Source organism: Solea senegalensis, linkage group LG7 (assembly GCF_019176455.1).
Source record: "Solea senegalensis isolate Sse05_10M linkage group LG7, IFAPA_SoseM_1, whole genome shotgun sequence".
NCBI lineage: Eukaryota > Metazoa > Chordata > Actinopteri > Pleuronectiformes > Soleidae > Solea > Solea senegalensis.
Window position 1 is genome coordinate 7,578,942 of NC_058027.1, and position 144,179 is coordinate 7,723,120.

The 144,179-nt window shown below is 41.6% G+C and overlaps 4 protein-coding genes across 4 annotated transcripts in view; 2 read left to right on the top strand and 2 right to left on the bottom strand.

Annotated features, from left to right (window-relative positions):
- Window positions 1–9,789: 9,789 nt before the first annotated feature.
- Window positions 9,790–76,558, bottom strand: LOC122772126 (S-adenosylmethionine mitochondrial carrier protein-like). Its single transcript, XM_044029829.1, has 10 exons — window positions 76,400–76,558; window positions 74,820–74,976; window positions 74,014–74,132; window positions 62,378–62,482; window positions 61,413–61,460; window positions 24,284–24,328; window positions 23,893–23,900; window positions 19,954–20,015; window positions 16,077–16,141; window positions 9,790–9,821 (listed from the first exon to the last, which is right to left on the bottom strand). The coding sequence occupies exons 1-10, from the start codon at window positions 76,430–76,432 to the stop codon at window positions 9,810–9,812; spliced, it is 654 nt and encodes a 217-aa protein (XP_043885764.1). The 5' UTR covers window positions 76,433–76,558; the 3' UTR covers window positions 9,790–9,809.
- Window positions 76,559–103,283: 26,725 nt separating this feature from the next.
- On the top strand, window positions 103,284–105,713 carry LOC122772115 (protein EFR3 homolog B-like). The gene has a single exon (XM_044029814.1). It carries the CDS (start codon window positions 103,386–103,388, stop codon window positions 105,711–105,713), a length of 2,328 nt encoding a protein of 775 aa, XP_043885749.1. The 5' UTR covers window positions 103,284–103,385.
- Window positions 105,714–115,094: 9,381 nt separating this feature from the next.
- On the bottom strand, window positions 115,095–123,103 carry LOC122772614 (NLR family CARD domain-containing protein 3-like; the record flags this gene model as incomplete). The annotated part of the gene is made up of 6 exons (XM_044030800.1): window positions 115,095–115,182; window positions 116,191–116,351; window positions 119,617–119,711; window positions 120,549–120,580; window positions 121,260–121,722; window positions 121,828–123,103. Coding segments are annotated over 6 exons (2,115 nt in total), but the record flags the coding sequence as incomplete, so codon positions are not given.
- Window positions 123,104–131,271: 8,168 nt separating this feature from the next.
- The window catches only part of dcc (DCC netrin 1 receptor), a 64,210-nt gene continuing 51,302 nt past the window's right edge, over window positions 131,272–144,179 (top strand). Inside the window, exons 1-3 of the mRNA XM_044030801.1 lie at window positions 131,272–131,308; window positions 131,370–131,524; window positions 132,144–132,264. Coding sequence (XP_043886736.1) covers window positions 131,272–131,308; window positions 131,370–131,524; window positions 132,144–132,264 — 313 coding nt within the window. The remainder of the gene's footprint in view (window positions 131,309–131,369; window positions 131,525–132,143; window positions 132,265–144,179) is intronic.

Consider the following 144,179-nt stretch of genomic DNA (forward strand, 5'->3'; position numbering starts at 1 on the left):
AAAGTGTGTTGGCTTATCTATCAAAGTATCCTCTTGAGTCACAGATGTGCAGATGCGGTGGAAAGAAACCAACGCTTGCGCCGTGTAAACTCTGACAAAGTAGTGTAGCGAAGCTTGAAAATACCTCAACTGTGAAAGTCGTTTCCCTTGAAAAAAATCCCCCTCAGATTCATCTGTCACAAATTAAAGTAATGTCACTTTTTCGGTGTCACTTTCCTTTTCCTGTCAGTAGCGGCCCTACATGCGTTGGGGTAAATTTCATGCCTCTTTCGTTTTAAGTAGATTAACTGATAAAAGTGTGTTAACTGTAGTTAACTGTATTTAACAGCATGGTTCCTCCAGGGTGATATTCATGTCGGCACAGAGGAAAATACTAGGTTGATTACCTTGGCTAAACCCCCTGCACTTAGGCGCAGATTTAGCAAATGGAAAAAATCTGCTGACATTTTGTGTGCGGCGTCTCGCTCTCGCTCTGTGTGTGTGTGTGTGTGTAAAGATGCGTTTCTGTTTGATTCAAGGTCATTTAGCGTCGCTCAGGTTGGGGCGACATTAGCTTGTGATCTCATTCTTCATGGAGAGATGCATCAGCGTAGGGTTGGGACTTGTTTCTGTTCACTTTCCTGGCACAAATGACTCCTCATTCCCAGAAAAGGAACATACTAATTCTCTCTCTTTCCATCTCTCTCTCTCCATCAGTCACACACCGACAACACACACACACACACACACATACAGGCTGCATCTCCTCATTGAATGACAGTGTGAATGTACCTCATCAACCAATGACTCACTCTACTACTCTGCTATTATGATGATTTCTCCCTTCTGTGTATTACATCATGCAACAGAGGGTTCTGCTCAGCTGCATTCACCACAATAAACACTCTCCGAGTGCACTCACTTAGACTGTGCAGGGGTTTGTTACTCAGCCTTGCATGGAAGTCATTATTTAGTTGCTCTTCTAAATAACTTTTTTTTTTATCTAGTTCATTGTCTAAGACCAATTGTTATGCTTTAAAAAGGGAGCTAAGAGAATTATAAAACAACTAAAACACTCACATTTATATGGATGTATGTATGCGTGTGTAAAGCTAAGAACATACTGTTACGCGACAGCGTCCAGAGGTTGTTCCAACTGAGGGAATAATAGCACGACATGAGAGGGATAAGCGTATTTAACAAGCAATTAGTGCGAATTAACACTGAATAATCAGTGTGTTGCAAATACAATCATGAACTGAAAGCATCCATTTGAACTCGTTCTCTCGTTCAGAAACAACAAACTGGATATACGCAAACACGGCTCATGGATAACTAAATTAATTGTCAACAAAAACATTTTTATCATCAATCATCGGCTTAATGTTTTGGGGTGTTTTTTACAATTAGCACAAGTTCTGTGATTTTTAAATGTGAATTATTTTCCGCTTTCTTTGCTCGATGTAACAAAGAAATCAGTAAAACTGGATAAATATAATGGCGCTTTTCCATGATACAGTTCTAGCTCTACTTGTACACATACATATATATGTACATATTCTACTACACATGTAAAGTACTTCTCAGGTGCGATCTTTTTTTACTTCCCATACAGTATTATATATTGTTCCACTGCACTTTTTTCCTCTATATCTTATATTTTGTATCCCTCAATGTGCTACTCTTTGCCCCCTGAATTGCCCCACGGGGATAAATAAAGTTTTCTGAATCTGTACGTCCTGCATGACTCCGTCTGTCACCAGTCTCCTCCGTGAAAATATTGAGATTTTAGGAAGTTCAATGCTAAATTTTGGAGATTAATGCATATTTTCATCTGTCAACGTCACATTTTATTGGCTCGGCTCACTTGGAACCTCGTCAGAGCAGGTACTAAAACAAGCACCAGGCACCAGGTATTAAACCAAGCAGAATCGAGTTGAGCCGAGCCATGCCGAGCCGTGCTATAACTTCATGATGGAAAAGTGCCATAAAAGGCTCATTCTGGCCTAATGAAAAACAACAATTCGTATCAACAGATGGCCGTACACTTAAACTTAAGTTTCATTGTTTTTATCTTCAATTTCTGTCAAATAAACATAATGTTACGTACATTTTTACACACACACACACACACACACTGGACATAAAAGACATAATGTAAAGAAAACTAACTAAACCAGTAAATGCACATGACCTATGTATTTATTCATTCACCTTGTTTAATTTGTTAGTTTCTATTGTTGATATTCTAGTAGAATAGAATAGAAACTTAATTGTCAATGTACTAATATTGTGCAGCTCAGTAATAATCGCAACATACATATTTCAATACAAATGAAAATAAAATAAAACATAACAAGAGCGTCAATGAAGCATTAAATATAATGCTAAACATATAGCACATATGCCCCCGGGTTATTGTACAGTAGAGGTGTGAGCACAGTATTGGTCCAGTGGTTCTGTTATTTAGATTTTTTTTTTTTACAGTGTACAGTAGTTTAAGTGTTGACGAGTGAGGCCTGGAGCGCTTTTAGCTTTTAGCTGTTTTTTATCTCATGTCTTGAAAGGATGTGACTGTCTTGAAAGAGCAAAACAAATTATGGGTGCAAATAAAGTGACTTTGTGTTATTAGTCACACAAAATTTAATGTATTTACCTGAAGGTGAAAGCTGAGCACTGAGCGACGAGGCCGACACTTAAGATGGCTAAAACATTTGCGCCACACAGACAATTGTAACATCCATTAGCCCGTTTCCGGTGAATGTCTCTGGGGTTAAGGGTCAAGGATTAATGCATATCTCACTGTCACATGGATTCCCATATGCCATAGGTGTGGTTCGGCTTTCAGAATATCTATAATTGGATCCACACATGTGACGCCAAAACCCCTTCTTTCAGTAAGGGATAGTATGATAGCGATCAATATCAGTGTTCATCTGACATAATTGCTGAATTTAATGTCAGTAAGAGAATATGAATGTTCCTGGAGGCAGCCCAGTATTCTACATATAGCAGCCGCAAATTGGTCCCTTGTGCTTTAATCACACAGGCAGTTCAAATCATTGACTTTGCAAATCATTACATCTCACAAGGCATTGTGCTGAAGACTGCACTGCTGTGTCGAAGGGACGCTACAAAGGAGGAGACGCTACATGGATGGGAGTGATTGCACTTCTATTGCGGCGTGTGTGTGGTTTTTTTTTTTGGTTTTTTATTATATATTAATCCAAAACAAAAGATTAAATTAAACCCAACAGTGTAAAGACGTCGCAGGCGGAGAATGAACAATAGCGCTCGACTCAGTCTATACAGAAATAACATTGTCTTAATTTCATTTATCAGATGTTTATTTAATACTTATTATGTAGGTCACAACAATAAGTGAGGCCTAATTCAATTGCGCAAAAAGACTTCCTTAGGCCACTTTTTCCTTGTGTGTGCGTGTGTGTGTGAAAGACTATTTTAAGCTCCATTATGGTGTTGGAATTAAACATCTCAGGGTTGCTGGAAGCTTCTCGTGTTAATGGAATCCCACATATAGTGGCTTGGTGTTGGGGAGGAGAGCAGATGAATCTGTATTCCCTGAATGTGTCTGGGCAAAAATCAATAAATGCAAGCGCAGCTCCTCGCCTCTGATGGCTGTCCCTGTCTCTGCATGGTGAACTAATAGAAAAATAATAATTAAATCCAAATCAGCAGATTAATTTGTTTTCCATCAGTCTCAGGAGAGATCCTTTTTTTTCCTTCCTGTTTCTTTAGTGGCTCATTATACTTTCTAATCAAGACAGAAAAAAAAAAAAGTCCCTCTTTTAGAAAGACATGCTGTCTCCCTTCCCCCTACTCTTCCCTGTGGTGTGCTTTCTCGCATTGCAGTCATTGTGCTGGCACTTATTATGTTACAAATGACCGAGGTACGGCAGGCATTCTCAGTGTGCATGCAAAGAGGGCCCACCCTTCCACGCCGCCTATGCCTGCTCCTAATGACGATGCTCAGAGTGCCCCCACGTCGCCACCCCATGCAGCCCCTCGCCCCTGTATTCCCGCCCCCATGTGCTCTCTTTAATGAAGATTCTCCAATGCAATTAAAAATCCTGGCTTCTCGCTGCTACTGTATGACAAACAGAGCCACTGTCATTCCTCATGGCCTGTCATCCTCAGCTACGAGAGGCGGAGGAGGAGATGGAGAAATACACCGGGGGGCCAGTGGCTAGAGAGATAGATAGTGAGGATTGCGTGTGTTTGAAGAAGAGCCCCCCCCCCCTTCTCAACAGGTAATGGAAAGGGGGCAGAGAGAGAGAGAAAAATCAATGGTCAAAGAACATGGAGAGCAAGCGTATAAAATGGCTTTAACTGCACACCACAAAGCTGAATAAGGGCTTCTGTGTCCAGTCCTCCCACCCCCAACAAAAGCTTTTTTTATATACATACATGAACGAACACACATAGACCTCCAGCTGCCCTTTTGCCCTCTGTCATTTTCATTTCATTAGTCTTGTGTGGCATCAATTCTCAATGAAGCGTGTGTTATAATGTCCGAAATTTGCAATACAATTCCAATTTTTCATACCGTACTTGCTGAGAAGGCCTATTAAACATCTGCACAAGTGTAAATATGTATGTGAGGAGTGATTTTGTTATGTTTGTGTGGCCCATGGCATCAATTCTCAACATAAAAGTGTGTAATAATGTCCAAGATATGCATTAGACTTGTCATCAGTTTACTAGAAACCCGTATATGCATATGTTAGTAAGTACACAACTTATGTGTGTGTTCGTGTGTAATAACAGTTTGAGTTGTCATTTTTCATACAGTCATTTAGTAGAAAGTTGTCGAGAAGGCCCATACGACACATCACATCTGCACGAGTGTATGGTTATTGAGAAAGAAAAGGGGTTAAGGGATATAGAAAAATCATGACATTTTCATTTATTGTTGTGGCCCATGCCTTTAATTCTCAATTAAAAGTGTGTATCTAAAATCTGCATCTGAGTTGTATGGGTGAAAAATGATGACATCTTCATTTATATGTCTAATTTTATTAAAAGTTTGTGATAATGTCCAAAATAATGACTATAATCTATCTATCTATCTATCTATCCATCTATCCATCTATCCATCTATCTATCTATGGAAACAACATCAGAAAAAGTTCTTCTTGGCAACAGTGGAAAAGGGGGGAGAGAGAGAAATCAAATACATTTATGGTCATTCATAGATTTTATGAGGCATTAATAGGAATATGGCTGTAGCAACACTCCATCATGCTGCATGCATTGTTTGTGTGTGATTTATGGGGTATCCAGTAACTCACAGTGCACAGGGTTTGTTAATCCTGTGTAACAACTGTTAAAATACAGACAGCCAGCGCTGGTGTGGTGTGACGTGCAGGGACACACACACACACACACATCATCCTCATCCCTGTCCTCATCGGGGTGGGGCCTATAAGAACAGTTGCCCACTCCATCTGCAAGAACTCCCCACCACTGCCCAGCCCCCTTGTTGTTTTCCAGTTGAATGAAATAATCTCCCCCCGTCTGGAAAGCCAGTCTGGGTCAGAGGGCCCTGCGCTCAGCCTGTTGCTTATTGTGCGTTCAGAAGAGGAGGTAAAGCATACAATTAGGCACAGATGGCTGTCTTTGCCAGGCAATGTATTGATCCTATCCAGAGGAGGATCTGTCCCATTTCTGTTTCTGTTTGGCAAAGTGCCTTCCTTCAACACACACACAGAGCCAGAGTAATCTGTCTGATTTGTATTTGTTTGATCACGTATTTCTGAGAGATCATCATCATTCGGTCAGTTAACAGTGATACACATGGGGGGGTTTTACTGGCTCGCTGTCGAGAAACCACTGTAAGTGCCTTCACCAAACAACAGCACGAGATCCCGGAGGGAAATAAATAAATGATTACATACGCTGATCAAATGCAACAATAAAACTAGTTATCTGTTTTATTGTTGTGGTTAATAGTATAGTACCTAATGTATGAATGATAATAATTATAGTACACTACATTCAGAGCTCTGACAGTGCTAATCCCTCATTATTCTTCTACACTTCAGTCCAACATCAGCTGAGCGTGCAGTTCCTCTAAAAAGAACAAACAGTTAGTCAAGTAATCAATCAGTGATTATCTTTGACGATTGTTTATTCAGATACTATCTGTGGATTGTACTATGAACGAAACTTCCTATACACGACACGTGACAAAATAAACCCATAAAACAACAAATTAATTCATCTTTTTTCAGTTTGACTCTCTCTCTCTCTATATATATATGTAAATGTTTATATAAATCCTCACAAGTATACATTCATCATCACAATTATGGCAGAGGATAGTTGCAAATCGTCACTTCGAGAGATGCCAATCGATTTTTCTTGAAATGAAATTAACCAATCATTGCAGTTCCTGTTTAAAAAAACAACAAAAAACAACAAGCTTATAAATCCACCATGTGGAGCACATTTAAACCATTATCTAGACCATAATAACAATCGGTTATCAAAAACATATGGACTTTTTTTTCAAGACGAATGACCATAATTCAATATTTTCAAATGCAGAATCCATACTTTTTATTTTTGTCGTTTACACTAGTACACATATCGCTGCGACTAACAATGCGATAAGGCAAATATCTATAATTCTCTTAAATGTATCCAATGAACAGTGACAGAACAATGGCATAAAAAACACTTCTATTGTTAGGAGTTAAACTATGGAATTTTTAAAACTTTTGATGATCAAAGAAAATTATGACGAGAAATAAAAGATATACATGTATTAGATTGGATTATTGGCATTTTGAATCATCACTATCAGCCGATTAGTTTCTCACAAATATTGGCCGATTATTACTTATTTATGAAAGTTCACACGTTTGTTCAAAGAAACCCCAACAAATGCTGCTGAGTCGCTGAAACTTTACTTTTCTATCCAAAAACATTTCATTTTTGATCAGCCGTTTCTTGTACTTAATACTTAATTAAGACCTTTTCCCCTCTTTTAAATTATATATAAGTGCAGAGTTGTTCAAAAGATGTTTCTATAAGCTTAGCGTTTCCGTGCATCGTTCCTTATCCTGACACAGGACATTGACAGTTATTATCATTACTATTATCTTCCCCCCTTTAAACCTTTGTTCTCATTTTTTTCTTTTGTAATCTTTAATCATCATTATTATTATTATTGCACTTTTTATTCCTTGTTGTTGTTTCTCTTGTTTGGCTTTCATTCACATGAAAGCACTGCATAAACTCTGCCTTTTAAAAGGTGCTTTATAAATAAATATTATTATAATTTATTATTATTTGATCAGGTGTAGTGTATCAAGTGTATATTATGAGTGAGTAAAAACATAGAATATAAGCATTAACCTTATGTCTTGTTGTCACTGTTGTGAGTCATTGTTTTGTTTATGTTGTCTGAATAAATAAAAAGACACAACTAGACCTACTATTAGTCGCTGAACAAAGTGACAGGTTTACATGTCTGCTAGTGTTACAGAGTGATAACGGTCAGTAAACGTGTGCTGCCTCATTGCAGCGGCCGCTGCACAAATAATAAGTTTTCTTTGTGTGGCAGTAGTGAGCTGACGTCAGGTCGGTTCCTTGAAGTGGAGCTGAATAAACCTTGAGAAGAGTCTCCTTCAATCTGCTGTTAGTAACTAACACACACACACACACACACACTCACTCAGTCACTCACTCACACACCGAGACTCAATTACTGCCCAATTCCCTTCTTTATCACTCGTCCTCGACCTCTTTCATAACCAAAAGCGACTATAGAGGGGGGAAAAGAAGAAGACCGAGTCGAAGTGTTAGCAGAACTAAAAAAAAACCACGTTGGAAATAAGTAAGAGTCGAAACTAAACAAAATAAGGTAAGTGTTTTATTTCCCTTCATCACAGAAGAAGCTGCGTAGACGCTGTGGCTTCGTCTCTTTAGTTTCTCCGCTGTTTTCTGTCTCTTTGGCTCGCGTAAACTGCTTTATAGATAGTTGCTTGTTTTCGTGTTACATCGTAATTCATCCATGTCCCGCATTTGAGTCCAAACCGCTGACTTTTTTCTCCTGTTCAACGTTAAAACGAAGTGTTGTTTTTTCTTCCTCTCCTCTCCTGAGTGCTGACCTGATAGTGGGAATCGTCTTTGTGTGTGTCCCTCTCTCTCTCTCTCTTCCTTGCCGTTCACTCAACGACGTGTCGTGGCTGATAACTTGTTTAATTCGAGGAATTAAAACTTTTTTTCGCCGTATTCGCCGTATGGTTTGTGTTTGCTCGTAATAACCGTGTAAATGTGCCGCTTTGGTGCGTATTTCGTTTAAGTGTCTGTAATTTTTAGAATATTTTTGGCATTTTATTTTGCCTTTAGACGGCCTGTTATTACAAAAAAACTCTGCCGCTTATGTCGCTTTGTAAGCAGCTCACTCCCTTACACTAAAGACCATCGAGAACACGAGTGATTTTAGATCACAGAACGACAGCAGCCGTGAGTTCACTGTGAAAATGTAAATAAAGTATTTCATACACCAAAGATGCAAAATAACACATTTTAAGTGACTGACGGAGGCAGCAGTGGATCAACTACCTCTGCCTGGTGTGATGTAAAATCGCTGATTTTCTCTATGGGCTTTGGTGTGGGACAGTGAGCCGTTTACAAAGTTACACAAGCGCCAGTTTCCAGTCAAAAAAGTCGTCCGAGGGTGAGATTAAGTGGCAAACGGATTAAGATGCTTATATTGGAGCTGACGATGATTTTATTATGTGAGCATTTTGTTAAGTGGCTTAAATCTGTTTTTTTTGTCTGCTGACTGCTTCCTCGTCCCCTGCTGCGTCTCAGCACAGAGTGCAGTGACTTTGTGCAAACTGAACTACATCACTTTAACAAGAAGAGAGGAGGAGCACCAGTGTGTGTGTGTGTGTGTGTGTGTGTGTCCACGCACACACACACACACACACACACGTATAGGAAACAGTTAGCGACGTCCGCTGAAAGCTGTGACAGCCAGAGCGGCTGCATGAAGCAGAAGATTCCCGCATGTCTCCTTCATGTGAGAGGACGAAAGACAACACCACACCCCCATTCGTGATGTTTCTGTTGGAGACAGGTGGCTGAGAAATGACTCTCTCTCCCCCTCCCTCCCCCTCCCTCCCTCTGCTCGTCTGACAAGTTTTCTTTTCCTTTACCGCTGTGGAATGGTGGAAGGAAGGAATGGAGGGACAGCGTGTCCAAAACACACACACACACGGACACACACACAGTCCCTGTGTAACTTCTGCTGACATAGAAAAATATATTCATATTTCACTGGCCTGTGTTGCCTGCGCCGTTATCTGAACGTCATACAATCAAGATGAGAGATTTGTGCGTCACACTGAATGTTTTCATCAAAATCATCTGCACTGTTTCATACGATGGCATGAGACACAGAGCCAATAACATTTATGTTTACCCTCACGTTCATAAACACATCTACTCTCTCTAGGCTAAAGCTAAGCTAACTACGTCCACAGTACAAGTGACATCAATACCTGAATCAAATGACATGTCAACCAACTTGCTCTGTCACTTTTAGCTCCGCCCTCTTCCTCAAATCAGTGCCTTGACCTTGACATGAATGAAGTCTGATTTTAGTCGGTCTAAGACAATAATTCGGTTTTCTTAATGTCATGTAAACAAGTTAGACTGATTAAAATCGAGCTAGTCTTAGTCGGACTAACATACCTGGATAATGCGATTCATAGTCCGATTACTCCTGCATGTATACGCTTAGTCGGACTGGAGTCAGGACTTGGCGTTCTGCATGCACCAAAATGTCCTCCTCAGTCTTTGACCTGGAAGTAGAAGGAGACGACGTATAAACTGCAGTACTGTTGTTTTTCTGTGACGTAAAATTCAACAGGAAACACGCTAGATTATAGAGAGATACAGCGCCACCTATGGAGGCGGAGTCAGACGTACACGGCCCAGAAACCAAATTTCTCCTCCGCAAGTACATTCGGACTCTGCAAGTTGTCAGATTTCCTGTCTTAGTCAAACTACGGCCTTAGTTTGATTACACTGTGGACACATACAGCTACTGTCCTCCAGTTAAATATTTTAAAACTAGTAATTTTGTCACAGGATTCACTTTGCGGCATTTGGACCAACAAACACAAAATTGTAGTGATGTCTAGTAAAATCACTGCATTATGTAAAAAAAAAAAAAAAGATTCACTCACAGCAAATGTGACGCTAACCGAAACATCTTTCTGTCGTCTTGTCTTCACTTGACTTGAAGTATTTCAACAAAACCATGTATTGTTTGCAGCTTTAGTGAGTGGTATTTATGTTGTGGCGTTTAGCTTCTAATCATTGTCACTGCGTCGTGTCTTTGCCTTAACTTGAGTTCAAATATTTCAACCTTGTAATCATGACTTTCTCAAAGGTCTAATCCAACTAAATTATTCAGTTTTATTAATGTCTTTGTTATATGGAGCAAAGAAACTGTAAAATATTCATGTGAAAAATCTGAAAAAAACCTGACTAAAGCAAAATCTGCACTTACGTGTGTCTACAGTGACTTTAACTATCATTTTTTGGTGCGTTCAGTTTGATCAGACAGTATTGCAGTGGTAAACCTGACAGTGATGGCAGTGTGAATCCTGCCAGTCTGAAGGTAAAGAGCAGGGTTGTACAGTAGCAGTGTGGGAGGCGTTCAGTGGCGCTGTGGTGTTCCAGGCTTGTTGCCACCACTGCAGTCAGGGCGGTGAGGCCGGTACTCCTGCCACGGGGGGGCTTTACACGTCCAGCTGTGTCCTGGACGCTCGCCCCGGTGTGTGCCTCGTCTGTGCCGCCTGCACAACACTGCTCTTTCATTCTGGCCACGGCAGCAAAGAAAGAACCTTCTCCTCTGCTGCTTTGGGAAGGAAACTAATGTGACAAGCTCCAACACCCACAATTCCTCCCCTCCGTCCAACACAAACCGTCCAAACCCATCAACGCCAGCACTGCTCTCGCTCCTGCCTGGACTTGTCATACTTTGCTGCCGTGGGACCAAACTTTAGGAACTTGACACAAGTTAAAGCTGAAATTGACAGGTTTAGCTGTGATAAAACGGTGGAATGTTGAGTGAGTGGTGTACACACAAACTACTGAGTTTATGTCAACAAATGACCTGAGGTCACCTCTCCATGTCTGAAACTCTTTACTGACATTGACACGTCTCCTCATCTTCTTTTGGCTTCTCCCTTAAGGGGTTTCCACAGCGGATCATCTTCCTCCATCTTTCCCAATCCCTTGTCTGTTTTGCATTCATTTTTCCTTTTTTTTAAGGGTGCGTTCACACCAGCCTCGTTTAGCCCGGTTGTACCAAACGCCGGAACATTTAAACCTCTGATGCTGTTCGTTTGGGGTCAGTGTGGATGTAAATGAAAACCTATGGTGAAAAGCCAGGAACCAAACTGTCCGTTTGAAAAAAGGTGGTCTTGGACACCGCGTAAGGGACGGTTTATCCCTGGTGTGAACTCCAACGTGCCTATCACTGGAAGTGTAGTATTCTTCGGCTGTTCTCACCAACATCCACAAGTGAGGAGAAGGGAGAACATCCAATAGGTGGAGCCGAGAACAACAAATCCATCCTCGCTGTTTGGCAGGTCCAAACTCTTCGTCCACTGCCAATGAAATAGCACATTTAACTGAGCATCATTATCCCAGAGTGCTAAGTGGTGGCCGCCTCGCTGCAGTCTCGCCATCAGGTAGGCAGGATGAGGGCTCAAGATGTTCCTGCCTAAAGCCAAGAAACGCTGGCAGGTCGGCAGTTTTGCGGCGCTTCCAGAATGACAAATCTAGCTGGGCTAAATTTGTGACCTTACAAGTGGAGGAGGAAGGGTTGGGGCCTCCGAGGACGCCGTTTGACGGCATACGTCCTCTGATTCTGTTGCGACTAGCAGTGGTTCTCCTCTTGGTTCTCACAGTTCTTCGCTGTGGAAAATCAAGTGAGAAGTAGAAGCTCTTTTGCCTACGTCTGTGTTTCAAACACGAAGACGGATGAGACTGAGACTGAGGTTAACATACGAGCTGTGAAAGAGTAGCAGTCAGGTGATGAGGTCAGTAGGTAGCTTTTCTCCTCCAGAACACGTATATAAGCTGATGCAGACACGGTGTCAGATGTTTGTTTTCATTGGTAACCAGCAAGAATGCATGATTGGTAACTGATATTACCGGTCACCATCACTTTATCTTTGCGATTTTACGAGCAGGGGAGGAAGAGTTGGGTCCTCCCAGACCCGACACAAGGATGTAGTTTACCGGTATAAGTCCACTGATTCTGTTCCGGCTATCAGTGATTCACATTTTGGTTCTCACAGGTCTTTGCTGTGAGAAGTAGAAGCTCATTTGCTTTTTGCAATCAGGGGAGTCGTCTTCTTGTGGCTATTCAACATATTGTTTTTTTTCTGGTGGGTTTTCAGAGGAAGCCAACGTCTGTGCTTCAAACAAGAAGACTGAGGTTAACGTACGAGCCGTGAAAGAGTTCCAAAATAACTTGGAGGTAGCTTTTCTCCTCCGGAACACTTAAGTAACTCGATGCAGACATGATGTCAGAAGTCTGTTTTCATTGGTCACCAGCTACAATATGCGGTGGACAAACATTAGGCACCTCCTCAAGAAGAAGAAGATTGATTTTAACTGAATGAAATGGAGCTGGGTTTTTTTTCCCCATTGCTAACCTGTGTTGCCCTGAGTGATTCAAAGAAAAAAACGAAAGAAAGAAAGAAAGAAAATTGGCCTTATAAAGTTATAACTGAACCGCACTGAGGCAGCTGCTGGCCAAGTCCTTTGCTGGTGGTAAATTACAGCTGCTGCGTTTCAGAACATGTTTACAGGAAGCTTTTGTAACGAGTGCTTCCACCTACAGCCAGCGGCTTCTTGCAAGGAGATCAAGCCAGAACCACGGACGCGTTAATTCCAGTATCTCATTAGTTAGGATGGAGGAGGAGAAGGAACACTGTGTCTTCTCCAAGGACAGTCTCTCCGTGTGTGTCTGTGTGTGTTGGTGGGGAGGCTGACTGGGGTAACTCTGAACTCACTACCCTTTCACACACACACACACAAACACACATATTCTTGTGCAGCATTCTTAACGAGAACACATCATAAACATAATGCTTTCCCTCGTCCCTTATCCTAACCTTAACCATCACAACTAAATGCCTAACCCTGACCTTTAACCTTTAACTAACCCAAAACCAAGTCTAACTCTGACCCTAGAACCGAGCCTTTAAAGGGGACATATTATACCCTAGTTCCCCATTTAAATAGTTCCCTGGTGTCCTAATGAACATGTTAGTGAAATGCTTTGGTCAAAATACCATAAGGATGAAGCATCATAGCAGTTCAATAACCCTGCTAAACCCGCCCCTTTCAGAACACTTGGTTTTCGTGCATGGTCCCTTTATATGCAAATGAGACACAGGCAAACACACACCCACTTCTTCCAGGGGGTTTCTGATTTGTCCTCTTTACAGCGCTTTACAGCTCTATTCGTCTCCCCCTCCCTCCACTAGTTCTCTGACAATATCAACATGGCAGCGTGCGCAGAAAACAGCGAGAGTGCCGTCACAGGAAGAGACGTCCTACATAAGGATCGAGCCGAACACTGTCCAACTGTAAATCAGTTAAAAACACTTAGCAGCACCGATCTGATCGCCAGCGGCGCGCGGCGAGCTGAATAAACTGCGTGTTGCTGTATCAGACCGGAGACTGGCTGATCGCCAGCGGTGACACAGAGAGTGCAGCACCGCTTCACAGAGAGTGCAGCACCGCTGATCGCCACCGCTGATTGTCAGCGGCGAGCTGCATAAACAGCTGCTGTATGTGATTGTATCAGACTGAGTCTGTGCTCCGGTCATGGAGGACGTACTGAACAAATATGTTTAATTAGGACGTGTCAGAATGGTCAGTTATGAGCTCTGTGTGACCTTTTCTTAACAATGTGTGTGTTTGTACGTCGCTGACTAAATACGGCGACCGCTGGCCACAGTCTGATGTGAAGTGGTGCGAACACACGAACACACGTTTGCTGACTTTATCCGGCACATTAGCTTCATATATAAAATCCTCTGTAAAACACTGTGCTCCACTGTGCAGCCACCAACAGCACACTTGTCCCTCCGCGTTGACATAATACCGCTCTTCCTCCCTCGCCTGCACTCTCGCAGGGACAAGGTGGAGCTAAGGTGGAGCTCTCCAAGTAAACTTACTGGTGGGGCGGTAACATTCGTGGTGAAATGCGCATGCTGCCGTCATAAGTGCAGGGAATTCAACATGGAGTGTTTTATCGCCTATACTTACACTAAGGGGGACCACGAAAACATGACTGAGTATTCTTTTTCCACACTTTGGCGACTGGTAGGGCCCCCAGAGTCCCAAATATAAGTATTGAAATGGTTAAAAAGTTGATTTTGCATAATATGTCCCCTTTAACCTAAAAAGTTGTAAAGACAAGTCGAAAGATAGAGTTGAATCATGAATTTGTCCTCGCAGTCTACTCGAGACAGGTACACACACACACACACACACAAACACACAGAGTGAGGGAAGCCAGACTTACAGTGAGAGTGGGCCAGAAGTGAAAGAGGAGGTGGAGAGAGTGAGGAAGAGGAGGGACAACATGACACACAGTACACAGAGGGTGAATGGGAGTGATTGGTGGATGGAGGTGTTTTCATGGAATAGAGGTTGATTCCATATGAAGACATTGAGAGTTTGAAAAAGCTCTGAAGGTTAAATTATAGATATGACCTGACAGTTCACGTAAACTGTGTGTGTGTGTGTGTGTGTGTGTAAACAGGAAGCTGATTCTTTCCTCTACAGTTGTTTGTTTTTTTTTCAAAAAAAGAAACTAACAATTTCTGTTATGAGACCAACAAACAGTTGACAATGAAATGAAGTGTTTACGGAGCCTTTTCCACTCACAGCTGATCATCGAGATGTGTCTGAAAATAATCAATCAGGGCGCATCGTTTCCAAAAAAAAACACTCTAAATATACAACAACAATTATTTGGTAGATTAAATAATAAATAACCATGTTCTGAAATGTCTTGTTTTTGTACTTATTATTAGTTATATGGAGCAAAGAAACCAGAAAATATTCACATTTAAGTAGCTGAATAATTTGAGAATCTTTTAATTATATAAAAAAAAAAAACTATCAAAATAGTTGACAATTCATTTATTATTCACTCAAATAATAAATGAATTATTGCATGAAACATTGCAGCCCTGTAGTGTGTTGAAGATTGATCAGATTTGATGTTGTCTATGTACAGTGCCTTGAGATAATGTATGTTATGATTTGGCGCTATACAAATTGAATACTAATGCAAAACAGTGTAAACAGGCAAGAATATAGCATATATATGTAGAATGTGAAAATAAACATACTGTATCTAAAAAATACTGAGATCGAAATAAGTAAATAAAACACACAAGGCTTTTATCATATTTTCTGTAAAGAACTGTGAATCGTTTGGTAGTTAAAAAGGTTAAATTAGATAAAGATACACACACACACGCGTTCAGAGGAGATGAGTGAACAGCAGAGTCATCGACGCTCTGCTTCACTTCTCTGTGACAAGTTTCCTCCAGATGGAAATTCCTCTGGAGGCAGCAACAACCGCTCACTCTCGCACTAAACCATGAGCACAAACACGTCGTACCGACACTGTCCATGGTCCACAGCTGATGATAAACGTGCATGTGTGTGTGTGTGTGTGTGTGTGTCTGTGTGCTTGTATTTGTTACCTCTTTAGGACCTTTTCTCTCATAAACACTGACCTTGTCAGGACCAGAAGTTGTTTTTGGAGACTTAAAATCTGGTCTTTATGAGGCAGAAATTATTTTCTGAGGAGCTACGAGCTTACGTTTAGGACTAAGATTTGAATTGTGAGTGTGTGTGTGTGTCACTACTGTCCTGGTGTTACCTCTGTCTATTCAGCTCTCCGCCATCTGTGAGGCATCATCACCTGACAGCACTGTTTAAAAGTCACTGCCAGTGCTTTTGTTGTGTGTGTGTGTGTGTGTGTGTGTGTGTGTGTGTGTGTGTACCTTTGCGAGCATGATCCTGGTCTTTGCCACGTCAAGAGGAGTGGTCACAAATGCAGCTACCGCACCTACACAAGACAAACACACACACATTTAGTGAAGGGCAAAAAACATAACTCCCTCTTTCTCTCTCTCTCTTCCTTTTCTTTCTTTCCGTCTCCTTCTCTCTCTGCTCTAAGAAAAGTTTTATATTAAAAATAAACTCATAAAAAGTGCAATTACTAAACCGCAGTTACAGTCATTTATTAATTCAGCCATAAACAGTCAAAGTGTTGGCCGTCCACTCCACACTGACTTCATAAAAACTACACTTCTCCTCCAAGAACCTTCACCGTTATTAGACCACAAAAACCAGGGAGACACACTTCAATTCCCACTCCCACCCAAAACAACCCACACCTTCCCCTTAGCTACACACACAAGGTACGGGACAATACGAGAATGTGCTGTCATGACCAAAATATTTGCAATTTACAATATTGTAAAATATGATTAAAAATAAAATAAAATAAAATGAATTATTTACATATATTTCACAGAAAGGCGGAGCTTAAAATGTTTCGATAGATTCCTACCAAAAAATTGTTCTGAAAACACATGTAACATGTACACATATTAATATATTATATACAATATATAATAATATACTAATATTCATCAAATTCTCTTTTTTAAATGTTATAAAATGTCAAAATTATTTGACAAAATTACACAAAAGAAAAAAACTTTTAGCAAAAAGCATTACAAAAACTCAAAAAAGAAGATTTCAGAATTATATAATGTTACAAAAAATATGACTTGTTATCAAAAAGAAAGAAAAGTAACATTTTTTAAAGAACTTTCTTACAACCTGTTGTTACCAAAATCAAATTACAAAAGCAAAAATGTTAAAAATACAATCCCTTATTCATTTTTTTTAACAAAATTATGTTACTAAAAACATGACTAAAACATGAAAAAGTTTTTAAAAAAGGTGCTCACATTACAAAAACTATTTTTGAAAATGTAATGTCAAAAAAAGTATTTTTTGACAAATACTGCAATGATACATTTATTATTAAAATTACAAAAACATTTCTTAAAATAATGTTGAAGGGAAAAAAAAGGTCAAAATAAATCACTAGGATTGAATGAAGATTTTCACTCGCCTAAAATTAGGTCAATTTCCCTCGTTAACGATGATAAAAAATAATGGATGCCCGATAAAAATCATTACTCGCCCCGTCGTTAACACAAACATCATGTAGATAAGTTCAGTTGCAAATGAACACACAACTTTACCTTAACCCAATTCTATAACCCTGACCCTAAAAGCAGGTCTTAACCCTGAAAAAGCGCTTTGAAGTTGTGGGGCCCAGACAAAAGCATCAAAACATGTAAGAATGTTTCGACACATTCGGTCAGGTTGGTCCCTTGTGGCGGCGCGCTCAGTCGCAGCAGCTCTGATCTAATCAACCCTCCATCTGACATCAGATTTCATGGTGCAATCAGTTGTATAATGACAATAAAGATCCTTTCCTTTCCTAAAATGTCCCCACAAGGTCAAATGTCCCTTCAAAGATGGTTATTTTACATTTTTTCTGGACCTCACAAACAAACACACACACACGACAGGTTTTATAGAAGCTGTTACACCCTGACTTCCCTCCAGTTTCCCTGAGTTGGAAGCTAAAAGGACGTCGGGATCCAGAGACGTCCTCTCAGAGGAGCAGTGTGTGTCAAAGTGAAAGAAACCGTGTGTGTGTGTGTCTGCCACAAACATAGCAACTATTCTGCGTAAACACGTCTCTATGAGCCACGGAGGAGCGGCATGACGAAGGCGACCCGGGGTATGCGATCAATGTTATATTTTAATGGTTAATGCTCGTTGATTACATATATATATATATACATATTTTATCCTTTTACTACTTTTAGGAATAAAAAAACAAAAAACGACCTCAAACCTCAGCAAATGAGACAGGACCTCCTCTCAGTGTTGGGTAATAATCCTGGAGAGCAATAAAAAGAAGGAATTGTCCCATAAATCTTACACACGGAGCGCTGACTTGTCGGATCTAAATTTGGCAGGAAATGCCATGTGATGTGATGAAGGTTAGACACGAATGAGCCGCTGATGTAATCCCGTCTCGGGGCTCGCCAGCATTTTTTTGGGTTCAAACGGGGTCAGGGCCCCCCCCATCGTAAGTCAGCGCGTCGCACTTAATGGAGAGAAGATATTTGCGGTGATTAAATGCGACTGTGTGAGCATTTACAGCCTCACACAAGTTATGAACGAGTGAAAGAGTGCGACAAGTAAGAGGTGAGGAGAAGTGACGGAGCCTGAGGATCACTATTTGGCAACAGAAGGACGTGAATTTGACTTTCAACTGTCTACAATTGTTTTTCTTTTTGTTACATATTTCCTTCCTAGGGGCTAAACTACTGCATGTTTAAGTTAAGGTTGAGTTTCCTAATTTAACTAAAATGGAACAGGCAACATTTTCAACTTCCTCTTTTACTGTAGGCTATACCTTTACAATAACTATGTACAGTGTCTATTATGTTTAGTTAACACAAGTGTCTCAAATTCTTGTCTTTCCCTTCCTTCTGTTCCTCTAAGTCCACTCCCTCTCTTCCATTTCTCTTAAACCACTTCAGGTTCCAGTACTCAGGAGGACACACAGCTGCAGGGGCCCAAACCCAGGAATCAGTCCGTCCTCTCCTCTCCTCTCCTCTCCTCTCCTCTCCTCTCCTCTCCTCTCTGGCCGACAAACGTGTAAAATCTAATAAAGAGAGCTCATCTCATCGGTGACGCAGAGTCTCAGCACTGAGGGTTTGTGAGTTTGAATGTTCTTTGGTAACGAGGTCCAAAATAAACGGCTGAAATGACTCTATGGCTGTAACCTCCACCTTCTTTCCCTCTGAGGATCTGCTGAAGAAAACAAAACCATCGCTGTGGTTTCATTTCACCAGTTCTTGGCATCCGCTCATGCACCTAATCAAGATTACATGACACGTGAAAAAATCCTGCCAGGATTATCCTGACCTGAATAATTGTTAAGATTGTAAAAAAAGGTTTGATCTTTTTGATTTTTAAAGGTAAATGGACAAAGCTGTTACTGACATTTGACAACATTTTCCTTGTGTTACTAAAAATGTGGCAGAATTTTTGGGAATTTTAAGTAAAAATTTTGAAAAATCGGCACAAAATTGACCAGAAATGTGACAAAAATGTTTGTTACGTTTTCAAAAAAGTGTAAGTTACTAAAAAATCTTGTAAAAGGTTTTGATTAAAAATGTTGCTAAATTTTGACATTTAACGACATATTTCACATAACACTAAAAAATATATTACATTAAAACAACTATTTACGTTTATTAAAAAAAAGTTAGATAAAACATTTGTAAATTAACAGTAGTAGACAGTGAGCTGAAAGAGCAGCAGAAGACAATGATATGACATAGTAACATTCCCATGTTACATAGCATTAAAAAAAACCTGTTACTGACAATTAAAGATGTGACAAAATGTTATAATTTTACAAAAACAAGTGGCTAACATTAAAAAGAACTTAACTTATGTTGATAAATAAAAACAAGAATCTAAATTGGAAAGATGAAGGCACCCCCTTGTGGAACCTTTAAAATAAATCAATAGGACTGTATGTTGGGTCGAGTTAGACAGCGTTATCAGGTAACACACATGAAATAATAGTCTTTTTCTTTCATTAAAAATCATGGAAAATCACCACAATCCACTTGATGAGTGTGTTTTTCATTGCAATACACACTGATATTTTACTGTATATTGTCTATCCCTCCATCCACTCATCCCTCCCTCCCCTCCCTCCCCTGCCTCCCCTCTTTGGTTCCCAAAGCAGCATATAATCCCCTGCACCTGCAAAAGCTCCGCACACTGCAGCCTGCCAAGAGTGGAGTGTGTGACCTTGCCTCCACGAGAGAGAGAGAGAGAGAGAGAGAGAGATTTGTGGATGGAGGAGGATGATGAAAGAGCAAGAAAGAGAGGGGGAGAAAGAAAGTGGGTGGGAGACAACAAAAAAGGAGAGAAAGGGAGAGAAAGAGGAGATTGTAGTTAGTGGAGATAAGAGTCAGAGTAAAACACATGGTGAACTTTAGTCTGGTCTGCATGAGGTCCAGGTCCCACGGCTGGGAACCTGCTGCCTTTTCTCACACATGATGTCATCATGCTAGTTTGTTTTCTTGACGAACGAGATGAGAGGAGAAGAAGGAGAACATGATGCACGAGTCTTCTAAACACAGTTTGATAAACCCTTTATTCAGGTTCTCCCTTTAGCGATCATCTTCCTCCATGTCGTCCTCTCCACTGTGTCACTAAGTGTCCTCGTGTCCTCCTTCAACATCACTCTCCACTGCTCTGCACGTGACCAGACCATCTCAAACCTGAGCTGAGCCCTGGAATCTGCTCATCACTAATCCTGTCCATCCTGGTCCTAATCCCAACAAACATCTCAGCATCTTCAGCTCTGCCACCTTCAGCTACACCTCCAGTGCCTCCAGTGTCTCTTAGACAGGATTTGTCTCCTCACGGTGGCGCTACTGCTCAAATAAATGAGATTAAACTTGGGCAGAGATTACCTGGCTGAAGACGGTGGAGAAAGCTACGCTAAGAGATGCTCCATCCATGATCAACACATAGACTTTATGACCTTTGACCTTTCTCTATGTTGTGAATAAACAACAGAGAAATCCTGCACTTTTATCTTTTCACTTTAATGTTTTTTAAGATCAGATATCGTGATCGTGATATTGTGATGTATCACTATGATTGTCCCGCGATACACTGATTATCACAAAATCGTTGTGTCGCGATATTATAGGTTATCATGGATCATGTATCGCACCCTGTGATTCACACACTTATTGTGGAGTAATGTAAATATTCATTCATGAACACCTATAGATAAATGTAGAATATGCTGACAACCTATAGATAATCTGATGATAATCTGATGATTAGTCCTCACATTATTTTTACGTCACTTATAAAAGATCATTTGGCTTGTTTTTATGAACAAACACGGAAGAAAAAGTGTCGTATTTGTGACTTCTGTATCACTACAGTATATGTGACGTAGAATTAATGATAACTTTGACTCAACAACACATAAGAGAACAGAAACAAAACAACACCTCTGTACCTAATAAAATGGCCATCATGTATACTATTGAAAGTAAAAGTCAGACAGTAGTGATTTTTGTGTATTCAGACGTTCAGATTACAGTGTTTTTCTCGCTCAAGTGCGAGCGGCTACTGAGTGAAACCACCTGATGTTTTTGCTCTGAGGATGAACTCAGGATGAACACAATCTCTCTCTCTCTCCCTCTCTCTTTTCTCTCCGCTCACTCGTTCCTGTAAAGCAGTGAGGTTCACGGCGTGTGTGTGTGTGTGTGCAGGGCTGCTCTTTGTGTAAAATGCATGTGGACAGCTGAGCTGCCTCAGGCCCTGCAAGGTATGATTACCTCTCAGGGAGAGCAATTGAGAAACAGCATGGAGCGATTACTAATATTTTCTTTTGTCCATCCCTGGTGTGTGTGTGTGTGTGTGTGTGTGTCCCTGCACCTTTAATCTGTGGCATCTTGTCTCACTCTCCTACTGTCCCACACTGTGCGTGTGTGTGTGTGTGGATACGAGTAAACACACACACACACACACAGAAAAAGAGAGAAGGACTTCCAGAAGAGTGTGTTTGAGGAGCTCAGGATGCGTCATGTGTATTCCATTAGGGAGCAGATTAAAACGAGAGATTTTGTTTTCCACATCAAAGGACTCTCTCACTGGGGGGATTCCTCTCTCGCTCTCTCTCACCCTCTCTCTCCTCTTCCTCTCTGTTTCATGAATAAATAATAAGGGGCGAAACCTGGGAAAACAAACTTTGTGACCTGTGAACCCCTGATGTCAGGGTCAGGCTTTTGCACCTGGAGGAACTTCCCACAGGAAGGAGGTGGTGAGTCATGTGTTCATGTGTCATTATGCAAAACATGAATGCATTTATTATTTTTTTTGTATTGTTTTTGTGCGTCTGCATGTGATTATTGGTTTAACTGACGTGCTTCTCTGTTCCCCTAAAAACCAGTGAATATGGATATCTAGCGATGTTGTCACATGATTAGATTAGATTAGATTATTAGTGGTCGTAACTGAGCACACGTCAGGGCAAAACTAAATGAATCTTTCCAGCGTGTGCCATTAATCTAATATGTCTCTAATCGCGGGTCACCAGACATTCAAAACAGACACAGATTTTTTTCAGCTTCTTAATGTTTGTGGGTTTTTTTGTGCCACAGAACAAAGAAATCATTCAAACTGAATAATTGTGGTCATAAAATGATCGTTTTGAGGTTTGGAAACGCAGATTAACATTTTTAACATTTTTCTGACCAAAATAATGGACAGATTAATCGATGATGAAGATAACTGTTAGCTGCAATTTACTTACAGGTCACGTAGTTATTAGTTAGTATGGAATTACAGGAGATTTGTGTCAATATTTTCAAACAACACATTTTTTACAGCACTTTATGAATTGAATAGACAAACGAAATATAATCATTCAAAATGACTGTGTTTTATTTGTGTGAAAAAACACTTTTTGGTCCGCAATGATCACAATTTCGCTTTTGCGTTCCCTGTTTTTTTATTTGGGATTCTGTCCATGGGCGGGGCCTTAACAAGCCGTCTACTTCCGTCTACAAGCCGCCCATTGAGCTGTCACTCAAAACTATGGAGTTAGATTTGTGTTTTTAAATATCGATTTAATCATTCAAAATATTGTATTTTATTGTTTTTGAATACACTTGATCTATGTGCTCCCTGATTTGAGCTGTCGCTCCAAAACTCAGCAGCCAATCAGGAGGCAGCTTCCTAAGGCCACGCCCATGGACAGACAAAAAACTTGTGTATTTTGATTTTGTGGTTCATTTTTGTTTGCTCAATTCATAAAGTGTAGTTTGCTTCTTAAAGAAAGTTATAATACTGACACAAACCTAATTCCATAGATTAGCTAATTTCACAGCTCCCACAACCTCCTAATCTGAAGACTTTTTTAGCCAAAAAAACACAAAGTTTTCTTCGGAAGTAAATCAGCTAAATGCTTTAAAACACATTATTTTCAGCAGAAACAAGTGTCGTGAGAGACTTCACTATGACTGACTGGAATGTTACATATTTGAATGAAATCCTAATTAACAAAGACGCGATGGAAACGAGGGTCTGGTGTGAAAATCCTTCCACATCCTGTCATTCTTTTTTTTTTTTTGATTCCAGAAACTCAACCACCAGCTGATTTTCATTCTCAGGATTTATCTCAGGCCTCCAGAGCATCAGCAGCTGGGTGGTTGGACTCTGTCTCTCTCTCTCTCTTTTACCTCTCTCTCCCTCTCTCTCTCCCTCTCTCTCAGCTGTGCCGGTTTGGAGTGAAATGAAAAAGAACGAGTGCAGAGTGCGAGCACTTTGCTTTGCCGCAGACCAGCTGGAGAGATCATGCCACACACATGCACACGTACGTTCTTCTCAACTAAATCACATTGTTGGGACTGAAGAGGAGAGGAGAGGAGAGGAGACAAGGAGAGGAGAAGAAGAGATTCCAGCAGTTCAAGAGAGGGTCTTTGACTGAGGGACAAAGAGACACTTGTCACACACACACACACACACACACTGCTGTGTCCTGTATCGTCTCCGCTCTGCAGTTTTGCTCCCGACATTGATGAAGTGTTTTACTGTCCGTCCGCCTCCTGTGCCCCTGAGACATGATGTCACTCCAACAAAATGTCTTTAAAAAAACGTCTTCAGGGGCCACACAGAGTGTGTGGCAGAGAGGGCGACAGGGAGGGAGAGACAGAGAGGGAGAGACAGAGAGGGAGAGAGACATTAAGAGGGAGGTCACGAGAGATTGTGGAGGATGGAGACAGAGCTGGACGCGGAGGCTGTTTTTTTTTTTGACGGTAGTCGCAACGGTTCGTTAACGCAGGCTGTCACAGCGATGCAGGGGAACGCGGCGGGTGAGCGGGCTGTGAATGTGTCAGAGCGTAAGCACAGTGTTCTAACTTTACTGCCGGGGATAATGAGCATAGATGATGGCACTGTGCACAGGAGAGGAGAGGAGAGGAGAGAGGAGAGGAGAGGAGAGGAGAGGAGAGGAGAGGAGACACACGGATAATAGAGATAGAGGTTAGAGATGAACACATACCTTTAAATATTCCCACAGAGGAAACTGCACCAGTGAGAACGGGATCTGGAAAACAGAGCAGACACAAAGTTGTCATTGTTTAGGTGATTTTCTGGAGGCTAATTTTTCATCGTCAACCTCTGAACTCCACATCACTAAAACAAGTACACAATACATGGGGCGAGTGGTGGGTGGAAATATCCATGTGCTGATAATCTCGAAAAGAAAATATCGATATTTTACTTTACTGGACAAAGAGCTATATCTGGTAACTTCTGCAGAGATCTGAAACTCCAGCGACGCCACAGAATGCTGCATCGTGAAATTCTCTCTCTGTAAAATCTTATGCCGCATTTCCACCGGCTCGACTGGACTCGGTTATTTTGTGTTTCCACTAGCATAGTACCGGTAATTAATGATCATCCGGTCTAAAATGTTCTAAAATAATGTTCCTTTCACTATATTTGTGTTGTTCTTGTATATTCTTATATATACTGTACTCTTTTGGGATTTTTTGGAACCACATGGTAACTTCATGGACGTTGATTTTCTACTGATTAAAATGATAGAATTAAATGAAAATAGGCATAAACAATAAAAAAAAAAGCGTGATGAGAGAAAAATGGGTAAAAGCCTGCCGCCAACTAGTGGTGGGAGGCTTAACTACAACACAGAAGCAGTGTAAGACAAGAAGTCAAAACATTTTCCATATCAATGTGGTGCTTCAAACACTCGATACAATATCATGACGTTAAATACGGCAATATTTCAGTGGACGGATGGATGGATGGATGGATGGATGGATGGATGGATGGATGGACAGTTTCAGGCAGGAAGTTTCCATGAGAGGAAATCAATGGTAGTGCCAAGTCAGACCACACACACACACACACGGGTTTGTGCAGCTATTCCTCTGAGGACACAGCATTGACTCCCATTCACAGTCTAAACAACGTGTTATCCTCGACCGTCACCAGAAACAAACACCTAACCACAACTCAAATCTACCTCAGAAATGAAGTTCTGCCTCATTAGGGACCAGGTTTTTGGTTTCTTTGACGACGACTGGTCCTGACACAGGTCTGTGTCACACAAACACACACAGACAGACACACACATATAGAAAAACACACAAAACAAGCTAAATTCAGACGACACAAAGACACACTGGGGTTGTGCGATAATATACCACACACACAAACGCACTAAAAATAGCCGCAGTATCAGTTTCATTACCGCCATAAAAACGAGCACAAATCTGCCGCCCTGGTCTGCATATATATCTGGGGCTTTAAATAATATTTAATAAAATGTATTTTACAACTTTAAATAAAGAGTTCGTTTGGAAAAATTGTGTGTGGCTAAAATTTAAGGTCACTTATAAAAGGTCCAAATAAATTAAACAGAAAAGATAAAACTGTGATGTTCTCCCTCCTAAGTGAACTGATGTACATTATCAATGAATCTGTCAATTCTTTTGCTCAGAAAACGTTGAAAAATGTTCATTTGTCTTTCCAGAAGCTCAAAATTATGATCTCAAACGTCTTATTTTGTCCACCAAAACAAAATTATTCAGCTTTGATGATTCGTTATATGGAGAAAAGAAACCGGGAAATATTCACAGTTAAAGGGCCAATTCACCCTAAAATATACAGGTCTTTTTTTTTTACTAATTTCCAGAGATAATTGTGTTATTCAATCATCAGACAGTGGATCTGAGATACAGCTTTTTTATGTCGGTACAACAAATGCTCGGACAAGTTTGTTTGTTTGTTTACGTACGGTTGCAAATCGCCAACATGGACACCAAAATTCAAAATGGACGACTTCCTGTTGCGTTGAGGCCATGGTTACGGTCGACTTTATTGTTCGTCTTGGTCGAAAACATCTTCCCACCATGTTTCGGGAAATTTGGCGGAACTCAATTTTGCCTCCATTTGCGCCTTAGGGGGCGCTATAGTAGAGCCCTTGAGCAAGGCACGGGTGTGGGAACTATGCCAATATTGCATTTTCGCCACACCTGACCTCCATGCCGAGTTTCAAGAGTTTTTATGCACGTCAACGCCCTCAAAAGCCTTGGATATAATAATAATTTGAAGGATAACAACAGGTTCCTCACAAATTTGTGCCCTAATGACAAAAAATCACTTCCTGCTAAGACAATAAAAGCTCTACACTGCTCTTTATTGAGTTTCTGTCAAGTGTTAAAAGTAAAAGATCAGAAAAAAAATCAAAAAGAAACTGGTCAAAGTTGGTCGATGATTGAGTTTTGTCTTCATTTGACCAAGTTTGGTAAAAAAAAAAGGGTGAAACTGCCCTTTAAAAAGCAGAAAAATGTGATTATTTAAAAACAAACAACACTCAAACTGATTAAACAAATGATCAAAATAGTTGGCCTTTAATGAAGTATTTGATTTATAATGGATTTCAGGGACGGCCGAGTGAGGACAGGAAGAAAGAGAGCGAACAAAAACAAAAACAAAGAGAAAATAAATAGAGTTGTGTCATCAGTCTTTGATCACAGCAACAACGCCATCATTTGTGCGCGCGTGTGCGTGCGTTTGTGTCCGCCTCCGACAACATGCTCCATCAAACCATGTTATCGCGCCGTTTCAACGCCGCGCTGATCCAACTGTGAGTCACAGCCGCGGCACAGAGACACTTCATGGACTGTTTATGCCACTTAATGAGCTTATTAAGCATTTTCGTCCAGATGAAGTGACCTCATATAAACACCCTGTGGTCTGTAGTGGATTACGTTAAAGGGTATCAGCTGCATCTGCTCTCGCCGAGCTCGACATAAAACCTTTTATTGGGATCATTACGAGGAGAGATTTATCAAAGGCCGTTGAAAGCCAGAAAGCAAAAGATATGGATCTGTTGAAAATGAGCGTGAACTCGAGTCCGCGGAACAAATGAAGTGACACAAAGAAAACAACTGTACTGGCAGTAATGATGACAAAGTATATTCAGAAGTAGGATATTCACTCCAAGACAACCTTCTTTTAAACGCTCACTCGCCACACCAAACCCCATAGAGAAAACCATCCATTTTACAAGCAGGCAAACAGGAGGTGTTAATCTTCCGCTGCCTCTGTCATTAAATTTAAACGTGTTATTTTGGCAGCTTTGCTGTGTAAAATCCTTCGTTTGGATTCAAATTAGTGACACAAACTTTTTAAAGAGGCAGCAGTGAACCAGCAGCTTCTGTGTCCACCACCAGCTTCAAATGCTGATTTTTTTAAGTAGTAAGGTTTTCTGTTTGTTTACGTTTGCCGACAGGAAACATTTTTTTTTCAAGGTGAAAAACAAGAATCTTAAGTTGCGTCATTTTAAATAATGACGTCCTGAAATGAGTGGAAAGGTACAGCCTCCCCCTTGTGGCACTTCAAAATAAATCACTACAACTGTATATTGGCAAAGTAGACCAGTGGTTCCCAAAGACTAGGTCTGGAACCACAGATGGATCACCGGTGCAGTGGTTTTTTTTAGGTTCTAAAAACCATTTTTGCCAAATGTTCCCAAACTTTCAGCTCAGTGTTTAAGTTTTATGTGTTTAAGTTTTGAATGACAATCCTAAACTTAAGTTTTAATTTACCAATCATCTCTTGTAAATAATTTACATTATGCACAAATTTGCCATGGTCATGATTTATATTGCGATTTGGGTGACACTAGTTTTTTTTCGGGTAAAGCTGCTTTTATTTTGAAATGTATTGTTTGAATCATGGGAAAAGTGTGTTTAAACCTACATGTGGAAAACACGGAGCTAACATAGCATTAACTTGAAAGTTCTTCATGTGAAACCCAATCATGATTACCCCAATTATTAAAATTCACAAGTATTTCATTGTGATGCGTAATAAAACGGTATATTGTCCGATCTCTATATTGTACGTAGAGCACAAACTCATTTCAGTGAAGGCACAAAGCACAGAAAAGAAAAGTTCCAGTGGAAACTCTCCACGTCCACCCGGTCCATCCAGCGCAATCCGTCCTCAGAGATGATCTGAAAAAAACAAAACCTGCATCTGACAGACTGAAGGTCTGGAATCACGGTCCCACAGCGGTGAGGGTGTGACACGGCGAGCAGCGAGTTCACCTCCGACTGCAGTGAGACGAGAGCGAGCTTTCAAAAACAACCACGGTGCAGGCGAGCACCTGTATTTTATTACCACCGCCATGAGGTCTGCTTTCTCAGGCCGTGGACGAGAGACGACCACAGTGCGAGAGACAGAGGGGGAGAGAGAGAGAGAGAGGGGGAGGATCAAAAGAGAGGAAGAGAGCATGACAATGAAGGGCTGCTTTCACGGTACAAAAGAACGAGTGTAGAAAGTAAGAAAGAGAGACAGATGATCTCTGCAGTGGATCTGGACACTGAACAGAGATTAAACGTCTGAAAACCACATGTGGGATGATTAAAATTGATAAGACACACACACACACACACACAGACACACACACACACACACACACACACACATTCTTAGTGAAGACGTTCAATGACATACTGCCTTCCCTGGATCCTCACCCTAACCTCAACCATCACAACTAATACTAATACTAAGCCCTAAAACCCTAAGTCTTAAACCTCAAAAAGTAGTGAGGACAAGACAAAATGTCCTCCATTCTTGTGGTTTCGGAGTATTTTTGGGCCTCACAAAGACATATATACACACACACACACAAAACAGTTTTTCTATTTTAGTGAGGACACTTCTTAGACATAATGCATTTCCTAGTCCCTTATCCTAAAATGAACCATCACAACTAAGTAACACCAGGTCTTAACGCTAAAGTTGTGGGGCCCAGACAAAATGTCCCTTAAAGGTCAAAATGTCCTCCCAAAGACAGATTTGTATGTTGTACTGCTTTCTAAGTGAAGACTCTCAATAACATAATGCCTTCCCTGGCTCGTTCAACCATCACAGCTAAATGTGTAATCCTAATCTTAACCTAAAACTAATTCTAACCCGAAAACCCTCATTATTAAAACTCAAAAACACCCTTTAAAGTAGTGAGGACCAGACAAAAAGTCCCCCATTCCTGGGGTTTTCCTTGACTTTCTGGTCCTCACAAAGACATTTACTAAACAAGCACGCACACACACACACACATACATACATACACACACACACACACACACACACACACACACACACACACACACACACACAGGGTTTGTGCTGCTATTATTCTCAGGACACTGCATTGACTACAATTAATTTGGAAAACCTAACCTAAACTTAACAACCACAAATACAAACTGAACCTTACCAGCTCCTCAGACCAGGTTTTCCATCTCCATGAGGACTACTGGTCCTGGTCCAAAACAAATACAAGTACTCACACAAACACAGAAATGGAGGCTCGCTGCACAGGTGAGGACTACAAAGACGAGGAGTGGAAACTTCTCGGTGGTGATGTTGTGGAAGTCAGACTCACTTCAGTCCTCAGGTAAATCTGCAGAACGTTCTGAAAGTCCTGCCATCTGGCTTTACTAGCGTAGCCTTGCAACGGTCTATTCCCTCAGGAATAACTATTTAAACAACAACTACGTAAACGCTTTTTAATTCGTTATCAGAAGTTTCATTTGCTAACGTGACGCGTTACAAAGTCCGGGTTTCCCTTTGAAACGATTGACAGAACGTTAACTGACGGCTTATATTTACGTACATTGTAAGTGACTCAATTATTGCGTATACATGTCAGGATAACTGTTTTAGCTTTTGTTGCATTGGTGCTGCAACTGACGGCTCATTAAATAATGAATCAATATCTCGTCTTGTTCACAAACCAACATTTTTCAATTAAAAGTTGTTTTTTTTTGTTCTATGGAGCAAAGAAACTAAAGAAAATATTCACATTTAAGAGGCCGAAAACCCTGTTTAGTAACGGATTCATTGTTGCAGCCCTGGCACTTTTTTATTTGCACTATATTATTTTGCAACTTCCCAGGGTTTAGGTGAGGTTTAGTTTATTTAACACATGAGATAATACCGGTGCAGTGACTGAGACTGAAGGAGAAGCGAGCATGAGTGGGAGTGAAGAAAGGTGGAGAAGTGACATGTAATCCATCACTCTCTTGTTCTTCACATGATCACACTGTGACCATCTCAATCAAGAGAAAACCTTAGAGTCTATTCATTCTCTGCTGCCTTGATTAACGTCGTTGTACGTGTTTGTCTCTGTGGAATGAAAATTCTCACCACAACAGCAATAACAAAGCCACAGTCACTGCTCTGACTTGTAAGGAAAAGACTTGTTTCTTCAAAACAGCCCAGGGCAGCAACAACACTTTTGTTTGGATTTTGGTTTGGGTTTTTTCCTCTCTGGTTTTTTTTTAGGTTACCATGGAGATAAGCGGTGTTTATGTTTAAAGTGTTTAAAGACCACAAAAATGGGTCCACAAACAAATTTGAATAATTTTATAATACAGTTTTATTTGTTCTTTTTATTCTTATTTGTTCTTTTACTCTTGGGTACAGTTAAGTGTTAGAGTAATTCTAATCTACTTTACTTTTTTTTATTGAATTTACCTTTATTTCTATCTTTATTTAAATGTAGAGTCAAATTTGATCTTGTTTTTAGCGCAACAGGCGGCGCATTACACAAATTTCATTTCACTGACAATGAACCTTGTACAACCTCGTGCGACAAAATATAGGAATATAGAATCTATAAGTTTAAATAAATAATGTGTAAAATGAAGATTTCATTAATTAACCTTGTAAATGAATTGTTCACTAACTCAAAATTAGTTTTCTCTCTGGAGTTAGTTTTCGGGTCAAATGATCGATTTGGTGATATATCGTTGTCCTTCCTCGTGCAATATGATAATCCTTACAACAGGCAAATATAGTTAATAGTTACATTTCCTGCCAGTTTCTCTCGCTGGGCGTCGCTACTTCATGTCTCCACCCACGTTCAATACACAGACTTTATGACCTCTGAAGGTCTGTTGTGTAAGCATCAGAGGACTCCTGTACTCACCCATCCCTTCCCCAATGCGCGTCAGGGGAACTACTTGAATTTAAAACTCTAGAAAAATGCTGTTCTTCTTAATTTTGGCCGTTTTGTCCATTCGGGTTGCCGTAGAAACAAGATGGCAGCCTCCGTAAAGCAAGGCCCTTCCCTAAAGTACAAATAAAAGGGCTAATTCCGAAAAAAAAAGAGAAGATATTTTCAAGAAATGCTACCCTTGTGATTCACACCTCTGGTTTCTAGTATGTTATCGTATTTGTATAAAATGCTATATTATAGTAGATTGTATCTGAGACTTCCTGCCTCACAGACAATATAGTTTCTGGACTGTAGGGGGAACCAGAGAGCAAATCCTACATTGTGTTACTTTAAATGCAGAGGTCAAATTCACTATCACTAATTGGTGTGTGTGCAAATACAACAAATACTAATTAGCCGCTACAATATGCACAAATTTACTTCGGTCACATATTTAAAAAGTAAAAAAACTGGTCTCTGTATTTGTACAAAGACGAGTTTATTTAGTTTCAGCGTATTTACCTAAGAAGGTGTTTTAGGGGTAACTGTACATACCTTTAAGAGCTGCTTTCTATTTTTCAAAACTCAATTTTCCAATCATGGGTTTTGAACCCGTATGATCTCAGAAGAGGAAAATAAGTAAAGATGGCAAACACAAGCCCACCACACACACGACACACATGACTAAAATTAGCTCAAAGACAAAGACACTGTGGATAGGAGATGTTTTTCATTTAAATGCACTCATGTTCCGGTCATGTTCCAGTAACTTCACAACACTGAGTTCCTCATGCCCCACACCCACACACACACACACACACACACACACACACACACACACACACACACTGAGAAACCTGGTTTCACTTACTCTGCACTTTTTAAACGCACCGAGCTACAAGTTACACTCCAACTAGTCTCTCTTGCTTCTCTTGGTCAATTTTAAATCTGTTTTCTACAATTGTGGCAAATTATTTAATTATTATTTATTTAATCTCAGAATAAATAAAGATTACATAATAAAGATGTGTCCTATTTTGTCAATATAGCAAATATATATATATAAAAATTTCTTGGTGTTCTTTGAAAAAAGAGTAAAAATATTCACATTGTTAAGGAGCAAAAACATCTGAAAGGTTTTTATGTGAGTGTCAAAATAGTTGATTTGATTGATAAACAAATGAATCTTAATCAAAATAAATATAAATAATTGAGATACTAGCATTTTCAATGGGGAAAAACTAAAAATGTTTCTAAAATTATAATTGGCAAACAAATAATTGAATGTGTTGGACAACTTTTTTCCCAGGATTCTGAATTGTGGGTAAAGTTTTCAAAATGTTCAATTCCCCCCAAACTGTGATAATTTGGGCCGAAGAGGAAACTATAAAAGCAACAGGACCAAAAATAACAATAAAGAGGTCATCTCTTTGCACAGTGGCTACAGGGGAAGCACAGACTGTCACCTGGTTTTCATAAACTGCATCTTATTTCATTTTGCATCAAATCTCAGTTTGGATGAAATACTTTGGTCGACGTCCAATCTTCCTTCGTCCTCTTCCCTTATTTAATTTTCTCTTTTGCTGATAAAAATCACTCGTTGGCATGAATCCTAACATACAGAACATCGTTCAACTCATTTTATGGATGTTTTTTTGTTTTTAACTAAATGAATAAATAAACGAAGGATCAAATCATCTCAGATGTTTGTGGTTTTGACTTGAGCTCCCGCATTAATAAAGACATTGTCGTTGTTTTTGTGAATTTGATGCTTGAGATAAAGTTTTCTGACAACAAACTTGAGCTGGAGAATTCAGAACAAATCCCCATTCAACTAAAACCCGAGCTGTATCCTGTCCTCGTCAGAAATGGCATTTCATTGACACTTTAAGGCAGAATAACACGGGCTTCAATTTCAAGGACTTTCCGGGACCAATTCCCTCAAAGTCAAGGACAGAATGTGCTGACACAGCTTAAAATGGGAGGACAACTTGTCTTTGTATGTGGACAAGTGATTGTCCTCGGGATCTTGGTTGAAGTGAGAGACCGACATCTTGGCGTTTTTTCTTCCCGTCGTCATTTGCTCTCTCTTTGCTCAACTTTACTCGCTCGTTGTTCTGCACAGAATCTCACATCAATAGTGACAAGAGAGAGACAGTGGACGGTGTCCAAAATCATACCTTCCATTGCACAATCCTGTCTCATATTGAGTACTGCTTTACAATCTGCTCAGTTGCTGGTGTCACTACACTGAAACCCTATAGAGCAACTTTAAAAAAATAATGTTTGACAGAAAACAATACACATTTACGAGTTTTGAAAATGTTTAAAACCTTTAAAAACACTTGTTTTTAATCCCTTAATAATCTGGCCGCTCTTCCCCTAGATCAGGGATCTGCTCCCTGGAAGCCGTTCCAAATATTGTTGTATTTCATTTCAAAATAGTTCTTTTTTCTAAGAGGTTGGATATAAAGAGCAATGAAAAGTCAACCGTTTTCTTTTTGTAGCTCTTAAATCACAAACTTTAAATATAGTAAATGTGTGTAAAAAAAACTTTATACGTGATATTATCTTCATTTGAGGGGTCCCAGATTGATATTATTTGGGTGGAGAAGGGACAAAAAAAATATTCCCTTTTCTTTTCACTCTAAAGGTTTCACACGATCCCTGCAGAGCGGACTGTGAGGTCCAGTTCAGACAAACAACCACAGGTAAAAACGCATTATCTATCAAAGGAAGTATGAGTTTGAATAGTCTCCTAACTACGATTCAAGGAATGTCCCACATTTAAAACACTCTACAAACCTGCCAACAGTGAAGCCTGACCAGCTCTTTATACACTAATGTAGTAGTACTATATACACTACATTACTACATAACACAGTAGTATATACACTACATTACTACATAACGCAGTAGTATATACACTACGTTACTACATAACACTACACTTTTATGTTTTGAGGACTGCGGATGAAAATGCACTTTCAGCTAAATCCGGCTAAATATGTTACACAATGTTGTGCATTTGAAGGTTCATTAACTAACTTACTTAACTAACGAACTAACTTAACTAACTGCACTCACTTCACCACATAAACGAGTAAATAAATAACAGTAGGTGGCGTCGTAACAAACCTGAATATCAACTTCACGTCTGTCCCGCACAAAATTCAAGCACTTTCAATGACTCATGTCTGTTTAGGGTGATTTTTAAAACCTTTCAAGGACACGTGGACCCTGATAACGACATCAACAACAATAAAAATCGACAAAAGTCGCACACATTAGTCCCTGCACTCGTCGTGACCTCTTTCCCTCGACGCTCACTCAATAAAACCTTGCTGAAACTGACGTGAACAAAATCCTCTCCTCTCTTCATCTACCCGTCTCTGACCTCCGACCTCTGGACCACTCCCTCCATCTTAATGCATGTTTTCGTCGCACGCCAAAATAAATCGCATCACGTCGGCGAGCAGGATCACAGCTGTTCACCTCTACGGTTACAGCAAAAGGAACATTTTTTTCTAATTTAAAATTTGGCTCCTCGTCTTGGCCGCGGGGATAAGAGCCGCGTTCCAGGATCTCAGCAGCATCTGCTCAGCCCACAAACATCTGTGTCACGCAGTGTGGACTCGGGGGACGAGACGCCTCGGCTGGGAAACACATGACCCGCTCTCACATGGACCTGCTACGAGGGCTGGGTACAGAACTTTCCTCCGTGTCGTCTCATATTGACACGTGCTGTCATTCAATATCAAGTTTCTCGAACTAAAAGAGATAATCTGATCAGCGCCAGTGAGCCAATAAACAAGCAGCATGATGTTTGACCAAGATACAGGACTGGCCGTCTCAACGTCGTATTTGTTGCCTCTTCTGGCATAAACACTGACCCTTGTCAGGACCAGTAGTCCTCATGGAGACCAAAACCTGATCCTAACGAGGCAGAACCCCACTTTAGGGCTGAGATTTGATTCAAGGGAAAGGGAACTTGGCTTCTAACCGGAAGGTTGCCGGTTCAAGTCCCCACCAGGTCGAAAGGGCTAGGGTACCCCTGAGCAAGGTACCCAACCCCCATTGCTCCCTGGGCGCTTTCTAAGATTCTAGGATGGGTCAAAATGGAGAGAATAATTTCCCTAAGGGGATTAATAAAGTATCTAAAATTGCTTTTACACTACAGTTTTCACCCATTCACACGCTGCAACATGGGGTTAAGTGTCTTTGCTCAAGGACACATTATAGACGAGCAGAGCCAGGAAGTTAAGTAAAAAAAAAGTCAATCTTATATCAGAAAATGACTTCTGATACTTAAGTACAGAAAATGTCATAAACATTAAGACTATTACTTAAGTAAGACGATATAAAAAGTGACTTCAACTTCTACCAAAGTCATTTTCTGGTGAGACTGCGTTTAGGTCAGATTTAAGGTTAGGGGTTATGAGTGTCCTCACTACCAATGCTGTGCAAACGTGTGTGTGTGTGTGTGTGTGTGTGTGTGTCATTGTAACTGATGAAACACGACAGTGCCACTTGCTGTGACTGTCAGGTACAATATTACATGAATATGGAAATGATGTGTGCTGTGTCATTCTGCTGACACTGCTCCAGGTTGTGTGTATGTGTGTATTTATATTTGTACATATATATATGTATATGTGTGTGTGCTTCTTTGCCAAGTGTATCAGCGCTAACTTTATTAGTATTCACAGAGTATTCACAGAGGCTCGGGGCTGTCACAGGTCCTTAGGCGCTCAGCGGAGGGCAGGAAAATACACATGTCAAAATAAATTCACATTGAGCCTGATTGCAGCCAAGCCAGTTGGCTCCAATTTGACAAATGACTTTTAATAGGTCATACTGCAGCCTCTGCATACTGATGAGCTCCAAGAAGAAGAAGACAGAAAAAAGTAAGAAGAGGCAGATATTCAGATGGAGAGAGAGAGAGAGAGAGAGGCAGACGAACGTATGGATGCCAAACCAACAGATGAGAAACATTGTTCATCTTTTCCAAGAGAAAACCCACACATACCTTATCTGTCAGCGTTAAAGCATCTACCTACTGCTACTGTGGAGTGACTCTGGAAACCAGACAGAACCAGATACTTCTCAGCGTGTCTCATATTTAGCATGAGACAGTTTCATTAAGATGACACAATGTTAGCTTGTACGTTACATTAACAACACATCACAGAGAGTCTGATGAAAGAGGCTTTCACGGTCTCTTTTTAAACCGCCATCACAGTAACAGGATATGAACTCTTTCTTACTTGATCAGGTTTGCTCGTATGTATACGTAAGATTTATCTGTGATATCTTAACTTATGTTTGCCACTGTAACTCGCCATGAGACCGTGTTTTCTAACAGCAAAATGAAGTCTGTGTGTCTTTATAAACCGCTCACTCTCCCACACCAAAGCCCTTGGAAAAAAATCTGTGTTTTTTAGCTCATGAGGACAGAGTTTAATCACTTTGTGTCATTTACATACATTCAAAACAAAAGATTTTAAACACCAAAGACACGAAATAAGACACAAGAACTCATTGATGGAGTCCACAACTGGATCGACGACGGTGTGTGCTGTGGTGTAAAATCGCTGATTTTCTCAATGGACTTTGGTGTGGGAGAGCAAGCGCTTTAGAAAGCAATGCAAAAGTAATGTAGGGGTGGGTGAAAATATCGATTTGGTGATACAACGTCGTTCTTCCTCGCGCAATACGATAATCAATACGCCAGGGCAAATATTGATATTTTAATTTACGTAAACAGGTAAACAGTCTCTGCCAGTTTCACTCGCTGGCATCACGACTTCATGTCTCCACACGGTGGCGCTGCTCAAATGAATGAGGTTAAATTTGGGTGAACGTTAACGGCGGAGAAAGCTACGTTAGGAGGTGCTCCATCCCTGTTCAATACATAAACTTTATGACCTTTGACCTTTTTCTATGTTGTGAATAAATAGAGAAATCCTGCACTTTTAACTTTTCACATTGACGTAAGTTGTTTTCTTCAGTTAGACAGATGTCATGACGTATCTCTGGATGATGGTCTCACCATATATTGATTATCCCGATATTATTGGTATCATGTATCGTATTGTGAGGTATCGTAAAAGGTGTGGCGTGTAAGCATTAGAGGACCCTGTGCTCACCCACCCCTTTAACCAATGTGTGTCACGAGAACTACATGAATTTAAAACTCCAGAGGAGATGTTGTTCTTCTTCAGTTTGGATGTTTTGTCAAACAAGATGGCAAACTTGGAAAAGCAAGGCCCTTCCCTAAAGTATACAGAAAGGGCTAATTTCCGATGCTACAAAACCCAAAAAACTTCTATTCTAAAGAAATGCTACACGTCTACAATTCTACACATGCAAACACACTTACGCAGCATATTCAGTGTACGGTATCCCATTAGCTAACTGTAGCAGACAAGATCAGATGCATTCAGACGATAACATAGTTGTAGTTCTTCACAGTACGTTACACTGAAAGTCTTTTTCAGAAAATCATGATCTGATTGTTTATGCCACCGTCACGCTGATGTTAATCCTTATCTGAAGAAACGCAAGCGTCGTACAACGAGAACGCTTCCATTTTTGCTTCCTCAACAAAAATAACCCACATTCACCTCCAAGACAGAAAAAATTAAAGTAAAAATAAAAATATATACATACACACACTGTTTAGTGTCGTCACGGTAACAGGAAGAGTCTCCCGGATTTCACTGCCATATTATGAAATCCCAGACATAAATAACACGACTTTGAAAACCACTGTTCATGCTCTAACTCGGCGTGGTGGTGCAATCGTGAACCCTGCCGCTAACACACACACACACACAGCTGTGTTCCTGCCACCAGATGTGGAGCAAATGTGCAAAAAACAGCAAATGATTCATGAGCCAGAGAAGACGACTGGATCCTCTGTTAGCACTTGATACTGAATGACCAACCCGAATCCATTTGGCAAAAAAACTCCTAAAGCCGCAGATTTGGAAACTCACTGAATGTCCCCTTTTCAAAAGAAAACTATGTGCACTCTCTTAAATATATATATATATATATGTATATATACTGAATTTAAATCTTCTTTTGAATACTTAACTAGTCGAAGGTGTCAAATTATCGTGTTAATTGCCTTAATTTCATTAATTACAGTCATATTTAGCATATTTTTTCTCACGTTTATTCAATCTCACGTCAACGAAGGACACATTTACCTAAATATTGAATTCACTTCTTTCTTGAACAAAATTCAAGCACTTTCAAGGACCCACGGGAACCCTTAATTTGTAATGATTGGTAATGGATTAATGGAATAATCGTTGCAGCCCTCATTTCATTGCAGTCTGATACTTCTTTAGACACAGAAAGACCAACCTGGACGTTGAAAACGAAACAGAGTCCAACTTTGTCCTCTGACAGTCAGACAATATTTATTATTATTATTTTTTAAATGGTAGCAAGAACAGCTGGGAAAAGCCGGTCACTGCAGAGGAAGAGAGAGGAGGAGAGAGGAGAGGAGAGGAGAGGAGAGGAGAGGAGAGGAGAGGAGAGGAGAGGAGGAGAGGAGAAAGAGGTTTTAAAAGAAAGCAGCTGTGTAAACTGACCAGCAGCAGCAGCAGCCTTATTTCAAGTGAAAAATTTGCTGTGTCGTAGAGGCAGATTCACCAAAGTACGAGAAGTTAGTAAAGCTCCATTACTGTGGAGGTATTTATTATTTACTGTGTGTGTGTGTGTGTGTGTGTGTGTGCGTGAGGAACGAAGAGCCTGCTCCATTTTCAGCTGCTTGAACAATAACGGTAAACATCTATTTTTCAAATGTCGATTCAAATCAGTGTCACGTGAGTTCACACAACAGCGATTAAGGCGATCAGAAGTGATTCATTTCATGTCAACACCGACGACATTGTGCAAGTGAAAACCACACGGCGTCAAACTGGTCAGAGTTTGACTGAAAACTCGACAGCGAAGCGTCCACGGAAAGTTTCAGAAACTCGGTTCCATCGAGCAGCTTGACGAGGGTCATAATCGATAGCGTGAAGATCTTTTTAAAAGTAACATTTACGTGCAAATGCTGTTTTGTGAGTGGAAGAAAATGGAAAGAAAAATTGCCTTTCTTTCCACATCTGGAGTCAAATAACACAATATGAGACGAGTGCATAGAGCGGCCTGTCACAGGTGGGTTTCGAGTCCGGGACTCTGGTTTCAAAGCACAACTCCTTTCCCAGCTGAGCTAATGTGACCAGGGGCCATTGTTTTGTCCAAGTCCGTCCCCTGCCATAAATAATAAATTATAAAACCGAAGCTGTGGGGCCACACAACATCTCACTGAGGACCATAGTTTCAGGACACTCCTGTTACGCTGCTGTATACGCACAAAGCGCTCCCTCAGTCAGGTCTGATAGTTTTGCTTGACAGAGTCTGTTTTCACATAAAATAATGTTAAGCCATTTTTGTTCACAAAGACCAAACAAAGGCAGAAAAATAACATAGAAAATACCAAGAATTACGCACTGGAGCTTTAAATTTTACTGTTAAATTATACTTTTTCTGATGTTAAAGTCACTTATTAATGGATTAGGAAATGTACTGACAACTATTTTTTATTAAGTTTTGATTTTTAAATTTCATCGAGAAATTTTGAATTTCTTAAATGTGAATATTTTATAGTTATAGTAAAAAAAATCCTCATTTTAAGGTTTGGGGAACACGGATCAACCTTTTTCTAACGTGGAACTCAAGATTTGAACTCGTGATCCCTGAGTTTATCAGAACGACACAGAAGTTGAGTTTAACACAACCTGGGTTCATTTGTCAAAGTCAGTCACACACACACACACACACACACACACAGAGAGACTTCTCACGCAAACACTGGGACACACCCGTGCATTCCTTCTGCCGTGTGTCACACAAGTATGACGAGGAGCTGACTGCGGTGACACGCTGATAACAAACAGACAGAGATCAGATTTTAATATGTTGAAAGTCGATGGAGGCCATTAATCATGTCAGAGCGACAGGTGGTGCTGGACACGTCTGTACGTTACTGTGCCAACAAAAAAAACCTCAGACTGAGACAATCCAGGAAACCAGACCTGTTTGTCTGCAAAGTGCGGGGACAAACGTGGACAAATATACCAACGCGACACATGTGAGCCACACACACACACACACACACACACAGTTATACACAGATTTTGTCAAAGTATTATATGTCACCACATGGTAAAAAAAGAAAACCCCAGAAAATTCCCCCTTTACACTCTGCAACTTGCACTGATTCATTTATTGCAACATTTCAGTGCTAGAAATTTAGGGCTATAACAACTGTGGTTGGATAACCGTCGCCAGAGTGAGACTCGATATTGGTGGCCGGTCGCCAACACCACCGCTCAGTGGTCGCTAAGGGAAACCGTGGACTTTTAAAGATCACATTGGCGATTAAAATTGCTGCTATAGATTGATCATAAATGCTCTACAGAATGAAGGCACACACATTAACATAAGCCGTTTTCACACCTAATAATCTCCGCTGGACTCGGTTCAGTTGGGGGTTGCAACCTTCAGCCAGTCCCAGTTTGCGTTTCACACTGCACTTAAACCCACAATGCCCTGCGTTGTAGTTTGCGTCCTGCAGAAGTGAACCGAGACCTACGTTTTAGGCGTTTTTTTTGGTTTTTTATTGTTGGATTAAGAAGGAGTTGGTGTGAACGCACCCGTAGAAAAACTTCAAAATCTTGAGGAAAGTCTTCCAAGAAGAGAAGAAGCATGGAAGCTGTTACAGCTGCAAGAGAGGAACCAACTACTGTATATATTTAAATACATCATTACAGTCACTGTTGGTGTAACGGTCAATGGCGTCCCAATAATGTACATATATATATATACACACACATAGACTGTGATATTAACAAAAGGTACGACATACAAAGTTACAAAGTTTACTGTGCTTGGAAACACACAGAGACAGAAACATCAGTTGGCAGAGGTTCACACACCCGAGCGCTGCGTCTCGTTATTAACAGAACTATCATCATGAAAATAATTATCCTCATTAGTCTGTGCTACATAGCTTTTGATGACACAATATAATCTCTGCTTTAATGACATCATGGACAGTTAAAATACGTTTCCATAGCATTGGAAGCTGACGACGTAATGTGCGACTAAAAAAAACAGATCCCCAAGCCATTACGAACTAATGTCACACCGACACACACATTACACCCGACAGTGACACTGCAAAAAATAACAGGTACAGACTGTGTGTGTGTGCGTGTGGCACACACACCTAAGTACACCTCAGGGAGCGAGTGGGCTCAGGGCCTTTTAAATAAATAAACAAACACATAAATAAAGTCAATCGATAGAGGGAGCCTGATCCGGCACTCGGGGCCAGTGTTTGGCCTCTCACTTCATAAGAGAGACCTGGGGGAGGGAGGGAGGGGGGAGGAAACTGAGAGCAGCGGGGAGAAAGAGTGAGGGAGGGAGGGAGAAAAGGTTGGGTTACTTGTCTCTCGGCGGTGGTTGTACAGAGCGTGTTAGTCAAAGCTGACGTCTGCGCTCCGTCTTACAGAAAACAGACTCCGCACACACTCGTGTCTTTACACAAATCACACGTCCATCCAAACAGAAACACATATTCACATTCAAAACATAACCCCCCCCAGCCCCCAGCCCCCAGCCCCAGCTCAGTTCCTCAAACCCTAAATTTGTCACAGATTGTCGGTGGACACGAGCACGTGTGCCTTTAAGGGCCCTTCGCCTCCACAGCTGTGAAACTATGAGGAGCGTCTTTGGGGCCTTAAGCGACGAGCAATCACTTATTTTCTGACGTGTCAAACTCCCCGGTTCTGAGAGCTGAGAGTGTGACTGCACTCGCTGAAGAATTCCACCTGACAGTTTTGAATGGCAGTGCAGCCTGTGTGTATGTGAATACCTGAGATTCCTTATGTTGTGGGGACCTCAATCTGTTTACACAGTAATGACTACATTTTAAGGTGAAGACATGTTCGGCTCAGGTTTGGCATGCGTACGTCTCATTACCGTAACTCCACAACCGTTTGTGATATCTAATAAATTCAAAAACTATGGACTTAGCAAAGAAATTAGCATTGTTGTTCAAAGGTCAATTCAGACTTTATCTCTATGTTGTGAATAAATCGAGAAATCCTGCACTATAAACTTTTCACTTTTTCTGAAAAACTTGAGAAACTTGTTTTAATTCTTTAACAATAAACAATTCTTTAAGATAAATCATCGAAATAGTTGACAATTACTCAATTACTGGAGTAATTGCTTCAGCCCTAGTATGTATACTTTGTTTTCTTCACTCGTATCACAATGTAACGCTCTATGATTCTCACAATATATTGATTGTCACAGAATCGTTGTATCGCAATATTATTGGTATCGTTGACCATGTATCATATCGTGAAGTACCCTGTGGTCCCAGCCCTGGTGTAGACGGATTTAATAAAACTGGCCTTATTTTAAGGGGATTTCAGCTCCGACTCTTCTCGAACGAGCCAATGAAATCCTGGCAGGCCTCAGTTCTCATAATCTGCAGCAGCTCGGCAAATATTCCTGACAAATTAAGACTTGTTCTGGGAGGTGGAGGGAGTGAGGCACAGGAAGCAGGAGGTGAAGAAGAAGGAGAAGGAGGCAGCGGTGGTGGTGCTGCTGCTGCTGGCAAACATTCAACAGAGCAATTCCTTCGACATGAGAGATATGCTTCCCAGACTTTCTGAATAATATTTATGCTGTGCTGGTGATTTTTTTTCCCCTCCCACCTGTGAACAGATTTTTTGAGCAGCTTGTTGCTTCAAAATGGACACGTGATACATCAGAGCAGGACACCTGATGCCTCTGCTGCTCCCCAGCATTTAATAAAGGGGAGCTTAAAGGAATAGTGCAGGCTTTTCACGTGTTGTACTGACACACGGTCACATTGAGAAAATAACTGTGTGTCTCTGTGAGCCAGCTCGCCCACTCTCAGTGAAAACATGGTTTTCTGTGTGTGTCACTGCATTTTTGCAAGGGAGTGTATGTGTGTGTATGTGTGTGTGCGCACAAAAGAGGGTAACATGTGTGTTATATATATATATGTTATATATGTTGTAAGATGTGCTTTAAGTTTTGTGTAAAAAACAGTTTTAATACATTATCAAAATAGTTGACCATTTCTTTTTTATTTAATATTCGATTAATCGAGTAATTATTTCAGGCCCTAGTGTGTATATCACTCGATGTATCGCTATATGATTGACCATCACAGATAGACAATATTATGAGTATCACGGACCATGTATCGTATCATTATGATTTTCTTCCACAAACCAAAATTATTTGGTTTGAATGATTTCTGTTTTTTGGTTCTATGGAGCAAAGAAACCAGAACATATTCACATTTAAGAAGCGGAAAAATCTGAAAAAAAAAACAACACCCAAACAATTACCAAAATAACAATAATAATAATAATAATGAGTTATTCATGTAATTATTTCACCCCTAGGGTGTATATGACGTTTTCATTTCAGAAGTTAGACCGATATCGTCATGTGATTCACATTCAAGAAGCTGAAGAATGAGAAAAAAAATGTTTAATTCTTGAAAAAAAAACATTCAAACCAATTAACAAAACTGTTGACAATTAACGTCATCATTGATTAATAATCGATTGAGTAATTATTTCAGCCCTAGTGTGTACATGTATGTATGTTACGTGTGTTTTTGTGTATATGTGATATTATTATTTCAATCGATCAATCAATCAATAAAATCATGTATGAACGTCTACAATAACTTTTGACGAGAACAATTTGGGGGAAAATATCTAATTGCGTTTTATGAAGTTTATGAGTGGGTGGGGTGGCTCAGTGGTCAAGACCGGTACCCTTGTGTGCGAGACATCATGGTCACAAGTTCAACTCCACCCCTGGCAGGTTGTACTCAATTCCCTTGTAAGTCGCTTTGGATAAAAGCATCTGCTAAATGACATGTAATGTAATGTATTGTATTGTATTGTATTGTAATCAGGACCATGATGGAGCATGACCACATGAAACCATCAAAACATTAAAGGGCCGGTGCGTGGGATTTGGCGGCATCTAGGGGTGCAGTTGCATATGACACGCGACAAGGTGACAAAAACACAACAGTTCCCCAAAAGTTATCACGGTATAATGATGTAATTCTTCCACAAAGACAGTTTGTTATCCGTCGCAGCTGCTGACGGACGACGTCAGTGGCAAAGTGCGTATGAGCCAATAAACGGTGGTGTGGTGTGACACAGGATGCCCACCCCGAGGGTCAAGCAATTAGCTGCTGACAGGAAGTGAGATGTATGGCTGCAGCAGAGGAAGAAGAAGAGGAGATGACGGCGGTGACTGTGCGGACGTCACGAAAGCTGCCGAGCATGATATACAGATTTCTCTGCGTTTTTCCAAATGTGTTTACGATCGCCGGCTTTTAGAAACTTTTAGACTTTACACAGGACTTCCAACTTCCAAGTGTTGTCAACAAACAGCGCGACAGAGACAGTGATTTATTGTGTGCACGTTAAGTGCAGACACTTTAACTGTTCACTTTACACTCAAAGTCAAACTGCAAAAAAAGAACAATAACAAAAGCAACCGGCGAAATGATACACTTTTTATTACTGGTTTCTAATACAGACACGAGTTTAACATCTACTACAATCAACGATTAAATGAAGCGCCAACTATTTTGACAGCTGATAAATTGGTTTTTTGAAATAATTAAAACAAGTTCTCTGACTTTTCGGCGTCTTAAATGTGAACGTTTTTAGTTTTCTTTGAATCACTAAAGGTGAATATTTTTGGTTTGTGGAGTAAACAAGTCTTTGATTTCCAAGTTCTGGAAAGACTTTTCAACATTTTGTCACATTTATGAGCAACTATCCGATGAATCGATACAATGATCGACAGATAACTCGATCGTGATGATTTTCAATTCAATGGTTCAAAGTTTAGATTGTTGGCACGCACCAAAGAAATGAAAAAACCTTATGATTTTGGAGAACGGAAATCATGTAAACGGTCACAATGATTTGAACCAGCGCATCTGTCCAAATAATCTCAATATGATGATATTTCTGAACCATAATCTGCAACTTGATTTTTTTCTATAATTCTACAAAGTCAGAATTCAAGACCATTTTTAAACATTACGGCAGCAGCTTTAGTTTTAAGACGACCAGAATTCATGTTGTTGACAAGAAAACATTTAAATATACAGATATGTTTCATATTTTTTTGTTAAATAAAACAGGCGGAATTAAGTTTTCCTTTAAGGGGAAAAAGTAAATTAGAGAAAAGCAAGACGGAGGTTCCTGTACAAAGCTGCCTTATCCTTAACTTTAACCATAACCAGCTAAAGTCAAACTCTAACCTAAACCAAACCACAATCCAAATCTCTGTCCTAAACGTCCCCAGTTCTTCAAAAGTGAGGTTCAGCCTCATTAGGACCAGGTTTTGGGGGTCTCTACGAGGACTACTGGTCCTGACAAGGTCAGTTATTTATGTCAGAACACACACACACACACACACACAGCTCTGGGAGCAATGCACAATAAAAACAGAACAGCTAGCTAACACACTGACTGAGACACACACACACCTTATCAGCTGGGAATCAGATAAGACGAGCAGCAGAACAGCTGGAAACCACAGAATCTCTACAGTGAGAGTGAAGAAGTGAACACTGGCAGCAACACAACCAGTTTAATAAAACACACACACACACACACACGCACACGCACACGCACACACAGAAGAATCTGCTGCCAAACACAACCATGTACAGACCTGATCACTGTGTGCTGCACTGTCAACGCTGAATAAACACAAGCAACAACGTCTGGAAAAATATTATTATTTTTTACTGTCTTAAGAGCGCAGTTTACACAGTATCTAAAAACATGTGGAAGAAGCCAGAGGTGTGTTGTTGTTGTCGTTGTTACTAAGCAACCAAAAACCTGGGAGCTGCCGAGATCAGAGTCCTGCAAATCTTTGTTTTTCACAATTTATTTGTTTAGTTTTATTCATTACTTTATTTATTTTAGGAAAGGGACAATGCATATTCATTAACATTAAAATGTAAATATGCCTGAGGCTAATTTTCCACCTGTAATCCAAATAGCAGCTTGATGTTATAAGACACAAAAATTTAAATACTTTCAGGGAAACGAAAACATACACACACACACATATATATTTATATACATACACACACATGCATGAGTATATATACACATATACATATACATACATACATATATATTTATATATATATACAGATATATATATATACATACATATATATATATATATATATATATATATATATATATATATATATACATATATATATATATACATACATATATATATATATACTCATGCATATGCATACACATAAAGGGACATCCGTACAAGAAAGAAAGATATTGAGTTGATATTTAGGTAAAACGTTAGGGATGATAATCAGTCACTATCGGCCTGATATTGGTCATAATCACTGGATCCAATATCAGACAGATAAAAATGTAAAATCTGATATATATAAAATATATCACATGCTTCACTATGCATGGACTGTAAAAATGTGAATAAGCAGGATATACAAAAACTGTAATTACTTTAATTTGAATCATATTTTGTGGTATATACTCCACAAATATTAAACTAACCCTCTCATCTCTCACGCAGACCAGCTTCAGCTTCAGGTTGCCATGGACGCAGATGAGTGTTGAATTACGGATGGGTTTGAACCCCTGACCTCTGCTAGAGTGAGTGAGGTAAATGCTCGTGGTGCCGGTGACACTTTATATTTCTTTCTTTTTTCTCCCAGTGAACATTAAACAGTGACATCACAGCGACATGACCCTTGACATCAAGGTGGTTTGTTCCAGATGCGTTCAGGTCGTAAGCACTGAAGAAGAAGATGAGGAAGAAGAAGAGGAGGAGGACTCTGGCTGAGGGAAAGAAAAAGCACTGGGGGGCAGGTGCTTCATCTGGAGAGACTCCTATGACTGTCTAGGGGGAAAAAAGGGCACTTCTGCAACAGGAAACTGAATTACTACAAGAAAAGCAATTGTAAAACACTTTCAGAATCCAACAGAGTGTCTCGAGTCTAAGGAACCGTACACATGAGAGTGAGTTTAGCAGAATCAGCAAAGGTTTTGTATCATATTGTTTTTTTATCCACATGGAACCAGCGTTCCGGGAGCCATATATACAATTTTAGGGGGGAAACAAAATGTCAGCCTTGCATTTTGTTGATACAACCAGTACATAACTTTAGGAAAATGACAATGTCATAACTACATGTTTGTCATCGTCATCTTCTTCTTCTTGTATTTGGAGTTTGAAAAATATATCGATTTGGCGATATATCGTCATCCTTCCCCGTGCTGTAGATAATCGATATGCCAAATAAATCGATAGGGCAAATATGGATATTTTAATTCATGAATGAAGGTGCTATAAAGTAAACAGTCCCTGCCAGTTTCACTCGCCCAAGTGCAGTACAGGCAAATGATCTTGTGAATAGAAAGAGAATGGATATTAATCGCACAATCACTGTATATTGTTGGTATCGTATCATATCGTGATTCCCACCCCTACAGCGTGCGAGCTTTATGCGCCACCTCTTCTCCATTGATGGCGACTTTCAATGTTTGTGTTACAGTGCCACACGCAGGCCTGGCATATAATATTATACGACAGCATGTAGAGCGGTTGTAGGGGATTTTCGTGTGTGTGTACAAAGTCCATCCATCTTCTACCGCTTTATCCTCCACATGAGGGCTGCCCATAGGTGGGGTTCCCATATCTGGACACAGGTCGCAGGTCCATCACAGGACCACATGTAGAGACAAACAACCATCCACTCTCACACTTACAGTCAATTTAGAGAGTCTTGAATGTCTTTGAACTGTGGGAGGGAACTGGAGAACCCGGAGAAAGTCTTCAAAGTCATGTTTCCAAACAAATTCAAGAATAAAAAAAGCTGATGGTACAGGGAGAGTTCTCTCTGTTTTCCGTGTGGATAAGACCTGAAATGATTTATATTCAGAAAATCCAGAGAGAAAAAGACAGGGTAAAGGATGTGCAGTGGTGCAGTAGAAGAAGAGTTGGGTTAACCTCTAATTGCAGGGAGCTTCCCTGCGTCTGGCTAATGCGCAGCAATGATTTATTCTCCTTCCACTGCCTGAACCATCACTCTCTCTACTGTCGTTACACAATAAAGTGAAAATGAAACACTACCGTGGCCGACTCACTGATCATTCTATTATAATAATAACACATTTGTATTTATGTAGCAGTATATTTAGGGGGCCTTTAAAGACGCTTTACAGATAAACGTTCAAGATCAAATGTCCAGCATTGCTTGTGAATTAAAAGCAGTTCTGAAGAAGTGAGTTTTGAATGTGAGGAGGTCACGGATGTGTTTGAAGGAGGGAGCAACTATTTAGAAGGTTCTGTCACCCCAGGTCCAGCACTTGGTCCCATGAGGTCTGGAGAGAAGGTTGGCATCAAATTCTTCGTCTTCTTCTTCTATGGGGGTTTAGAGGCAGCTTGCATCCGTGATACTGCATTACTGTCTTAATCTTCTGGAGAAAACTCCTACTGTACACTTACTATCAAGTGTCTTTTTTGTCTCTTCACTCTTTATCAGGGGTCTGCAACCTGCGGCTCTCAAGCCATGTGTGGCTCTCCAACTTGTGTTTGAATACATGAAAAGCCATTCCAGACACTTCGTAAAATCAAGTCATGTGTATGTGAAAAAGTACACATATGGACTCCCATACATCTTTGGATCCACATACTTATGCCAGGAAGGTACATACATAAAATATGAAATATATAAATAACTAAATATCACAGGACAAGTTCTACATCGTTCTGTGCTTTACTTAGTTTCAAAGTAGTTTTTTTCCTCCGCCTTATAAGAGGTTGGGTTATAAACAGCAATGAAATGTCAACAGTTGTCTTTCTGTAGTTCTTATATTTCATAGATGGAACAAACTAATGTTATTTTATATAAAAAAGTATCCCTATATACCTGTATGAAACAGGAAATAGGTTTTGTGGCTCCAGATTAATTTTATTTGGGTGGAGAGGGAACAAAAATGGCTATTTTTACAGTAAAGGTTGCAGACCCCTGGTTTATATGATTGTCTTGAGGTCTATTTGATTGTCTTGTGGTCTACATGATTGTCTTGTGGTCTATAGGATTAAACACAGAATTGTGATAGTACTGGTATAATCGCGGGCCATGTATCACGTAACGTATCGCATCTGCAAATCTATTAACTCAAGTAGAACAGGTGTCCAATTATAGCAACTAGCAAATGTTGTTGCCAGTGGGAATAATAATAATAATAATAATAATAAGGCGTACAGGAGCATACTGTAGTCTTGACACTTGTTTCCTTCCACATGTCATGCAAACCACCACTGTCTCTTCATTTCACCTCCTCCCTCGCAGACCCACATCCCCCCCACCCCTTCTGGTTGACACATACTCACCCCTCCACCCTCGGTCCCTTGCCAGGACGACGGGGCTGTGCACTATTAGAAACACATGTGAAGCACCAGAGTTTTTCTGCTTGGGTTGAGACAAATATGCATAAAGTTGTGGGAAGCAAACATAGCCCCGAGTCCCGGAGAAACACACACACAATTATAAACATGGGAACTGTGGTCATGCACACGGCACTCTCATTCTCTCTCTCTCTCACACACACACACACACACACGCACACACACATGGCCATAGGTCATCTATCCTCTTGAATATAACCTCAATTGTAACCACTTGTTGCCTAACCCTAAACCAAACAATCACTTTCACAACCAACCCCAAACGCTGCCTTTCCTGTCAGGTCAAATAATTAATATTAATACATTTTAAAACCCAAAATATGAGACTCGAGCTCCAATATTATGTATCTGGGCAAGCTGAATGTTTTATGTTTTGTGTATAAAGATGAAATTAATGTTAGATTGTCCTTCCATAGTGATGAATTTGACGTTTTATTGTACTTTAAATGGGATTTATAAAGATAGCTCTATGTTTTTGTATATATACTGTACGTATTGTGTTCTTTGAATTTCTTGATCCTTTGCCTGCTTTGTGAGCCTCAGCAATCCCTCTTTCTCAAGTCTAAACTGATTTATTTTTGTTTTTGGCACAATGCTTTCTCAAGTGACAGCTCAGACCCTGACTGAGTGTAAATTAGTGTAAATTGGGAGATAACCCTCAGTTTTAACTCAATTTTTACAAAGTTAAGCAAATGATTGCACAACAGTGGTTTGTGCAATGGCTCAATAAAAAGGTCAGTTCCTAAGAGAGTTAATAATTTTGACCCTGGTAGATTTTTAGTTTTTTGTGGACTCATTTCATTTCTGTGTGCAAAGTCAAATAATGGAAGTATCCAAAATACTAGGACGTTAAATATTATTTGCTCTGTTTAATAGCACTTGGGGAAATACCACAAATCAATGACATTTTCAAAAAAAAAAAACTCCTAAATTAACAAAAACAAAGTCACATGAGAGCTAATGTGGAGTCCACTGTGTGTTGGGCTTTGAGATGCATTCAAAGACCCTCAGAAATGCCAAGTCCTCATGAACTCGCATTCAGTGAGTCCACTCATTGACAAATTGACAAGATTTTAAAAGGTTGCTATGTCTGCAAAAATACAGACAGTCCACGATAAAGATGCATGCTGCTGCTGCCACCTTGTGGAAACAGATGTACTACGGCTTAAGGTATGGAAATACACAACATTTTAGTAACAATGTCTTTGTTGACAAAACTGTTTAGTTTTGTGTCTTTTTGATATTGTTACTGCATATTTTCTGGGGAAAAAACATGACGTTGACTGACATTTTTCCATTTCTGATGTTAATTTTCCTCCGGGGCTGTAGGGCAATCGGCCAATTAATCACCAATCAGCTTTTCTCTGCCGCTCTCAGCCTTCACTATTGGTAGACCCCGACTGGGATCAGTCACATACTTGTGACTTAAACAAACACATAGTCATAGGTCATCATTGGAGACTTTACACAGGGTTAAAGCTTGTTTTTCTGGAGATACTCTCCGACCCCGACCACCAACTGAAACAATATCCCTGGCCCCAGACCTAAAATCGGAAATAAGTAAAACTTTCCCCACTGGAATCAAACGTTGTCCCTAGTTGGACAAGCCCGTCCACGAATGACTGTTTTTTGAGTTTGAAATTTGTCCACGGCCTATGATGGAAAAACACACATAGACCCAGGGGGAGAAGCATAAAAACAGCTCGAGCTGTCAAAACAACTGTCTTTTTCCTGAAAAAAAAGGTCTGGCAATAGATATTGGTAATAAGTCTTCGCAGGGATATTCACAGAGAACCCCTGCTTTACGAATTATATCCACAGTGATGGATCTCTGAGAGGACTGAAGACCTCAGTGGGGACAAACGTACTTAACATAAGTTTGTGATCCATGGGTCTCAGTGGCAAAGGCTTCCAATGCATCATCCTCAAAGGGGGAAAACGCAGAAAAGCCTGGCTCTGTCCTCGAGCCAAATACGCTGAAAAGTGAATGTGGGGGTCCGACAGCATGGCAGCTCCCTCCCGAAGCCCGTCTGACTGCAGAAGTCATCAATAAGACCACATGTTGATCCACAGAAGGTTACTGAGTTTTAGTCCTCAGCCAATGAATGAGCAGCCCATCGGGAAACTGGACGCGGTAAAGACATGAATGTGACGATACGGTTGTATCGTCACATTTCAACTAATGTGAACGACAGGTGCGGCCAAGTCACTGTGACCCGGAGACCGTCCTTCATATGTCCAGAGTGAGAAAAGGTGGGAGTACGCCATCAATCGCTGAAGTGACACATGTGGTAAAGTGATAGCGGGTCAATCCAGTGACAGGAGAGGAATTGTTCTCTGTGGCCAACACACTCTGAAACAAGGGTCAGCTCGACCTGCAGAACAACCCAGCCAAGGGACGGCGTTCAAACGCTCATGACATTCCTCTCGCAGGTAGACAGACGGATCGATCGCAAAATGTGAAATGTGTCATAACTCACAATACGAATAGAAACGTCAGACTGACGGTGACCTCTCTTCAGTCAGCCTCCACAGCCAATAAGGACGCTTTGAAACATACTTCAGAGGAAGTCCAGCCCATGAGAATGAAGATGTGACGTAAAACAAAATCCATGGCTTCACGAGGACAAATACTGGAGTTTAATTGCACAATAAAGACCTAGAATTATCTCTTATCTCTTCTGAAGGACTTCAGCACCGTAAAAATAAGCTTAAAATGACAAGAATGCACTGGAAATGGGAAGAAAGTGCATTTATTTTTGAATACATTTTTGACAGTTTGCAAGAGCTTTTTTTTTCCAATCTGCAACCGGTCTCATAGAAGTCATAGAATCAGATGTTTATCAGCCTCTGAAATCAAGAAGATTAAGGGTGCATGAAATTAAGTTTTGAAGAATGTGAGCTACTGGTGTGACCTTATCTGTTTACACTGTGATCAATGAGTAGCTTGAGATGGCTGAAAAAACACTTTTGAAAAAGACCTCTGCAGATTTGACCCTTCCTGACATGAGTTGAGCGCTTGTTGTATTGTGTAGGACATAATTAGAGCTGCCTTTTAATTAACATGCAGTATATACTCCAAAAGGTAAGCTTGAGTCTGATATTTTGGGAAATATTCTTTTGCTTTGTTTGAGAATTGGTAGAGACAATTGATACGATTAAGCATGACGTGTGTGAAGCTTCCACCAGCGGCAGGATCACTTTGGTTTTGGCCACAATGGATGCAAAGCCAGTCTTAAAACGTGTTTGTTTTCATTCCGGCAGCTATTTTTACACGTACCGCTAGAGTGCCGAAGCCACATTCTTCTATCCGAACCCAACAGAGCGTTAAAGAATACTGACTGAACTCGACCTGAACCTGAGATGTTCCAATACCAATTTTTGTCTAATAAATTTAAGCTGACGTGTACACTTTATTTATGTTTCAGGCAAACAACTATTTTATTTACTTTCACTAAAGAGAACTTTAAGTGAACATGTCAAATGACATGATCAAACCTGACACAAGCCCAGCAACCATTTCCAGTTTTTTTGCCTGCACCCGTCCTGTGACACCAGATTCAAGTGGGGTATTTCTTTTTATTTTAATTTAAGTTAATTCATGTAGGGGAAAGTTTTCTCTCTGCATTTAACCCCATCCTTTGGCTGGAGCTGCCCAAGGCTATCCATGTTCTATATGTTCCACATGTGGTTCACAACATAATGGACCGTGAGAATTATCTTTTAATCACAGTTTCAATGTCTATATCCATTGGAATACGGCATAGAGAGTTTAACAGGGACAACAAACAGAAAACAAAGGTACTCTTGGCAGACCACATGTGTGAAAGGCAGCAGAATGACAAATTCAGGTTGGTTTTTTAACTCAGGGCTTCTCTTTTTTTAACCAGTGTCCCTCCAGTCATCACCTCAGCCATTTTACAAGGACAAGCAGTTGGAGCTCAATCACCACGAGGATATTCGAACGGGTGGAAGTGGCAGGGAAGCCAACCTTGAACTTCACTTTCAGCAGCTGGCTCAAACAAATCTCCCTCAAGTGGCAAAATAGAATGTTTTTGACGTTAGCGGTCGCTGCAAAGTGAAGAACCTGGAGGTGAGCGGCTTAGCAGTCCTCAACCAGACGAGGAAGAGCGAACAGGTGCGACCAGCAAACAAAAGAATCTCGTCATGTCGTCCTGGGATGTCTTATCCCTTAATACGCCGTTCTCGCCATGAGTTAAGAAGGAGGTACAAATGAAGTCCAGGCAGACAGTGCTATGTCAAAGAGAGGCACGGACGATTGAAAATAGCGTATGCATCAAACTTTTCCACCTGTGTAACACTTCAACTGTCATCCAGTGCATTTGTCTAACAATCTGAGATAACACGATTAGATAGTAACACACATCAATTAGGCCTGCTAGCTTAGCTATATCCACTGGTCAAAAGTGGCTGAAATTACTACTACTCAACATACTTCTTATAAAATGTCCATGTGTCTCACTGATTAAAAAAATGTTTGGATTCGCAAATAAAACCTTTGGAGCAAACAAAGTTTTGATTTCACACACAAAACTTTTTGATTTGCTCACAAAAGTTGAATTGGAGCAACAAGACTTTTTGATTCACTAACAAAACTTTAGGATTTACAAACAAAACTTTAGGATTTACAAACAAAATTTTGGGTAGAGATGTTCCGATACCATTTTTTCCCTCCCGATACCGATTCTGATACTTGTGCTGTGGGTATCGGTCGATACAGAGTACCGATACAGATACCAGTGTGTTATAAAAAAAAAATATATATCATACTACGCCTGCATGACTGTGATATGATTATCATTGGTGGTGAGGTTTGGCTCAGGTTAAACTCTCTGTACACGATAAACTCTCTGTAAAACATGAACGAATACAGCAAATGGACACCATTCATTTTTACCAGTGATATGTTATTTAGTTTTTCAGCTTGTACGTTTGTTTTGACTCTGGTCCAAACACCGCAGCACTGGCAGAGCTTCATGTTTCCATGATGACTGACCGGGAAAGGATACGCGTGACATAGTTTTAACATGACTCCAGATTGTTAAAATGAGTCTCTGAAGTAACGCAAAACTTTAAAAACTGAGGCAGACATACGCAGGACATAGGTATGCTGGTTAGTTGTAGCGCTGCTCTTTTCGTTTAATAAACGGGCCGCTCCAGTTTGACCGTAGGCGCGCTAACGGAGCTAGCGCAGCTAACAACGCTAACGGAGCTAACTGGTAAATACTGCCAAACCGCCGACATGAAGAGCTAACGTTAGCTCCTTGTCTACAGGTGTCGGGTGATCAGTTCTTCTTCACACCTCTAAAACAGCACAGCGCAACTGTTTCAAGAGCGGCGAAGAAGAACCGTGTCAGAGCTAACGGAGCTCGAATAAATTACGTGGTATCGGATCGGTGCACGGACTCCAGTACTCGCCGATACCGATGCCCACATTTTCAGCAGTATCGGAGGCATTTCCGATACCGGTATCGGAATCGGAACAACTCTACTTTAGGGTCCACAATCATAACTTTAGGACTCACTAACAAAACTTTAGGATTCACTAAAAAAACTTTAGAATTCACTAAAAAAACTAGGATTCACTAATAAAACAAGGATTCACCAACAAAACCCTAGGATTCACTAACAAAACTTTAGGATTCACTAATAAAACTAGGATTCACCAACAAAACCTTAGGATTCACAAACAAAACTTCACAAACAAAACTTTAGGATTCACAAACAAAACTTTAGGATTCACCAACAAAACTTAAGATTCACTAACAAAACTTTAGGATTCACTAATAAAACTTTAGAATTCACAAACAAAACTTTAGGATTCACCAACAAAACTTTAGGATTCACTAACAAAACTTTAGGTCTAAACTTTTAAGTCAGAAAAATCCTCCACACAGATTTGCCGCCTGGCTCCGACAGACTAACGGCAGCTGGTCTGACAGGGCGCAACTCTAAACACAAAACAGGAGGAAACCTCTGCTCCTTCACACGTGTCCCACAAATCCTGCCTGCACATACGTAAAAGGAAAATAAACACCTTTGGCTTCCCTTGCTCCGCTTCTCTTTCTGCTCTTAGTCATACGAGGGCGTATAAACATGAGCTTGCGTGGATCAGCGCACACAGGGGCAGGATATGAGAGATTCCCCTCACCTCTCCCTTTTGAACCTGCATCGCACAGACAGTGAAAAGTGGCTCCTTTCCAGACAAAGGGCCACAGCGGGGTCAACGCTGCTCGACTCTGTGCATGTTGATGCGGTTTCAACCTAAGCATCCCAGCAGAGAAGGAGAGAGAGAGAGAGCCAGAGCAGAACTCCCTCACTGCGCCGTATGAACGGCCATAACTCAGAGCCCACGACACAAACACTGAGCTGTCAGGACACGGTTGTGACTCCACATACCGAACACACAAACAACGCAGCTTCCCATGCTGGGTTTGACTGTTTAAAACTGAATTCAGTGTGAACTCAGGCAGCGCTGAAGGTTAAACAACAACAGAACTCCAGACGTGGAGGCCCTGAGGGGCCAAAGGGCCCGACAAGGCCAGAGAGACTGTGGTCTAAGAAAATTAAACAGCAACCACTGCAAGGACATATTAAAGGTCCGATACCCATAATGAGCATCGACAGACACTGACATTAGACATTTTAGATCTTTTAAACCATAAGGCTGTTAACAAAACATTTGTGGTGTAGCCATATCGAACTATTTTAGAGAAGCAAGCATCATATATCGGATTTTTGAACGGTATCAGACTTAAGATTTTTCTCTTTTCAATATCCAATCCAGGGATTTTGATCAGTATTGGACCAACAATAACGATATCGAGTATTGTATCGTTTTATACCGAGTTAGAGAGATCCCAACTGTGTACAAAATCCCAGTAGAGCTCTGTAAAAATATCTTCCATAACTAAGCAAAACTGGTCGGCCAGCTGAAAAATTGAAGCAGGAAACAGGGATACCCAACTTCGGAGAGTTTTTGATTGTTGAGTTGTTTGTATTTTCAGACGTATGTTTTTGTATTCAGCTTCTACCTTTTAAAGCAGTACTATGCAGGTTTTAGTTGTGTTAGTTTAACGTCATGTTGCAGGGGAGACTGTCTCCACTGCCCCCTGCTGTCTGTTAGCGGAAAAAACACAGACTCAACGTCTTGGGTCTTTACGACACAACACATCCTGGCGTTCCTGCTGTTGCACTTGTAAGAATCGTTGGGACAAACTCTCTGTTCTCCCTGCATTTATGTGGATTTGCACTTTCTTTGTTCAACAATAACTCAAAACAGCCAAATCTGCACATTTCTTTATATATTAAAAGATATTCTGGGGCTTTGCAGTGGAGATGATTGGTAAACATCTTCTGAGATTCTGAGACGGGCAACATCTGCAGAAATCCCGGCGTTGGATCGATGCAATTTCACCTGTTGGAATCGGCTCAGACCTTAAGTCAGAGAGAGTCTTTCCATCAGCTTGATGGAGGAAGCAGAGGTGGGGGATCAAGGAAAGGATTGAAGGCAAGGAGAAGGAGAAGGAGGGAGCAAAGGTTTAAGACGTCTGCACTGCAGGGAAGGGTTGTCCTGCCTCTAAATTCTCTGCTCTCAAATTTCCAGGTTGCAGCTGTTGGTGTTGGAAAAGCTCTGAGACTGACATTGCAAAATAGGCGCCTTCTTTTCTTCCTCATTCGTGTGCTACACCATTTAAAAAGGTAAGAGTGTGTAAAATATCTAATAATGCCAGCTACCTGTGGAGAGGCAGATTATCAGATTATATTATTTCATTAATTAATTAATTAGGGCCAGAGCCATGAATGACAGGGGACGAAACAGCTCCTGGCACGAATTTGTGCAAGGAGCCTATAGTTATCCTTTAGATTATTATTATATCTGTGGATTTGTGGTCATTTTTGAGGGGGTTAACATGCATAAAAACACTTGGCACAGAGGTCAGGTCTGGCAAAAACGCGATGTTGGCATGGTTCCTGGACCTGTGCATTGCTTAAGGGCTCTATAGCGCCCCCTAAGGTGAAAACGGAGGCAAAATTGAGTTCCACTGAATTTCCCGAAACTCGGTGGGTTATAGACGGTGGGTTACAGACCAAGAAAAAGTCAACCATAAGCATGGCCTCAACTCAACAGGACGTTGGTGATTTTGAATTTTGGCATCCATTCATGTAAATCGAAAACTTATACTTTATTAATCCCCTTAGGGAAATTATTTCTCTGCATTTGACCCATCCTAGAATTAGGAGCAGCGTGGCACCCGGGGAGCAATGGGGGTTGGGTACCTTGCTTAGGGGTACCCCAGCCCTTTGGACCTGGTGGGGACTTGAACCGGCGACCCTCCAGTTACAAGTTCCCTTTCCTCTTGGCCACGGGCTGTCATTGAATAAATGTAGATGTAGATGTAAATGTAAATGAGTGACCTCTGTATTAGTTTCAAGTAGTATCATTGTTTTCTCAGAAACTTGTTAAATGCTGCCAAGTAACTAAAACGATCAAAAGTTGAATGTTTGTTATTTAAACCTCGCTAGACCTCACACAGGATTCTAAGATGGCTGCCACTGTACAAGCACGACTATTATTACCATTACTAGCAATTCTGTATCATTTATTTCACGGTAAATCACAGTCGTAGACATAGTTACTGTTCAATTTTTAACTGTGGACGCTGTTGCGATGCTGTTTGAGTGCTCAAAAAACCTCAGAGTATTGTTGTTGAGTGGCTAACGCGGTCAACACGGAAAGGACGTCAATCCCAGTTCCAATTTCCGATGTAAATAATAATTTAACACAATACAGCCCCCAAGTGGAATGCAAAAGTCAACACACGAAGCAGATGGGCTCCAGCAGCAGAAGACCACACCGGTGCCACTTAACCCTAACCCATTTTAATGGATGTCCTGTACCGGTGAGTTTTATATTAGTCAGTCAGACGATATTCCAGGTGCCTGAGTCGAAAGAGTCAAACCCTATCAGCTTCACTTACACAAGTCCTGGTACCACACCGCCACCAGGATAATAAATGACTATCTAATAACCCATCTCAGACTCATTACTCAAACTCAAATTGGAGCAGTTTAGATCAAATTTGTGATGGAAAATAAAAAGGTTCCCATAAAAAAAAAAGCCATCTCTTTCAGTGCCGGCACTGCAGCTCATAACTGTCATGAAGCTGGATGGGTTTTATGGAGGTGAGGGCGGTGGTGACATACTAAAGAGAGTGAGGGGGAGAGTGAAAAGGGAGAGAGGGAGGGAGAGGGGAGTCAAGCGTTCACATCTGAGGCAGTGCTAAGCTAAGCCCACCATCTAGTGGTAACAAGAGGTACTGTGTCGAACAGAGAGCCTGACAAAATGAGGATGAAAGGTTCATATTAACCTCTTAAAACACAGGTCATGTTCTCAAATGCCCAAAATATGCTCAGTATATCACTCTTTCACAGACGTAATTCTCCGACTGTGCAGGTTTATTCAACCGATACAGTACTTGGAATCTTATTCGGCTCATCCCAACACAAAATTGTACATATTCTCTATTTTTACAGCCTGACCATGACACAAAATGTCAGAAAATGTTGATTGATGATTACAAGACCAGGAAATGACAATGTTCTTCACCAAAAATGTTTTTAGGACTTCTTTGTTATGTGGAGCAAAGAAACCAGAAAATATTCACATTTAAGAAGCTGAAAAAAGATCAGAGAACTTGTTTTAATTGTCAAGAATACAAGCAAACCTATTTATTCAAAAATAAATCAGCGATTACTTGTAGTACTATCGGTCAAAAACACTGAAACGGATATCGGAGAAAAAAAGAAATGTCTATAATAAAGTCTATAAACCAAAATACAAGGTTCCCACACCTTAAATGACATAAATGGACATTTTAAGGACTTTCCAGGACCAGTTCCCCTTAAAATTCAAGGACCAAATGTGGTGACACAGCTTCAGATGGGAGGACAAATTAGTTCGAGCCATGATGGCGTCCTTTTGCATCTGGACAAGTGATTGTCTGTTGGGATCCTGATCAAAGTCAATCTTTGTCTTAGGTGAGACGGAGATCTTGGAATTTTCATTTCCCAGGCATCACATTTGCTCTCTCTTGTTTTAACTTTACTCGCTCATTGTTCTGCACGGAATCTTGCACCAGCGGCGGAGAGAGAGACAGTGGACACAACAGCGTCCTAGTAATTATGACTCCATGTTTGTCGTGCATTGGCCTAGTCTACGTACATCAAGCAATGCAGGGCATGAAACAGTAGGTGGCGTCGTAACAAACAAGGGAGACATTTACCCAAAGTTTTTTTTTCCCCTTTCAAGGTTTTGTGATATCGCTATCGTATCAAAATCAGACCAAAGAAAGTGGCGTCAAGCCGTCACCAGAAAAACCACAAGACAAACTCATACTGACAGGCTTGTTCTGCCAAAGGGTGGGAGATACGTGGTGAGCGAAAGGAGGCGGCGAGAGAATGAATTACCTTCCAGACACGCGTCACAGCAGAGCATCCTCTGCTGTTTGTGCGCCGCCAAATCCCTACCGCCGCCGCCAACGCGCCGCGTTTCATCTGCCACTGTTAGTATGCATACAAGCCGCGCGCCAGCCTCCAAATGTATTCATTTATTCACTGGCTCCTCAGAGAAATCACAGTGTCTTGTTGTCCTATTTTTTTCCCTCTCTCTCTCTTGCTCTCCCCTTGACTGTCCAGATGGAATTTGCGTGAATAACATCAGTTTAGTGAGGCAGAAAATAAGTACAGGCTAGCACAGCAGCGGGGACTAGATTACACCTTTTCTCCCAGCTCCCCCAAAAAAAACCAGGATGGAACGACAAGTGTCACCTTCATATACTCCTTTGTTTCTTTCTCATTTTCTTTTGAATCTTTAAGCAGAGGAGAAGGAGGAGTGTGGGGGGGGGAGCTCAAGGTGAGAGATCTATACAGACTTACAGCTACAATGATTTTGTATTACCATGCACTGCAGGTGCGATTCGACTGAATCTGCAGCGTCGTCGTTCTGATTACAAAAAAAAGGTGAGCGGCCGTCGAGTGCGGCGCTCACTCATTCGTCCTCGTTTTGTTGTGCATTTATACCAGAACTAAATGCATTCATTAACTGCGTGTACTTCTAATAAGAGCCAGTAAAAGGAATCTGTAAATCAATATTTATTTTCAACTTCGATAAAAGCCCAAGAGAAATTAAAATGTCTTCAGTCAGAAAGAGAGAGAGAGAGTGTGGAACCCGAACATTCATCCGGTCTATCAAAGTTAATTCTCTATTCCGCCTGCGAGAAGTCAAGTAATTGTATTAAGTCTTGAAAATCGATTTCTGCAGAATCTGCAAGGTGTCTGTCCTTCACGGTTGATTCAAAGGAAATTTAAACCACGGAAAGTGTTCCGTGTTCTGTTTCGGAACACACACACACACACACACACACGCACACAGGTGTGGTGGTTGTGGTTATTAACAAAAGTGAAAATAAAGCGTACAAATGGATCCTACCTCTCTGAGAATTGTGCTCCCAAATCCTCGGTACAAGCCTCGAACACCCTGTTCCAGAGAAAACACGGACAAACACGCGTTAGGTTCATCGTGAAATGGATTTGATTTGAGTTTATAAAGTTTATTCTACGTCTGTTTGGTCTAGAAACGGTGAAAACATTATTTGTTTGCCGCATCATGGCTCTGTCGAGCAAAACTACCAGGCTTGACTGAGGGAGCGTTTGTGTGTATACAGCAGCAGAGCAGGGGCGGAGACACAAACTGTCAATCACTTCAAACTTGTTTTTTGAGCAGCAGAATTCACTTTTAGTGTCCTCTTCTCTGTGTTTTCAGTCAAACTCCAACCAGTTTGCAGTCGTTTCACTTTACTTGCACTTTTGAAAACACTGCTATACCGAGAGCCATGCAGAGCTGATAAGCTAAGCTAAGGCTTAATAATAGGCTTAAGGCTGCAACATTTGAACACTGGTTTGAGTATAATTTACGTTTGATTTGTATTTAAAAGTTTAACACACTTTAAAAAACATACAGTATCTTTAAAAAAGATATGGCAGAGTTGGACATTTTAAGTAATCGCCAGATGTAACTTTCAATATATCATGATACATAAAATGAGAAAGAAAAACATAGTTGGTTGAAACTGAATCTCTTTGCCTCTTATTGCAAGCACTTCCCTGCCCGAGGATCAATAAAGTAGTTCTGATTCTGACTCTGATGACTTTAAACGTGTTCACCCGAACAACGATTAACATTGTTGCTTTTTGATGTGGTCAAATATAGTATCATACAAAGTGTTTCCTTTCAAGCTTAGCCACGAAGATGGGATTTGTGAATTTATTAATTTTTGTATTCAATTTGTTTAATTTAATCTCAATTCAAAAGTGTTGTTATTACGATAAACACTTAAAACACCGCAAACAAACCAAAATTATCCTTGGAGAAAATGGTGATTAATTGTCGGGTACCTCCTCTCTGAGTGTTGCCAGCAGGATGTGGTAGGTGGTGGACGACGGCGAAGCCTGGGTCCTTTGTTTGATCACTTCTGTGGGAACCCGGATAAGACATGCCACCTACAGGATGGAAAAGAGCAAAACAATCCTGACCAATTCCTCACAATATCCAAAAATATACTTTAAAATAGTTTATTTTCTGCTTCATTTTGGTTCTTTTCTAAAACAAACAATTCATTTGCAGATGTATAAATAAATAGACAAAATAAAGCATCGTCACTCACTGTGAAATATTTCCAATTTTTTCTATTCAAAATTATAACAATGTTGGATAAAACTGCACATTGTTCCACCCACAATCTACAGTCCTGTGTTTGCCTTCTAAAGGCTACGACAATGTTTACATTCTGTGTTAAACAACACTCCACCAGATCATCTGCTGCTGTTGCTGTTAATGTGTGACAGGTGGCAATGACATGGTACGACCCGAGGAGAGCAATTACATCAAACTGACAGGCTGCAAGCACTTTTTGCTAGTGTGCAATTAAGCCAATTAACAAAGCCTGCGCAAACAGCAGACATGACAGCCGAGCCGTGGAGGTAAAAAAGGTCGTCAGGCTGACGGTGTACGTGTCCAAATAACATGCACCTCCATCAAACACGACGAGACACTCGCATCCCCGTAAACCACATTCCCCGCTACAAGTTACAGCCCATCCGCCGCATGTCAACAAAAATATGGACTGCCAACAGCTCGTGAAGACAGACATGAATATTTATGAGTCATAACTCTCATCGCCCTAAAGGCAGGCAGGCAGAGCTGCCCACCTGGCGACTTGATTTCCCATTTATCCTGCATCAGAGCGGAAACACCGGGCTAACAGCAAGCAATCTTACAGGGAGGGATTGGTGAGCCACCCCACCTGCTGTGACTCCCCTCAGTCATACAGATGCCAGTCTGCTGGTGCCATCCCATCACCACACCAACGGAAAGCAGCGAGGAGGAAAGGGAGAAAGAATGACGGAGGCAGAGCTATCAGGATGACACGTACAGCACTTCCTTAGAATCATTTTTAGCTTGGCTTATTCTCAATTCAGCCAATTTAGTATTTGGAACCCAAGCAAAAGTTTTAACGGGGACTGGACCTGGAGAATATGATTCTTCAGAAGGGCTACTCCATTCCATCTGCTGCATCGATCTATAAAGGCAAGGAACATCTGTCTGTCTGTTCATGGCATGATTGCACAACGGGTCGCTTCAAACTTGGCGGGTGACTCACTAAGGGCACAAGTGCCAACTTTGGCAGCGTTCAGAGAGCTAATGCAAGACATTTAAGTGGAAATGCAACAGATACAACGCTTGAACAACCGCTTCCTTCCTGCTCCCTCTCACACTGCCCATGATTTTCCCTTCATCTGCCTCTTAATCCCATAACTGTCCAACGGGTCACATGACAAGGTCCAAACTTGGCAGTGCTGCCTTTGACGTTGTTTGGATAAGAAATGCAAGGAATATCCGTCTGTCATTGGCCGTTCAAAATACACGAACCCCACAAACACAAAAAAATTTGTTCTTCGACTGTCCATCCTATCATGGATTGCCACAGTACTAGAATTGTAAACTCATTATCCAAAATGTTCAATACTCGGTGGACTGTAACTCTTCAACTTCTGTGCTCCTGGAGACCATATTTTCGTTGACACTCAAATACATCAGAACATATGGCCTAATAATCACTGTAGATTACTTTTTCAAATGGTCTGCAATTATATAGCACTTTTCTAGTCAGGATAACCGCTCAATAGTGCTTTCCACTTAATTTTGGCCATTCAACCAGTCACACCCATTCACTATGTGTAACTACAGTGCTTTTTTTGATTGACAGATCTTTTATACCCATACACACATTGCAGTAAAGAGCATCTTGAGGTTAAGTGTCTTGCCCAGGGAACAGATCAGCAGGTAGACCTGAAAATCCAGGAACCCTCAAAACCGCTCCACCACGAGGCCACCATCTTCTCTTTTCTATGTGAATGTACAGCTTTGGTGCTCACGAGTGCAAGTTATGAACAGCGTTGGCACAAGACAAGGAATTTCAAACTTCTTAAGAACACAATAATCATTCAACTGTAACTGTATATTTTTGTAGCTGATCAAACAGACTTGGTACAGTCGGCTGAGTCTAGGAATATATGGCCTTATCCACACTGAAACAGAACTTTCCAGACACAGTCTTTATTATTCTTTATCAACAGGCCTGTATGTGGCGCTGTTACGCTGACAGAGAAATGCACCAAAAACATGGAGAGGATGCACGGAGCTTAAACGTTGCGTACAAACTCCAAACACAAGAGGTAGAGGAGGACGACAACAAGAGCGACATAGATCTATGATACAATTGTTATGCCCAAGGTTGCATATTGGTCAGATTTCTTTCACTCTGGAACCTGTTTTCCAAAAATACTATTTTAGAGCTCCCTCTAGAAACACAGAGTCGTGAGGAGCTGAAGGACTGAAGAATTCATGTGACACAGGTTTGAGTCTAACATACATTCATAACAGCGGATAGGTTTTCCTGTGTGTGTCCTAAAAATCCTATTCTATTCATTATTATTTTGTCAATTTAACATCTTCATCTTTACTGCATTCACTGTGTTGCCTTCTGCCAAAGGTCAGAGCGACTCCCTCCTCTTTCGCAAAAGCACCGTGAGCAAATAAAGCTCATTCTCTGAGCACAAAACAAAAGACAGAATGACAGAGTGTCTCTGAAGATTTCTGTGAAATTCTCATTTATATTTCAGGTGAGTGTGACCAACAACTTAACCGCGGTACAACAGTACCACCAAGTGGCAGGACTTTCATCTGCATCACCTCCCTTTGATAACTCGGCTGGCTCCATCCATCTCAGCTATCTCATTTGCTCTCCCTTTGGTCAAGTTACAATTTCTAATACATTGTAACGTCATGTTTTCCCCAAACCAATTCTCCAAAGGAGCAGAATAAGGCGGCTAAACAGAAAGAAAGTGGCTATGACAAGTAATTACTGACGTAATTGGATGGCGGTCACGGCGAGGAGACAGTCTTTCCTCTCTTGTCACAGCAGAGGGGAAAGGCAGAATGAGGCTGAGATTATACCAAATAAATTAGGGACATTGTTTATTTGGGAGTAATTTACACGCAGAATGGGTGGAGGGAGGACGCTGAGTGAATAGAAGATAAGATGTGAAGCCTCTGAGGCCATTTTCAGATCCCGGCAAATGGTGCAAACACTGGAGATGAATGAGGCAAGGGCTAAAGAAAAGCCTTATCCACACGGAAACAGAACTTACTCTATTAGAGGTCGACCGACATGGGTTCGTCTATGGCTGATACAGATGCAGATTTTTAATCAGTTTAATAATAACAAAATGCAAAAATTATACACCTTCACTAATGGTCTCTCTCCAATCTACATTCTATTCCTGGGATGTAGTCAAATTTAACACAGTGTTTTCAATAAAAACATTACGTATAAATGAAATATCATGAAACTTCATGCAACATATCCCTGAAACAAGTCATCCAATAACTAAAAACAAAAATTTGAAAGAAAAAAAATAAGTTTTTGTGATTTAGGAACTTTACAAGAACAAAAACGAGCAATTTATACTAATTGGCTGAATAATATATGATAAATCGATCAGCACCAATTCTTCAAAAATGGCGAATATCGGCCGGACCAATGAATCTAGTCTACATCTATACCCTGTACAATCTTATTCTTTTTTGTCCTGAAAAGGCATTGATTTAAGAAACTTCGAAACCCCCCCAAAACGGCTCTGAAATTAACGGTGTAGTATATATGCCAGGCCTGTACGTGGCGCTGTTATGCTGCTACAGAAATACACCAAAAAGAGAGAAGGCGGCGTGCACCAGGAAGAAGAACACAAAAATGGCAAGAGCAAGAGAGGTGGGACTATGACATCAACTGTGGCCCTTTCTCAATACTCAAGTATGCAAGGATGTGAATTGCGGGTGGCGCCAAGTGCTTAAGCCTCATTACCGCCACCTTTTTTTTTTATTAAAATATACAGTACAATATGTGGAAATAGATATATTACAGCATTAGCATTACATTGTGGAGTAGTGTGTGTATATATGTACATATTATATTTAAATACAGATACAATGACCGTGCGACTTTAATCTAAAATTCAAAGTTAAAATAGATAAAACATTAATAATATACAAACTTTCAAACTGTTAGATCAAAACATTTACATTGAAAACAAAATAACACGTCAACAACAAATCTATCGATCAAACCAAGCATCTTTGTATTTTCTGCTGCTATGTTCTGCCGAAATGCATTCTGGGATACATGGCTTTCCCAAGTACGCTCAAGTCATCACCTGATGCATACTTGGTAAAACGGGCGGACCAAGAAAACTTCCGGGTTTGAGAACCGTCCTCACTGTTCGCTTACTTGAGAATTGGAACAGCACTTGGACTGAGGCTGATGACGTTTTGACAAGTACGAGAGTACGCAAGTACGAACATGTACGCACAAGTATGGATGTTGAGAAACGGTTGTATACACAAAGGAGGCATTTAAACATTTTGAACTCTGGGACCTGTTTCCCTAAACACTGGTTCCATGTGGATAATAAGCCGAAATGATAAAAGACTTTTGCAGCTTCTTCTAAACTTGTTTCTCATGTAAACTCGGGCTCAAAGGCCAAGTCATGGAGATTAAAGAGGTAGCAAGCAATCATGCAAGGAAGAACGGAAGACTTAAGAAAGTGTCCCTCATTAGAAGTCAGTCTCGTTACCTCACGTTTAGAGGAGGGCTGTAGGTGGAAGGCTGTCAGGAAGACAGACATCCGATTCCTCACCTACTTTGCTCGCCCTTCATTCTCAGCGCCTTTCTTCTGGCTCGCATAACTGCTCTCAGACTCATTGGCAGTCTTTTAAATTCCTGATGCCATTCATCTTTATTTACAAGCTGTTGGATTCATCACGCAGCATTAATTATAAGGCTGTCTGCCCGTGATTGGAGCCTATCAGTTTCCTCTCAGACCTGCTGTTCTTAATCCAAACATGTTTTCAATCTCCTGCACTGCCCCCGCCAAACAACAAGGTGGTAAGGACACTGGTGCTCAATCACGAGCAAAGCGCAGTGAGAACTGGGACATTAGCAGAGACTTGTGGCACATTATCGGCAAAGCCAGATAATCAATCTGGAGATTGCGTCATTACATCGCCACTCCTCTATCAAACTATCCCTCTTTCACTGCTCATGGCCATCAGGACAACGTGGTCAATGGGATTACCATTTAGCACCACAAAGAAGGGGAAGACTGCTTTGGACCTTAATTATTTTGACTTAGTCTTCATTGACTCTTCGCCCATTATACACTGAAGAGGAACTGCTGCATTTGCCTACGGCTAACTACTGAAGATGACTATGAGCTGGAGGACTGAGAACCCCCAAAGACATAACAAGCACAGTTTGAATTCTCTAAACCAGTGTTTCTCAATCCTGGTCCTGAGGGACCTCTGCCCTGCTCGTCATCAAGCTCTGCAAAAGCCTGACAACAAACCACTCATTTGAAATCAGGTGTGTTTGAGCAAGGAAACATCTAAAACATACAGGACAGGGGTTCCTGAGGACCAGGATTGGGAGGCAAGAAGTGCAACTGAAAGCTCATATTATGGCTCCCACTGACATTGTTCCAGGTCACTCACTGAGTAACTTTCCTAAACAAGTTTGACTATCCTGTTGCACTCGATTTAAGTGAATAAAAAAAAAAACACAAATTAAATCTATGTGGCAACACAGTAAACCCCAACGTAGACAATGAAAATCGACAAAGAGCAACACCAACATCCCAGGATTTTCGGAGGGCCTTTTTTGACCTCAAGTCCATTCCTGGAAATGCATCACAGTATCAGGACTGAAATATGGGACGACAACAGCGAAAGAAAAGAGGGGAAGAAAAAAAAGGTCATGAAGAAAGGCGGAGGAGATGAGGACACTGCTGTGTGTCTCCAACTTTGAAACAACAGCCAATAAATCACAGAGTGTGGCGCTGCTTAAAGGCGATGCATGGATTATTTCTCGCTGCCAAGTTAAGTGGCTGCCAGTTCACTCCACCTCTCTCCCTCCCCAAACCCCCCCACCACCACCCTCATGCTACCTCCTTTTCTGTCCCCCTATCTTGTCATGTCACACTGTATTTTCCAGTACATCCTCACACCGACATGTGCTGGTGGCGAGGGAGGGGAAGGGGTGCGAGAGAAGCCTGCCGCCTGGCCTTGACAAATGAGCTTTCAGGGCAGACGTCAAGCGAATGGGAATGAAGATAAATCTGATTTAATGGCTGGATAACAGGTTGCTAGAGCCCGACAGACGCCATCAGCTTACACATTCTTTATAGGAGCATCCCGAAACCACAGTCACACAAACACCAGGACAGTTAGAGAGGATTTTTTTCTTATCGTCTTCAACCTCTCCTCTCTTCTGAATATCCTCCTCTCTGTCTCCATGTGTCCACTGTGTGTATACAAGTTAAGCCGGGCTTAACTCGTATATACGAGTTAAAGAAATCACATTAGTCATGACATTCGATGATCACCACCCAAATAGCAAGCGAGAGCCACTTAATAGTCTCGAGTGCAGCTCGAGACGTAATTTTCTGTCCGAACCCAACCATGTCCAAGCGAGTATTGACCGAGCCTGACCCCAAACCCAAAACCTATTCTGGGGTTTTTTTCTGCTTTTGTTTCCTCTAAGCCCAAGAAATACAGTAGGTATTATGCTGATTGATATAATCTGGTTTATCACCTGGTAATTCAATCACCAAAATTGAACATACAGTATGTTCCTCTTTTACGTTAAATGCAATGTCTTGTTTGAGGGACTGGAAACCCAAACAGTATGACCCTGACTAATCATCGTCCTGGCTCAAATGTTATCGGGAAGGTGGGGCATTCCGACAGGAGTTCTCAATCATGGCTATCGGGGTGTTGTGGGTGACGTTCGTAGTCAACAACAAAACATTATTTTTTGGGACTTTGGTGTCACTACTCAGCGCACTCCGTTGTCTATTGGTCAGTGTCCAGGAGCACGTCACAGTAAAGTAGAAAATTCCTCTTGTTACACGTTCATTGTTCTTGGCATTCATGATCGGGTCTGACACTGGAAATGTGTCTATCACAACCAATCCTTTGAAAATCAACCAGAATTTGCATCGTCAGTTCAATATTAGACGGACATCCCTTAGACCGAAGGATATTTATGTGTGTGAGAGTGTATTATTGAATAAATTCTGAGCCTACACTCCTATTACAAGCTTTGAATGAGGTTTCCATCGAGTAAGTTAGTGCCAAGTTAAGCACATCATCCACAGAGCTTCTGTTGTGGCCAAGGTTGCAGGGAACAACAAAACTAAAATGGTCTCATGGGTAAAGGATCATGGGCTGCTGAAGGGGTGGATGGGGAAGTCAAAAAAAAGAAGAAAGAAAAAAGAAAAGTTGCCGCTCCTTCTTCTTCTTTTCAGACCCTGTGTGTCAGAACCTGCCAACACCCAGCTGCTCGCAGCGAGAGTGAGACAAGCAGGAGGAAGAGCCACAGAGAAACACTCTGTAAAAACAAGCGAACCTGTCCCGCACTGGCAGAACAGATCTAATGCAAAGCAACATAATGCTAATGAAAAATCTGTTGCAGTCTACAGTTAATGTTGGTGTCAATGAGATTTGTGCTGAATAATTCAGATTTCTGCTAACATGATTATATTCTGTGCTAAAATATGTTAATTTAGTCAAGTGAACTTAAGTTTATCCACAGGCTCAAACTTTGAAAATCCCTAATGTGGGAGAGTTAAATACCGAGATGAACCGGCACAATACAGTTGGGGTTCAGTACCAACCTAATTATGTTGAGAGATTTAAGTAAAGATGCATGAAGATGCAGTGCTTCTAACTTATATTTCAAACTATTACCTCAATGTTTATTAATAAAAATAGAGCAGTACCAAAAAAGTATTGCTACTATGTTTAAGGTACCAGGGCCTGAACCAGAACTTAATCCAAATGTGAATAGTACATAGTAGAACCCATGTTGTGGGGAGATTGGGGGCTATTTCCACTGCCCCCTACTATATGTTAGTGGAAAACCAGTCCTGCAAGAACAGGGCCACTGACCCAGAGTCCTGAAAATGAGGTCTCCCAAAGTCTCGGATCTCGATAGAAACACTAATCGCTTGCTTTATCAAGCAGAGAAAACTGCTTGAAAACTCGAAGGAAGAAAGAAAGTTAACGAGGGACATGGGACTGGCTATTTTCAAATGTCGAGTATTGAAAAGCAGCAGTGCGTTTTTACAACCTTAAGGATAAAGTGGTAGGCGATGGATGTTTATGGTGGTGTTGGAAATGTATGGACTACGAAACTGTAGGGGGAGCTCCACAGAGATAAAGGTCAAAAAGTTCCACTTTAAGTTATTACTATTGGATTACCTTACATTAATTTCTGCTGGACCGGAGTAACAACTTCCGTTCTCCACGTTTTTAACATGCTGGATGACCCAAGACCCAAAATTGGTCTTTCAAGGTTCAAAGTATTTTATTATCCCCAAGGGGCAAATTTGGTTTACAGCCAGCAGTCTCTTATAAACATTATCATTATTCATTATTATCTTCTTCTCCTTTTGGCTTCTCCCTTTAGGGGTCACCACAGTGGATCATCTGCCTCCATCTCGCCCGTCATCATGTCCCCCTTCACAAGAACCATGAACCTTCTCTGTGGTCTTCCACAGAGAAGGCACCTCCATCTTCAACATCCCTGTCCCTCCTCTGCACGTGACCAAACCATCTCAACCTTGACTCTCTTACTTTATTTCCAAACCGTTGAACCTGAGCTGTCGAATATGTTCATTTCTAATCCTGCCCATCCTGGTCAATCCCCAACGCAAATCTCAGCATTTTCACTTCATTATTCCTTTGATATGTTTTCCATTGCCTGATTTATTTCATATTCGTCACAGCCGTGTTAACTAAGAGCAATATTTTTTCAAATTACAAGTCAGTAGCGATGAGCAGTGGGGGGAAAAGAGAGCTATACGTGGCAGGGGTTGCATCATACTGCAGGCATTTAGATCTCGCATACATCTCAGGGCAGCACTAGCGTAGACCTTTCATGGCTAAGCCTGAAGATTACTTGCTTTGAACGTGACGTATCCGCTTGTATCGCAGCAGTCCTGCTCTGCTCAACTCCTTCTCTGAGGATTTGGGCATTTGATGTGCTCAAATCCAGAACAGCGGGAACCGGGTTAAAGGTAGCAGCGACCCCGGCCTCACCTTTCACTCCCATCTGCACCGCGCCACGGACAAAAAGTTGTAACATACAGTTTGATGCGGCCTCAACTTTGGTCAAAACATTAAAAATCTACTAAAAATGTAGGTTCTGTGCAGTGAGTTACATGACTTTGTTTCAAGTTTGCTAGAAAACAGAAAATTGGTCCCGACAGCCAACGGATGTCCGAATGCTCACAAAAAATGACACACTCAACAACAGCACAAACGTCATGTCTGACATGGGTCACAGGACTGTGTATGGCTCCACAGCACCCCCTACCATAAAAATAACTTACAATGAAGGAGCTTATTACTGATATGAAAGCATGTTGGACTAAAATGTGAGGCTTTACATTTGCTTACTTGGGAATCTACAAATCCGGGTGCCAACTTCAGCATTTGCGGTTGTTTCCACACACGTGCAAAGCACCTGCGGGTATCGTAAGGTTCAGATAATATTCAGTCACTCAGGTTCTGTGAAATATTTCTCGGCCTTGTGGATTTTAAGTGCACGGTGAACTCCCGACATCTTGAAACCGAAACAGGAGCTTGTACCTGCCAACATGGCACTGTGCGCAAATGGGGTCATGTGTAGAGCTATACTCCCTTCTACAGTAGACACACCAAGTGCAGTGCTTATTGAATTTGTGCTGCTCTCAATGTCCTCTCCTCAGCCCTGTGACGAGCCAAGACCGAGATCAACTCCAGCACAGCGAGAGCCGTCCTCCTGGGACTGATCGCATTTCATAAACATGCAAAAACGTGGATAAACGACATCCATCAGAAAGCTATGAATACTGAAAATCAAGTATTGTGCTGGTACAGCGGGGCGGGGGGGGACATCTCTTTTCCATATCCCCAATTCTTCTACCCCTCTTCATGCCAGTGTGACTAATCACGACCCCCCATTTGGCTCAGACTCTAGCTCACTGCGAGTGATTTGGAGAGGATGAGCTGCGGAAATTGTGCCGCTTTCAAGTCAAAATTCCTGAGACGGAATTGGCAGAGTCCGAAGGGCCTGAGCTGGGAAAGTAGATGAGTCAGTGAGCAGTAATGAGATCTTATTTACGCAGCTGGTGGGGGTGAGGAAGGGGGTTAGTGGGACTGTCATGAGGAAGCCCCCTTAACTCACCCAGCTGGACTCGGGAGGCCTACAGCCAAAACTGCACCACCTGCCCTACACACTCCCACTGCCCCCCCACCTCGCATAGCTGCTTGTGGAATCTGAACATTAACAAAACATGGTGCTCATTTGGGAATTATAGAAAATAGAAAGAAACACCAAGGGAACAAAGATCATACAAAGAAGGTTCAGCGTCCACGTGGTTTTAGGTCTTTCTTTGGAAGTAAATCCATAGAGTTGCACCTTCAGCTGGACACTTTTAAACTGCTTTCTGCTCTCCCTAAAACTACTCAACTGCATAGTGTTTGCAGTTCCTTATTACAACCTGTGTTTACTGTTCCGTTCCAGCGGAACTCATTTGAATGCAGCATTAACAGCAGCAAGGATCCTGAAAATGCAATTTATTTACATAATTGATTTTTAGATTCATGTTCATATACAGTATATATAATTGGAGAATAGTCAAGAATGGGTAGGATGAAATAATATTCTGCTTATTCCGGTTTCTTCAACTGACATTTTTTCTTTTCATCGTTTTTGTTTCATGTATTACTTTGACATATTTGAATAAAACCTTCATGAAAAGGCCCACAGGTGTGACATCAATTTGTTTGCAAACATGACATATTTACAAAAGTAATATGCGTAATATGCGATGTTTTATTGTTAATACTAATGTTTTATTCATGTATTTTTCTGTTGTGTTAACGGCAAAACTTTTTCTTGTATGTGACTGTGTAACTCCATGTAAAATTCAATCATCGCAGTTAAAATACAAGATGATATTTGAATGTTGGATATTAAACCTTTGAAGTGGCAGGTTGAAAGTAGGGCTGCAACAAATAATCGAATCATCAACTCATTTTATAATCGATTTGAATGTTTTTACTTTATTAAAACAGGTTTATCTGATTTTTCAGCTTCTTAAATGTGAATATTTTCCTTTTTTTTGCTTAATATAAATAAACAAATAATTACAACTGAATGATTTTGGTTCGTGGACAAAAACAAGACATTGGAGAGCATCATCATGTTCAGGTTTAGTCACCATTTTATGACATTTTACGATTAATCGAGAATATAATCGAAAGATTCATCGATTACGGTAGTTTCAGCCCGAGCTGAGACTGCAGTGCATTATTGTCCGGAGAGGAGACAAAAGGTTTAACTGTAAGGACATCAATAAAGACTTACTATTTCTCCGAGGGAGGCGGCCAGCATGTGAGTGACGGGTGCCACGCGTGGAGCTGATAGTGCTCCGCCCGCGCCGAGCAGGGACTTTGTGCATTCGTAAGTGACAAAGAAAGCAGCAGCTGAAACAAGCAGAGCCACAGCCATTTAAGGCCCATTAGTCAACCAGCACACAGCAATTAATATCCCTCACTACCACTGACAGGGGAGACACTGAGGTGTGTGTGTGAAAGGTAAAAGCTAAGAAAAGATGATAGATAGATACTTTATTCATCTCACAGAGATGAAAATGTGTCACATGTGGAAAAAAAAGTTCACGGTTTTACTGAGCAAACTTCAAACGGATTATAATCAAACTCTGACGAGTCTTTGTCAACTCCTCGCTGATGCTTTGCTCCACAAAAATGGCTGAGGCTCAGTTACACTGAGCCAATAAATAATCAACACATTTTTGATTACATGCTCTGTTGATTATCAAACACCAGAGATTCTACTCTCAAACAGAGTCGCTCCAATCCAATGAGATCCTTACAAATATTTCCGTATTTATTAACTCCTTTGCTTCAGAGCAATCTGCTCGGGAATACTGAGGAAACGGCGAGAATGACAATAACATGCTCGAGTAAATGTGTGAAATACAAACTGTGCGTTTAAGGGATTGATCTCGAAAGATACTCAAGGTTGTGTTATCGACATAGGGAAACCAGTCTTTGTTGTCCAGTGTGAACCTCCGGGAGAACGTCCTTCAGAAACAGTCATCCTTCATCGGAACATAACAATACATCCAGCTGTGACAGCGAGTGTCTTACCGTTGGGGAAGGAGCCGACAGCGGCAGATGGGACCCCGGCATAGATGCCCCTGAAGCCCCCGGCCTTATAGAAGCCTTGCTGACTCTGCAGTCTGGTCTTAATGGTGTCCAGGGGGAAGAGGGTCAGGTCTACACACATGCCTGCACTGCCTCCTGCCTGAGAAGATTAGAATCAGTCAGTACGTTTATATGACACTGGAGAACAAGAGCACAGAGAGCGCAGACCTCCACCAAGGTGTAACACAGTTTGCGTCACACCTGCGTTTTACTTAGCAGTACTTTCAATTTTCACCTTTTGATCGAGTGCATCCAAAAGATTTACCTATCTAACACAAGCATGATCTGTTAAGATGCGTGAACGTGTTAAATGGGACTGAACCATGTCGCCAAATATGTACTCTGGCACAGATTTGGGTGACACTAAGTCTGATGGTAGAGTGTCTCATCCTGCATACGTCTACAAATCTGCCGACCATGTTTAGTCCATTATCAGTGGGGTTCTTGAAAATTTGATCACTATTTGTGACGTCATCAGTGAGTGGATTCTTAATGGGAACATACTTGGGTGAACTTACCCATCACTAAAAATTCTGATTGAGCTGTCAACAACTGTACTGACAGGAAGTTGCTAACAGGAGGACAAACTTACAGCTTAAACCTTCTTGGCAGAAGAATTGTTGTGTTAGTCTGACTAAAACTGACATTTTTACATGTATTTTAATACATTTCTAGCTGCTTTGTGAACTCTGAGTTTTTGTATTTTGGTCTGGTTGTATTTATTGTTTCATTTGCAGGAGCAGCTGAATGTTGCCGTTCTGATGTACACGCTAGGCACCGCAGTCTTATTCCATTTAAGCTGGGGACAAACTACACAACTAAAGACAACTGAACGCACACATTCTCACGCAAACTCTCGCGACAGAGTCTACGAGAGCAACAGTGCGAAGGGTAAACAAACATGGACGACAAACAGTTTGCTGTTGTCATGGAGGAGTTGACGTTGGCATCGTCGTTTAGATATTCCCACTACTCCCTGTCGTCCTGTGTCCCAGGTTAGTTATAACCAAACCAAAAACTAACGTTTAGAGAACGTTACCTCAGGGTTATGCAGAAGCCTAATGTTTCCTAAACGTTGAGGGAACCAAAAACTGAAACGTTTGCCTGTAGTTGCACTGCGGTCTCCACACAATGTTCCCATTTGGTTCTTTTTTGTTTTTTGGGGGTTCTTTTACAACTAAAAGATAATGTTTATTGAACGCTGTCTGGAGGTTTGAATGTTCACATTCATTCACGTTCAAATTCACAGAGTTATAGAGGAATATATTCATTTCGAATTGTATTTTTGGGTTGGTGAAATACAAAATTTAATGAATAGGAAAATGAAAATCCATCTTATTTAGTTGTTTAATTAGTGGTTGTATTTTTTACAGTGTACTTTTAAAAGCTAAACACGAGTCAATAACAAAGCTGCTCACACTTAAATTCCTGATTGTGTACGTTGACGCTGCGACTAATTAAAAGTGTTTCCCATGGCAACACTGACACGCGCTGTCAGTGTTGGTACAAATGTAACGTCTTACCAGCAGCGAGGCGACGAACTCTCGTCTCTCCATGTTTGTCCTCCTGCTTCTGTCTCACGCTCAGTCTTTTGGTTTAAAAACTCTGCAACTGTCACCACTGAGCCGAAGACATGCCTGTGAAGGACGCAGCCATCATGGCTTCAAACACTTCCGCATGACGTCATGACGCACAGCGGTCACGTGACTGCTGTGCGGAGCCAAGGAAGAAGGAGGAGAAGAAAAAACAACACAGAGACAAAATTTAAAAATAAATGTATACAAAGCACAAATAAAATATCATCTATAACAAACTGTTAGGCGGATATGAGAGTTGATTGTACTCTTTACAATTACATGTGAATTAATACGGTTAAAAAAAGGATTCATTTATTAATGGTTGCTTTTTTACTAGGAATTCTAATATATTTTGTTCCATTTCAAAACAAAACACGATTATTTTAAAATTCTAAGAAATTGCTCATTCATATGTAAAACTTTTTTCCCTTTACTTTAAATGACCTTTACAGGTCATTTGAGTTTGAGACCCTTGATTTTATAAAAATCAAAACAATATTAAGTCATAATTACTCTTTTCACACACATTGTACATCATAAACTGTAGATAAAAATATACTTTGTGTTGTGAAATGCCTAAAAAGTAGTCAGGACAAAAAGCAGCAGTTCGTCACCAATGGTTGCAAAGAGACCTCCGTTTGAATGGAATAAGTGCCTACATTTCTTTCTTATTTTATTTATAATAAAAAACATAATTCCCATTTTAAGGCAAATAAATGATAAAGTACAGTACATACACAAAGAAGCAGTGTGTTTCAGGTGTGCCTTAAAATACATCCACAGGTGTGTCTCCAATTAACTCAAATGTCAATAAACCTATTTATTGTCAATAAACCTGTTTAAAGGCATAATAATCTTAGTGTATGTAAACCTCTGACTTTGAAGAAAGTAATAAGAAATTGTCTTAAAAAAAATCCTTCTCTCATTATTCTGACATTTAGCAAATAGAAATAATTTTGGTAATCCGAACGAACATAAAACAGGAAAAGTGATTGTCTGATTTCATGTCAGACAGTGAGAAAAAAAAGCATATGTGACAGCTGGTATAGTCTGAGACTGTATTCATCCCACAATGAGTAAATGACTTGTTACAGCAGCAGAAGGATCAGATGTTGACAAATATGAAGAGAATAAGCAATAAAATAAACATTAAAATACTGAGATAAGATTAAAACAAGAATCTAAAATGTACAAATCTTAATTTTGCAACTGTTTGTCCACTTTATGTTCAAACTTTTGATGCTGCTGAGTGAGTGAGTGAGTAAGTGAGTGAGTGAGTGAGTGAGCTCAGGTGAGTTTGTTCTGTTCCAGCGACACAGTGACTGGTTATTTATGGGCTGCTGTCAGACAGTTAGTGGCTCTCCTGTTAGGGAGGATCAGACGTTGGAAGGGGAGACCTCTTTGTTCAGCCCGGACCCAATAATAAGTCTGGCCTGAAAGAGCCCAGTCTGAAGCACTGCGCTTGTCATCCGTCTTGTTGAAACGGGTCTCACTGGGATCCCATTGAGTGTGAGCCTCAGCTGGATCTGGATTGGGGTTCTGTGTCTTCTGTCTTGGTCTGTATCAGGCCCAGAGATGACAGTCAGGAAGAGTCCACTCCCACTGGTCAAATAACCTGTTTAAACTTGTGTTTAAACTGATTTTTCACCAGTGGGAAACATCTTAAATCAGCTTTCACTCCCAGATCATATGACTCTGAAATGCACATGGGTTTTTACTAGCAATGGTGCGTTCCAGTTGTAGTTGGAAGTGGGAATTCCTTTTAGTGTCTAAAATGAGGTTCTCCCCGTGTCCCTGTTGTTGTTTTCATGTTACTTGATATGGCAGCATTGACTATGTGTGTGAGGTAGACTGGTGAACTCTTTATGTCTAAGAAATGCATTTATTTCCTCATCAGCAGCTTTTTACACCCGCCCCCAGTGCTTGTTTCAATTAAAGGGCCATTGCTGACGTTTTCACACGTCTGCTACCCTGTTGAAATAAGCTTTTGTACCAAATGTCCAACATTAGTAAATAAGTAAACTTAGAAGTAAAAGTATTTAAAAAAGTGAGGAGTCAGGACTGAACCACGGTGGATCAGTGGTAGGGTGAGTTGTATTTCATCTGGAAGGTTATGGGTTCAATTCCTGGCTCTGCTAGTCTCTATCTGTCCTTGAGCAAAGACACTTAACCCCCTGTGTGAATGGGTGAAAACTTTAATACCAACTCTTCTTCTTCTGATTTTATTGGGTAGTAATGAGACAGTTGAGACAACAAAGACAGTTGGAGGAAACGTTGTGGAGTAAAAGTTGCTAGAAATATAAATAACAAAGTAAAGTACATGAATTTTGTACTTAATATTGGAGATTAAATTGATAGTTTCAGGATTTTTAAGTCTTTTTAACTGAACCACAGCTCGGTATTGTTGGCTTTGATTCTTGTGTCGGACGTCGCACTCATGACGACACGCTCTGACCAATCAGTGGCCGGCAGTCTGTCAACATTACATTTTAGTATTGGCTCGGCTCGCTTGGAACCTCGTGAGAGCAGGCACTGAAAAATACACCAGGTAGTATCGCTGATGGAAAAGCAAAACAAAACAAAAAGCAGAGTAGAATCAAGTAGGAACGTTCCTAGGCAACTTGAAAGTAACAGACAGTTCTATCGTTGGTTTGACCGAGGGTCGCTTTGTGTCGGGTTTGCATGTTCCTCCCATGGTTTTCCTCCACGTAATCCAAAGAAGATGTGATTAGGCGAATTTGAGTCTTAATTATCCCGGGAGTAACCTGCTCCACCTGCTCCCACAGCCGTTAAAGGGTAAGTGGTAGATAATGCATGGATGTTCATGAATAATTGAAACAGTTAAACGTCAAAATGGGCAGCTTACAGTGGGAGCCCGAGAAGACCTCAAATAAACTGACTGACCCCGACATGGTCCACGTCTTTTTCCTGAAGACTCCTGGGTGAGTTTACCCAGAAAAGTTAATAACAAAAAAGGGAAAAAAGGAACTAGCTGGATGAGAGTAGAGGAGAGCTCACTTACCTCTGTGTCGGGTCAATGAGAATCACCCAGAGCCGGGGCAGATTTGCAGAGAGCACCATTGATCTTGACCCACTCCGAGTATGATCTCAGAGATAAAAGGGAGGAGACGAGAGGGGAACTTATTCACTGTCAGCCACAAGTCAGCAAAGGGCAATTCCAGCCCGCGGGCTGTCTTTGAAAAAGTCAAGGGCAAAAGCACGGAGGATTAAGCCACGAGTCAGAGGCGGAGGGAAATGCAAGCCGCTATAAGGGTTATTGTTAAAAACAGAACCTACATCTAATGGTTTTATCTCTCTGGTAGAGCCGTGTGTGTGTGTGTGTGCACGCGTGGGTGTGTGTGTGTGTGCATGTGTGCGTGTGTGCGTGTGTGTGTGTGTGTGTGGTGACAGCCAGAGTGAACTCCAAGTCAAAAAGTCATGACGAGCAGGTGAGAAGGTGCTCAGAGTTCACACTGAAGTTTTTACACACTTTACAGACTTTAGGTGAGTGTGTGTCTCTGTGTGTGTGTACATGTTACGTCTTAAGGACCTTTTTCTGATGTAAACACAGACCCTTGTCAAGACCAGTAGATCTCGTGGAGACCAAAACCTGGTCCTAATGAGGCAGAACCTTGTACATTTGAGAAACTGGTTGAGTTTGGAGCTAAGATTTGAATTGTGTGTGTACTTGTATCTTTGTGAGGTCCAAAAGTAATGTCATTTTTGTCTGGGCCCCACAACTTTAAGGAGCTTTGTCAGGGTTAAGACCTGGTTTTAGGGTTGGGGTTAGAATTGGGTTTAGATTAGGGTTAGGGTAAGGGGCTAGGGAATCCATTATGTCTATGATGTGTCCTCACCAAGATATAATCACCACTTTGTGAGCATTCTGAGCTGGTACCGAGACCCGAGAAAGAACAGAAACCAAACTGTGCAGCCAGTTGTCCTGATGGTGGCGCCACAGCAACCGTCTAAATTTCAAAAAGTTCGAAAAACAACAAAGTAATTTGCAACGTGCGTTGAAGCTTCTTTGTGTTTTTCAGTCATATATGACTTTGTGTGTTTTTGCACTCTACTACCTTGTTGCTGCGTTTGCTTCCTGTGTGCAGCGTGCAAACGTCACTGGGCGACACGAGATCTAAACACTGCCACACTGGAAAACACAGAGAGTGTCTTGAGGAACTGGGATTAAATGAGTCTCTAAATTCCATCCAAAGACCTTTGAGGAGAAAACTTATTGGCCACGGCGGCGGGGTGACCGATTATAATCATTTTCATTCTTTTCTTCTTGAGCTGTCCAGTCGCCGGCACGAATCAACAGCTGTCGTCTTTTTCTTGTATGTAATTTGAAAAGTGCCATCTGTAAACAGTGAAACACACGCACATCTTGACTCTGACTCGACAACGTTATTCATGAGACAGGCTGGTCGAGCGGCGTGGTCAACTTCAGCCGGGGGAGGTTAGAAAAAAACAGAACTCCCGCTCATTAGCCAGGCTAACATTTGCATGATTAGGACACGGCACCAGCAGGGACAGGAGGAGACGCCACTGAGCGCCTTTCACAGACCTGGGTTTTTACTCTCGGGATGAGAGGCTACATGGGTCTGTGACAGTCAGGACCAGAGAGGGAGGGCGGGAGTGATGCTCCAAATGAAGAGAGCGTAGGAAGAGAGGTAGGTGACAGGAGGAAGGTGAGATGAAACGAGGTAAAGGAGAGAAGAAAGGTTAGAGAGAGGAGAAATAAAAGAACGTTCATTATAAATTCACCAAATCGACAAGCTGTCAGGCCGCGCCGCCGCCCATGCCTCTGCTGCACCGCTGCAGACTCCTTCACCACAACCAAAACTTTCCCGTCCTCTCCTCACCTTTACTTCATCCCGTGTTTCCTAAGAAAGAAGCATGTGAACTATCTACCGTGAAAGAGGAATACCACGAACAAGCATCTGGGTTCACTGTCGGGTGGCCGTACGTCTGGATTTAGGACGGACGTGCAGTTCGGAGTTTAAGCTCAGTTCTCCTTTTGCTTACTTCCATGGATAAAAATGTAACCGTAGCCTGTGTACGAAAGTCTGGGTTGGGACCCACAGATTGGTCACAGGACATTTTTTTGGAGTCCCAAAACATAATTGCTTTTATTTAAGATTAACGCAGAAAGGTAAATGAATGAATGAAACATCTCTTGATAATGATTTGTCAACAATTATTTGCCCCTGATAGAAAGTTTGGGAAAACACTGACACAGACCGCACGGCTGGTTGCATCCCTGTCACCTGTGTCCTCTCCGACGGCCTTGTGATCCCATGTCGTCGTCCCAGCTTCCACTTCCTCTCTCTCCTCCTGTGCCCTCTCATCCCTGCTGGGGATTTCACCAGTGAAATATGAGCCGCCTGTAGCATATTGATCCCATGTCCATGATAGATCACAGACCAGGCAAAGCTCTCTGCTGATGCCTCCTCCTCCTCCTCCTCCTCCTCCTCTGCAGCAGCAGCAGCAGCAGCAGTGCCAGTGGCTTCACTATAGCTGGTATTGACTGCAGTGATCAGTGTCACCACAGTGCACACTGATGAATTCTGTGCTCCGAGTGTCTCAGAAAGAGCAGGTGAGATGAGGGAAGAGCCGTAACACAACACAACGCCTTGGGACTCATCAGGATGTGTGTAATTAACCTTCTGTTACAGCTGGGAATCACAAAACCTCATTTCTTTGAACCTTTTCTTGCTGGAAACTGAGGTTTGTAAACCCTCTCGCTCTCCAGCACCAAATTCCATTGAGAAAATCTGTGTTTTTAGCTCAGTGAGACACAGGAGCTGCTGGTTTCCTGCTGCCACGTTTTGGTTAGTGTGTGTCACTGAGGTAAATGTAAATCAACAACAGAATCACAAAAATAATACATTTACTCTCACTGAAGAAGGAAGCAGTGGATCAGCAACTCCTGTGTGCTGCGATGTAAAATCGCTGATTTAAAGCTGAGCCCCCTGATAACCCCCCACACCGGTTACATGTCTTATCTATTTTCATATATAATGCTTGTCATATAAAGCAAGCGATTTGAGACGGAAACATGAAAACAAAACAGTTGTAAACTCAGTGAAGAACGTACATACAGCCGCTCTCTTTTACAAGAACGCACACTCACACAGAATTATCTCAGAGGAGATCTGGTATCTATTCATCACAACGAGAGTGTCTGACGCGCTTGCCTCCTCTGGAATTACCTGACTGGCCTTTTGCTGCTTTGGTTTCCAGTCACAGGCGACACTTGCGTTTGTCATGGCCTTAAGTGTCTGAGGACGGCAAACACCAATAATTCACCGCAAGAATCCGTGGACGTGAGCTTTGTTTGCGGCGTCCGGCGACCTTTGATGAATCACTTCACCCGGTCACACGCCTTTACGCTGCCTTTTGCAGTTTCTCCACACACACACACACACACACACACACACACACACACACACACAGCTGAAACACTGACAAACAAAATCTTATTTAACGTCTTCTGAAATGTGCTGCTTTTTATTGAACATTTCAGTGTGATGTGAACACAACACCTCGTTGACTCCACTAATGCCGCTGTGTCTTTGACAGATTCCCCTGCCAGGATTGATTGCCCTCTAGTGGCTGATGCTTGATCTCTATACTTTAACGCTGTGTGGATCGTTGTGCGACAGTGAACACCTTTGTCATGGATGTCTCTCTCTCTCTCTCTCTCTCTCTCTCTCGCTGACAGACACATTGTCATGATGTGCTCACGATGATTTTCTAGTATCTCTGTTTTGAAGTGTCTTGCTTAAAGGTAACTAACCCTCTTTTCTGAGGTTAACTCTGCCCAAAGGTTGATTTTTAAAAAATGCCAAAAAAGCGGGCTGAGAACGGAGAGCAAGATCAGTGTCAACATTTGAACACAGTAACTGGTGTTTGACCAGAATGGGCAGCAAATAGATTTTATCAACCCCCCCCCCCTTCGTCAAGAAGTAAGTAGAAAGCTGATGTTCCCATAGACTTCCATTCAACCAGAGGAGTCGCCCCCTAGTGGCTTGGACTCACATTGCAAACCAAAATAAAACATCCACTCCTTTTTTAAAAAAGTATTAAGTGGGTTTATAGTATAAAAGTGCGATTTTAGTCGGACTAAGGTCCCCGGTCTTTAGGGGTGATGACATCTCTCTCAGTTCTGATTTACAGTGGTCCTCATGGAGACCAAAACCTCGTCCTAATGAAGAGGAACCTCAATTCCAAGGAGCCGGTTTAAGTTTAAAGCTCATATTTGAATTGTGGTTAGGTTACGGTTTGGGTTAGGCATTAACTGGTTATGGTTCGGGTTAAGGATAACACTTTGGTCAGGCTGTCCAAACGAAGGGGAGGCAATGTGATTCCTGAATAGGTTATTTGTACAGCATTGTGAGGACCAAACATCATATAAACCATAGGGAGTGTGGACATGTTGGGAAAGTGAGGGTTTCCTCATCACTTTAAGGAGCTTTTGGGGTTCAAGACTTTGTTTTAGGGTGAGAAGGTGATGTAGGTTAAGGTTAAGTGTTGATGTTGATGTTGTTGTGAGGCCCTGTCGCTGTGTTCCAGGACCTCGATGTGGAGCAGATGAAGCAGATATTAAAGAAGTCGGCAGTCGTTCTCTTCAGGCAGCTGATGCTGCTGGGTCAATAACGTCGTTCAGCTGTCACAGACAGAACCAGACGTCCTGGAGTGGCTCCCGTGGCAGACGCCTGTACAGAAGAATTCGATCGATGGCGCTCATGAAATGGCAGCAGAGGAGGACGACGACGCCAGCGCGTGTTTTGCACGTGTCGCCGGACTATAACTCCCATCTCTCCATCACCAGCCTCTGCGAGAGAGTCAATGAAGATGGAGGAGGTGTGTTACAGTAAAATATGCACAAACATGCCCCTGCCTGTTCTGCGCGCGGAGCCTAATAGAAATATGGATCCCCTCTCATACGCTCGCTGTCACTCTGACATTTGATTCATCCCTTCACAAGCTCGCACACTCGGTCCCATGAATGTGAAAAACATTTTTTTTTCATGCTACAGGGGGAAAAACACACAGAGAGGACGTTTATGATCAGGAGAGACCGAGGGACGTTATAAACAACAGTCACCTTCAGGTTACACCGAGGTACAACTTACACTTATCACCCAAAACTTTGATAGTGATTGAGTCTGTGCTCTTATTGCAGACCATAATTATGATTCAGTAACATAAATGTTACATCAGACTGTCCTCTGCTTGTGAATGATGACCTTTAGAACAGCAAAGAGTCACAGGGAAACGACGCGAGCGCTGAGGGACGCGCTAACCTTTATATTTGAATAACATCTGGGAGACATGGGCCGCTTCACTGCGGTATCAGAGTGCCACCTAGTGGCCCAAGTGGAGGCTGAACGTGTCCTTGATGGAGCAGGATGTGAAGATCATCTCACTTTTTCCTTTTCTTGTATTTGTTTCCTGAATTGAAATCAAGATTGGTTATTTGATTCATTGATTAATCAGGCTTGAGTGTCTTTGACATAATTAAATCACTTTTTCTGATGTTTCAGCTTCATAAATGTGAATATTTACAGGTTTCTTTGCTCCATACAACAAATAAATCATTAAAACTGAATCATTTTGGTTTCTGGGCAAAACACAGACATTTGAGGACATCATCATCACCATCATTTCTGGGTTTGGTAAACACAGATTTCCACATTTACAATGTTTACAGGTATTTTTATGACATAAATAGGAGCCGCACACTTGTTATTACAGTCAGAACAAAGTGAGTATAAAACACAGACAACAAGGTCTTCACACAAAACACATCTCTGACATCTCAAAAGCTTTCTTTTCCTGTTCAGTTTGAATTTTAGGAACAAAGAAATATAAGATGTCCTGAGAATGTAAGAACGTTTACTCTGTATGGTTTTGTAGAAATACAAATACCAGTGACTGAGGGGAGGAACACAAAGAACAATATCACTTGTATTTAGATCATCTTTTTGAAGTGAGGTTAAAAATGCTGAATATTTCTTTAGGATATTCAATTACCTTTATTTATCTGTTTTCTAATGCCTTTTCATTTGTGTAGAGACGCATTTAGAAGAAAGTAAGACAGGTAGTACATAAAAGAACCATGAATCAAAAATGACAATGACACAATAATTGTTAAATCGATATGTTGTGAGTAATGTCATGTTTTAGCCAACTATGAGTTAGCTAGCTAGCTAGATACATGTACTTCCACTTCTGAGACAGCAATCCATTGGATCCAGAATTTCAAAGATGAGAAGCTCTGGATGATAATTATACTTTGACTTATAAACACCTTTCATACATAAAATGCAGCTCAAAGTGCTTCAAGAGTGTTTGAAACCAAAAAAACTGAAAGAGAAAGTTAGACTCTTTAATGCCCACAAGGAGAATATCATCAATTCACCCACACCTCGTACCAAACTATATAGCCGCAGCCATATTTCACATATTATTCATCATAAAGGGCATTTAAAAAAATCTATTTCTGCAAATGAGGACCGCACTCTCTCAGTTTATATTGATGGAGGCAATTATTGGGGAGATGAATTATGAAATTAGCATGCTAATGGCTTATTATCACACAATCACGTACGCGACTCCCAAAAGACTTGTTTCGTAGCAGCAGCAGCAGCAGCGTGATGAGAGCGGAGAGAGAGGCACAGTGTGTTCAACTCCACAGCTGATCATTTGTATGAACATGAATTTTACATGCAGGTTTCATGACGGCTGATCCATCACTTTTGACACATTTAAACAACCATTTTGCCATTTAATTGTGTAGAATTATCCATTTATTTTTAGCAAGCAAATATATTTATAGACATTTTTACGTTGCCAAATTGCACATATTACATATTTATTGTTGTTAATTGTGGTTTCATTCTAATATCTTACTCATTCTCTGTATGGTTGGAGTGTATGTCCTTACATTTATGCTAATATTTTATAATCTATCTATCTATCTATCTATCTATCTATCTATCTACATACATGTATATCTATGTATACATAGATATACATGTAAATATGTATATATACATATACATGTAAATATGTATGTATGTATATCTATATGTATATGTCCATCCCCTGGTATACACACGTACCACAGCTTGAGAACCATGGGCGTAGATGTTGGTAGTAAAATCATTAAAAGTGGCCTAGTACTAATTTATACTTTCATATTTAAAGTGAGAGTACTAGGTGTGGTGACACTGAACTTGAATTTAACAGCAGAATTTAGATTTGCTGTAAACAGTGAGTGAAACAAATAAATGGCCAATATGCACTAAATGTGCAACTACATACCAAACAACTGAAGATATGGATTATTTAGTTCGAGGTAGAGAAATAGACAAACATTAATTTCTCAAAAACAAAAATAAGATTCCACATGGGTGTGAAATGCTGTATTTTCGAAAAGCTGTGTATAAGTTTCTCATGTGCAAAGATAAACCCTAATCTACAGATATTTAGATATTTAGATAGACTTTTACTCTCTCTTTTTAAGCCCTAAATAATAAGAGATTGATTTACAACTTTGTGTCCCTCATGCTGTAATTTCTAATTTCACCAGCAGAGTGAGCCGTTGTTATACTTTTCTGATGTGAAAACTTCAGGTGACAGGAAACAGGTGATGTTTGACCTCAGGGTGAACTGATAAACTAACTAACTAACTAACTAACTAACTAACTAACTAAATAAATAAATGAATAAATAAATAAATACTTAAAGGTGCAAGCAGCATTATCTCATAATTTTGAAAAAAATGTATTTCATAATTATGACTTTTTATCTCATAATTTCAACTTTCTATTTCATAATTATGACTTTTTATCTCATAATTATAACTTTCTATCTCATAATTATACATTTTTATCTCATAATTTCAACTTTTATCTCATAATTATGACTTTTTATCTCATAATTTAGACGTTTTTAATCTCTAATTTGAGGATATTTTTATTATCAAGGCTAATTTTGTATGGAAATGGGCTTCCATTTCTCCTTCTCTTAAAAAAAAAGTGAAACATTACACTAACAAACGTAAGCCTATTCTAGTGCTAAGCAGTAAACAAGCAAATAAACAAGATAAAAGTGAACAGAACCTATTTTATAAAAGAGAAACACTGATTTGACCAAATTTACTTGCTTATGTGAGAGAACGTGATACCAAAACTCTTTCAAACTGTGCTGAAGACAAATCCAGAAAATCACGTGTCACATTTCAAATAAACCAGTTTTCCTTCATGAAACAACGAAAAAGTTATTTACGAAGGAACGAAAAAGTTATTTACAAAGGAACGCAAAAGTTGTCATGAGGGAACAAAAAGTTGTTGCAAAGGAACGCAAAAGTGTTGCGAAGGAACGCAAAAGTTATTTAAAGAACTGATTTGCAAAAGTTATCACAAAGGAACAAAAGTTATGAGAACAAGTGTGCAAAAGTTATTTACCGAGAACGAAAGTTGTCAAGAGGGAAAAAGTTGTTCAAAAGTGTTAAAGAAGACAAAAGAGTTCTAAAGGGGCAAAGTTGTGAGGAACAAAAAGAGGAAGCGAACGCAAAAGTGTCATGTGTCAAGAGGAATGCCATTTCAATAAGGTAAAAGTGTTACCATAAAAGTTATTTAAGCGAACGCCTGCAAAGTTTCGAAGTTATTTATGAAACACGCAAAAGTTATTTACTAAAGGAATCTAAAAAGTAATTTACTTAAGGCAAAAGTTGTCATGAGGGAACAAAAAGTTGCTGCAAAAGAACGAAGGCGCAAAAGTTTGCTACAAGCGCGAGAAAAGTTATTGTGAAGAGTGCATAAAAGTTATTACGTAAAAGTTAAGGAACGCAGTTGTCGAGGGAGCAAAAGTTGCTGACAAAAGTTGTATGCAAGGACGCAAAAGTGTAAGGGCGAAAAAGTTGTTTGAAAAACGGGAACGCAAAAGCATAACGGGAACGCAGCATTTACAAAGAAACTAAAAGTTATTTACTTGAGGGAACAAAAGTTGTGCAAAGGATAAAAAGCAAAAGTTGTTGCAAAGGAACGCAAAGATTTTCTGAGGGAGCAAAAGTGTTGCTGGGGGGAATGGCAAAGTTATTTACAAAGGAACAAAAGTATTTAAAAGCGAAAAAAGTTATTTATTAAGGAACCAAAAGTGTTGAGGGAACAAAAGTTGCTGCAAAGGAAACGCAAAAGTGTTACGGCGAACATAAACGTTGTGCGAAGCCAGTTATTTACCAAAGCGGCGTAAAAGTTGCCGCGAGGAACAAAAAGGTTGCGGCGAACGCAGTTATTATTTTGAACGCAAAAGGTTATGGCGAACCTGCCACTGCAAAGGAACGCAAAGTTATTTAAGCAAAGGTCAACGAGGGAGCAAGAAGCAGTATTGAGGGAACAAAAAGGCTATTGTATGAAACTAAGGAACGCAGAAGTGTTGGAACGTAAAATTATTTACAAAGGAACACAAAAGGAGCACGAAAAAGTTAATAGATGAAGCGAAGTTGTCATGAGGGAACAAAAGTTGCTGCAAAGGAACGCAAAAGTTGTATCGGTTGAGGAACGCAAAAGTGCTTGCAAAGGCAAAGTTATTTACGGAAAAGGAAGCAAAAAGTTATTACAAAGGAACGAAAAAGTTATTTACGGCGAACGCAAAAGTTGTCATGAGGGAACAAAAACGAAGTTGCCGCGAGGAGTGCTGAAAGGAACGCAGTTATTTACAAAGCGAAAAAGTTATTTACAAAGGAACGGAAAGCTAATTTACGGCGAACAAAAGTTGTCATGAGGGAACAAAAAGTTGTTGCAAAGGAACGCAGTTATTTCTACAGCAAAGAAGCGCTAAAAAGTTATTTACAGCGAAAGGTATTTACAAAGGAAAAAAAGTTTTACGAAGGAACGCCTAAGGAACAAAATTAACGCAAAAGTTGTACATGCAAAGAGTTGTCATGAGGGCAAAAGTTGTTGCTGCAAAGGAACGCAAAAGTGCCGGGGAACACAAAACGTATTGGCAGGGATAAAAAGTTATTTGCAAAGCGAACGAAAAAGTTATTTATTTGCAAAGCGAACAGCGGCAGTTATTTACAAAAGTACGGAAGGTATTTACAAAAGGAACTAAAAAGTTATTTAAACGCAAAGTTGTCATAAGGAGGAACAAAAAGTTGTTAAGGCAAAGGAACGCAGTAAGCAGTTACTTGAACAGCAAAAGTGTTACGAGGAACGCAAAAGTTATTTACGAAGGAACGCAAAAGTTATTTACAAAGGAAGAAAAGTTATTTCAAAAGGAAAAAAAGTTATTTATGAAGGAACGCAAAGGCGCATACAAAAAGTTGCAAAAGAACGCGCAAAAGGCATAGAAGGGTGAGCTGTGGCGAACGCAGTTATTTACGGCGAAGAGTTATTACAAGGAACGAAAAGTTATTTTGAACGCAAAAGTGTTGCGAAGGAACGCAGAAGTTATTTACAAAGGAACGCAAAAGTTATTTACAAAGGAACGAAAAAGTTATTTATGAAGGAACGCAAAAGTTGTCATGAGGGAACAAAAAGTTGTTGCAAAGGAACATAAAAGTGTTGCAAAGGAACATAAAAGTGTTGCGAAGGAACACAAAAGTGTTCGAAGGAACACAAAAGTGTTGCGAGGGAACACAAAAGTGTTGCGAAGGAACACAAAAGTGTTACGAAGGAACGCAAACTTTTTTACGACGGAATGCCAAGATATTTTGCGCGGAGAAGCAAAAGTTACTGCAAAGCAACGCAAAAGCTCGCTCTAAAAATGTCCCCTCCCTCTGTTGACCAGGTGTACCTTACAAAGTGGCTGCTGGTTGGAGGTAATAGTTGTGACGTTAGACATCGGACCATCAAAACTGACCGTCACATCATCATCATCACTGAACTAAAATGATCGATATGTAGAATAAATGAAGTTTGTTTAGTGACAGCTGCCCTAAGTCATTGTTGAACACAGTGATTTATGTTTCAGTTTTATAATAAATGAGAGAGAGGGTTAGAAAAAAAACAGAAGCAGGTGAGAGTTACCTGCGTGGTGCGTTCAGGGACTCCATGTTAAATTTTTTTGATAATATTCCGTGAAATCAGACATGCAGCTCACTTTTCCTCCGTTTTATTTTATTCCAACATTTTTTTCAAAGTTGGAACTTGAGTCAGGCAAAAGATGATCATGTACAAATCCACCGATGCTTCATCATGAAGAGGAAAAGATCAATAATTAAATATCAGTCAAGGCCGTTGAGTGAAAAAGACACAAATACCAAAAGGTTTTCTTCAGAGACACAAGTAAAAAAGCACCACAGCACAGAAGATGGAAACATTTGTCCCACAACATCAGCAGTGAAGCAGCGACATGAAAATACAAACGGTAGAAAACATACATGCTTCTGTTTTTATATCACAACCCATTTTAAATATAGAGTTTTTTTCTCTGGGAAAATAAGAAACAGGTCAAAGTCATATTCTGTCAGCTGACCATCAAACACATCAGACATGCAGTGACCAACAACCTGGAACACCTGGAACACCTGGAACATGGATAGACTTCCCTAAAGCCCCTGGAAAATAATATTTTAAGGAAGTTTTCCTTCTATATTTTCTGGGAATTTATTCTATAGTCAATTATTCTATTAAAAAAAATTACAAATATAAAGTAAAACCCCAGAGGTGTGTCGTTGTTACTGAGGTCGTCGTCATTGTCAGGTTTATTTGTCAATAAAGTTTTTGAACCATTTCCAACATGAGAAGCTCCAGGAGTCATGTGATCATCATCAGGTCAAAACAAGATACAAAAACAACTGATGAAACATAGAAAGACCAAAGGTTAAAGGTCATTCAACAGCATTTAGCTGAGTGACAACATCTGTTTACGACAAAACAGCTGCGATTGACGGACTCATTATGATGGGTCCTGGAAGTGTAACATGACTGCATCTTCATCATCTTCATCATCAACATCATGGATGAAAACAAACATTAACGACACAGAAACATGAAACCACGGTTGCAAGTACATCAGAAGACAAGACAACAGGAGGCGTGGCTCCAGCGGGCGGGGGCATGTTGGGAAATACGTGACCCTTTTTTGTCATTCTCTAAACGACGTCACAGCATGTGTGGGCTCCAGAGGAAAAGTCCCATGATGCTTTGCTGCAGCGTTTGACGTGAAGCAGGTCTGGATTTCAGTCTGTGGCTGTTTCTCAATATCCATACTTGTGCGTACTTGTGCGTACTTGCGTACTCCCGTACTTGTGAAAACGTCATCAGTCTCAGTCCAAGTGCTGTTCCAATTCTCAAGTAAGCGAACAGCGAGGACGGTTCTCAAACCCGGAAGTGTTCTCGCTCCACCCATGTTTACCAAGTATGCATCGGAGGTGACTTAAGCGTACTTGGGATGGCCATGTATCCCAGAATACATTTCGGCGGAGCATAGCAGCAGATAATAGAAATATAAATCTGAAATAAATATTTTTCTGTGTCGCGGAACAAAGTTTTAACATCATTTGAGGCGAGAAATTAGTCATTTAGAATTCAAACATGTGGTTTGTGTATGACGATATGACGTATTTATAGTTTGGCAGCGACGTTTGTCGGAGGTGATCAGCTCCGCCTCTGTGGGCGCTCGGCGCTCACTGTGCCCGACACAGAGCAGCGTTACCTCGGCCTGTCCTGATGAAATGATCCGCTGGCTCAGACGTTGCTGTCATTAGATGCTCGGTGTGATCCATAGATTTGTTGTTGACGTGTTATTTTGATTTTAATGGAAACGTTTTGACCTGAAAGTTTGAAAGTTTGTATATTATTATTATTTTTTTTTATTTCAACTTTGAATGTTAGATTTATATTAAAGTCGCACGGTCATTGTATCTGTATTTAAATATAATATTTAAATATTAGATATGTAGAATAGTATATATTTGTACACGTATATATATACACTACACTACACTACTCAATGCTGTACTATATCTATTTTCCACATTGTATTATATATATTAATAGAAATAAATTAATAAATGAAGTTAAATATTTAAAATGTAAAAATAATAACAACATATATATGCATTTATTAAAAGTATTTCATATGTTCATTTATCAACACCGTAGGTGGCGCTAATGAGGCTGCAGCACTTGGCGCCAGCCACCATTCAAACAGCAGAACAATACATACATACTTGCATACTTGAGTATTGAGGAACAACCACATACTTGTGTACTCCCGTACTTGGCAAGTATATACTCCCAGCGTACTTCTCAAGTATATACTTCCCAAGTAAGCAAGTACATACTTGCTAACTTGAGTATTGAGAAACGGCCCAATACACGATGGAGGAGGGACGTGTTGCAGCTGGAAGCAGCAAATTCATTTTGAAATGTAAATGTGACAAATCAAACAAAATAAATGTTTCTTCTGGATTAAAAGTTAATAGACTTTTAAAGATGTAATTAATAAGTCACACGATCTACAATAGCGTATTATTGACTGTTAAGGAATAGAAAAACAGTTCAAATAACATCTTGAACTCACTGCAAAACTAAACTTTGTTAATCTTGTACTAAATGAGCTGCTCCAACAACAGTTAGCACAGTTAGCTAATACTGATTTTATCCTGAATGATGCTGTTCGGGAGCAGTTTCTGCAGAATTAGCATGTCCACAGTTAGCCTTACATTAGCCATTAGACCAGACATTAGTTCAAAGTTCACTTAGAGTCATTCTTGTCAAGAATTACTTTGTTGCTAACTCTGTGTTAGTCCAGAGTTAGCTCTGTGTTAACCTCAAATTCACCCAAAATTTGCTCAAGGTTTTAACTGCTTAAGTAGTTAGCTTGTCCAGTCCACACTAGCCTCAGAGTTAATCATAGTAGTGCACCGTTAGCATCAAATTAGTTTAATACTAACTCAAACCCAGGGTTAGCTCAAAGGGTTCGGTTTGGAGTAGCCCAGACTTAGTTGAGAGTAAGCTGAGAGTTATCTTAGGGTTAGCTGACTTAGTTATGAGTTAACTGAGAGATAGTTCAGAGTAACTTTAGGGTTAGCTGAGAGTTATTTTCAAGTTAGCTAAAGAGTTTGTTGTGAGTTAACTGAGAGTTAGTTGAGTTAGTTGGGAGTTAACGTTATTTGATAATTAACTGTGATAGTTGAGAATTAAATGAGAGTTAGTTGAGTTAACTGAGAGTTAGTTGAGTCAGTTGATAATTAACTGAGTTAATTAAAAATGAAGTGAGTTGAGTGAGAGTTAATTGAGTTAGTTGAAGATTAACTCAGAGTTAGTGTTAGAGTTAACAGTTAGTTGAGAGTCAAGTGATAGTTAACTGTGAGTTAGCCGATAGTAGGGTTAAGGTTAATAGTTGAGAGTTAAGTGAGTCAACTAAGTCACTTGAAAGGCAACTGCGAGTTAAATTAGTTATATGTGAGTTAACAGTTAGTTGAGAGTTAGCTGGGAGTTAACTGAGAGTTAAACACTTGAAACAGCTACTTCCTGTTAAAAAAGTGATGATTAAACATGAATTACATTAGTAACTCAGTCAGTTACTCGTGGATTATTATTGGATGTTATACATGGTGATGTCATCATGTTTAATCTCTGTCTTCTTCAGATGTCATGTGACTCAATGATGGCCTCCATGTTCTCACACAGCTCTGTCTTGGCCTCTCCATTGGGTCGCTCGCTGACTTTGTGCGACAGTCGGGACGACATGGTGGCGGCTGTGGCAACGTCCTTGAACGAGCGTTTTCTCTTCTGTACATTGAGCTCTGGGTGGAAGATGATGACGTAGACTTTGGGCATGTAGAGCAGCCCCAGAGCTACGGACGCGCTCAGGTTCATGGAGATGGTCAGCGTGGTCGTCTGGATGTACAGCTGCAGAGGAGGAGTCAGAAGAAGGGGTGGAGTCATGTTGTTTTAATAGATCACTTTAGTTTAGTCACATGACTGATGATGTGTCCCAGTTTGACAAATCATGACAGATTGATTGAATTTGTCATGTGATAAGATTAGAGACATACTGTGGGAAATAACCAGTTTTCTTTCTGTTTCCTGTAGTGGTTAAGATAACTATTTACTAGCTGTACAAGCTGTGAATGAAGGCTGGGGAAACAGTATGATAAGGAAGGGTCAACGTAAGGGTTGCACACAATGGTATCTGTTAGTCGTCGTAAACATTAGATCTAATGGGGTCATAAACGTTAGGTCTGGTGTCTGTTCTTGTTTTACTTTGATGTTTCTGTATAAATGGTAAAGCTTTCTTGAGAAAAGAGAGAGAACATTTAGACCTTCTTGGTGACAGGGTCTCTCCTTTATGCATGCAGATATGATTTACTGAACACTGATGACTCCAGAATTTCTTTCACATTTTGGCGAAGAGGATGGGATGGACGCTCCAATGCTCAGGGCCTGAGTTCTGACTGAAGGTTACTACCGGTAAGGAAAAGTTCCGCTCCACCAAGGAGGACAGGAATCCGCCTGACGTCAGGAACGGGTGCTGACCAGTGGACGCTCCATCTTTTTAAAAAACTGAGTACAGTGTTTTTTGAATCATTTCTGGTGTACATGGGTGAAACCTAGGTAGACCGTTGTAATTCATTTGTGGTAGGCTGTTGAGATATTCTATAATTCCTGTGTGGTTGAATATCGAGGTCCGGGAAGATAAGAATGAATGAAGAAGTTTGAGTGAACAATAAGCCAATTGGAAGTTAAAAGCACATCCGTTCAAGTGAATCAATAGACAACATGGGGAACAAAACGGGAAAACTTAAGTCAGTATCTGATCCTCTTACAGGTCCATCTAAATTGATGGCAGAGAAATTGTTGGGGCCGGAGGTGACTAATTCGAACCAGTCAGTGCCAGTCCCCGTCGACGACCATCTCTCGCAGGAACAGAGAGCGGACGTGGCCTCGTTGCAGCGGCGGTTTGGTGACGTGTTCTCTCCCCTGCCGGGGCGCACAAGTCTCATACACCACCACATAGAAACAACCCTGGGCCTGACAGTGCATTCACGGCCCTATCGGCTGCCAGAACACAAGAGAAAAATTGTTCAGGCAGAGTTTCAGGCTATGTTGGAGATGGGGGTAATAGAAGAGTCCAACAGTGACTGGTGTTGCCCCATCGTGCTGGTGCGCAAGTCCGATGGGTCAATACGGTTCTGTGTGGACTATCGTAGGGTCAACGAGGTGTCCAAATTCGATGCCTATCCAATGCCCCGGGTCGACGAACTCCTGGATCGGCTGGGCACGGCTCGCTTTTTCACGACACTGGATTTGACCAAGGGCTACTGGCAGATTCCCTTGTCGCTAGAGTCCAGGGAAAAGACGGCCTTCTCCACTCCGTATGGTTTGTACCAATTTGTCACACTTCCATTCGGGTTGTTCGGGGCCCCAGCTACATTTCAGCGCCTCATGGACCGGGTGCTGCGGCCTCACTCTGCATATGCTGCGGCCTACTTGGATGACGTCATCATTCATAGTGAGACCTGGGAGCAGCATATGCAGCAGGTGGGAGCAGTGCTTGAGTCCCTGAGGAAGGCGGGGCTCACGGCCAATCCGGGGAAGTGTGCTGTTGGACGGAGGGAGGTACGGTATTTGGGGTACCACTTGGGGGCGGGCAGGTGCGTCCACAGATACAAAAGACGGCAGTGATTGCAGCCTGCCCAAAACAAGACAAAAAAAGAGGTCAGGAGGTTTGGCTGGCTGGTTACTATAGAAGGCTCATTCTGGCTTTCTCGGAGCTGACCAGCCCCCTAACCGACCTGACCCGAAAGGGTGCCTCAGATCCGCTCCAGTGGACTGAGCCTTGTCAGCTGGCGTCTGAGAGGGTAAAGCGAGCCCTCTGTGGGGAGCCACTTTTGTACACACCTGTACACCTAACTTTTCTCTCCCTTTCATCCTGCAGACTGACACCTCGAACAGCGGGCTGGGTGCCGTTTTGTCACAGGAGGTACCGTCAGAACGACGGCGGCACTTTTTGTGGAGACTTTTGAGACATTTCAGTCGGACTTTATCTGTTTATGCCACCGTTGACAATAAACTGGACTATTTTCACAAGAAACACAGGCTCTTACATCCTTCCTGAACCCGCCGTGAGCAGCGAAGCTCACATCGTCCTTTGATTGTACATGTCCCGCATGCTGTCCATTCTTCTCTTATTCTCTAATCCTACAGGCTAAAACAGCTCATTTGACTCCAGCACGACTACTGCATTGGCAGAATGTTTTACCAACTATCTCACATGTTACTATGAAACGATGTACTGTTCTTAACCCCGCAACTCTGCTTCCTACAGCTGAAGATGGAGAACCACATCATTGTTTGGAGGTTGTTGACATTGTATCAAAACCACGGGATGCACTGTTTGATACACCACTGTCTAACGCTGATTCTGTTTTCTTTGTAGATGGTTGTGCCATGAGGAATCCAGCTGATGGTTCCTCTTGTGTTTCCTATGCTGTATGTACTGAACAAGTTATAGTTGAAAGTGCCAGACTGCCAAATAACCTGTCTGCTCAGGCAGCAGAGTTAGAATATTACAGTATACACGGATTCACAATATGCTTCCAATGTATGCCATAACTTTCACACTTCGTCTACAGGGAAACCGATTGCTCACAGACCACTCATACTCAACCTTTTGTCTGCATTACTCCTGCCTGTCTCTGTAGCAGTATGCAAATGCAGAGCCCACACTGGTTCTAACGACCCAGTGTCACAGCCAATGCAGCTGCTAAGAGAGCTGCTCTTTGTCCTGCCTCCCCAATTTTGCAAATGCCCCTAACTGTCCAGGATGATCTTTTTTCCCTCAATGATGTCTCTTTGCTTCAAACAGGAGCTGATACTGGGGAGAAAGCATTCTGGAAGAAAAAAGGGTGCACAAAACTCCTATCTGAAGTCTGGGTAGACATAAACAGTCTTCCAGTTCTTCCAAAATCTATATTCCCTTTTTTAGCTAAGTTGACCCATGGTCCTGACCATGCGTCAAAAGGAGGGATGTTAAACTATGGTATGTGCCAGGGTTTTCAACATTTGCTGAAGACTTTTGTAAAAAAATTGTAATTTGTGCCACTAACAATGTTGGCAGAGGTGTGCAAATGTCTGCACATCCGAAACCTCAAGGTCCTTTCGAACATTTGATGATGGACTTTATTGAGCTCACTCCATGCAAGGGGTACATGTACTGCCTTGTAATTGTTGACATGTTTTCAAAATGGATTGAATGTTTCCCATGTAGGCATGCAACGGCTGTTTCAGTGGCAAAATCACTCTTGAAGGAAGTAATACCACGTTGGGGTTTGCCGTCCAAATTGACTAGCGACAATGGTTCTCATTTTGTGAATAGTCTCATTCAAAGTCTATCAGAAAGCCTTCAGATCAACCTAAAAACACACTGTGCATATCATCCAGCTAGTGGAGGTGCGGTAGAAAGAGCTAATCAGACCCTGAAGATAAAATTAACAAAATTAATGGCTGAAACAAAGTTGCCATGGGTTGAAATTCTACCCCTCGCTCTCATGTTCATGAGAGGAAGCCTACATAAAACGACTGGATTATCTCCTTATGAGATTCTTACTGGGCGTCCTATTCGAATGACTAATACTCCTTATCCTCCAAACAGGCTAACTCTGTTAGGGATGGATGATGACATGTTAAGATATTGTTGTGCACTCAAATGTTGTTCTCAAACTTATCTTCCCTAAGGTGAAAGCAGCCCTTTCTGACCCTGCAGTAGCTGAACTACACCACATCCGGCCCGGAGACTGGATAGTGGTTAAGGATCTCAGACGGAAGCATTGGCATCCATCCCGGTGGTCAGGACCACTCCAACTGCTGTCCGGATAGCTGAAAGGGATACCTGGATCCATGCGACCCATTGTAAACCTTTTCCTGGAAATGCCTCATCCAACAGAACAACAACAACGGGAAATGTATTGAGGAAAATGCTGCAAAGCCTTGCTAGTAGTTTTCTTCATTGGGATTATCACCACAGGCGTGGCAGTCCAATGGCCCGGACATCAGAAAAATGATAACCTGCGACAAATGGACTTCAAAAGTCAGCATATAACATCAACAACCACACATACTACTGATTCACTCACATTCACCAGTCGAACTGACGTCATTTACACTGATACTTTGACACCTATTCTTCCACCGAGGAATGAAGAAAGACATCGAGGGAGCACAAAGACACTGAGGGCAGAAGTGACGTGGGTGTGTCACCCATGCAGGATCAAGAGATCCCAGAAGACATGGATAAAAAACTCACTGTCACAGAAGAATTAGTCAAAAAAAAAAGGTGTACGGCTCAAACACTACTGTACTAATTGTTCAGAGTCCTCCAGCTAACTGGCGTTCTTTGTTCCAGCTGGAGGTGAGACATTGTCCTTGTTTAGATCCTGTCATTAGTTTAGTGCAATATTACACTGATTGTCCCCACATGGACACTACAAGTCGGAAATCGTGTAAGGCTTCTCACCATGCATGGTATGTGGCGAGAAAGAAAGTCTATAGTCATACGACATATCAGGCAAATATGTATTTAACTTGTGTAGATTGGTTTTGTGAGAACATGGTTCCACAATCTTTCCCTTCAAATTCCACTTATGCCGAACCAACTGAGATTCCTAACAAGAGTACAAATCTCTCACATTCTGTTTGTTTATGTTCAAACGGCACAGGTCAGTTCATGGGAATCTGACATTGTTCAAACCCTGTTATTAGTTTAAACACAAATCGATTTAAGTCCGGTCCCATTAAAATAACATTTGGAAATAAAGAAACTGTGCTAGTCAATAAATATCTTCATGCTCCTGCACATAAAGGTATACCTCCTATTGGAAATTTTTATTGGCTTTGTGGTAATGAGGCATTCTTGTTTTTACCACCAGAATGGTCTGGGTGTTGTTATTTTGTTAACTCAACTATTGCTAATTTAGCTATACTCCTAATAACTCTGAATCAAAATTCAAACCCTATGCACGTTCATAAACGAGAGATGGCACAGTTTTCCACCCTCTCATCATATCATTGGCGTATTTCGTTAGGAGAAAAATGGGGTATTGGATTATTGCCAGTCTCCTCCCCAATGGCAGCAGGCTGAAGAGGCTGTGAGACGGATGGGAGGGGTCACCTGTAATCCTGGTGATGCGGGTGTTGTAAATGTCTGGGGAGAGACACCAATGATCCTCTCAGCTGCTCTCATGATGCGCTGCAGGGTCTTGCGGCAGGACACGGTGCAGGCACCATACCACAAGGTGATGCAGCTTGTCAGGATGCTCTCGATGGTGCCTCTTAGAAGGTGTGCATTATGGGGGTCCAGTTTGTGAATGAGCTGCTGGGGGATGATTGTGTTGATTGCTGAGCTGAAGTCAATGAACAGCATTCTAACGTAGGAGTCTTTAGTCTCCAGGTGAGTGGAGGGCAGCGGACATGGCATCATCGGTCGAGCGGTTTGACCGATATGCAAACTGGAAGGGGTCTAGGGTGGGGGGGAGGGCTGACTTGATGTGCTGCATGACTAGCCACCATGTCTCGAAGATTTGTCTATCGATTAGGGTGATGGGGTAAGACTAAGTCTTTCAGGTATGAAGGGGCCTGACCATTAAGTGCTTTGTACGTGAGGAGGAGGATTTTAAATTGAATTCTAGACTACGGGGAGCCAGTGTAGAGAAGCTAACACTGGAGATATGGTCTCTCTTTCTAGTTCCTGTCAGAACTCGTGCTGCAGCATTTTGAATTAACTGAAGGGTTCTAACAGACTTGTTGGAACATCCTGATAATAAGGAGGTGGAAGAAGGCTGTTCTGGAAATTAGTTTTATGTGTGAATCAAATGACATTTCCTGGTCAAAAGTAACTCCAAGGTTCCTCACAGTGGAACTGGAAGCCAGGGTGATGTCATCTAAAGTGACAATGTGATCGGAAAGTTTTTCTCTGAGGTGTTTAGGGCCGAGTATAATGACCTCAGTTTTTTCTGACTTTAAAAGTAGAGAGAAATCAGCAGGTTTTAGTTTCAATAGATGGTTAAACGAACAATTTGGTCCCTGGGTTGCAATCATTGTTCATGTGTGTATCCGTGTGCTAATTGTGTTTGGTATAACTTTTTGTTGTTGTACTTGTGCACTCACTTGTATGCAAGTGTTTGTGGATAGAGGGAGGTGACAGAGCACCAATGTATGTGAAAGTACCTTGTGAACAAAGTAAGGATTGTGAATCAAATGTGTGTCACATTTCAGAATGGGCCCCAGGTAACCCGTATAGTGAGAGTGATTCAGATGAAGAGATAATGTGAATAGAATTGTTTTGGTTTGCTTTTTGTTTTTTTTTCTGAGAGTGAATAGTTAACTATATATACTAATATGATTGCAGTGTGTAGTCAAAAGTTAGTTAACGGGACCGTGTGATTTCCCAAAAATTATGTTGACACTTTGTGTCAAAAAGGAGGAAATGTGGGAAATAACCATTTTTCTTTCTGTTTCCTGTAGTGGTTAAGTTAACTATCTACTAACAGTCAAGCTGTGAATGAAGGCTGGGGAAATTGTATGATAAGGAAGGGTCAACGTAAGGGTTGCACATAATGGTATCTGTTAGTCGTCGTAAACATTAGATCTAATGGGGTCATAAACGTTAGGTCTGGTGTCTGTTCTTGTTTTACTTTGATGTTTCTGTATAAATGGTAAAGCTTTCTTGAGAAACGGGAGAGAACATTTAGAACTTCTTGGTGACAGGGTCTCTCCTTTATACATGAAGTAAAGATATGATTCACTGAACACTGATGAATTTCTTTCACAGGCCACATTCATGAAGGAACAATGTGAGATTTTGAGCACAGAAAAATATATTTTGCAAGCTTAATACATGTATTTGCATGTTTGCAAATATTAATTTTAACAGTTTAATCAATTTTACTCATATGTCCTCTCACATCTCAAATCTCGCGTTACAAATGTGCCACAAAATCAACCAATCAGAAATTTAGACTGGCTGTATTTGTCTCCAATCACAACGCTTCTATAACACGACATTCAGCTTCTTAAATGTGAATCTTTTCTACTTCAGTAGTTCAATCAGTAGTTGCCATGGTTACTAACTAGTAGTTGTAGCAGCTTTAGGTTAGCGGGAGGAGCTAACATGTAGTTGCAGCTGGAGGTGGTTCCACCTACCTGTGCAAAATATATCTTAATTGTTGGGGAACAACAGTTATGGGCAATCAGGTGATTGTTAAAAATAATTAAATAATTATGTTTAATAGTTGCTTATTTCTTAAATATTTTTGAAAAATAAAGTAAATGTTAATTTTGTAAATCGAGGATCCACCCCGAAAACGAGAAGAGACAATCAATCTACGGTATGTGTTTAAAATCAGTCTACGCAATCCTAATATCCCAATAAAACAATTTTGAAGGAAAAGATTTGTGCACTGGCTCTCTGAACTCTCTGTCACAGCATACATGCACAAAAGACACAGAGCCTTTAAGTGAATAAACAATATAACTTAATAATATGAATTAAGCAACTTGAATCAATCTAGATCAATGAATATCAAAAGCACATCAAGAAAATCGAGTGATTTGAATTAACAAATGTCACTCACTACAACTAAAAATCACAGTCACTGGTGTTTTATGTTGTTCATAATTTGTGTGATTATTAGTTGTAGTGAGTGACATTTGTTAATTCAAATCACTCAATTTTCATTGTTTCCAAAACACAATCAGGGACAGTAAATTAGTCATTACACACTTTATTCTGTGTGTCATTGGATCATGACGTGTGACACTGGCACATTTATAGATTGTTGAAAAAGTGACCCGAATGATTTCAGCACAGTGACAGTGACACTGAACAGCTCCTCTGCTGTGGATCATGGTTCTGATCACTTCCCCTTTGACCTCTCCTCTCTAAAGTGCAGATACAGTCATCATAGAGTAAACTTACTGAGGAAAAATGACCATCATGCAACTGGGCCCTTTTATCAAAAACAGCAGCACAAAGTTAGACCCTCCTTTCAACTCAAAGGTTGTGGGTTTGTGGGTTAAGGGCAAGGCCCTTAACCTTGTGTTGCTCCTGACAGTTAATTATAGTTATTATATCTGGAAAGTATTTAACACTAATTAGCTAACAAATATTACAGATACAGAAATATGGTGTTCCTTCCCCATAATAAAACAGTTCATTTCATGCCAAAAACACAGCAACATTTATAAACAGGAACCAGGTGGAAAAACCATGTAATTCCCATTTTAGTAGGAAAGCTCTTCTTTATTACGTTGCTTTTCAGAAGATCAAAGACTTCTTGCTCTAATCATTTCCAGCAGACTTTGCACTGAGAGGTGTAATGCTGCCCTCCACTGTTCAAAGTTCTGAAGTTCGCAATCACTGTTCAAAGTTCTCAGTATCATCTTCTCGTCCTTCTTTGTTGCATTCAAAACACCTTAAAGAAAATTGCCTTAATGGCAAGATGACAATTCTTCTCAATATTAAAAAATTATTATAGGGAAAAACCTGAGCGCCCCAGGTCAGCCTGTTGTCCTTTGAATATACTACATGAAAAAAGTGTTTTAATTGTCCTGGGAAGTCCAAACTGGCAGAGACCATCTGCATGTCAAAGTAACATCCATCGTGTTTATTATGTGCCAGCATCAAAGCTCCTCTTCAAAGACTTCTCTAGTGTTCCATGTCACCTGGAAGGAGTTCTTACATTACAAGATAACCTCTAGTGCTCCACATCAGTTGGAACTCACACGGTTGCATTACTGCTCTCTCTTCTAGTCTTACTTAAAAAAGAACAAATTTCACAACCATGTCACTGCAAAGAATCATATCTTTCTTGATCGGTGACTGTTGTGGAGCACTCAGTCCTCTGTACAAGCGATTGGTAGACAACATCTTTCCAGCAAACCAAAAGAATGGGCTAGTAAAAGCCAACATGGAGAAGCTGACATTCTATGCCTTGTCGGTTCCAGAAGAGCTTGACTGTATTGGCGCTTACCTGTCTAAGAGAATGTCAAAGGATGTGGCTCGACAAAGATACAGGTATGTGTGCATAGCAATGGAAGCGCTGGACCAGCTGCTGATGGCCTGTCGCTCTCAGAGCATCAACCTGTTTGTGGAGAGTTTCCTGAAGATGGTGCGTGAGGTGCTAGAGTCGGACAAACCTAGCCTACAGATCCTAGGAACCAATTCCTTTGTGAAGTTTGCCAATATACAAGAGGACAACCCCTCCTACCACCGCTGTTACCATTTTTTTGTGTCACGTTTCAGTGACATGTGCCACTTTAGCGACGAGGACCCCGATATCTGCTTCAAGATTCGCATGGCAGGTATCAAGGGTCTAAATGGAGTAGTGAGGAAGACGGTGAATGACGACCTACAGGCCAATATCTGGGACCCTGAGCTCATGGGCAAGATTGTCCCCTCTCTACTTTTCAACTTGCAGAGTGGAGAATGCACACAGAACCACTCCCCTTCGCTGCTGCAGATGTCAGAGAAAGAAAAGAGTGGCTTGGTGGAGTTGACAGAGTGCTGCTTTAGAGAGCTTCTGAGACGAGCTGCCTATGGCAAAATCAAGAATGTCATCACACCTGTGCTAATGCACTTAGATAATCATTGTCTATGGGAGGGGACAACCTTTGCAGTGCATTGCTTCAAAATCATTATGTACTCCATCCGATCTCAGCACTCTCACTTGGTCATCCAGCAGCTTCTTGGTCACCTGGCTGCTAACAGCAAGAACTCAGCCACAGTGCGAGCTGGAATCATAGAGGTCTTGCTGGAGGCAGCTGCCATCGCAGCCAGCTGCTCTGTTGGTCTCACAGTGTTGGAGATTTTCAACACTTTGGTGCAGCAGCTTCATTTGAGTGTTGACTATGAGTTGACAGGTTCATATGACGGCAGTATCAACATCGGATCTGAGATCACCAACGCTCACGAGGAGAGGCAGCTGCAGGAGGCTGTCATCCGTACCATCAGTTCATTTGCCAACACTCTGCCAGCTTACCAGAGGTCAGAGGTCATGCTCTTCATTATGGGCAAAATCCCTGGTATTCACACAGCCATGCCATCCACAGGCTCAGGGCCTGAGGGTACCAGGATGATTCAAGTCATGTTACTTAAGTCCTTAGTCCAGGTGACAGCAAGTTTCCATACCACCAACATGCTGAAAACCCAGCTAAGCTCTTACCTGGAGCCACTGCTGTCCGTGTCTCTCACCAAGGATCCAGAGGTGCAACTGTTGGCACTCCAAATACTTATTAGTCTCATGGATTGGCATGACAACAGGTCCAAGCTCCTCAGCATGAGCAGCATCCTGGACATATCTGTGCTCAAGATCAAAGTGGTCAAGTGTTCCAGACAAGATAACTTATTCATGAAAGGTCACGGCCAGCAGCTTTACCAACACATCTACTTGGCGTGCAAGGAGCAGAGTAATGGTAGGCAGCATTACGAGAAACTTTTTGCTTTGTTTGCCATTTTGAGTGTGGAGCTGGCAAATCCAGAGGTGGTTCTGGACCTCGTTCGCCTGACAGTTGCATTGCAGGACCTGGCACTGTCAACTGATGAGGATCTGCCTATTTACAATCGCTGTGCTATTCATTCCCTGACTGCCGCTTACTTCAACCTTATTTGCCAGCTCACCACTATTCCAGCCTTTTGCAAGTATATACACGAGGTTATTAAGGTCAGGCAGGTAAATAGCCCTCACCTTTTACCCGAGGGTGTCTTCACGTACAACCCCAAGCTGCCTGCCTCACTGGAGAATGTGGAAGGGGATGTTTTATTTCTCCAGTCAAAAATCTCTGAAGTCCTTGGGGGTGGTGGTTATAACACAGAGAGACTTTCTATACCTTTCATTCCTCAGTACACAGATGATGATCATCTGTCCATTGGTGAAACTGTCTCACAGGTGGAGTTACAGTCTAGAAATAGTCCAGAGAAAGAGGAGAGGAGAGTGACAGAGGAGATCACATTCAAAGCCTTGAAAAATGTCATTGTGGGCAGTGTGGATATGGAGGAGCAGGACAGGGAGTGGAGGAGACGAGTGATGGAGAAGTTTCAGAAGGCACCCTTTAAGGAAATAGCTGCACATTGTGGTCCAAGGGCCACACAACTGCATAGGAGACTAAATCAAATCTTAGAGATTACAATTAGACCCCCACCCAGTCCTGCTGGAACCATGTTATCAAGTCATGGCCAAAGTCAAAGATCCTCTGTACCCATCTATGACATGACATTTCCTGACCTGTTTTTGTACTAAACCAGAAAGTCAACTGAGGTGTTGAATAAGTATTGTACACACTTTAATGGCTGTAAAGTTGTTAACCCCATCATTTACAAGAGATATTCAGCAATAACAAATGTTGTATCCAGGCCACTTTAAAACATTTTTTTTAACTTAGTCATCTGAAATGACAATTATTTCACTCAGCGGGCAGAACTTCAGGCCATCCCAAACATAAAACTAAGTGTCAGAGTCACAGCGACTGCTCTCATATTAATACTGATGCTTAAAAAACTGGCTGTGCATTGATAGTTGATCCTGTGCATGTTGTTTTTCTGGTGTAACATGTTTACTTGATGGCGTTTTAGGACTTGCTGACGTTTTGGGAGGACTTGCTGGCGTTTTAGGACTTGCTGGCGCTTTTGGGACTTGCTGGTGTTTTGGGACTTGATGGCATTTTAGGACTTGCTGGCGTTTTGGGACTTGATGGCTTTTAGGACTTGATGGCTTTTAGGACGCTGGCGTTTGGGACTTGATGGCGTTTTTGGGACTTGCTGGCGTTTGGGACTAGATGGCATTTTGGGACTTGATGGCTTTTAGGACTTGATGGCGTTTTAGGACTTGCTGGTGTTTTAGGACGTGTTGACGTTTTGGGACTTGCTGGCGTTTTGGGACTTGCTGGCGTTTTGGGACTTGATGGCGTTTTAGGACTTGCTGGCATTTTGGGACGTGCTAGCGTTTTGGAACTTGCTGGCGTTTTAGGACTTGTTTTTTTTATCTTTAAGGCATTTCACCACTTTAAAGGGCAGAGTATGTCTAATAAGTATTCCAACACCTCTGCTTCTGGCCGTAAAAGACGAAAAATATACTTGTCCAAACATACACCCTGTTGTACTGTAGTTTGGTTTAAACACTGACACAAAACCGATTTATATGGAATTAGATTTTCAAACAACAATTTCAAGAAGCAAAAAAAATATTGATTTAATCATTCAAAAATATTGTATTTTATTGTTTGAAAATACACTTTCACGTTCTTTGTGCCATGTTCTTTTGTTTGTGGGTGGGCCTTAGGAAGCTACTGCAACAACAAATATTCATGCAGCCCAAAAAGCAATTTTCCCATTGAGCAGAATAGTAAAAGAGACACCTGTAAAAGTGTCCACAGGACACCTGGAGACATGGACACAGACATGTAAAGATCTTTATATTCTATATTTTGAATTCATGGAGTTTCACAATAGTAAAACCTTCCTAAAGGCCATAAAAAGCCCAGAAACATCTTATTTCCCAGAGTGACGTCACAGCTGTGTACGAGCACAGCAAAGCACGGTTATGTGACGTCTTGGGATCGGCTTATCGGTTCATAAAGTGATAAATGTGATGAACACATGAATTAGAGTTGAAGTAAAATGTTGAGTGAAAAAATCTGGAGTTTTAAACCACGTTTAACACATTGTTATTGTTCCTAATAATATGATCGTGAGTCTGCAGGTTTTCTGGCCTGACTATTTTAATATTTTATGATTATTATATTTACCATAAATTGTAATTATAAAGATAAGTTAGCTTTATTTGTAAACCACCTATACAAAAATTTGAACTTTGAAATTTAAACCAAAATACAAAGCATAGCAATGAGACCAAAAATCATATTCATGGTTAATATTCAATGGAATTGTTTTTTTTTATCATAATAAAAGTACTTTACTATTATTTTCTTGGACAATAATATATATAACCCCTGAGTCATGTGACAGTGATTATCATACAGTTTATCAGTGAATGGAAGAAAACAACATCATTCTTGTAACAACACATATAAACTAATATTCACGGTCAATTAAATGAACCATTAAATTGATCATTTAACTGTAATGACGTCATTATACTTTTCACTTTACTGTATTCACTATTTTTGTATTCATTTACAAATCCATGGTTTAAAGCCTGACGCAAACGTGCCATCGGTATTCATGAAATACGCTTGTGCACGTCAGTAGCATACTCCCATCATGCCTTTCACTGTTCATGGACGCGCCGAGCAAGTCGTTCACACAGATGAAAGGTATTATGGGAGTAACACTACTGTACATGCTCTATGGGCCGCACAACCCGGAAATAAACCAGGAAGTCAGAAACTTGTTTGGCATATATATAAACACAGTGTCATATATTGTAAGATTTACATGTTTAGATCGTAACAAAACGACAGGATTGTCTATGATGAAATACAGCGTTTATAATTCTTACACATCACTTTCTTTAAGGACTGAGTATTTTCCTCGTCGTCGTTACTGTTTTCTGACATTTGATTCTATTCTTTACAAAAAGCGGCTCCTTTATTGGTCGAGCACGGTCACATGACGGCGGCTTTACCACAAGTCACGAACTACTGCGGGGTTACAGCAGGAGAACTTTGATCCTCTCGTTCAACACTATGTAAAGAATGATGTAGTCAGAACAGCTGGTCGCAGAGCTGCACGACAGCGCCCCCCACAGGCCCGGAGCACTTCTGTTATTGAATGCAGGTTTTCTCTCCTGCAGTTGCTTTGGGATTTGTGTGTTTTAGGTTTTGCGCCGTTTCATGTTTGTGTTCATGTGTTTTGGCTTTGTTTCAGATGGGTTAGGGTTGTGTTAACCCTGTCTTAATAACCGCAGCTCGCCGTGAGGCCGGTGCTGGCCGCCACCCGCCGTCTCCTAGTTTTCACTAAAATACAGGTTTTTTCCCTCGCAGCCATATCAGTTTGAAAACTACATTCGATCATTGTCGTTCTCAGTTTACTCTGCAGAGCAAGAGACAGTTAGCATAACCGTTAGCAAAGATGGCGGACACCGTGTTTACATTCTGGGAATGAAGTCTCGTCCCCCTATGGGTCCAAGTTTGCCCCATGCTGCTTTTTTTACAACTCAATGGAAAACTGAGAGAGAACAAATACTACTGCTATTCTAGCGATACAAAGCTACATGCTAATCCATTTTTCTTTTTGACATAAAATGATGTCTCAGGGTGTCCTCAAGAAGAACACTGTACAACAGGGGTCACCAACCTTTTTGAGACCCAGAGCTACCTGAAGGGTAGAGAATAATATGGAAGGCTACCATATTAACATTTGATACATTTAATTACCATTTAAATGACGAATATTATGCATTCAGTTGCATACACATTCATTTCAGTGCTTACTAACGATTATCACAGTTTTATAAACAATATCAAAGACATTTTACTCAGTGATCATATGGAAACATGCAAGTGAGGTGAAGTGAAATGAGCCCGCGGGCACCACGTTGGTGACCACTGCTGTACAAGAATATGTGTGTGTTCTTGTATTTGTTACCCTGTTAGGACCATTTCTGTCTGGAAAAACCCAAACCAGGATCAGTGTCTTAGTTTCATAAGAGCTGAGTCATTCTATACATCTCAATGACTCAGACACACACACACACATTCTTGTACAGCATTTTTAGTGAGGACACTCGTAGACAGAATGCATTCCTGAACCTTCACCATGACAACCAAATGCCTAACCCTAAAACCAGGTCTCAGCCCCCTTTAAAAGCCCTAAAAGCCTCATTATTGTTGTAAGGACCAGACAATAATGATAAACCATCATTTTACAAAGAGATCAGTGAAATCATGGATCAACATGCTCTGTTTTAAGGTTTGAAGTAAACAAAGGAACATTCCACTGATTTAAAACAAACACTCTCTTTAGCTCCACATACTGTGAACTGTTAAAATAATTGAGAAATTGAGAAAGCAACACAGAGGCCAGTTACAAAGTGAAGACTCCCTGTCTTGGAGGAAACACATGGTATTTATCTGTCTCAATGGGTCTGCTATCACCCTGCCATAAGGAGCAGACCCATTGTCTTTATTCACAAGTTACACTTCACGTCAAACAGTTTCATTGAACCTTTCTCTTCACGTAGTCATCCCTACGCCATCATCGTTGGAGTTCTTTCACAGATCTGTTGAAGCAGCGACACGCACGCACACACACACACACGCGCACGCATACACAATCACACACTCACACACAAAACGTACAGACACACACACACAGACATGCACACACACGCACGCAATACACACACACACCACACACATGCACGCACACACACACGCGCACGCATGTACACACACACACTCTCACACACAGACACTCGACACACACACACGCACACGCATTATGCCACACACACACACACTGACACACACACACACACACACACTCATGGCCTCCACCTGTTGAGAGAAGACGACTCAGAGTCAGAGTCAGTGATGCAGCTCAGATGTGGAATAATAACATCACATGTTACAACAGCTCACATTCACTCGTTCACCAAACACTGGTTGTTTGGAGTTGTGTGAAAACAAATCAACAGAAGTATTTGGACTATTATGAAGTATTCAAATACATTGACAGTATTTTCATATGGAGTTTTGCAGCTTTAACAGCTTCAACTCTTCTTGGAAGACTTTGCTCAACACTTTGAAGTGTTTCTGTGACAATTAGTGTCCATTCATTGTGTCGAGCATTGATGAGGTCACACACTGATGCTGGACCACAAGGTCTGGCTCTTAATCTCTGTTCCAGTTCATCCCAAAGGTGCTGGATGGGGTTAAAGGTCAGGGCTCATGTCTTTATAGTGGTTGCTTTGTCCACTGGGACACAGTCATGTTGGAGTAGAAATGTCTGCGTCTGCTGAACTTCAGATTGTCCTTCACTGAGAGAAGAGGCCGAGAGTCCAAAGCCCCATTGAAACACGTCAATTCAAATACTTTTGTCCATATAGTGCATCTATAGTGCTGCAGGAACTACTCCTCACCAGCAGGGGTTGCTGTTTCTTTATGTTCATCTCTGTTGACATGGAAGTCAAGGTCACATGTTCAGCTGTGGCCTTAAATGCGTACTCTGTGTACTTTGATGGAAAGTATTTGTTAGTAGATATATTTCAGGGACATTTGGTTTTTTGATTGAATTGTTGTTGCCACTGTTTCATGTTGCCTCACACACACACACACACACACACACACATGGTGACGATACTCAAGTCACTCATTTGCATATTTCTTCAGGAAGAAAGTTGTGTTTATATTCTGTTCATGCAGAATTTGTCTATAAACCTTAAACCAGAGACAACTTTGATTTTGACTCATGTTACAGAGTCTTGGAGGCGGAGCTTTAACCTGAGGTCCAACAGAAAGGGGCGGGCTTTGTCACTCCAGTGTTCATGTTTACAGCAGAGTCACTATCATGTCTGTGTCTGCAGCCTCTTCATGTTATTTGATATAATGTGAATGTAAATGACTTTCTCGTGGTTTTATGTGGTTTACACTTGAAGGTGTTTGTGGAAGACTTTTAAAAAAAGGTCAATGAAGTCTACTTTCTGGGAAATTGTCCTCATTTTTGACAGAAAAAGTGAAGAAAACTAACTCTAACATTGTCTTAAAAGAAGAGAATGACAACTTCATGTAAGCTTTAATAAACAGTAACAAACAACAGTTTGAATGAAATCCCTGCTGCTCCTGCTTCACTACTGCTGTGTTTAAAACACAAAGGTCAAATTCACTCTCTCTGTACTTACGTACTTACACTAACTCTTAGTTTGTTTCATGTCTTTTTCATTTGTTTCCATGTCTTGTCACTAGTTCTCCTGTCAATCAACTCATTTCCCTCACCTGCTTTTCCATTGGCTCATTAGTCCCTCAGTGATTATATAGCAGCCCATTTTCAGATGGTCTTGTGTTGGTTTTTTGCTCCAGCATTTCTAGTTAGTCTTCTTGTTCTGATGTGTTTGCCTGTTTGTGACTGATTTCCTGCTTTTGGACTTAGTAATCTGCGTTTTCCTGCCTCGTTGTCGTGCTTTTGGGTTCTCCCTTGCCAAGGTGTCAATTCTTAAAGTCAGAGAAGACTCAGTTTCATTTCTTTGCTTGTGATAAAGATCATTTCTTTATATTTTGCTCATTTCTTGATGCTTTTGTCAGAGTTTGAAGGAAAATGACGTTCCAGTCTGAAAGTGGCTACTTTGACGTTTTCTAACCAAACAAGATGTGCTGCTGTTTTTACAGTGTATGATACAGTGGATCTATAATCTGTGATGAAGTCAAACTACAAACAGCTGATGGACGCTCATCATGTGAGGCGCTCAGCTCTAGTCTGTGAGTAGCAGCAGCTCGTGGCTCGTCTGTTGTCTCTCTGTGTCTTTGTGTCCAATCTGGCTAGGTCGGCTAATGCTACTAGTGTCAAACACGACACCTCCGCTGTCAACTTCGGTCTGCTCAACATCCGCTCACTCACGAGCAAAGGACACCTCATCCATGATCTCCTCACTGACCGAAAGCTTGACTTTCTCTTTTTAACAGAAACTTGGCAACAGCCTAATGACTTCTCCGCACTCAACGAATCCACTTCTCCCGGTTTTGTTTACATCTGCCGTCCCCGAGGCAACGGCCGTGGAGGAGGTCTCGCGGTAATTCACCGCGAGAAGTGGAAAGTCCTGCCCGTCTCTGTCCCTGCATGTAGCACATTTGAATGCCTTGTTTTTAAGCTTCCTGGACCCACACCAACCATCATCGCCACAGTTTACCGCCCCCCCCAAGCCACACAGTGATTTTATCAGTGAATTTTCCACCCTACTCACTTATATATCTACTCTCTCTCCAAATTTAATTCTGCTGGGGGACTTCAATATACACATGGACAATACCAACCTGCCTCTCACTAGAGACTTTGCATCCTGTCTGGACAGTTTCGGAATACAACACCTCATAGATTTCCCCACCCACATTAAAGGACACACACTGGACTTAGTCTGCTGCTCTGGTCTCACCCCCTCCAAGCCCACTGCCAATGCTTTCCCTGTAACGGACCACTTCCTCCTCACTTGCCACACTCCGCCTTTCTACTCTCAAATCCCCCCGTCTCATTTCATTTTGTAATATTAAGGACATTAACATCAACACTCTCTGCTCCATTATCGACAGTTTTCAGACCCCAGACTCCCTCTCCAACCCAGATGAACTGGTCACTCTTTATAACACCTGCCTCACCAACACGCTCACCTCTCTCGCCCCCCTGAAAACCCGGTCTGTGTCCTTTTCTGCATCTGCCCCCTGGTTTACCCCCGAGCTTAGATCCATGAAATCCAAAAACCGTCAACTGGAGCGACTTCACAAAAGAACTGGTCTCACCATCCACAAGGACATGTACACTACCCATATCACACAATATAAGGACCTAATCTCACAAACCAAAACCAGTTATTACTCCGGCCTCATCCTCTCCAACGAAGGAAATTCAAAAACCCTCTTCTCTGTCATGAACAAAATCCTCCAGCCACCCAACTCTCTACCCCTCCACCTGTATTCCACAGAAACCTGCAACTCCATAATGGACTATTTTAACCAGAAAATTCATAACATCCATCAGCACCTACATCACAATTCGCCACCTATCTCCCCATCTGAACCCTCTCCTCCTTGTCATCTCTTCTCCAGTTTTCTTCTTCCCACTACCTCCGAAATCTCCGACCTCATACACAAATCAAAGCCCACAACATGTCAGCTCGATCCCCTCCCCACAACCCTAGTCAAATCCTGCTCCTCCTCCCTGCTCCCCCTCATATCTGCTATTATCCACTCCTCACTCTCATCTGGAATAGTCCCTTCACTTTTCAAAACTGCCGCTGTCACCCCCATATTAAAGAAACCCGGTTCCGACCCCAACATTTACGATAACCTCCGCCCCATTTCTAACTTACCTTTCATCTCAAAAATCCTCGAAAAAACTGTTGCCACCCAACTCCACTCTCACCTATCTCTCCATTCACTCTACGAGCCCTTCCAGTCTGGTTTCCGCCCCCGTCACAGCACAGAGACCGCCTTAATCAAAATCACCAACAACCTCCTCACTGCAGCTGATTCTGGTTCTGTCTCCATCCTCATCCTCCTCGATCTGAGTGCTACCTTTGACACCATCTCACACCCCATCCTCCTCAGTAGACTCTCCTCCATTGGCCTCTCCCACACTCCCCTCAGCTGGTTCCACTCTTACCTCACAGGCCGCACTCAGTTTGTACAGCTCAAATCTTTCACTTCAAAACCTTCCCCAGTCACTACAGGTGTGCCCCAGGGATCTGTCCTGGGGCCCCTTCTCTTCATCATCTATCTCCTCCCCCTCGGCCACATCCTCCGTAAATTCAATATCCAGTTCCACTGCTTCGCGGATGACACCCAGCTCTACTTTTCTTGCAAACCAAATTCCACACTACCACCCCCCTCCCTCACCTCTTGTCTCTCTGAGCTAAAAACCTGGTTCACCTCAAACTTCCTTAAATTAAACTGCAATAAAACTGAACTCCTCCTCCTCGGCACTAAATCCACCCTATCTAAAGTTAACAGCTTCTCCCTCACCATTGACAGCTCCTCAGTTTCCCCCTCCCCTCAGGTAAAGAGTCTGGGTGTCATCCTCGACAGCACACTCTCTTTTCACTCACACATCAACATCACTAGCCGCACCGCTTATTTCCATCTCCGCAACATCAACAGACTCCGCCCCTCCCTCACCCCCCACTCCACAGCCGTCCTTGTTCACAGTCTCGTCACCTCCCGTCTTGACTACTGTAATTCTCTCCTCTATGGCCTCCCCCAAAAGTCTCTCCATAAACTTCAACTGGTTCAAAACTCAGCCGCCCGTATCATCACAAAGACCCCCTCACACCACCACATCACCCCCGTCCTCCAGCACCTCCACTGGCTCCCTGTCAAACACCGCATCAACTACAAACTCCTCCTGTACACATACATGGCCATCCACAACCTTGCCCCTCCTTACCTGTCTGATCTCCTGCACATCATCATCCCCACTCGTTCCCTCAGATCCTCCTCCTCCATCCACCTCTCTGTGCCCCCTGCCCGCCTCAGCACTATGGGGGGGCAGAGCCTTCAGCCACTCTGCTCCCCAGCTCTGGAACTCACTACCACCTGACCTCCGTAACTGCGACTCTCTCCACCTCTTTAAATCACAACTGAAAACTCACCTGTTCCTGACCGCCTACTCCCTCTAACCCCCCCCTGCTATCACCACCACTTCCCCTAAGTTATTGTGTTGATTTTATGTGCTCCTTTTTTGTTTTTTTACGAAATTGTGTGATTTTAATTTTATCGTGTTGTAAAGTGTCCTTGAGTGACCTGAAAGGCGCTTTTAAATTAAATGTATTATTATTATTATTATCATGAAGTCTGTCACTATTGTGCTGTCACAGCTTCACTGAGGAAACACTGATGTTTGTCTGACTGTGATTAGAACAACACTCTACTCACCACAGAGTCTCCAGTCTGTAGTCTGGACTCTTCTGAAGATCACGCAGAGGCTTCACTGCTGAATCCTGCAGCTTGTTCCAGCTCAGGTCCAGGTCTCTCAGGTGTGAGGGGTTGGACTTCAGAGCTGAGACCAGAGAAGAACAGCTGATCTCTGTCAAACTGCAGTCCCTCAACCTGAATAAAGAATAAAAGTGTTTTGTTCAGCAGGTGAATTTTAATGTGTGAGTCAAATATCAGCTGTGAGGATGAAAATGTATCTGAACATTTTCTACAGTGTATTTAGAAAGCATGAGTCATGTGACTGTGAGACACACGAGTGTGTGAAGGTTCAGTTCAAGTGAACGTGAAGAATAAAGACGTTTGACGCAAAGAAACAGCAGCAAAATGACAAAGAAGTCACAGGTGAATTTCAACACAGCCTCACTTTTCACATCAAGTTCAACTCAATGAAATGAATCAATGATAAGAAGCAGAAACAGGTGGAGTCTGTGTGCAGGCTGTACACTGAGAGGTTCAATACTGCCCTCTACACATCAAAGTCCTGAATCACACTTCTTCTCAACATCTTTACAATTCTATATTTTACACTTGATTTGATTCTTTGATTCATCTGTGTTTAGTAAACCAGCTTAAAGGTGCATTACCACCACCTTTATTGCTGCAAAGAATTCTGGGACACGGTCGTCCGCCAAACATACACCAACATACACGAGTCATGTGACAGTTGGGACACGCCCACGTCACGGTGTTGTGACACATGTTGACAACATCTGGACCATGAGTCCACACTTGGAGGATCCAGCCTTATGAACTGAGACACAGCTGATTTGAAGACGAGAGGAAGCTCCTGTTTGTTTGTAAACAGTCACAGCTGTGACATCATCAACAACACTCATTCTGATTGGCCACATGTGAACGTGTCAGAGGAGAAAGTGAAAAACATCAAGTTCAGTCAGAAAAGGTCAAAGCTGCGACTGACGTGAAAACTACAGCGACTGAAACACTTTAGAAAACAAAAAACACGTCAGCTGTGAAAAGATCCTGATTCTACATCTGAGGGAAGAAAAAGTGGAAACATGGAACAACCATCACTGATTCAACTCATGTGACAACATGAATGACTTTCAGTTGTGGATGAAACATCTGACATTTACAACAGTAACAGAGAGTCAGTGAACTCACCTCAGAGTCTCCAGTCTACAATGTGGACTCTCCAGTCCAGAACACAGCAGCTTCACTCCTGAATCCTGCAGCTGGTTCCAGCTCAGGTCCAGGTCTCTCAGGTGTGAGGGGTTGGACTTCAGAGCTGAGACCAGAGAAGAACAGCTGATCTCTGTCAAACTGCAGCTCCACAACCTGAATAAAGAATAAAAGATGAGACTTTAGAGACTTGAGAGACAGATAGACAGATAGATAGATAGATAGACAGCCCTAGGCTAGGCAATTGTTTTTAGGCCCACACTATTATCATTATCATCATCATCATCAGTAGGCCTATTATCATTACTAACTGTGAAACTGTTCATGTTAGGGAAGGATTTAGAGAATCGTGCTTTATGAATATTGAATTTGCCAATTGCAAGAATGAGATTTGCCATGTGATTTAAAGATCTGTTGCTACAATTCAATTCAGTGACAATATCCTTTGGGGCAATTGCTATGACATGACCAGTCCTGTTCTGAATAAACTTCTCTACGTCTCTCCAAAAAACAAAAGAAAAGGGGCAGTGATAAAACAGATGTAAAGTCGTTTCTGGCTCAGTTTTGCACTTTAGCATCAATGTCAACACATTTGGAAATGATTGTGTTACACGGGTAAATATGATGTAAGATTTTGAAATGAACTTCTCTGATTTTATTCCAAACACAAAACTGAAAGGGGCATAACCATGCTTTGTGCCACTTTATATGATCAAATTGTGAATTCCAGAAAGATTTGCTTTTGGGTGAAATCTTGTTTTGAATCTCTTTCCTTATATGTTTGTTTGTACACTTTTCATCTGTTAATGGTATCCCACCAATAAGTAGAGAAGGCACTTGAGGATCAATATTTTGATGGCCAAGGTGACATTTCATTCATTCAATTATGCCTGTGGGAATAGCTCGTATTACAGAAATCAACTCTTTATAAATGATAGGAAACGATTTTGTTCTTAGAAATGGTTCATAACTATAAAGATGACCTTTATTATGAAAAAAAGCAGAAACATAGATAATACCCCTTTCAATCCAGGCCTCCTTTTATAGACTTTTCTTGTTAACAGTAATATCACTGTTATTCCAAATAAGAGTTTTATGTGGTGAAAAGTTGTGAACATAACACACTTTCCAAGACAATAAAGCCTGTTGATGACATTTTGAGACTTTTAGTGGCAATTTAGAAACGGACTAGTTACATCCAATACATACAATAAAGCTCTTCTGATTCTGATTCTGATTCTGATCCCAATAGAAAGTTGAAGCTGCTTCCATTTTCAAAGATATTATATGGTATAAAATTCCATAGCGATTCCGGACATTCCAAACATTTCTGAAGCCATTTGATCTTAAAGGTGCAATTCAAACGGATCAAATCTAAGACGCCCAATCCTCCTTCTGCTCTCTCTAAAGTGAGAATTTCTTTTTTGAGGCAATGTCTCCTATGTTTCCACACAAATGTAATACATAAATGATTGATTTCTGTGCAGAACATATCACTAACAAAAAGTGACAAAGCAGGATAAACTAATCTTGATACACCTTCAGCTTTTGACAATAACACTCGAGCAAAGATTGAAAGGTCTCTCTGAAGCCATCAATTCAAAATTGTCTTAGTTTTCTTCATTTTGGGAAGAACATGTAGCTGTTGTCTGAGAGTCATGTCCTTGGAAATGTGAACACCAAGATATTTAACACACTGTTTGACAGGAATATCAAACATAAGTTTCTCTTCAGTCTCATAGAAACATTAAAGTTGACTTTTGTTGAGATGAAGTTTAAGACCCGAAGCTTCTGAAAATGCACCAGTTGCACGTAATGCACTTTGTATTTGCCCTTTATCCCTTAGAAACAATAGTGTATCATGGGCTAGCTGTGTCATTTTGATCTGTCTGTTAAAGATGGTCAAACCATGAATATCGGGGCTATGTGAGATATTTAACAACAAAACTTCAGCCACAATCAAAAATAAAAAACAAGAAATAGGACATCCTTGGCGTACACCTCTTGAAATTGGAAACCTTTTGGAAATGCTGGGATATAAAATGACAGAGCTGTTTATATCTTTATAAAACATTATTATATTATTAATAAAATGATCCCCAAAACCAAAAATGTGCAGGGCCTGTATCATGAAAGAATGTTCAATTGAATCAAATGCCTTATAAAAGTCGAGGAATACAAGTAGTGCATGTGACTTTATGTGGTTCGAATAGTCAATTCAATCTAATACTAACCTGACATTAGAGCTAATGTGACGTTTGGCCATAAAAGCATTTTGGTTTTCGCTTATTATCTCTTCTAGATCTTTCTTCAAACGTTTAGCATAGACCTGTGAGATCATTTTATAGTCTATATTTCAAAGAGAAATGGGCCTCCAATTTTCCATTATTAAAGGATTTGTTTCAGGTTTAGGAATAAGGGTTATCAGACCTTGTTTCATGGTTGTCGTCATGTCCTTTCTATCAATACATTCTTTAAACATGAGCAGTAGATGGTCCTTAATTAAAGCCCAAAAGCATAAATCAAATTCTACTGAGAGACCATCACTTCCAGGTGATTTTCTTAAATTCATTGAGTTCATATTGCTTCAGTCATTTCTGAGGATGAGAGCTCTCTGTCACAGCTGTCTTTGAAATGTCCAGAAATCAGAGGAGTAAACTTTCTTATATGCTCCATAAATGCACTGCTCTTTAAGAGATTCAATTCACATGTATATCAGTCAGTCAGTCATCATCTAACCGCTTTATCCTCCACCAGAGGGTCGCGGGGGGTGCTGTGCCAATCTCAGCTACATCGGGCCATAGGCGGGGTACACCCTGGACAGTTCGCCAATCCATCGCAGGGCCACACACAGATAGAGACAAACAACCATTCACTCTCACACTCACTCCTATGGTCAATATAGAGTGTCCAATTTACCTAATCCCCACATTGCATGTTTTTGGACTGTGGGAGGAAGCCGGAGAACCCGGAGAGAACCCACGCACACACGGGGAGAACATGCAAACTCCATGCAGAAAGGCCCTTGTTCCAACCGGGGCTCAAACCCGGGTCTTCTCGCTGCAAAGCGAAAGTGCTAACCACTACACTGCCGTGTGGCCCCACATGTATATCATTTGCTATAAAAGGAGGTGACGTAACTTGCAATATTATTGTCGTCTGTGCTGATGGTACCATTTATATTTAGGGATGTAATATTATTTATTTTCCATTTGGCTTTTCTAAACCAAAAAAAGAACTAGTATTTCTTTCTTGTGAGACTTGTCTTGACATTTCTTTAATGTGTTCTTTGTTATTTTTAACTTTCCATAATTCCATCCCTTTCAACTGCTCGCAGACTGTCGTAATGGCTTCAGTGTTTCTGGAGATGTTTTGCTCGTGCGCAGTGAAGCGTTTTGTTAACTTCACCACTGCATTCATGATTTCAGCGTTGGAAACATCGTCAGCATCACCTCCGCCTTTTTGACGCTGTTTCTTTGGGTCCATGCCTTTACTCGGCGTAACTGGTAGCGGTGTGAACAAACCGTCCAAACCTTCAACTTCATGTTGAAGTAGTGATGTGACGTTGGTACTGCTATTGGATTTCACTTCTCTTTTCGGCATGGTTCCAGTGGTTTGTTAAAGCTAATGCTATACTAACAAAGCTAGGAAGTTGAACTCGATAACTTTAACGCCTTACTTCACAAGAAAACCGCAAGAGGTGTCCATCAATTTACTTACAACATGCTCTATCCTCACAGAGTAGCCACAGCAGTCATAATAGTTGGTTTAGTTGCCGCTTTTGACGTGGTACAACTTATAGTTTGGGAGCTGACCGCACTCCAACCGCCCAGGTCGCCATCTTGAGCCAACCGAGGACGCTCCTGTTTGTTTGTAAACAGTCACAGCTGTGACATCATCAACAACACTCATTCTGATTGGCTACATGTGAACGTGTCAGAGGAGAAAGTGAAAAACATCAAGTTCAGTCAGAAAAGGTCAAAGCTGCGACTGACGTGAAAACTACAACGACTGAAACACTTTAGAAAACAAAAAACACGTCAGCTGTGAAAAGATCCTGATTCTACATCTGAGGGAAGAAAAAGTGGAAACATGGAACAACCATAACTGATTCAACTCATGTGACAACATGAATGACTTTCAGTTGTGGATGAAACATCTGACATTTACAACAGTAACAGAGAGTCAGTGAACTCACCTCAGAGTCTCCAGTCTACAATGTGGACTCTCCAGTCCAGAAGACAGCAGCTTCACTCCTGAATCCTGCAGCGTGTTATGACTCAGGTCCAGGTCTCTCAGGTGTGAGGGGTTGGACTTCAGAGCTGAGACCAGAGAAGAACAGCCGATCTCTGTCAAACTGGAGTCACTTAACCTGAATAAAGAATAAAAGATGAGACTTTAGACAAAGTTGCTGCTTGAAACCAGTATTATTGTTATTATTATTATTATTATTATTATTATTATTAATAATAATAATAATAATAATAATAATAATATGATACTATAATCAAAGTTGATATCAGTCTAATGTTTATGTTTCATTAATAGAACATCAATAACATTGTAGTTGTATAAAAAAGTCCTGTTTAAACTTAGAAGCTGACACAACTGTTATATATCTGCTCCTGGTCTCTCTCTTCTGTCTCTACCTCACCTCCCTCTTTCACTTTCTCTCCCCCTCCTCTCCTCTGTCCTCCAGTTTGTCCTTTCACCACAACCGGTCGAGGCAGATGCTGCCCATGTTTGAGTCTGGTTCTGTCACAGATTTTCTCTCCACTGCCCCCTAGTGTTTGTACATTGTGTGAACTGTTGGTTTCTCTTGTCTTTCTGTCTTATCATGAACAGAGACTTGAGAGAATGTTGTGATTTGGTGTTTTCATTCAGTTCAAAACAAGAATCACAACCAGCTGACAAATCTTCACTTTCATCATTTAAAACATCTCCAGAAACAAACTGAGAAGAATGAGAAGAACTGACTTCTGTGTGTATTTGATAAACCAAACCATGAATCATCACTGACTGATGATGTTATTGATCATGTCTGAACTCACCGAGCCTTCCTGCAGTTCCTCACAGCTGGAATCAGTCTCTGTTTCCCCTGGTCTGATGTTCTGTACTTGCTCAGGTCCAACTCATCCAGAACCTCCTCAGACATCTGCAGCATGTAGGCTAGAGCTGAGCAGTGGATCTCAGAGAGTTCCTGTTCTCTGTTCTTTGACTTCATGAACTCCTGGATCTCCTGATGCACTGATTGCTCGTTCATCTCTGTCAGACAGTGGAAGATGTTGATGCTTCTGTCAGGTGAGATGTTCTTTGTGTTCATCTTCTTCAGGTTCTCAATGACCCTCTGGATGATTTCAGGACTGTTCTGAGTCTGACCCAGCAGACCCAAGAGTCTGTGGTTGGACTCCAGACAGAGTCCATGAATGAAGCGAACAAACAGGTCCAGGTGACCATTTTCACTTTGAAGGGATTTCTCCATGGCTGCTTTCAGCAACACATCCAGAGGAGTGTAACCACCATCATCAACTTTTTTTCTGAATAAGTCCTGCAGTACCTCTGTCTTCCTGACTTTATCTTTTTGTCTGAAGGAGTCCTGCAGTACCTCTGTCTTCCTGACTTTATCTTTTTGTCTGAAGAAGTCCTGCAGTACGTTTTTCTTCCTTTTGGTGAAACAGTGTAACATGTAGACTGCAGCCAGAAACTCCTGAACGCTCAGATGAACAAAGCAGTAGACTGATTTCTGGAAGATCACGCTCTCTCTTCTGAAGATCTCTGTACAAACTCCTGAGTACACCGAGGCCTCTGTCACACTAAGACCACACCGCTCCAGGTCTTCTTGGTAGAACATGATGTCTCCTTTCTGCAGATGTTCAAAGGCCAGCCTCCCCAGCTTCAGAAGAAAGTCCCTGTCGGCCTCCGTCAGCTCCCGTGGACTCGTCTCATGTCCTTTATTGTACTTATTCTTCTTCCTCTTGGTCTGAACCAGCAGGAAGTGTGAGTACAGGTCTGTCAGGGTCTTGGGCAGCTCTCCTCTCTGCTCTGTGGTCAACATGTGCTCCAGAACTGTAGCACTGATCCAGCAGAAGACTGGGACTTGACACATGATGTGGAGGCTCCTGGACGTCTTGATGTGTGAGATGACTCTGCTGGACAGATCTTCAGTTCTGGATCTCTTCCTGAAGTACTCGTCCTTCTGGTCGTCAGTGAAGCCTCGTACTTCTGTTACCCTGGCAACACATTTAGGAGGGATCTGATTGGCCGCTGCAGGTCGAGAAGTTATCCAGACGAGAGCCGAGGGAAGCAGATTCCCCTGGATGAGGTTGGTCAGCAGCACATTGACTGATGACATGTGTGTGACGTCAGAAACCAGCGTCCTGCTGCTGAAGTCCAGTGAGAGTCTGCTTTCATCCAGGCCGTCAAAGATGAACAAAGGTTTACAGACAGCGAGCTCCTCTGCTCTGACCTTCTCTAATGTTGGATGGAAAACATGGAGCAGCGTGAGAAGACTGTGCTGCTGATCTCTGATCAGGTTCAGCTCCCTGAACGAGAGCACAATCAGCAGATTCACATCCTGGTTTTCCAAACCCTCGGCCCAGTCCAGAGTAAACTTCTGCACCGAGAAGGTTTTTCCAACACCAGCGACGCCGTTGGTCAGGACGACTCTGATGCTCCCCTGCTGGTCAGGTAAGGCTTTAAAGATGTCGCAGCACTTGATGGGATTTTCCTGGACCGTCTTCTTCTTGGAGGTCGTCTCCATCTGCATCACCTCATGTTGAGTATTGACCTCTTCACTCTGTCCCTCTGTGATGTAGAGCTCAGTGAAGATCCTGTTCAGGAGGGTTCTACTTCCTGTTCCTTCAGTTCCTTCCGTCACATGTTCAAATCTGCTCCTCAGACTGATCTTATGTTCATCTAGAACCTTCTGCAGACCAACATCTGCTGAAAGACAAGAGACAAAGAATGTGAGCAGCTGAGGATTATTTTCATCAGTGTCATGTTTTTCTGTGACGTTGTTGTTTTATGTTGTTTGTTGTCAAATGAAAAACTACATTTTCACTGTAATGACTTGAATAACTTTATTCTGAAAGACTGAATCATTCTAGAATAACTGTGATGATTGTGAAGGAAAGAGTATCATCTGCATACAAGAGAACAATCATGAGAGAAAAGCAGCAAAATGAGGGGAAACCTTCATTTCTTCAACCTGCAGGGGGCAGCAGAGAGTTAAACTCCATCATGAGTCACATTTTTAACTTTTAAACAGTTTTCTCCTGTTTTTCCATTTCTAAAGTCTGCTAGTGCTGATGAGAGCTGCTCTCCTTATGAGTCTTACTCACGGATGCTCTGTGGTCCACGTCCTGTCCTGGGTCTTTTCCCACACTGGGGACAGCAGGAGTCTCCTGGTGGACCAGACTGGTCCAAGTATGAGGAGATGCAGCGTCTGCAGAACTGGTGACCGCAGCTAGTGGTGACTGGATCCTTCAGGACGTCCTGACAGCAGGACGTCTGCTCGTCCACAGAAACAGCAAACTTGTGTCTGTGGAGACATTTCTTTATCACTGACATGTCAGGGACAGGTGGGCATGTCTCTGTGAAGACATCTGTTTATTACTGACAAGTCAGGGACAGCTAGACATGTCTCTGTGGAGACATTTCTTTATCACTGACTGTCGGGGACAGGTGGACATGTGTCTGTCGAAACATTTCTTTATCACTGACACGTCGGGGACAGGTGGACATGTGTCTGTCGAGACATTTCTTTATTACTGACATGTCAGGGACAGGTGGACATGTGTCTGTGGAGACATTTCTTTATCACTGACACGTCAGGGACAGGTGGACATGTCTCTGTGAAGACATCTTTACAGCTTTGTCTCACAGTGCTTCTGATGGACTGTTGTAAAGGTCTAACCCTGAGGCTCATCCTCACACTCTCTCTGACTCGTCAATGGTTTGACTCATTGATCCGTTTCATCAGATTCTGAATCAGTTCAGTTCAGTCTGTTGCTCACACACACATTTAGTTCTTCTTCCTTCACAAAAGTCCAGTCAAATTCAATTTGAACCACAAATAAAAGAAATGAGCTGTTGATGTGAAGCTGCTTTCAGAGCTGCTCTGAAGTTTGGACGTTTCCCTCCAACAGATGGAGGTTATTTCTTATCTTAATTCAAGAGCATATCATATTGATTTGAGAGCATTATTTATTGAGTCTCTTACTTTGTCTCTGAGGCTCCAGGTTCATGGCTGAAGGTTAAAGGTTGGTCCATAGACCAGTCACTCTTCACAGACAGACCGCTGGGTCCTGGAGACTCTGCTCTCTGTCTCTGGTTCTGACCTCTGCAAACACAAACATCACATGATCACTGATGATGGTCTTTGTTTAGACACTTTGATCACAAACAGATTTCAGGTTTACAGCCTGTGGTCGCTGATCTTTGTGTAAAGATTGATCCTCTACAGCACAGGTGCCAAACTGGCGGCCTGCGGGCCATATGTGGCCCCTCAATCGATTACATGCGGTCCCCCCACTTAAATATCATGTTATAATACAAACATGGCCCACGACCTCACCTTGTTTTAAACACAGTGTGTAGCTGAGGCACAGCTGCCAGCGAGGTGATAGAATATATGTTTTTATAACAGTAATAATAAGACATAATGATCACATTATTAAATTTATGACATAAAACATTCAATTACATATATAAATAAGCTTGTTAGGGACCGAGCTACGAATGGCAGTGGCTGAAACGGCTCCTGGCACAAATTTGTGTGAGGAAACCATTGTTATCCTTCTTCTTATCATTATTATTATGTCATTATTATTATTATCATTATTATTATTATTATTATTATTATAAAAAAGCGCCAATTTGTACCTTGACACACGAAAGGTGAAAAGCTGTCAAAAGGTTTGGTGGATTCAAAAGTGAGGTCAGGGAACTGCTGCACTCCCCGACTCCCCATCATCAGTCCTAGTTTGATGGTTTCATTACAGTTGTCCACTGTTGAACTGTGCCCTCAGTTATTCTTTGTTTATTTGTATTGATTGTTTATTGATGTTGGGCAAACTTCATGTGTGAAAGTGACGAGCCACCTGTGATACTGAGCATGTTCAATCAAAGCTGCGTCTGATTGCAGTTCATGAGCGTGGAGCAGAGTGATGGAGAAGAGCGTCTTCTTTCTTTTCCTTTAAGTTTGTGCTGATCTGGGTTCGCCACGTGTCGCCGCTGTATGACCTTGCTCTGCCGACATCCACATTATTATTTGCGTCATTTGAAATAAATGTGTATTTGATATGAACAGATTGATTTTGCATCATAAACAGTATCACAAAGTATACGTGTGATATCATGATGCAAGATTGTGTTTTAACTTGAAGCTCGTGCTACTGAACACTTGTTTTTTGACGACTCTATGTTCCGTAGTCCGGCCCCCTCTTGACCAGAATAGACGCTCGTTGGCCCCCAGGTCATTAGAGTGTGACGGCCCTGCTCTACAGGTACAGTCAGCATTTAGACATGACGGTAGTCAGAAATCTACAGGACCTGATGGTTTCTCAGCCTCTGTGCTAAAAAACTGCTCTCCTGAACTTCATGATGCTTTCTGTGCAATCTTTGAAAAACTGACAGAGAATCCTGTTGTTCCAGAGCTATGGAAGCATTCTATTATCATTCCTGTGCTGAAGCTCTCATGTCCGGCTGAAAACAACACAAACAAGTACAGGAAATACAGTGTTTCCAAAGAGTTATGGTCAATATGATCAAGCCTGCTATTTCTGAACATTTAGACAAAGATCAATACAATGGATGTCATCATGATGACGTGCAGTGAGTCATGTGACCCAAGGACAACTGCAGCTGGTTTAAAAACTCACAGCTGATGACAAATGACTTTGATGTCGTTGTAGAACCAATCACATGAATCTTTCTAGTGACTTTTTCACTCACTTCTAGTTGAGTTTTCCACTCGTTTTTTGCATTTGTGTTTAGCGCACAACAAAGTCTGTTGTTGTCTTGTTGTCAGTGCATTGTTACAAGTTTTCTCAGGATAAAAGTTTTTATGACGCTAAAACAGCTGTGTGTGTGTGTGTGTGATTCTGTCTTTGTGAGGACACAGGTTTGGTTGTGACTTCTTCACAGGACAAAGTGTCTCTTACTTTGTCTCTGAGGCTCCAGGTTCATGACTGAAGGTTAAAGGTTGTCCCATAGACTCATCACTCTTCACAGACAGACCGCTGGGTCCTGGAGACTCTGCTCTCTGTCTCTGGTTCTGACCTCTGCAAACACAAACATCACATGATCACTGATGATGGTCTTTGTTTAGACACTTTGATCACAAAGCAGCCTCAGTGGCAGTGTGACCTCCAGAGTCTGGAGTGAAGGGAATGATTTCAGGTTTACAGCCTGTGGTCGCTGATCTTTGTGTAAAGACTGATCCTCTACAGCAGCGGTCCTCAACCCCCGGGCCGCGGACCGTGCTGCTCTTTAAATGCCATGGCAACCAGCTGGAGTATCTGCCTTGCCAGGAGAGCTGCAGTCGAGGAAGAAATACCCCAAAGTTGTTCTTCACATGTGTGTGTGTGTGTGTGTGTGTGTGTGTGTGGGAGAGTGAGGAGTGAGGTGTGGAGAGTGTGTGTGTGTGTGGGAGAGGAGGAGGAGTGAGTGAGTGAGTATGTGTGTGTGTGTGGGAGGAGTGTTAGTGTGTGTGTGTGTGTGTGTGTGTGTGTGTAAAAGTGCAGGCAGTGTGTGTGTGTGTGTGTGTGTGGAAGTGGTGTGTGTGTGTGTGTGTGTGTGCGCAGGTTTGTGTGTGTGTGTTTGTGCGCAAGGCGAGTGTATGCAGGTGTGTTTGTGTGTGCGCAGTGTTTAGGCAGTGTGTGTAAAAAGGGCGCAGGTGTGTGTGTGTGTGTGTGTGGGAGAGGGAGGAGTGAGTGAGTAGTGCAGTGTGGGAGTGTGCTTGTGTGCAGGAGAGTGTGTGTGTGTGTGTGTGGGAGAGCAAGTGGGAGAGAGTAAAGGTGTGTGTGTGTGTGTGTGTGTGTGTGGGAGAGAGGTGGAAGCAAGTGTGTGTGTGTGTGTGTGTGTGTGTGGGAGAAGAGCTGAGGGAGTGTGTGTGTGTGTGTGTATGGGAGAGGAGGAGTGAGTGTGTGTGTGGTAAAAGGTGGGTGTGTGTGTGGGTGTGTGTGTGTGTGTGTGGAGAGTGAGAGTGCGTGTGTGTGTGTGTGTGAGAGAGTGAGCAGTTTACAGACTTCACATTCCTGTTCTCACAGTGATATAAAGAGTAAATGCATTATTTCTATATTTGACTTGTTGCTATAACATCCTCGTGGAACAGTAGAGTATTATACGTGCACTCTACTGTGTTGTGTAACATGTTTGTGTGGTTCTATAAAAGCTTTTGTCCAGTTTTCCCCTGAACAGAAACGTCAGCCCTTCATCCTCCAGTGGTTTTATGGCCCTTTAACTGTTTCAGACACATGTCCACAGTGTGTCTGTGTGTGTGTGTGTGTGTGCATGTGTCGTCATTAATGGCATATAAATGATGGTTAAGCTCCGTCTGAAAAAGGTTCGCTAACAAGTCCTTGCTCAAGTTTAACTGTGTGTGTGTGTGTGTGTGTGTGTGTGTGTGTGTGTGTGTGTGCGTGTGTGTGTGTGTGTGTCAGTGGATACTATCATCACACACACAGCAGATGTTCAGTGAAATGAATGATGGAGCAGATTTCCATTTGAATGCTAAGTGGAAGTTATTATGGCGCAGCTATAGAGAGGCAGCATCGCTGTGTGTGTGTGTGTGTGTGTGTGTGTGTGTGTGTGTGTGTGTGTGTACCATGTCGTAGTATATGTATACAATCACTTTAAAGGGATTCACATCCCTGTAAGAAGGAAACACTGCAAATCCTCACAAGAAAATGCATCACATTTAAAAAAAGTGAAGACGTGTTTTAGTTTTGTTTAACTGTGTTTTGTTTGAGTCATGACTGACAGCCGTGTGTGCGTGTGTGTGTGTGTGTGTGTGTCTGTGAGTGACAGAGGTCAGACCGCTCGTCGCTGCATCATGTTTACCATATGAATTGTCGCTCTCGGCTGTTTTTATTCCAGCAGGAAGCAGAAGCGCGTTGATGCGCCTGTTGTTGTTGTTGTTGTTATTGTCACAAAGACCAAAATCTGGAAACACAAACACTTTTGTAAACATGGTAATCTGAGAATAAAAGAAACAAACACACACACACACGTCCGGGGAAATCCTCCAACAAAGGCTGAGGAGACGTGACGTGGGAAAACTGTTTAAATCCTTGTACGACAGCTGATTGTAGAGTAAATGCATCCATTAAAGGTCCAGTATGTAACATTTACGAGTGAGTAAAACACCTCCACCATGTTTCTACAGTAGCTTGAACAGATGCTAACTATGCTAATGATAAAGTACATCTGCATTTATTACCAACAAAAAAAAGAAAGCTATGTAAAAAAGACATGAGGAGTTAGCGGAGGAGTGTGCAGTCTCACCCTCAGGTGTCACGAATGGACCTTTAATTAGTGGAAAAAGTAGCTTTGTACATTTAAATATAATATTCAATTCATATTTATGAAATGCACACGCAGCATTGTGCGGGGCCTTTGCAGCTGCCGCCCTACCAGCAGGTGGCGCTACGCCCTTGTCTCCTGAATGGTCGAATTTTCGACGGTTGCCGTGGCCACGCCCTTTTGAATCTGTGAGACCTTTTGATGTGTTTGCTACAAATGTCGTTCGTTCATTCACGAAAACCGATTTGCAAATCGCCGAAGATGGACGGCAAATTTAAAATGGCCGACTTCCTGTTTTTTTGTTGGTTTTGGGCTGTGACGTGTTTCCACCAAGTTTTGTGGAATTTGGTGCATCTCAGTTTCACCTTTGGGGGGCGCTACTGAGCCATTTTGTGCCAAAATGTGATCTTTATCGGGGAAACCAAACTAAACCATAGGTTTTTAGTGTTTATATATAAAATAAACACATGTTCTGATTTTACATTTTGTTTTAAAACTGTTCACAACACGAGTTAAAGTAATAATAAATACCGTTCAAGCAGGGATCTGAATTTCTTCAAAGAAAAAGTTATTTATATTTGTTCAAAGTAGATTTTTATGAAAAGTGACCCTGTCCTTGATGTTTTGTGCGTGTGTGTGTGTGTGTGTGTGTGTCGCTGCAGCTGCTCAGAGTTTAAAGGAAATCATTAGCTCTTAATTAGAGCATTAGCACCGTGATAAAGTTACACCTCCACATAATGATGTATCGATGTGACGCCGGCGAACACGACCGTCCTCCTCTACAAACTTTCTCAGCTCAGGGTGGAGTTTGACAACACCATACAAATTAGTTTCAGATAAATTCAGACTCAATTCTTTCGTTTTTTGATTCATTTATTCTATTAAATGCAAACAAAACCAGGACATATTGACATTAATAGGCTGAAATGAATTTATTAAGAAAAACAAACAAACACTCAAACTGATTATAAAGTAGTAAATAGTCGTAGTGAGATTAGAAAGTCATTACAAAGTAGGTGGTGATTCATTTAGTCATCGATTCATGTCAGGATGATAGAATGTCTGTGTGGACGTGGTCAAAATGTCCTCAGATCTTTATTAACACTGCTTTTATTTATGTTGACTGTTTATATTTAAATATATATATATATAATATTTTAAGACCAGATTCATTCTCTTATTTTTAGCCTGTAGACCTCGGGGCCCTCAAACTTAAACGACCCAGGGGCCCTCAGACTTCAACGACCCCGGCCCTCAGACTTCCTCAGACTTAAACGACCTGGGGGCCCTCAGTCAAACAACCCAGGGGCCCTCAGACTTAGGCCCTCAAACTTAAACGGGGGCCCTCCTCCAAGGGCCCTCAGACTTAAAAGACCCGGGGCCCCTCAGACAGGGCCTCAACTTAAACGGGGTCCCTCAAACTTAAACCCCGGGCCCTCAGACTCACCCCAGGCCCCTCAGACTTAAACGACCCGGGGGCCCTCAGACTTAAACGACCCGGGGGCCCTCAACCTTAAACGACCCCGGGGCCCTCAGACTTAAACGACCCGGGGGCCCTCAAATTTAAGCGACCCGGGGGCCCTCAAACTTAAACGACCCCGGGGCCCTCAAACATGGACCAGGGAGACCACATGTGGCCTGTGGGCGACAAGTTCAAGACCCCTGCTGTTGACTAGTTTTAGCAAAGTGAAGAAAATGATTCAAACATACATTCAATTTAGAGATTTGATGATGAAATTAAGTAATGAAATAAAAGCTAAGCTACCTCATTAATCTGCAATAGTCTAGAACAGGTAGAGTGTTAGCATTTTAGCTAACGTTTGAATGTATGCTACGTTCTATTTCCATCCAAAGTCATAGGTTGAAGTGACATGGCACCCGAGTTCACTGCATTCTAGTTGAGAAATCAGAAAAAAAAAAAACATGGACGCAAACATCTCGGGCTAGCCTCTGTTAGCAATAGCAGTCGACAGCAACGTGTCTACAGTCGTAAAATGACTAAATACCGTGTGTGTGACTGTTTACTGTGACACAAACACGACACCAGTGATATTAACTGTAAAAGTAGAAGAGTTGTTTATTGTTAGCTAAACATCTTCTGTGCTGCTTCTGGAAATGTGTGAGTTATTCATCCAGATTACATTTACGTTAACGTCAGAGACCTGATGATGAAATAAAACCTTTAATAGCTGATTAATCTGCTTTAATCTGTAATGACCTGCAGGGTTAGCTAGTTTTTTTTGTGGCTAATTTTAGCTAATAGTACAATACTGCCCTCTACAGGACTGTTTCTGTGGAGTCTGTTTGTCTTATCTCTGTAAAATAATAACAACAACAACAACAACAACAACAAACGGGAGATTTAAAGCCGGAAATGGTGGAGTGAATTCACAGCTGACCACGATGAGACGAGTGTGTAATGATGTGTGAAGGGTAATGAGGTCAAACGCGTTCATCTCTTCACTAAACTGCCACGGAGGAGTTTGTAATCGCGTTAATTAGCCTGTAAATAAGTGAGCTCGTTACATGAACTCGCTAATGTGGAAAAACACAGTCACGGAGGAAGTGAGTGAAGGTGTGTGTGTGTGTGTGTGTGTGTGTTTGTCTCATGCTTTTGTTTTTATTTTCTCCCACAGTTCCTCCTCAGTTCCTCAACTACCCGACCAACTCGTACGCGTACGAGTCCACTGACACGGAGCTGGAGTGCGCCGTGGCGGGAAACCCTCAGCCCACCGTGCGCTGGATGAAGAACGGAGAGGAAGTCATCCCCAGTGACTACTTCCAGATCGTGGTGAGTCACAATAACACGCGAGACACTCGCTTCATCCACATGTCCGCGTGATACAGAGTGTGTTTCTCCATCTGTAAAACAAAACTTTTACTGAGATGTAACAAATGATTTCACTTTGTGATGAGGAAAACCCAACATTAAATCACTCACTCACTCACACCAAAGCCCATAGAGAAAATCAGTGATTTTATCATCACACACACACACACACACACACAGGAGCTGTTGATCCACTGCTGCCTCCATCACTAAGTTCAAATGTGTTAATTGCTGATGTCGTCATTGAAAGTCCTTCACTCAGATAAACCTGTGATACAAAGTGACCACACGAGGCAGCAGCAGACCAGCAGCTCCTGAGTCCATGTGAGCTAAAATCCCTGATTTTCTCTGTGAGGTTTGGTGTGGGAGAGTTTCCTGCCACAAAATGGACGTTCAATGGCAGATTAGTTATCGTCAAATCAAACATTAATCTGTTGTACTTTCATAATCTCACAGGGTTTAACCTGCTGTATAATCCTATTATCCTCTTTAAAGCAACTGCACAAAAACACTTTGTGAACAGTTGTGTGTCAGGATTGTTGTTTGTTAACACGTTGTTGTCGTCATTGTTGTCGTTCAGGACGGCAGTAACCTGCAGATCCTGGGTCTGGTGAAGTCAGACGAGGGCTTTTATCAGTGCGTGGCTGAGAACTCGGCCGGCAGCGCTCAGGCCATGGCTCAGCTGCTGCTGCGAGAGCCAGGTAAGAACACACACACACACACACACGCTGCTCTCACCTGTCCTTATGTCACTTCCTGTCTGATCTGACGCCGTTTCCTGTGAAGTTCCTTTTTTTGGGGGGATTACAATAGTGAGAAAAACACGTGTGAAGCTCAGGTTTAAAACTAAAACATAGAAACACTTCACTAAGAAAAATGTCTATAAATATTAATAATCCATCATAAACACTGGCTTCTGTCACAAACTGTGTTATTTAACAGGAAAACACAATTATTTGTGTCTGAAAGTCGTTTTCAGTGAAAAATCCCAAATTTCATCAAACGTGTGAGTGCTTCTTCTTCTTCTTCTTCTTCTCCTTCTTCTCCTTCTTCTCCTTCTTCTTCTCCTTCTTCTCCTTCTTCTCCTTCTTCTTCTCGTGTCGTCATAAAATGTGAGGGTTTGTTTTCTCGCTCCTGATTAAACTGCTGAGTCACGGCTGATTCTGGCCGAGTCACCGTTTGTTTTTGTGCTGCGTGTTGTTTGTGTCACAGTTACAATTCAGTCACACACACACACACACACAGTGCATTTTAATGTGAATGTGCTGAGTCAGACGTTCAGCTGAGCTGTTAGCATTTCTGTGTGTTTACTTTTAATTGTTACCTCTTTCTTTCTTTCTTTCTTTCTTTCTTTCTTTCTTTCTTTCTTACATCCTACTTTAATCACTGCTCAGCGTGTTGCATCTCCCATGAGCCAGCAGCACAGATGGCGAGACACACACACACACACACACACACAGATATTACGAGGGTCAGATGGTTGGTGTTATCGCTTGGTTACAATCGCCACGGGAACCACACATCCCAGCAGGCTCACAGTGGCCAATCAGACGTTCCCGTGAGAAGTCACGGCAGGTGTGTGTGTGTGTGTGTGTGTCAGCATACCACCGTGTTACCCTTGACAGAGTCAGGCCTCTTGATCCTTGAGTGGCTTTTAACACACGCACACACACGCACACGCACACACACACACACGCGCGCACACGCACACATAATTGCCTCTTTTGTACTTAAATCTCTTCAGGATGCATTTGTACCACAAGTGTATCTTGAAATAGTCTGACCTCTGACCTCTGACCTGTGATGTTGATGTGGACATGAATTTAAGTCTTGATTTCTTTGATGTCTCATGATTGGCTGGTTTGTGTGCGTGTGTGCATGTGTGTGTGTGTGTGGTGTGTGTGTGTGTGTGTGTGTGTGTGTGCGCAGTGTGTGTGTGTGTGTGTGCGTGCGTGTGTGTGTGTGTGTGTGTGTGTGTGTGTCGCGGCGTGCGTGTGTGCGTGTGGTTTGTTTAGCGTTAGGGTTTGAACTGGAGGTCGAGAACTTGATGGTGTGTTAATGTCCATGTGTTCATCTTGTGTGAGAGTGAATTAATGACAGACCATCAGCTCCCTCTCACTGTAGTCTCAGTTAAATCCTGGTGTGGATCTGATCTGGGGGCTGGATCAGGATCTTCTTCAGTCCGTCATTCTGTGTTTATTATTCTGCTTCAGTGGTTTCACAATAAATAAAAATAAAAATACACTAAATTACCATGTGATGGAAATGAATATATGATTAAAAATATCTTTATACATACTTATCAACTAGTCTCCACATACCCACCTTTGTACCTACCTACCTCCCTACCGTTGTATGTAACTACCTGTCCCTGAACCTAGTGACTAACCAAACCAACCAATCACCCTAACTAACCATCTACCTACATCTGTTCATAGTTGTCTACAATCACCCAGTCTACCCACAGTACCTACCTTTCTAACTTCCCACCTTTGTACCTAACTAGCTGTCGTTGAACGTATTGACTACCAACTAACTAAACCAACCTACCTACCTGCTGACCAACCAACCAACCACTTATATACAGAAGAAAGAGGAGAGAGAGATAAAATCCTCACAGATGATTTTCAAGCAGCTGGAGGAGAAGAGATAGAGCGATGGTCACAGTGAATGAAGAGAGAGAGAGAGAGAGACAGATAAAATCCAGTCACCCAACACAGTTCTATAAAAGATAGAGGGAGGCTATGGATGGATGGAGAGAGAGAGAGAGAGAGATGAAACTAAGAGATGGGAGGGTCAAGCGAAGGGCAGAGCGAGGGAGAGTGAGAGACAGAGAGGAGGAAGTGTGTCAGCCATGACAGATTTGTATTCCACAGTGAGCATCTGACCTTAGCAAACCCATCAAACACACACACACTACAACAGGAGTGTGTCTGTGTGTGTGTGTGTAGAATGTGGAGTGTTGGGGGGGGGCAGAAGGACTCTGTCTGTTGCCATGGCGACCGAAGCCTCCTCTCCTCTAGCCCGAGAGAACCAAAGGAGTGTGAGTGTGACAGGTGGAGAGGTGTGTGCGCGTGCTTGTTCCCAAACTTAACTCCATCTACATCCCTGTAGCTGTTAGCTTGTCACGTCTTGGGCGTCAGATCTTTCCCACGTTTGGAAAAAAACATGGCATCACACAGTCGTACAGGAAGTGTGTTAGTTTGTTTTTGATTTGCTGAGAAAGTTAAAACATGTTTCCCCCAAAGGTCTGGAAGGTCTGGAGTAATCCTGCTAAAGCTAAGTGAGATCTGCTGATCTGGTTTGTGATGAGAATTTAAATCTGATCTTATCTGATCTTCCTGATTTTAAAGTCAAGACCAAGACCAAGTTCATGTGAGGTTCAGACCAAGACCAAGGCAGGGTGAGAATAACATAACTTAAATGGCAGAACGGGCCATGACAGTACCCCTCCCTCAATGGCTGGCACCCAGCGGCCCAGGCTCTTCAGAATGGAGCTGGTGGAAATCCCGGATGAGGACAGGGTCCATAATGTTCCTTGCTGAGACCCACAATCTCTCCTCTGGGCCGTACCGCTCCCAGTCCACAAGGTACTGCCGACCACGGCCCCGGAGGGGCCAAGAGTTTTTTTACAGTGTAGACTGGGCCACCGTCCAGTGGGGCGGCGAGGGCCTAGAGGCTGGGACCAATGGGCTTTCCTTCACCGGCTTCAGTCGACTGACATGGAACGTGGGATGAACCTTCATGGACCTTTGACACAGGGAAAGGACCAATGAAGCGAGGTGCCAATTTACGGGACTCGATGCACAGAGGAAGGTCCCTTGTGGACAACCTCACCCTATGGCCACTCTGGTAGAATGGGGCAGGAAGCTGGTGCTGGTCCGCCGCTTTCTTGTAGCGGGCCGAGTTACTTAAGAGGGCCTGTCGGGCTCGAGTCCAGATCCAGTGGAGAGGGGACACTGGCCTCCCTTTCCAGTGAAGGAAACAGAGAGGGCTGCTAGCCATATGCACACTGGAATGGAGACATGCCAGATGTGGAACAAGGTAAGGTGTTATGTGCATACTCCACCGTCTCCAGTTCCTGGTTCAGTCTCTCTGTCTTTCCATTGGTCTGAGGGTGGTGGCCTGAGGATAGACTGACGGTGGCCCCCGAGTAGGTTGCAAAAAGCCTTCCAGAACCTCCAGGCCCCCGGTCAGACAGGATATCCCTGGGGAAACCATGAAGACGGAAAACATGGTGCAAAACCACCTCTGCTGTCTCCTTGGCAGAGGGGAGTTTAGGCAGTGGAATAAAATGAAGAGCATACTAGAGCATACTGGACAGGCAGATACATACTCAGTTACCTCCTTCCTGAGAGATGGCCACCAAAATCGTTGTCGGATGATAAAGATAGTTTTCTGAATCCCTGGATGACAGGAGAGGAGTGATGAATGCGCCCAGTGGATGACCTGAGAACGGAGAACAGGAGGAACAAACAGACGTTAGGTGGGAACCCTATTCGGAATCCGACATCTCTTATTGGCCTCCTTGACCTTATTCTCAATCTCCCAGGTAACAGCGCCAACAAAACATGAAGGATGCAGAATGGAGGAAACAGCCTTAGGCTCAGAGGGTATCTTGAGAGGGTATCAGGTTTAAGGTTCTTGGAACCTGGATGATAGGAGAGGGTGAAGTTAAACCTATTAAAAAATGGTGTCCATCTTGCCTGCCTGGTGTTCAGTCTCCGTTCTCAAATACTCCAAGTTTTTATGGTCTGTCCACACCAAAAATGGCTGCTCAGCCCCCTCCAACCAGTGTCTCCACTCCTCCATTGCCACTCTTATGGCCAGAACCTCATGGTCACCAACATCATAATTCCTTTCCACAAGTGAGAGTTTCTTGGAAAGCACATGGATGTAGTTTACTGTCTTTGACTGACCTTTGAGATAAAACGGCCCCAATTCCAACCTCTACCACAAACTGGAAGGATGGAAGGACAGGTGCAGTGGTGAAACTCCTCTTCAGCTTCTGGAAGCCAGAAGAAATCAAAGGGAGGGGGTACCTTGATGGTTATGTTGTTGAGGCCTCTGTAGTGCAAGGTCTGAGGGTAGTGCAAGGTCTGAGGGTTTGTCCTTCTTGCCCACGAAGAAAAACCCTGCACCAGCTGGCGATGAGGATGGGCGGATGATTCCTGTTGCCAATGAGGAGTCGATGTAGTCCTTCATTGCCTGCACCTCTGGGCCTGAAAGGGAATACAGGTGCCCCTTTGGAGGAGAGGTGCCTGGCAACAGATCGATGGCGCAATCAATGTGCCCAAACAATAGCTGACATTGATAAGCACAAATGAGAAGTATTTAGAAGCCATACACAAGAAGCCATACCCTGTGAATCAAGCCACTACAGAGAATCAATTGATCCAAGATGGAATTGCTAAGCTGGTCACTGAATGCAATGTTGCATTCATACTGCTGCTGAAACATGTTTTGTCAAACTGTCATAAGAAAAGTGGTAATGGGGGCGGGACTACTCCCACTTTCCCTTTCGGTTATGTGTATTGTGTGAACTAAGATGATGTGTGATGATGATTGATCTAACTGACATGACAGAAATAAACATATAAATAAATAAATTAAACAAATAAATATGGGCGGTGAGGTGGTAAGGAAGTGGCCTTTGACTAATTAAAAACGTCTTTAAGATCCATGTAGCAGGTGGGAACATTAGAAAGGTTAGGAAAATCCGTCTCTGATGGGGGAGGAACGGAGTTTGCAGGGACTTGAGAAACAGGGGCTTTGACTACTCCTGGAAAACAGCGATGCTTGCAGTCTGCTCCCCAAGCTGTGACCTTGCCTGTGGACCAGTTAATGTGGGGATTGGCCCAGAATCAAGGGGTGTTGGGGATCATGGTACAAATGAAAACTTAGAGTCTCTGCGTGGGAGTCCGCAAAGGTGATCTTAACAGGTGGTCAACAAGGACTGGATGACTAAAAGAGGAATGAGGGGAGGTGAGTGTAATTGTAGGAAGCAAGCGAGGAGACTTAGAGTTCAAAAGTGACTGACTCAACAATCCGCCCCTCTTCCCAGTGAAAACACCTCTCTCCGGACAGCTGGCGAGGAAGTGTCCAACCCGAGCACAGGAGATGCAGCAGCCTCTGAGGCTCCTCTTGGGAGAACTTGGTTCTCCCAATCTGTATGGGTTCCTCCAATGACATGGAGGACAGCTTAGTGGAGACCGCAGAAAGAGAACGCCGCGAGGAGGGTGAGAAGCTACCAGCTGACTGCCTCTGCTGATTGGGGGTGGGACTGTTGGTTTGCGTCCTTGCCCTCTCTCGCTCAAACAGTCTTTTATCCACCTTGGAAGCAAGAGCGATAAGGGCGTCGAGTTCTGTGGGCAACTCCAGAGGGGCCAAGTAGTCCTTTAATTTCTCAGACAGTCCATTTAAAAAGGCATCAGACAAAGCAGAATTATTCCAACCACTCTCATCTGCCAAGGTTCGAATGTCGATGGCATAATCAGAGACTCGTCTCCTCCCTTGATGAAGAGAAACAAGGGGCCTAGCAGCCTCTCGACCAGGGGAGGTTGTCTGGAAAATCTGTACAAATGTCTTTGTGAACAAGCCCAGAGAGTTACAAACAGCAGACCTCCTGCTACACTCAGCTGTGGCCCAGGTCTCAGCAGGTGAGAAATGATGTAGGCATTCTTGGAGCGGTCATTAGGGAATGATTCTACTTGAAATTCAAAATGTAACTCACATTGAGCAAGGAATGCTCTGCAGTCACTGGACTCACGGGAAAACCGCTCTGGCCTGGACAGGTGGATGTGAAGAGACCACCACCATCGGTGGGGGCTCAGAAGATGTGACTGGAGAATTGCTGACGCTGATATCACTGGGCGTGGGCAACCTCTGCAGCTTCTGCACCTGCTCTACTAAAAAGTTCATCTGCTACCCAAAAGTTGACAAAAGACCTGATGAGTGGACATCTCTCTCACCTCATGCCTGAGATGAGCTCCTCTTGTTGAAGAATCCTCTGTCCTTGGGCTTCAAGAGCAGCACGGAGCTTATCTGGCTCTGCGGAGTCCATAGTGTGGCCAGATTGTTCTGTCAGGCACAAGCAAGGGTGAACTCACAAAGCAGAATCCAGACAAGGCAACAGTTCAGGGTCTTTATTCGGTCAGGCGTCGGTACACAAAACAGGCAACAGTATCCAAAACAAACAGACAGAGGGACAGAGACAGACAAACAGAGGGACAGACTCTCCTCTGGTCAGAGCTGGTGACTTTCACATTATAACATATTGATCAGCTGATCAGCTCTGAAGCTTATTTACTTTTATTATTGTTCTGTTTATTTGTTTCAGTCCATAATTTCAAACGTTTGCTGCGCATAAATAAACTGGGTTTGAAAACTCATTAGTGTTTATGAGGAAATCATTTGTGAAGTCTTGACTTTGTGATTACACAGCACTAAACACTGACCACGAGTAAATCACCTGCGCTATTGATGAGGAAAACACAGTCGATAAGCAATAAACAGGAAGTGATTCTGTGTTTAATGGAATACAGGTAAAAATAACAAAGAATATAATATCACAGAATAAACTCAACTTCTGATGCTAGTTTTTGAGGCTAACTGACGCTAGTTTTTGAAGCTGTCTGACGCTAGTCTTTGAGGCTAACTGACGCTAGTTTTTGACACTAACTGACGCTAGTTTTTGAGGCTGTTTGACACTAGTCTTTGAGGCTAAATTATGCTAATTTTTTACGCTGTTTGACACTAGTCTTTGAGGCTCTTTGACACTAGTTTTTGAGGCTGTTTGACACTAGTCTTTGAGGCTAAGGCTAACTGATGTTTTTGAAGCTACGCCAGTCTTTGAGGCTAACTGATGCTAGTTTTGACACTAACTGACGCTAGTTTTTGAGGCTGACACTAGTCTTTGAGGCTAACTGATGCTAGTTTTTGAGGCTGTCTGACACTAGTCTTTGAGGCTAACTGACACTAGTTTTTGAGGCTGTTTGACACTAGTCTTTGAGGCTAGAGGGCTAACTGATGCTAGTTTTTGAGGCTGTTTGACACTAGTCTTTGAGGCTAACTGACTCTAGTTTTCAAGGCTCTTTGACACTAGTCTTTGAGGCTAACTGATGCTAGTCTTTGATGCTGTTTGACACTAGTCTTTGAGGCTAAGTGACACTATTTTTTGAGGCTAAGTGACACTAGTCGTTGAGGCTAACCGACACTAGTTTTTCTAGGCTAAGTGACACTAGTGTATGAGGCTAACTGATGCTAGTTTTTGAGGCTGTTTGACACTAGTCTTTGAGGCTAACTGACACTAGTCTTTGAGGCTGTTTGACACTAGTCTTTGAGGCTAAGTGACACTATTTTTTGAGGCTAAGTGACACTAGTCGTTGAGGCTAACTGACACTAGTTTTTCTAGGCTAAGTGACACTAGTCTTTGAGGCTAACTGATGCTAGTTTTGAGGCTGTTTGACACTAGTCTTTGAGGCTAACTGACACTAGTCTTTGAGGCTGTTTGACACTAGTCTTGAGGCTAAGTGACACTATTTTTGAGGCTGTTTTACACTAGTCTTTGAGGCTAACTGACTAGTTTTGAGGCTGTTTGACACTAGTCTTTGAGGCTAACTGACACTAGTCTTTGAGGCTGTTTGACGCTAGTCTTTGAGGCTAAGTGACACTATTTTTTAGGCTGTTTTACACTAGTCTTTGAGGCTAACTGACGCTAGTTTTTGAGGCTAGTCTTTGAGGCTAACTAAAACTAATCTAATTTAGCTAACTGGGCCAGCCGTATTAGCTGTGTAGCCTTGCTGTAGTTTATTTTCCTCATGCTTTTTTATTGTTAAATATTTGTCACGAACACAAACATTTAGTAAAATAGTTCTGAAAGTTTTTATTGTGTGTTTCTTCTGTTCATGTCTGTTTTAATATTATACTGTGAGGATGAATTACTTTGACTCGCTGTGAATTCATAAGATTTAAGATAGAATGAGACTTTAAACTTTACTTTACAAAAACATCTCTGGATTCTCGAGGTTGTGACATCGGTATTGGCATCGGATACAAAAAAATATCAAGCTTTCAACCTCCTCCAAAGTCTCTCCTTCCTCCTCCTCAAAAACACTTGTTTTTTTTCTTCTTTTTTTGTAAGTGACAGAGCGTCTCTGCTCTCACTCTCTCACTCTCTCTCTCTCTCTCTCTCTCTCGCCTCCACAACAACAAAATAAAAAGAGACTGCTGCGATCTGTCTGCTGGAGTGTCGCTTTTTTAATCCACAGCGAGCGGAGGGCGACAGGAAACCCAGAGACGCCGTGGAAACAGCTTCAAAGCTGCGGGAAGAAGACGGATTTAATGAAAACTCGGCTCAATAACAGCAGCTGAGAGAGAGAGTGAGAGAGAGAGAGAGAGAGACACAGAGAGAGAGAGAGAGACAGAGAGAGAGGGAGGCTGTTGTAGCCTTGTGTCGGGTACTTTTAAGTACACCGTGACACCATGTGACTTTATATTAAATTTATATTTTATTTAACTGTTTTGGCAAAAAAACAAAACAATTTGCCAGAAATGAGACTTTAATATTAAAGGTTTGCAGTGCACTTACAATCATACAAATATACAAGTAACTTTTATTTATCAATAAGTCTTTTTTTTCAATGAGAAAAATGAAATGTTGTTACACATTTCCAGATTGTTCCATAGATTGACACTTATATTTTTTATATCAACTTTTTCCCTTATTTATGTATTTATATACATAGATATACGTCTCCTGAAGCCAATCAGGATGCAAAAATATATTGATTAACCATAATATACTTAACATACTTTTCTCGAGTTTCAGCTCTTCCTCTAATAGTATTTTTATTTTTATTTTTTTAATAAATTCAGTACAAGCTCATTGTTATCTGTTAAATATGATGTGTCATTTTTTATTTAGGTGAAATATTAAAATAAGTACAATGGATTTTGAAAAAACCCAAAATGAAATTGAAAATGTTTTGAATAAACACGTAGAGTAATTCCAGACTGTAGTGGTTGTTGTGTGGGAATGTTGTTTTTGTTTTATTGAGTCACTGTGTTGCAAAAAAACACGTAGAAAAATGTGACCTGAAAATCGAAGGATTCACTGAAACATTGATTAGTTTCAGCTCAGGTGAAGATGATTGACAGCACATCACTGTCCATTCACTTTAAAACACACTGTGACTTTATTATTACACACTGTGATGGAACGTTTAAAGGAAAACATAGATCACGTTTCCCGGAGTTGCACTTTATTGAAACAGCAGGATAGATACACTCACACACACACACACACACACACACAGGTTTGCACTGCTGTCCTTTTAAGGACACACATTGACTTCCATTCATTTGGACAGTCTCTGTATAAAGTACCTTAAAGTGATACTTTTAGAGTAAAAGTAGAAGTATGTGACCAGAAAATGACTTTGGTAGAAGTTGAGTTGGCGGCTCAGTGGTAGGGCCAGTTGTCTTTCAAGTGGAAGGTTGTGCGTTCAATTCCTGTCTCTGCTAGTCTATCTGTGTCGTTGAGCGAAGACACTTAACCCCATGTTGCAGCGTGTGAATTTGTGAAAACTTAATCCCAAATTTGACCCGTTCCTCATAAATGAGGTTCGGCCTCATTAGGACCAGGTTTTGGTCTCCATAAGGACTACTGACATAATGACATAATAAAAGTCCTAATAAGGCTACAAAAACAACTTTCACAGACATAATACATTTCCTAACCCTTTACCCTAACATTAACCATTACAGCCTGACCCTTAAACCTTAAGTCCATTTTAAGGACCAGGACATTTGTCCTCAGTTTCACAAAGTGTCCTCACTTCCTTTGGTTTTTTTCAGTTTGTTTGGTCCTCACACTTTCCTTAGCAATTCCTTAGCCCCCTTAGCTTAACTTTAACCATCACAACTACATACCTAGCCATAACCTTGAACCTTCTGTAATCTGTATGTAATCTTTACATTTCGAGCAAAAACCAAGTCTTTGACCTTCAAAGTTGTGAGGAAGGTCAAAGGTTTGGTCCTCACAAAGATGTATATACAAGCCTAAACCTAAACCTAACACTAACCCCTAAAACCAGGTCTTAACCCTAAAAATGCAGGAGAGACTGATTGTGAGGACCAGGAAATGAGTGGTTCCTCAGTTTATTTTTAATCCTCACAAAGGTGTATCCCTACTAACACAAGGTCCTCCTAAGGTTAGTTACAACCAAACCAAAAACGTTTAGAGAACATTCCCTCAGGGTTAGTTGTAGGAGCCTAATGTTCCCTGAAACGTTCTCCTGTGGTTGCCCCGTGGCATCCACATAACGTTCCCGTTTGGTTGTTTTTTGGTATTTTCGTTTGCAACTGAAAACCAAAACTAAACCTAATTCTAACCCTAAAACTAGGTCTTAAGGGTTAGGGTTAAGAAATGTGTGACCGCGAGATAAAATATCCTCACTTTCTCTAAATGTCCTCACTTGGGCACTGTTGGGTCAGTGTTGGAACAAGTCATCTTTCAACTGGAAGGTTGTGGGTTCAATTTCTGGCTCCACTAGTCTACATGCCGATGTATTGTTGGACAAGTGTGTGAATGAGTGAATGGTAAGAACTGTGGTGTGAAGCAGCTTTGGAGTGTAGTTTCGTGATTTATTAAACACGGACCCTTTAGGGCTGCCACGTGTGTACGGTCCTCACAAGGACACACAAACAAACACACACATGTCTTTCCTCTTCCTCTTCCTCCCGCTGAGCGATGATGAAGGGGTTGATGGGAAGGTGTTTCATCACAAAGGGGATCAATGGTGGAGGTGACAACACACACACACACACACATACAGCACTGTGACTCGTTTACGTGAAGGTCGTGAGGTGCAAACGTCTAACCTCTGACCAATCGATACACACACGTGACACACACGTGTAACACACACATGCACACACGGACACACACACAACCGTGACACATGTTCTTAAAGATGTTGTAGACTTTTACTGTCGTATATTTTTTAAAGTAAGTGATAGTTTTAGGTTAATTTCAGGTTGAGTGTGGGCTTTTTCTACTTATGTTAAAACATGTTTGAATCAAAATGATGAAAATAGTGAAACTAAAGATAATGAACCACTGACACATGGTAACAATGAAAGAATATATAATACATTCTACTCCTGATAACAATAATAATAATAATAATAATAATAATCAGTGATGATAATGAGCTGTTATTTTTCTCACAGCACAGAAAAAACCCTCTGATATGCAGAAATAATGTAATCTGCATTTCTTTATCTTTTTACCTATAGATATTCTCTCTCTCCCACACACACACACACACTCTCTCTCTTTCTTTTTTAACCTCTATTTATGCAGACGAGGACGAGTGAGCGCCTCAGCTTCAACCTGCTCTCCCTGCTTTCAATTTCAGGCCTCATTTCAGCCAGCTGCTGTACACACACACACACACACACACACACACACACAGACAGACAGACACACACACACACACACACACACACACACACACACACACACACACGCTGTGCCCTCTTTTAAATTCCTCTAAAATGGATATTTATTCCTGTAAATCTCCACAGCAGTGAGTGGGTGTGAGTGTGGGTG

Bases quoted from the DNA above. Each gene is read 5' to 3' on its own strand.
- LOC122772126 (XM_044029829.1), bottom strand. From the start codon at position 76,432: ATGGAGAGACGAGAGTTCGTCGCCTCGCTGCTG. The intron at 62,483-74,013 runs GTAAGTCTTTAT...TCCATCCTGTAG, and splicing joins CCGCCTCCCTCGGAGAAATA to GTGGCATGTCTTATCCGGGT. The intron at 61,461-62,377 runs GTACCCGACAAT...TCTCTGGAACAG, and splicing joins TGGCAACACTCAGAGAGGAG to GGTGTTCGAGGCTTGTACCG.
- LOC122772115 (XM_044029814.1), top strand. From the start codon at position 103,386: ATGGAGAAGCTGACATTCTATGCCTTGTCGGTTCCAGAAGAGCTTGAC.